Genomic DNA, 144179 nt, shown 5'->3' with positions numbered 1-144179 from the left:
GGAGGCTGCACACACGTTCTTCAGTAGGTGCGGCCCCGAGGTGGTGTCCCTGCTGGGTGCGCAGCAAGTACATAAAAGCGCAGCCAGAACATGCTTTTCTGAGCGCTTCGGCTGTGTGAGGGCAGTGGGGGGGACCCACCGGCCCTCCCTGAGGGGCAGCGACGGGGACAGGAGGCGGTGGGAGACAGCACGGGCGACGCGGGGCTGCGCTGACCCTGGCGGAGGCGCGAGGACGCAGGTACAGCCTGAGGGACCCCGTTGCGCCGGGGATGCGGCGACTGCAGGAAATACAGCCCGTTACCGTTTGTGGTGGGAAAGTGGAGGAGCACAATTTTCTACAGATCCGGAAGCGAGCGGAAGTCTTTCTCACTCAACAGGATGGCGAGGGCTGTGCCACCAGGCAGCAGCAGCAGTTCCTCCAGCCTCGGACGGGCAGCAGCACGTCAACAGCCAAACCACAGGTTGCGTTACGTGCCGCTGGAGCCGTTCTCGACGTCGTTGTTTGCTACCTGGTATGACTGGGGGTGCCGACACAAAAAAAAATTAAGAAATTCATTTTCATATAGGAAAGTTTTCCTGCTGCCTTGAGAATATCCTTGGGTTTATGTAATACCACTCACCTGGCAGTCTCACATTGCTTTCTTAGAAGGATCGCCCACGTGGTGGAGTTACTGCAGAGCTGTTACTTCAGAATAGCCGTTTCTGAACAACCCTGTGCAAAACCAGGCTTATTCTGAAACAAGAAAACCTTATTCTGGTTGATCTGACCACTCTGTCAAAACCAACTCCTTTCCAAGAGTGGATTAGGTTAAATCAGACCAGGTGGAAGAAGAGTGCTCACAGACAGAAGGGTCAGGAACAGCCTTCAGACTCACACCCTCTCCTAATGGGGGTGAACTGGCAAGCATGCACAGCCGTCCCATTGCACAGATGAAGAAAATTAGAATATATAGATAGGAGCACAGCATAGGCCTCCCAAGCCCTACTCTTTCTTCTGAGTACATAACAAGTCTGTGAAGTTTAGTTTCTCCTGTCAGTTGCATCTCTTATGCAACGTACTTTGTTCTTTTAGTTTTATTCCTTCGTTGATTATTTTTTCCGCTGCTTACTTCTGCAATCATCAACTTTCTCTTTACCTCTCCAGTTCTGCTTCTTAAAACAATCGCATGTGTACAAAACCCTGATTCCTTATGATGCAACACTTCCAATTTTCACGTAACCACCTTGCTGTCAGCTACCTGCAGCAAATCAGCCTGTTCAAGCAAATCAGGGCTCACTGCATTTGTGTCAGTCACACGTTGTTTTCAAGAATCCAGTGGATCTCTTGATCTCACGGTATATACACTGCCACTTCCTCCATCAGTAAATCCATGAAAATTAGCGGAACAAAAATAATGGTGACACTGAATAATTCAGTAATACACTCCGACAATATTTGCTAAACTCCTGTCAACACAGCCTACTTTGCTGTCGCTGCAGCTTACAGTGTAACTGGCTTTCCAGTCCTACCGACTATTATTAGCCTGGTTTTTGGATACTTAGCACCTTTTGCAAGAACAGGAAGAGAAAAATAAACTGAGATTTTATCATAATGATGTTAAAACTAGAAGGATAAAACCCCAACCACACAAGAGCATACTGGTATTTTGTCACACTTGTAGGTAAGTCGATGCAAGAATGATCGGCTCTACTCGGTCAGCTTAGTCTTTGCTGCTTAGATTTGTGTGTCCACCTCCTCCTCTGCCATCTTCACACTGCGATGTGAGAGCACACTTACAAGGCAGCCAGGGAGTTAGGTAATTTATGAGCCAAATAAAAAATCCAGACATGGTACAGAAGTGGATGGTAGAAGATACTGTACCTAGCAATTCAGCCAGTCTTCTTTAGACGAGAAATAAATCATAAAGCCGAGTCCTTGAGGAGAAGGAAAGACACAGATCAGCTTTGTGTTAATATGAGTGGAGCTACTACTGTGGCACCTTAATGTGAAGGAATCAAGCACTTATATAGCTGAGTCAGGGAACTGAGGCAATTAAATTTTTGGTTTTCTTTGTAGTTAGCTTCCCCGAGGGATTCTTAAGTCAGTGCTGTTACCAGAAGAAATGCTTGCCAAGGCTTGCTGACCATGCATCTGTACAGATCCTGGGAGTGCCTCTTCAGTTTTGCCAAGCCAGGTTAGCTCAAGCCACTGGCAAACTGCTGTTAAACTAAATTGGTTGACTAATCATAGCTGAGCAGTGAGAGGCAAAACTTCCAACAAAGCAGTAGTAGCAACTGTTGTGAATACTACCATCATAAACTGCCATGGTCATTCCCAAATCCCACGTGGCAATTAGAGGGTAAACACTGAGGACAGACATGAGGAAGCAGGAGCATCTGCATGGACGAACCTCCAAGATATATAAGGTGGGATTTACACATATACATAGGATTCGGGAAGAATATCTCAAAAAGCTTAATTTGATTATAAAACAGTTTCTGTAAATCCTTTAGAAGGAAAGGTAATTCAGAGGTATGGCTTGCTGGCTCAAAACAAGAGCTCAGTTCTTTGAATGCCTAGTTCAGAAAGTGTCTCAGGTAAAGACAGGACTGGTTACCCTAAACCACTTGACATACAATTTGTATCAGGAATTCTTCTATGCTTTTGCAATCATGATTTTATCACAATAAGGTCAAGACAGCTGGACACAGAAGAACATAAGTTTCAGTTAATTCTCGTAGGCTCTGAACCAGGTTGACGTCAGCTTAAGATGAAAGAAGTTATGCCTGGCTGTCCATAAAACAAGTTGTTCCACTACACAATACTATTTGAAAGGAGAAAATCTCACATCCTCATGTAATATTATTCATCCAAGTGGTAACCCATTAGTGTAAATCATCTCTAGGTAGCCATTTACAAGATATAGGAGATAACGGTTTGGCTGCAGAACATTCCTAGAGGAGGAAATGATTGTGAAAGAAGTGGAGGAACACGAAATCCTATCGTTGAAATGTCTGACGACTCTCATGTACTTCAGGAGGGCCCACATCTCCTTATTCTACAACCTGTTATTTACAAACTGCATGGAAGAATCCTGCATGAAAAACTGTCTGTAGCCAAGGCAGGTTGTACTCTACACAGTTGCTTTAATAATTAAAATTAAGACAGAATTCAATCCCAAACCTACTTATTTTAGATTACATTTCTACTACTTCCATCTACTTCAATATCCAGAAGTAGGTTAAAATTAAACTAAGAGATTTTTTATATTCCTGTTTTGCCCAAGATACTATATCTATTCAGATAATCACTTTTTTAAAATCCTTTTTTTTTAAACAAGAACTATGAAAAAAATGCATGAATCACTACATTACCTTTCTCCCTTTCCTAATGGCATCTCCTCAGAGCTTATGGGACGATGGCCTGTAATTCAGTAAACAGGAGGAAGTTGTTCTGGCCCCTATAAGTACCTGAGTGCTCTTGCTAAAAAATGCAGCTTGATGATGACTATTTTTCTTTTTTTAATAAAGCACACTATACATTTACTTTTGCTTTGTAGCTGTAAGAGACCTTTCACAAAAGCCAGTTTCTCTCAAGTCATTTATTTCCTTGCAAAATACAATCTAATCTACAATATAAAATACAAACCAGCATGTTTTCCTCTAATCCCTTTCAGCTACCATACTATTCAATGCTACTGTAAAGTAGGTGTGAAAATTTCAGATGGAAAACATGAGTTAGTTGGATCACATCCCCTTTAAATACCTCAATTCTTTTGCAGTAGGAAAACTTAATAGTTCAGAGGTTTGGTTGTTGTTTGTTTTTTTTTTAAAGTTCATGGGAACTATTATACCAGAAGACAGAGTAAATGCTCCAACCTAAGATACAGATCTTCTACTAGCTCCCCCTGGGGAGAGTGTGACTGAGGAGTTAGCATCATTAGCCAGTAGGACAGTGATCTCATTTCAGTGACCTTGTTCTTTCAGCATCAGTGACGACGTACAATGCCAAATCATTTAATATTAATATGTAAACTCTGTCAAGTGCTTTCTAAAATGTCAAGTGCCCCTGCCCCAATTTACAAACTATTATTTTATGGATACTGTATTATAAAAGTGTTATGAAGTTATATTATAAGCAGTTATTAATGCCTTTGCTACAGGCTGAATCTGTAAGAGGTGACGGAGCAACCAGCTGTTACAGGACACCTATTTGGGATAGATCAAACTAATTTTTCTAATGCACCTTGCCAGTATTTTATTTCACAGAAGTGACAAGCTGTTGGCCTCAACAGCTGTAGTGCTGATGGCTCAAGAGCCAGCTAAGTCGGTAAATACAGAAGTTTTCAGACTGGGAGAAGCAAGGGGATGGCAAGAGGAGTACAGGCATAACATCCTTCGTTATAATTTGGCTCTTCTTAAGACTATAATCACCATCGGTTATTTTACATTTACTTAACACATTCCTAACTTCCCTGCTGGAAGCAAGTAGTCATTGCGGTATTAGAAGAATAACTGTAGAAATGCCATTCAGCACTAGGGGCTCAGATCTACCTCCAGTAAGTTTCTCTACACGCATTCCAACACTTGCTTTTCAGGAGGGTGTAATGATTTACACATTATTCTTAAGTAGAGGAAGTTTCAATGGCAGATTAGTAACATAAACTGACAAGCTGTATGTGCCTGTCAATGCACAGCAGAGCTGTTGCTGTCTTTGGACTATAACAGTTGCCATGTGAAAAATACTCCATTTTTCTTTATAAAATAATCCATCATCCCAAGTCAGTAAGAGGCCATGAGTAAGTATTGTGTAGCTTTTCCACACACAGCTGACTTCAACTGGTAACGGCTTTAAAAACAGAAGAATAAAACCCCAAGTTTATGAGTGTCTGATAACAAACTGGGTAATCCCGGCGCATCGTTGTCGGCATTGCTAAATCTGGTCTTGATACCACAGTGTCAACATCCATCAGATGCAACCGCTGCATGCTGCTTCAGTCATTCTGTGGCTTTCTGTGGAAGTATGTGCAGATCTTCCTCATGGAAACTGAAGTGGTTGCAGCCTAGGGAAAAAAAAACAAAACCCCAAACAAATCAAAATCAACAAGAAATGTTTCTAGCTTAACAGTTCATATGCTGCAGGAGTCTTAATGTCGCCCCTCCATCATTGCTCCAGTTTGTTTAGCTTCCTAAATAAGATAGTAAATGAAAGGTTCTTTACTATAATCTGTTTGTCTCACAGATAAGAGGATTACCTACCTACAGGAAACACTGGCTAAAACCTAGTGTTGTCTTACTGCCACAGCAAAAGCACTCTGGCTGCAGGTTCAGCTTCCCTACAGCAGGTAAGAGGGCTGCAGATTTCCAAGATGTAGCAGATGAACGAATGCTACTGGTTTTCCAGGCACCTCCTCAGGCTTTGAGTACAACACAGGAGCATCTCGAAATCTGAACTAGAGCATACTAGGCAGGAAACGCAATTGTTCTATAGTAATCTTTCTTCAGGGCAAATCTTTTTGTCTTGTGTTTAAACATGTACAGCATAAAGCACAAGCAGATGTAGGCGTACTATAACCAAGACTTCTTGGTACAATCACAATATGAAGAACGCAGCTGCTATGTGTAACTTAAGGAGTGGTGGCTTGCCCACTTCACAGCTGATAGAAGTGCTGGAAGAGGTGAAATCAGGTAAGACATGAGATACTTTACCAAAATAAGCCTTAGTGATAGCAACAACTTCTAGCATCAGATATTCAATTGAGAGTACAACTAAAATTTGATGAATGAAAATTTACCTAACATTTACTGAAGTAAGACTCAGTCAGACACTATAGGACTCAGAGTCCAGTGTCAGACATGAGTAGAGTTTGGTTTGTTTTAAAAGAACATAATTACCATTTCTCAGTTTGCACGTTAAACCGTCATGCTCTCATGCCAACTATTTTAGCTGCTTTATAAGCTTAACTTTCAGATCCTAGGATGAGCTCTGTGCCAGGCTTCTTGTACATCAAAAGTAGGATTATGTAGTTCAAATCCTGTCCTGTGACTCTTTTGCAATTCCTTTGTTTTCTGCTAGTTTTCAGTTGAAGGAACTGAAGGTGTTATTTAGCCCCACAGTTCTAACATGGGTAACAAATTCTTTTGCTACCTGGGCCAGAATAAAATTTAGTTATTTCTTCCAATGCTAAGGTGGCTTTGCAGTAACATAAACAGGCAGATGTGACGGTGAACACATAAACAGTATATCTGCCAGGAAAGGTGCTGTCATTATTGCGCTTCTCAGAGTAGAGCTGTATTTCAGATGATGGCTACATCCTTCGAACACCTGACTGGGGACTGGGAGGATCTCTGAGCTCCTGTGTGCCCTAAGTCCCTTTAAAGTGAGGGACATGAACATCCTAAAAATTCTCTTCCTGCATGGAGGGGATTAGTAGATAACAGCATTAATGTAGCTGGCTTATTGGGCCAGAAATCGTCCCTTTTGTCCACAATCAAAGGGATCAGATAACTCTTTGAATGCCTGAGCAGGAGAGAACAAACAAGGGGAGAGTGGCAGCTAGGGATGACTTCTTTCATGTTTACTGTCACCAGCTGTCCTACTTACAGTTTTCAGTGAAGTGGCTGCTGCCACAGCCTCTTGTCGTTTGGCACCGGGACTGCAAGATGATGGGGGGCTGTTTGACGCGCTCTGGCTGCCAGCTCTGCCAGTCCGGAGCTTCTCTCCCAGAGCAGACAACCAATTTTTTCTTTCAGGTGAACTATTCTCCTTATCTACTACCTCAGTGTCTTTCCTGCACGGAGATCTGAAAAGATGGGGGGGAGTTTGAATGCCTGATGGATTAATATGGCTTCCAGGAAAGGAAGGTTCTTCTGGGTTGCGGCTGGAGCCCTCATGGTCATTATCCAAGTCAGCCAGGCTGACAGAGCCTTCATCACAAGCTTTTTGGTCTGCAGCCAAGTGACATAAATTCAGCTTGGATTTCTTAGCCGCATGGTCCAGTTCAGTCACGCAGCTACAGGCCTGCAGACACTTCTGCCCCGCATTGTCTTCCTTGCTGCAGTCAAGCCTTCTCTTGGCACGCTTTTCAAACTGCGAGTGTGGGGCCTTAGGAGGACAAGCAGCTTCCAGGAGACCTTGGGTGACTTCTGCCAGGGCTTTTCTAGGAGAAGGAGCCTTTTTCCCCACCTCTGTAGGAGAAGAGCACGGAGTCCTTGTAACCCAATGTTTAATGGACATTTTAGAAGAAGGGATCAGTTTGGGAGAAGTGCATGGGCTGGCTCCACTCTGCTTGGCTGGGGTGCAGGCTGCGGCCGTCTGGGTTTTGAGAGCGCCTGTTGGAGTGTTTGTAGACAGCGGAAGGTCTCCAGAATAAATGGGAGCACAGGCAGCTGGCCGTGGCGAGGAAATGCATGGGCTGCCCACTGTGAAGGCCTTGGCAGGAGTATTCTGTGGGCTGGATGGCAGTCCTGATAGGGGAGAAATAAGTAGTCTGATGAGGAACACAGAAACAGCAGAGTAAAGACAGCCCGTTTGTAAACAACCCTTCCAATTAAAGGAATTCAGTGCCGACCCTGCTTCTTAGACATACCCTTTTCAATTAAGCGGTTGCATAAATCCCTCTAATTTCAGTTAAACTGTTACAAGTCCTATGTAAAATCCTATATCATATTGATAAGTATAATACAGTACGTTTGTGCAATGTCTTGACATCTATCCCTTCTGTAACAAGCACACTCAAATGAGCTACAGCCAAGGGACTGACAGACAGACAAAACGGATCTTGAACCTTCCAAGTTTGTCTAGCCTTGCTGGAAGCCTTGCAGTGGCTTGATCTAGACAGCTCTGTACTGAGATGGTGCCTGAGAGCAATGCTGGTCCCCACCCGCACTTTGCCATCTTTAACGGGTGCGTAACTAAGTTGAGGGACAAAAGTACTGTAAGCAGGTCCCACAGCTAATTACAATACCAAGGAAAACTTATGCTGTAATGCCCTACCATATGAATAATGCTGCTAGTGAGGCATTAATAGTTGCATATTTTAAAGATGACAAAAAAGAGTGAGAACAGGAACTTTCATTCTCTTGTCTTTTTGCTGGAGGATTTTCTGTGATGCTATATTAGTATGAAGACGGTAGTTATTTACCACACCAGGGAAAAGTGAGAAATTCTTCACCTCCTGAACAAGGACTTAAATTCCAAAGAAAATAAAATCGGTCACTGTAGTAAGTTATTTCTTTAAAACAAATGATTCCCAAGCAGATATCTTACAGTGGCTTTTGAGCTCACTAGCCAAGACATAAACCCTCCTGTTTTTAGAAAGAGGTTCTGAATACCCAGCTTCTTGAAGCCGTGGTCATAGGTAGGGGCATAAGGACCTCACCAGTAACAGTGGGAATCACATATAGCAAAGATTTTGGTCTGCAGCAATATTACGGGGTGGGATTTTTTTATTATTATTTTCTTTCTGGCACCCTCCCACAGAGAATGCATTAGCAGGTTTGTTAGATGCCTGCTTTGTCATTCACCTAACTTGCAGGGATGCAATTAAATAGGATAGCACCTTAGTTACTCTATGCATTTCCACTGCTGAGCACAAGAGCTCTAAACATCTTCTGTATACCAAGGGTTTAATCTGAACTCCTAATTCTCAGTGTTAGCACCGTACTATAAAGCACTTCATTAGAATAATGCGAAGTCTAGTGTGAATAACCTGCCATTTTCTTTAGGATGTTGGGCTGTCTTACAAATAACATGTCGCGTGAGCACCAACATGACAGTTTGATTATATACCATACTAAGCCTCGTTCGATCCTTCCTTTTACTGTATTATCTAGTATCCAAAACAGGAGTACTGGTGCATCAGAGCAAAATTAAATAGGACCCCATATTAATGGATCCCACTACAAATCACTCTAACACGCGAAACAGAGTTAAAGGCTCCTTTCCTGATAAAATCTGCTACTTCATAACAACTTGCTTCAATCTGGACTAAGAAAAAGTAACTGCCAATATTGGTTCTCCTAATCTTTACTTTAATGAGCACTTACAAGACAATAATATCTCAGCTGGGTAATTAATTGCACTTAAAAATCTAAGCTCCTAGAGGTAGAAGAGAAGTAGCAAGCTCAGCAACTCTTGATCCCTAATCACCATCTCCAAATTCATACAGCAGAAATATTGCATGAGCACTCTCTATCCCAAACCAGTCTGAAAGTTCTACTGTGGAGACACTGGATAAGGGAAAAAAAGCTATCCTGAGAGTTGGATGAGTGTCACTGCAAGAAGCAAACCCAAATTGAGAAACATTCCCAAACTTGAGATAAAGAAGACAAAGATCAGGCTTTTTTCTAAGACTGCATGCATTATTCAGGCTTCTAAGCCAGTTCCAAGCTGTTTCCATTTATGCTGCCGTTGCATGTAGTACAATACTGTAAATACCTGCAGTCAACCTGCATAACACCAAAGCACGTTATTTCAGATACTTCCTACCTTCTCTGCTACATGTCTTCTAGTGATATTATCAACCCCCAGATTTAAGAGTCACAAATAGTCCATGCACAGGCCTGCTCCAGAAATTTGGTTACACAAAAACAGAGAAGGTAGCGCAACTTGGGGAAATCACAAAAATAATTTCCAAAGAAAAGGAAACTGTGCTTGCTACACTTGACGGTATAGGTCAACAGTCAATACGCAACCTCAGTCTCACAATTTGTTCCACATAAATGGGTGGGGAACTACCTAGATCTCATCCCAGCAGGTCTGAAATAGGACTTGGCTTGCCAGCTCTGAATCAGTCTCTGCAGATAACTCCTATATTCTAACAGCACGTGCTTTGTGTTCAAGAGCCAAGGTCAGCAGGAAGCCTGCTGTTGTGTTTGCAGTGTCTGTGTACTTCCTCTTCCCTCCTGTTACTTTAATGCAGCAAGAGCGAGAAGAAGTTATTTTTCTAGTATAATTGCCAAAGTTGAATTGTAAAGTTTTAGTGTACAATCTACCTCAGGTTTCAGGCTTCTGGACTAGACCTATGGTTACTTTTCTTTTGCTGAAACTGGTATGCAACGTGATTTTTGAGCCCTCTCTGAAGCAGAGTGTGTGCACACAAACCATTTACCAGCTACGGAGCAGACCTGGCACTCTCCTTGCTATTGTCCTGCAAATTTCCTGCAAGACTGTTACTCACTGGCAAAAGGTCAGAGGCAATGTTATCCCATTAGTGGGATTTGGAGACCTTCAGCCTTTATTTGTGTTAGCCAAGGTGAAATTCATTTGGAGGATGGGTAGAAAAGATAGGGGGAACACAGGAAGTCACATCACCAGCTGCTGAGAAGCTATTGTAATCTTAGTTTCAGAGCTATTCTACAGAGAAGCTCATCTTATTTCACTTTTTTGGGGGGGTTATTCTCCTTTTACCTACTCTACTGCAACAAAACACCAGTCAACACAGTGCAATGATCCAGGGCCCCTTTCTTCTGGTCTAGGGTACTACCCAGTGAGTAGCTTCTCTGTACAGCCCAGATCTGCTTGCTAGCTGTGACAGCATGCTGCATAGCTTGTCTGGTCCCCTAGGCTTTGTAGAAAGGTATTGCATTTGTTAACTAGCCTTAACATGGGAATAGATGAGTGCTACTGATTAATTCTGGAACATTATGATCACATCATGATTGTCTACATGCATTTTTGAAATACTTCTGCTACGTCACATTTGTCTGTGTAGACAGTCAGTACCACTGTATGAAGCTGAAGAAAGAGAGGTAATATTGATAGCAGCAGCAAAGAAATCTCTGCAGAATTCAACTACTGTACAGCAGGAACCAGTTCATAGGCTGTATATGTGCTGTCAGCCCTCTACTGGGTAAACTAGCAAACTGGAAAAAGCATATGATCTTACTGCTCTCAGTTATTATGTGATATATTAAAAAAGTGCGACTTGTTGCTACAGTGCATGCACACATGACGTCTCCTTTGGTTGCTCAATTATTGAACCCTGCTGATACCCTCTGAAGAGCTGGCTGCCCAGGAAGGTGTATTAGTGAATATTTGCTTTGCAGTCTGGTCATACAGACTTCAGCTACTCGTAAGGCATTTCAGCCAACTTGTCTTGTTGGTGGCAGAAATATTTACAAGTAGAAGTGTTTGTCTGGCTATATGAATTATTGCCTAATATGAAAAAAATAGAAGACTAATAAGACAAGCCAAAGGCTTTTGTTGGTACAGAGAACAGCCAAAATTCAGAAGCCATGTTGCAGAGCAAGATATCTCAGCTCAGGGGCCTTACCTGCTCCACGTTGTTCTGGTTTCTTCTGAGTGACCCAGCCCACCAAGCTGATTTTGCTGAATGCTGATTTCTCCTCCTCAGGCCGACATCGTAAGCGCCAAATCCTCACAGTGTTGTCATCAGAGCACGTGGCAATCTACAGTATAAATTAGCTTGTTGGAGTAACCAGGGCACATCCTGTGGATCACTGGCCAAGTGAACTAGAACATCTACACCTGACACCCCATGCCAATATGAATGGGGTGAAGCCTGGCTGAGAGGGTACAAGATTTGATGGTAAAACAAACAAAACAACCCAACTCCGTTTCATTACTGTGCCAGACAGCAGTATTTACTTTAAAGCACGCAAGGCTGCCGCCTTCATGTCTTTCCGCTAGAGAAATCTCAGTCACCAGTAACCGTTTGCCTTGCAGAGCTCTGTAACAGACGGCAGTCTGCTCAGGAAGGGCCAGGGCATATTTTGAGATCTCAATCACTCGCTAGACAAAAACGGCCATGCTGCTTTTTGCACCTACATCTAGGTCTGTCTCTGTTACTCAGGACCTTTTCTGCTTGGGAACGAACATTTGCAACACACTGAGAAGGTGACATTGGAAGGCTGTTGCACTAGCCTTAAGCGCTATCTCTTCAGTCAGATGTCAGCCGTATCTGGCAGAGAAACCAACTCTGCTAGAAGCATTGGTCTAGATTCCTGCTGCAGCATCACACACTCCAAAAGGATCTGTGGAATCTCATCTGAAGAAGCAGCAGAACCCACCTAGGCCACATTTTATGGCTCTCTTCGGACAGATTAGCTGGTGACTCACATGGGAATCAGCAGCAAGAAAAATGAAATGCTGTGGCCAAAGTTCATAGTAATCTGGATCGGAAAGTGCCTCTACTGTGACATCTGTGACACCAATATTGTCTCTACAGAAGGCAACTTTGCCTCTCAGATCACTCCAAGCAGCTTCCTGACCTCTCTTAGCACCACATTTTCCACTTTTCTTCATGCTTCAGCATCTGTACAATGGCTGACTATTTCTTACCTGTGTCAGTAACAATTTTCAAGGCTGTATTGGTCTGCATTTCTGATGCATCATGATCAGGATGGTGGGCTACCTCTAGATCACAGATTTCATCTAAAATGCTAATTCTCATATTTTTGTGCATCTTACACAACTGGAAAAATTCCTCCTGTTCGCTTGCAAGACTCCTACCTTCCTACACTGCAACACTTTTCTGAAGACCCGGTGCTATAGTGCAAGCTAGGGAAAGTGGCTGACTGGCTTAATACTGAAAGAAAGGGGTGAAAGAAAGTCTGGCTATTATTAGGACACTGTCTAGGATTTTTCAGGGTTATTTCTCATTTTGAGCTCGGCCAATCATTTGAGCCAACCTCCTAGTACAGTTCTCTTCCTTTTAGTGATACCTGGTGCATAATTACTGACACAATTTCACTGTAGGTTTTTGTGTGTACACACAAATATTTCATAAAAACAGCTCAGATTTTGAAAAAAGGTCACAACAAAAAGAGTCTACATGTTTTTTAAAGGGCATTCAAAACTTCTTGCCGCTCTGTACAAGACTAGCAGATGTATCAATGGTCAGACAGGAAAGGAAGCTGTAAGTATGGAACCACAAAACAAGCTTTTGGCTTATGAAAGCCCTGATTAAATGGTTGCACAGTTTTGTCTCTTACAGGTGGTATCGCAAGGTCTCATCAGGAGAAGTCTTTGTTCATCTGCGATTTCCTAGGTCTTATCAAACAGCCTATTTATTTGAAAATAATGAAGAAGTTCTGATACATTATACTCATGTGACAAGCTTGGTTTACTGCCCCTCTAAATGAACATTTTTAGAAATTATTGACTAAAAATTTCCTCCCAAATAAACAAACACTGCTGCAATTTTGAAAAGCAGATTTTGCCACATCACATCTATTGTTTCACAGGAAAGACAATTTTCCAGAAAACAAACCTTAGTGAAGTCTGAAGGACACCAAGCAATGGAGGTGACTTCTTGAGAGTGACCAAGGAGTATCCGTGGAGGAAGGCTGGGCTCAGAAACCTTAAAAATTCGATAGAAAAACAAGTATACAATCAGAAGCCCCACAGCCTAATATACATCACTAAGAAAAGCCCCCCACAGCCCACCTGTGAAGCATGTGAATAGTTTCCATCTTTCCTTTATGAGATGAATAAATCAAACGCTCTCAGCCTGTCATTATAAGGCAACTTCTGATGGAGCCCTAAGAATCAGTTCATGTTTCATTTCTAGATGCGAAGCAGCTGGTCAGCACTGAGATCACAGACTGATCACAGACTGATCACACTGAGATGTACTGACTTGCCAGGAAACACTTGTTCAGTTCTTGCTACACACAGGATTTCTGCCTCCAGAGCTGTCAGCCCAAAACACAAGCATTTTACTATATTAAGTACCTCTACCTGTTCTAGGTAAGATGTTTAAAAGCTGTTGGGAAGCTCATACTTTGAATCAGGATAGGCAAATATATTCTGCTGCCATTTTACAAATGTCCCAATCACATGTCAATGGTTTATTAAAAAAATAAAGCCACCAGCAACAAAATCCTATAGATGAACGATATATTTGTGCGACTGACTGCCAAGAGCCTGTACCTCCTTCAACCAACCAGCTGGACCAGAGACCCTCTTAAGAGTTCATAAAAAAGCTCCCTAAATCACTTATGCTCATTAAACTGATCTCCGTGTCTCTTACATCCTTCATAAAAATCTTTCTCCTGTTCTACAGGATTACTATTAATCTTTGATTACAGTTCATGTAAATGACAGATACAGCTGACGCTAGCATTAAGTGGCCCAAGGAAGAAAACACACATGCATACACACACACACAGAGATTATATCCAAGTTTTGCATGCTTTCAGCAGGCAATCTTTTCTGGAGCTATGAGTCACCATTATTGATGTGACATTATAAGGGGGATTTATCAAGGGGATTTGCATAAATGACTAAGTGAATGAACAGATCCTTTAGTGTGTGGGCAAAGGAGTAGACATTACATACAGATTTCAAAGGAAGATGCAAGACACTGGGGAAGGCTTCTGATTTACACACAAGTTTTTCTCTTGTGGATCACCTCCTAAAACAGCCTGCAAAACTGCAATTGAATATCCAGCTTCGGATCTTAAATTCTGATGCAAACAGGTTCATCTTAACAGGTTGCTTTTTTTTTTCCTGGCATAGCAGAGGCAATCACTCAACTAAATATCCATTAAATGCTTGGTCAGAGTATTCCCTTCTCTGCCAAAACATGCAATACCATGGAACCTAATCCCTATTTAGGGAATAAACAACAGGACATCTCAGTGCAGAGAACACCTTCGTTTACATTTAATAGCAGTCTTGCTATACGCACATGAGAGACACAATAGTGGTCTAGTAGCCACTGATTGCTGAAAGGAAAGCAGAGGAAGAGAATTATTCTTGCTGGGACACGCTCGTTTTACACCATACTAGTGTAAATTAAACCAGCTTATATTACTGTGAACTAAAGGAGGATGCATAGTTATAGCTGTGTCCACTGTGTTTGGCAGAAGACGGTTGGCCAGTCTGCACACGTTAAGTCAGGATTAGCCACAGCACATGCTGCTTTTTGCCTGACTTGACAGGATATTGGTGGGGAAGTTAGAGCTATTGTGGAAAGGTTAAAAAGAGAAACCTAGGAAATGCGACTTTATTAGTTGCTCTACTCACTGAAACAGCTGTTGTATCCATCATCAAGATTCACTATAAAATGGTGTCTATAGTTTTATGCACCATATGATAAAGAAGTGCTTAAATTCCAATGCTGGGACAGAGCAAAGGGTAACTTAATATGGTCACCTCAGACTGGTCTGTACCAGAGGATTCAAAGGACAATGGAACTATGGAAGTATATGTCTATAAAAGATACTTTTTTATTACCTGGAAGGCAGCTCAGCTAGGTATCATCTTTGTAGAGACAAACCTCTCTGCTCTCTGGCTTTTATAATCTTAGGGCTGTTCAAGAGTCAGTTCATTAATCAACGAACTAGTAATTAAAAAAACCACCAACACAATAAAGTGAGCGTTCATTGCCTGGAAGTGACTTATATATGGAAACAGACTGAAACAGCGTCCTCATAAGCCACAACTTCTAGCCTCAGTATTCTTTGGGAATTGCTGACCCAGACACAACTTAGCATTGCTGCAAAAGCTTCTCAAAGAAATAATCTGGGTGGACAAGGTCTTGCTCTGCCTTTTGTTCCTCTCTAGACATGGAAAGCTAGCACTCTTCATTAAGTTATTTCCAATGTCACCTGTTAATTGCCTCTGCAATATCTAACCATGTTTTTTTCACAGCATAATAAATCCTCTTCCCAGGAAAAGATACATATGTTTCAGAGTCTGTGAAATCTGCCAACATTTAAAACAAATTAAGAAGCCTCTGGATATGACAGATCTCGAAAAAGACAGTTTTGCTGCAAGTCCCACTTTCTAACATGACTATGGGATTACTTATGCAATGCAATCTGTCACCCACATGTGATAGCAACAGAAGCCTTCTGTACATGAATGCATTTTAAATGTGCTTCAATGCTTCAACTTTGAGATGTAATGACATCCTTGAATGCTCTCGACCCCGTCCCAGCCTGTGTTCCAAGAAAGTATCAAAAAACATGAACACAGGATGCACAAGCCAAGTTTGCACAGGTATTTTTGCTGAACTCGCACGGAACATGAGGAAGGTTAAAATGACACAACTTGGCATGGGAGTAGCCATGCTACTGCACTCCTGCTACTTCTGAGTAAGCAACCTAGCTGCTTACAAGTGTTCTCCAAATCAAAGAGAATACGTGCTCAAACTACCACCACAGCAGGCTGGTCCTCTGATCTCAAAATTTTGTATTTTACTTTCAAACTCATTGTGAAAGGAGTAAACAAGTCAGCATTCCTTAAAAATTACCCCAAACCTGAAATAAGCAGTCACCTGTGGTTTCTGTCTATTCTACTTCCAGATAAGAAGTCCACTCAGTTGCCATATGGCTGTCAAGTATGGAGAGCAGAACTTGAAGGACGCCTTGTTCTGAGGTCCCTGCTATTAACTTGGTGACATTTGCATTTGCCAAGTGAGGAAGTCTCTCGGCTGTCAGATGGCACTTTGGAAGTTTGCTGAAGACTCTGGCTGAGCCCTTGCTGTAATACAAAGGCTCTAGCTACTGTAAATTAAGCACGAGAAACAACTATGTCTGAAGCAAGAGCTGGAAAAAAGGGGAAGTGGGGAAAAGAGTGCCCTTTAAAGCAATTAAATTGTTAGGTTTCTGTTAACGTGCTCCATGGCTAAATATGAACTGAGAACTGTCGGTCTACTTGTCATAGCTGGCTGAATCACCAGGATTGAAAGAGGATTTTAATGCCCATTAACACCAGATTAAGATCAGCAACTTGCAATAAACAGCAGTGATGAGAGACATATTGATGGCAGGAGGTTAGCTCTGTTTTACATTAAACAGTTACATATAGCCTTGACAGCAACACACTCCGGGCACAACGTGCCAGGAGCTAACCCCACGCTGCTGTAAGTAGGAGTGGGAGGCAGGGAGTGTCCTATGTGAACATGAAAAGCAAATGAAATGAGAGTGGAGCAGCTCCAGGTTGCATGCTTGGGTCTCTCCCAATTGCCTCACCTTCCAGATGTATGCGTTGCAGTCACTCGAGCCGCTGACCAGGAACTGGTCGTCTGGGCTTGTGCTGGATTTGATGTAAAAGGTTGAATTCTGGTGCCCGCTGAAAACTGCCACTGTGAGGAGAAAAGGAAAAAAAAGAAAATAAAAGCCCCACTCAATGCACAGCTGTGGAGTCGGTTGCGCAAGCGGGGCTGATCTTACAGGCTTTTCCTGCCTAGCCACATATCCTCTGGAGAAAGAGGTTACACCGCTCCCTTGCTCAGGGGGAGCTTCTGGGGCAGGAAGTCTATATAATTCAACTGAAGCCCCTCAGGCTTCCTGAACGAAGCAGGTTTACCTGAACAGCTCTCTCCACAGCATTAGGAAGCAGTGCCAGTTTCGTTCAAGCTTTAGCTTCACCCCATGTCACGAGCAGGCCGAGACATTCCCCGGGCTGCCCCATTACTCCTTGTCTCTTCCTCTCTCAGCCGCCACCACCGGCCCTGCTACATTAAGAGGGGCAGTCGTGGAGAAAGCATAAGGAGGGCTTTCTCCCACCCAGGTGGCAACAAAGGTGCTTGCTGCTCCTTCTTCCTGCTGCCAGCATCTTTATTTTGTCAACAAAACTTGCATTGTGTCAGCCGCTGGTTGACCCCAAATGGCTGCCATTTCCCCTATTGTGAGGACCATAGGAGCTGGCAGCCGGCACAGGAGCTGAATGTGCACCTAGAGCACTCGGCTGCACTGTCCCGTCCTCTCATTGGGGCAGAAGGGGTGAGTTTCCCACTGTAGTCCCAGGTGGGGCTGGCACCCCCTGGCCAACCCTGTTTTAATAGTGTTTTTGGCAAAGGAGGCGACCCACAGACCAGAGGACAGGTGACTGCCTTTGGCGGCCTTTGAAAAGTTGCGAGACCCCAAAAGATCCCTTGTTTTTCACCCACAGCTCTCCCAGCGCAGCGGTTACAGGACAGCGAGTCCTTTCCTAAGCCAGACCTACCCGCGAGTCCTGTTACAGAGAGGATTTCCTCACATCCCAAGCCCCCCACCCCGCAACCTTAAAGCTGCCTACATATCAGATAAGCACAGCCGTGATCGGGATGAAGGCACCAACCCGCGGGCAGGCGCTGCCCTCTGCGGGAACAGCAGCACACCGAGAGAAGCCGCCACGTGTTTCATCCAGCTGGATGAATCGAGATTGCTCGCTGGGTTTTATCAGCCGCACACAGAAGGCAAGAGCTCCATGAGGAGGCTGAGGGTGGGATGCCCTGTACTTTAGAGAGAGCCCGCTCCTGCGGAGGGACAGGCCGGGGAGCCTATTTCCACAGCTCAGCAGTGGCACCCGGGGTTAAACCTCAACAACAGACTTATTAATATTTACTACTTGCACCACTTCTCAACTTTGGAAGCAATCCCACCCACCAGACTGCCTTCCTGAAGAGCAGACAGAAGGACACTTTGTTCATTTAATTTCAATTAACTGAGAGACTGAGAAAAGGCAATGGAAACTTAAATCATGTGTCTGGCTGGAATGCATCTAACAAGTTTCGCCGCTTTCTGAGAAGCGGCCGCTGGCCTATGACAAAGCGGCTTAGTGAACCGAAATCTGTGGGCCGTCTTGTCAACGTAAAGGTCACAGATGCAGAGCTGAAGGAATCTAAAAAGCTGAAGCATCTCCACAATATGCTGGGGATGCTTTCTACCAGAAACTGCGGTAGAAGCTAAATTTAAAGGACACCGTAAAATACCTGAATACGGCCATTTTATGTGGATTCATATCTAAGAAGTTGAAAAATCAGTGATTGCCAGTAAGCAGAAGATTCAAACTTGCTTCACGTGGGTAGCAGCTGGACACTAGCCATTCCTCACCGGGTAACACGCAAATTACCTTTGTAGTAGTCTTTGTAGTTGTCTTAGTCTGGGTCAACCAGTACCTGCACTTAGGTAAGTTTTTGTGCTATTAATTTTATGTGGATGGCTTAACACAAAATATGAACAGCCCTTGTAACAGGTGCCTTCTCTCCCGGGTAGCTGTAGACATAAGAGCATGGAATAGATTTCCTAAGCATTCAAGCGGTTCTCTGTAAGTCACAGGGAGACACTCACCTTTCTATGCTCTGTAACACCTATTTTTTGCAGCTACTTCCACAGATATCATGCTTACCTGGAATGGTCCTTAAACTCGTCATATTGAACATGTAGATACTGTCATCAGTGCAGTTAGCAAACAGATTAGCACCAGTGGAATCCAAAACTAGGCTAGAATATCCTGTAGACAAAGAGAGAAGTTCTTCATGAGAAGTAACTCCACAAAAAACATTTTGGAAAACAGGCATTCTCAAAGAAATGCCAAGAGAGGGAAATTTGGAAAGGATCTCTATCACGTATGAGATTGTCATTGGAAAGTTTATTTGTTTGGCAGAGCACTTGCTGGAGATGGAAAGTTTCTAGAATAACATCTACATCTCGTGAGGATTCAGGGTGATATTTACAGAGGAATCTCACCTTCAGAGCAGGCAAGCAATTTATTTAATAGTTTCAAATGGGTAACAGGAACAAACAATTGTAGAAGTAGAGATTAAAAATAAATGGAAACTGTCATGCTTTGGTAGAATAAGCCATCCTCTGATTTGTTAGTGATTTCGGTTCAAGAAAAATCTTTCCCTGCAAGCAAATTATTTCGCAACCAGCTCCTTGAGGATTTCCCTGGTGTTCTTGGGACTGATATTGACCATTACCATGTCAAGACAGTTGATTAGACAAGTCATCAGGAATTACTGTGTTGCATCAGAGCATTGTAAGGCATTAAAATACAAAGAAGCACAGAGCAACATGAACAAGGGTGCTATTGTTTTTTGATAACAAACAGCTTCAAGTAATGCTCAACTCTGGAAGGTTATAATGTAAAACCCCAGTCCGGTCTGTTGCCTTTGCAAATACAATGCAAAGAAAGAGTTCAATGTGATTTCTACTCATGCATCAAAACGACTAGCTAAATTCTACCTCAAGAGCTCTATTATTCCCTCATCTCTGTTTGTGAAAATGCACTGCTGAAGCTCATGCAAGTTTTTATCATTGGTGCAATGATAGAAAGGCAGGGCACTTTCACTCTTCAACTTGAAAATTTGGTATTGGCATTCAAAGTACCCTACTGAGCTTGTCAGTCTGATCAATCATCAGTTAAAAAGACAAGAGATTGCACTGTCAGTACATCTTAAATTCACTTTGCACTTTAACAAGTACATCCTCCAAGAACTTACCAAGTTTGCGAGTACTGGTCCCAGGGTAGCAAAAAGACTTGAAAGGCACCGGGTCCTGACGGTAGGCTGCATAGTTCTTCCGCAAGTCCCATACTTTGATCACACTGAAATAGAAAAGCACAAGGGTCTTCAATTTCAGAATTTCTTTTGCAATGCTGATAGGGCCTTCTAAGAGCATAGGAATACAGGTCGCTCATTACCGAGGAGTGTCCAGTGCTAAGAAGCACAACTGAGCAAGAGTAGAGCAGAGACATGCTGAAAGCAAAACAATTGCTCTGCTGGTTATGGATGAGGAAGCAGCATTGTCTTCTGTAACTAACACAAGATACAACATGAGCCCACAAGTCAACTTTCTTCAACTAGTGAAAGGAAATACAAGGATGCCTTTATACTCCTGACTTGTAGTTATAAAAATTAAGTCCTTCAACACTTTTCTTGCTCTCCAAGAGCAAGCCTCTCTCACGAGCCACAGGCAGGAGAGTTAATCTTATCTGCGTCAGAAAGGCTCTGACCACATGGAGCCTGCTAAAGAATCGACCTACGAGAGAGAGGGTAATCGCCATGCTAATCAATGAGACAGTTTGCTTGAGCTCCAAGATGCTGCAAGAGATCTGGCACCTAAAAGAATGCATCCTTTGTAACTCAAGGCAACATTTTCTCAAGCATGCCTACACATATCCAGGCACCAACCGCCCACTTGCATCCCAAAACAGCTCACTGTCTAACAATAGTCTGTTTACTTGAGGTCCGATAGGTCCATGAGAATAGAGAGCAATGATAAGAACTGCTCTCGTTCCACCCCATAGCTGAGACACTAAAATGAGCACTTACTGCATACACACAATTTGTCCCAGCACTGCCATCTCCAGTAAGGAAGAAAAGCAGCATTCAGCTTTGCCAAAGCAAGCTGGCAGCATAGCTCTGCTGATTCTACCTAATAGCAACTGTAGCTTTGTGGGCCACTGTGTGATCTTAGGAAAAAAGTTGCCCAATCTTTTTGTGCCACTAAGAAGAACATGCAGAATAGACAGAAAAGCAGGCGTCCTCCCTCCTTACCCATCAACAGCTCCTGCAGAGATAAGAGTATGCTCGTCCTGAAGCAGCACCGCAGTTACACTCTGCTGGAAATCCTTAAAGGAAAAAAGAAAAAAAAAAAGAAAAATCCCACAACTTTATTTTCTTTCAAGGTCGGCAAGATCTTGCTGCTTAGTCCAAGGCCAAGTGAATACGAAGGAAACCTCCCCCTAGCCAGGCAGGAGAACCTGGAAATACCAGGTGCCATTTAGAACACAACAATCCTTCGAACACTCCCACCAGTGAAATTACCACTGAGCAGTAAGTGTTTGGGCAGCAGTTTGAGGTTATACCTTTCAGGTCAGAGATAAGAGAGCTGCCTTCATCGCAAGGTTTAATCGATTAAATAAGACCAAGTCTCACTCCAACAAAGCAGCCATTTGTGTCGTCAAATTAGGAAAAAAAAAATAAATTACAACCCTCTCTATCTCCCCCCTCAAAAAAGGAATGCTGGACTACTCCTTTCCTCTCTGGAAAAAAAAAAGATGTATTTTCACATGGCATTTGTACAAAGATGGCTTTGATGACGCATGGGTTGTTAGACAACTAAACAATGTCTAAAATTAGCCATAGCAAGTAACTGTGACACAAAAACCTACCTCTGCAAAGATAAATGGAAGCATTTACCACATTGAAGCCAAATATTTCTCACGATAATTACTTAGGAAGACTTCTATGAATAACATTGTCCTCAGAAGACAGGCCTACATTTCATTTGTTCCCCAGATACCTACCACCAGGGGAGCAAGTCCTCTTAAGTTCTGTCTTTTCTTCTTCGGTTTGGAAGGAGTTTGCTTGTCAACCACATTGTGTGCTCCACTGATTTGATTCACCTGCCTATAAAATCCATCTGAAAAAAAAATCAAAGACATCTCAATTAATAGTTTCGATGCAATTTTGACATCATTTTAATAAAACAGGCAGCAGCTTGGAAAAGATCCTAAAAAGTGGCTGAGACTAACCTTTAAGATCATTAATGTATTCTGAAAACAAAAAGTGTTAGTAACATACGAAACCAATGAGAACACAGTAGAAAACAGGAGCATATATTGCAAAAAAATGCAGAGGTCAATGTAGCGTGGACAGTGAAGCTAGAACTGGCCTAGGCAGGCTGCCTTTGGAAATCATTACCCCTTGGTCTGGTCTTCAGCATGCGTAATCATCTGGAGTGTTCAACCCATTTCATCGTGAGCAGAACTATAGTCAAAGGTAGCTTTCCAGTGCTTTTCCACTCTACTTCATAATTCTCTATTAGCCTTTTGTTTGCTACTTCTCACTTTATGAGTTAGTTGCTTTACTAGAGCAATGCAACTTTTCTACTTTTCCTATACCTCCCACTTCATGTGGAGCCTCCCTTTTCCCCCACTTGCCAGTTTGAAGAGCCAGGGAACCTACGACAGATGGAAGAGCGAGACATGTTCTGGCAGCGCAGGCCAGGAAACTGCTGGGACAGAGCAAGGGACTAGGAGGAGGCATAAAGGCATGACCTGACTGGGGAAAGAAAAAACTCCAGGAAACAGAAAGAGAAGAACAGAATGAGCTCACCCTGCATTTAGTAGGTGTTCCCACAATACATTCAGTTGCCCCCAGCACTCGCAAGCTCCTTCACTTCTGCACTTTCTGCCTTGCTTCCTACTCTGGCAGGAGTCTGCCCAGCTTTGCTTGATCCCTGACTTAAGTGCTCTCACCCAGCCCATCTATCTCCATGCTGTCCCACATGAGGATGTATTCTGTACCCCTTTATCTCCTTACCAATACACAGGGCATTATCAGGACAGCATGTATATTGTGCTGCAAATCTGAGACTGTTACAAAGTGGAAAAACATACTAGACACAGAAGAAATACCTGTTCTACCCTTTTACTGTACTAAAGCCATCCACTGTTATCTGACAATCTTCTTACTGAAGTGTTGCCTATTATTGTAATTGAAAGCATTAGTCCAACATGTACATCTAAGTACTGTTTTTATGTGAGATATTGAGCTTTTCTGATACATATCTGAAAGTTCAGTTACCTTTCTTATTGCATCTGGTATCCCAAACCATGATGTTTCCATCTCTGCCTCCAGTACAGAAGACCGCTGAGAGAGAGGAAGAGAGTGCTGTTAGCTTCCAAAAGTGTTAATTAACTGAAAGCAGTACAATGCCATCCAAATATGTGCCTCTGGCTCTTCTGCCCCAACACTTGGGATGCCAGTCCTAGAAATACAAAAATCAGGCCAGTGTTCTGCCATGCTTTTTGACTAGTTTCCTTACGCTTCCTAGTTTTTCTTTACTACTACTCTAGAGAAAACAGCTAATGAAAAGAGTATTTACACACTTATGTATGGAAGTAAAGACTGAATGATTTCAAACTTGCCCAAGATCAGAAATGTGCAGACATTAGCATCAGGTCACCGTGAAGTTCCAACAAGTTAGTTTTGCTTCACTGGCTAGGTCACTGCTCAGTCTGCCTTTGCTATTTGCAACTGTCAGTTTCCAAAGCCCTTTTATAGCCCCCAAACTACAAATGTGCCAGGGGGAAAGAAGAAGGAAAAACCAGACAACAGGGAATATCAACATTTACCTTTCTCAAATCTAGAAAAAGCAACTGACTTGAGGCTACACTGGTGACCTTTGCAGATGCCAAGAAGCTCCCCGGCTCTCACATCCCACACCTTGGCTGTCTGATCTCCTGAAGCAGTGACCTTCAGAGGAGAAAATAAAGAGCTTTAGTCATGTTCTGCACACAGTTGCCAAAGCATTAAAAATAAAGTTAGATGGCAAAAGATTGCTTACAATCCTGTGTTCCCCTGGTACCCAGGCAAGGTCAAATACAGCATTGGAGTGAGCCTGCCATTCTAACAAGAAAACAAAGCCAGGATTAGTTCAGTGCATTGCAGCATGATATTTTGCAGAAGAGTAAAGAACATCAGATGCTGAAATCAGAAAACCTGTCAACAGCTTGCCTTAGGCATGAAAAACAACACAGAACAATTCACCTACTGCTGTTCTAAGAGCACCCTCACGCTGCTGCTTTGTAAAAAAGACGCAGCGAAGTATATGAAAGGATTTAAGTACTGCCCACTTTTGTGTTTAAATGACTTGCAAAAAGCTTTCTTTGATTCCAGTAAATCACATAGTTGTCATATCAAATGAAGATCAGGTTCTATATAATATTTACCCTTAAAGATGAGTTTGCTGGTAGTTTGAGCTTCAGTATCATACAGTCTAACAAATCCATCTTCATTTGCAACTGCCAGTACATGCTCCAAATTTGGGGCTGAAAAGAAATTGAAACGTATTTGTGTGTTACGTAGCTGATTCATAATCATGCCCCAGCTCTTTTGTGAAGGGTCACAGACGCTTTAAATAGGGTACACAGCAAACAGATAGCTGTGAAATAAACAGTATTTGCATAGCAATTTGAATGTTCAAAAAGCAGAAATATTGGCAAGCATTTTTTCTAGATGTTCCATTCAGAAATTACTGTACATGGGCAATCAAATGGCTTCAGGAGCAACTTTTGAGATAATGGCCTCTTTCACCAGCTGTAATAGGTCTCCAGTTACAGTTTTCTGTACCTATACTACCTACCCTCTGCAACCTCCAATACTTTATATGGATCCGAGCTGGAAAAGCAGGAAGCTGCCTTGGAGAAACGTATGAGCTCACACCAAAACTAGACTACTAGAAATGAAAGAGTTTTGCCCTAAAGATCCAGGAGCTTCCATGCTTACTTCACTCATCATGTATTTATCATCCAATTATCCAGTTTATATCACATCTAGGTGCAAGTACACTATTACCAGCTCGCTTTAAAACAAGAAACTCTGAAACCAAATCACGAGACACATTAAAATAAAAAAGCTGACAACGGTGCCCGCACCTTGACCCCTAAAAGGGCCTTTCTGAAGGTGGCTTTACCTGCAGAGAAGGTGCAGCCGAAAGGAGGGACCGGCATTCCCGTTTCCCCGTAAGACAGGTGGTCATCTTCGTGGCCGCACTGGTAGCCATCCAAGAGATGCTGCACGGGAAGCTGCGAGGACAGACCTACAACGAGACAGACGGACCATAACCGCACCAGACACCGCAGACCCGGACGCGAGGAGCCCCGAGGTCCCCGCAGCGGCTGTGGAGGCGCCCGAGCCGCCCGCTCCGCCATCGGGGATGGGGGTCTCACCCGGTGGTTCCGAGACCAGCGCAACGGCAGCGGGCAGCGCGGGCTCACGCCGCCGCCGTCCCGCAAGGCGGGGAAGAGGCAGCGGCGGTGCGGGGCCGGTGCAGGAGGGTGCGGGGAGCGGCGCGGCCGCGGTACTCACCGGGCGGGGCGGCCGAGGCGCGGCGGAGCAGAGCGCGGCACAGCATGGCCGAGAACAACCGGCGCGCGCGGCCCCGGCTCGTGGCGCCAACTCCCGCCACCGACCGACCCGCCAAACGCGCCTCGGACCCTCATTGGGCAGCAGGCGCCCCCTTCGCCCCGCCCTCTTCCTCTGACTGGGTGATGCAGAGGGGTAGGGCCTCCAGGCCACTCCCACCGGTGGTTCACGGGGATGCAGCGGCCGCGACCGCTGTGGCGGCGGCCGGCTCGCGCATGCGCCTCGGCGTCTCTCCCGCGCATAAATAGCGCGGCGGTGGGATAAGCGCCCCTAGGCGGCGGGACGGGTGACTGCGCATGCGTGGCGTGAGGGCGGGGCGCTGGCAGAGCCTTTGCCGGGTCGGCGGTGAAGAGATCGGTATGGCTGCCAGCGCCAAGTCCTTCCTGGCCGATGCGGGCTACGGCGAGCAGGAGCTGGACGCCAACTCCGCACTCATGGAGCTGGACAAAGGTGAAACTGGGTGGGCTCGGGGTTGTCGCGGGGCTGGGGCTGCTCTTAGGGCCGTCGGCGCCTGCTCTCTGCCCGCCGCCGCGCTGGGGGGGGGGGGGGGGGGTGTCTCGTCCCTTCGGTCCCCGGTGGCTGGGAGCTTTGTTTTGTATCGCTTTACCGTGGGCGAGGGGTGGAGGAAGGACCTGGATTTGAAGGAGCGTCGGTGTCTGCAGTAATTGTTGTTGTTTTGTTTAGGCCTCAGGTCTGGCAAGCTCGGGGAGCAATGCGAAGCCGTTGTCCGTTTTCCCAGGCTCTTCCAGAAATATCCTTTCCCTATTCTCATTAATTCAGCTTTCCTAAAGCTAGCTGATGTTTTCAGAGTGGGGTAAGTGGCATCAGTCAGTTTCTATCCATTCTCTCTGATCTGTAGTAAGGCATGGGATCTTGGGAATGTTGCTGCATTGGAGCCTGGGCAGTCATGGGATTTTTCTGCTTGCCTGATAATACCACAGTGGTACCTACTCAACTGAAGACAAGTTATGCTTGACTGAAGCCTGTTTTCCCCATACTTACTGGGCTTAGGTAGTTGCAAGTGATCAATGACACAGTTCCTTTCCATCTGTCCTGATTTGAGGATTCACTTACTGGTTTAAGTTCACTGGTGTAAATTCTGCTCCATAGGCCCATTCAAATTAATAAATAGGTGAATGATCACATGTGCAAATTTCATCTCTAAGAATGTTAAGAACAAAGCCCAAACTATAGTTTGTGCAAGTGTCTGATGTTTAAATCATTCATGCGATAGAAGTGAAGCTACTTTGTTATAGCTTATGAAGTTATCTGTTGCTGTTGTGGAATCTTCACTGCTGGCTGCAGGAAGGAAAAGAAATTCACTCACTTGTAGCAATGGCAATTAGACTTTTCTGTCGTAGTCCTGGACATGCTTTTCTAACAGAATTAGACCCCTAAGTGTGCACAAAACAGGCATCTGCTTATGTTCCTTCTCGCTGTTGTCAACAGGTTAACTTCCCTGGAATTGGGCCTAAATTTGATACTGTCTGTACTAGAAAATAAAACAATGTGCTAATAGTCTCTTTTTTACTGTATCAGTCTAATTAAATATAATGTTTCTAAAGCATAGACCTTGCCTTGTTTTAATTTGTTCTCAGAATTTTTTAAATAATTCTCTGCTTAAAGTTTTTGAATTTTTGTTATAAAACAGCCTGATAAAGAAATGTGTATGTCTTCTAATAGAAACAACTTCCTGAGGCTGTGTGTGCTGAAAGTTACTCAGCAGAGTGAGAAGCACTTAGAGAAGATCCTAAATGTGGATGAGTTTGTCAAAAGAGTTTTCTCAGTAATTCATAGCAATGATCCAGTTGCTCGGGCTATTACACTTCGGTATGTATTATATAAATGAACCTAACTTCAGATCTCTAGCTAGTTATTAGTATGGTAGTCTGGAATAACAAAATCTGCAACTACCATGAGTGAAATGTAGGAGATGTCTTTGCTTTTAACACTCAGCAATGTATAAGACGTATGTCTTTAAAGGGGTAAATGATAAGGATCTGTGATCAGAACAACAAGGTTATTAACCATTTATGATGTTGAGAATTTTGTGGATGTTTCTGGGCAAAACAGTTTGCAGTGTTGAAATTTTGTGTACTTGAAAAATGAACCTGTTCTATGCATAACCCAGACAGTAACTATGTGCAATATATATGTTGCCTATGACCTATTTAGACCAGGGCCAAAAGGAAAGTCCTTCCTTATGTGTCAAAATAATTTTTAACTTGTAACCAAATCTTATTCATGTGAACCCTGTTATGTCTGCACCTGTTTTTCATTTATCATTGTTCTAGAAGTTCACTGCTTGTTGGTCTCTGATCAATGACTCCTAAGGAAGTGCCATTGTATTATTGATTGCTTTAGACTTCCTGGGAATCAAATAGAAAAAAATAATTAAGCTATCTTTAATGTCACTGTCCTGCTGCTTTGGTGTGGGTCTCTAATGCTATCCAACATGAGCATCTTAACTGCATCTTCCAACTCCTGTGCAAGTGAATTCAAATGTGAAAGAGCACTTTTCTCTCTCCCTCTGTATTCTTTTCTTCTGTCCATCTAGAACTGTTATTGATTTCACTGTTGAAGGATGGGAGGCATTCATTCACCAACAGGAAATCACGCCTGACCAATCTGATAGCCTTCTATGATGGCATGACCAGCTGGGTGGATGAAGGGAGAACAGTGGATGTTGTATACCTTGACTTCAGCAAAGCTTTTGATACTGTCTCTCATGATGTTCTCATTAGCAAGCTTAGGAAGTGTGGGTTGGATGAGGGGTCAGTGAAGTGTGTAGAGAACTGACTGGCAGAGTCCAGAGGGTTGTGCTAAGTGGTGCAGAGTCTAGTTGGGCACACCACTAGATACTGGCGTCCCAACAGTCAGTGCTTGGTCCAGTCATAGTCAACATAGTCATCAATGATGGGGACAGAGTGTACCCTCAGCAAATTTGCTGATGCTACTAAGCTGGGGGGAGTGACCGACACACCAGAAGGCTGCACTGCCATTCAGTGAGACCTGGACAGGCAAGGGAGCTGGGCAAAGAGGAACCAAATGAAATTCAACAAGGACAAGTCCTGCATGTCCTGCACCTAAGGAAGAACAACCCCAAGCACCAGTACAGGTTAGGGGTTGACCTGCTGGGAAGCAGCTCTGTGGAGAAGGACCTGGGACTCCTCGTGAACAAGCAGCTCTCCATTGAGCCAGCAGTGTGCCCTCCTAGCCAAGAAGGCTAATGGTATCCTGGGGTGCATTCAGAAGAGCATGGCCAACAGGTCAAGGGAGGTTATCCTCCCTCTCTACTCTGCCCTGGGGAGGACACATCTGAATACTGTGTCCAGTTCTGGGCTCCCCAGTTTGGGAAAGGCAGAGAACTACTGGAGGAGTCCAGTGGAGGGCTACAAAGATGATTAAGGGACTTGAGCATCTCTCATGAGGAAAGGCTGAGAGAGCTGGGTCTGTTCAGTCTAGAGAAGACTGAGAGGGGATCTGATCAATTCTTACAAATATCTAAAGGGTGGATGTCTAGAAGAAGGGGCCAGATTCTTTTCAGTGGTGCCCAGCAACAGGACAAGGGGCAATGGGCACAAAGTGGAACACTGCAAATTCCATCTGAATATGAGGGAAAAACTTCTTCACTGTGAGGGTGACCAAGCTCTGGAACAGGCTGCCCAGAGAGGTTGTGGAGTCTCGTTCTCTGGAGATATTCAGTACCTGCCTGGATGTGATCCTGTGCAACATGCTGTGGGTGACCCTGCTTTAGCAGGGGGGTTGGACTAGATGATCTCTAGAGGTCCCTTCTAACCCCTACCAGTCTGTGAACAGGGGTTTGTTAGCTCATAATTCTTTTGATATTTTATTTGAGATTATGATCTAGTGTCTCAAATCTGTAAATACAATATATCAACATGTTTTCTTGTAGTTCCACTTCATTAGTCTAACAAGATTAGAGTTGTTGACTGGTATTGAGGGTTATCTTTACAGACTACTAGAACTCCTAGGAATCTGTTCAGTTTGAAAAAAGACTGAAATTACTAGCCAGTTCACAGGATGCTTTGAGTAAAAGGTTAAAATGGCTGTTGGTTCAGCAGTTTCAGATGAAAATCCTCAGTTGATTTGGTTTTGTCCTCCTTAAGTAGTGTCAGTAAGAAAGATCTGCTAAACCAGACCTTTATCTGTGGAAGTTTATTGCTAGATAAGTGTAAGTATTTGTGTAGAACTCTTAGAATAGAATCATAGAATCTTTGAGGTTGGAAAAGACCTCTGGAATCATCAAGTCCAACCATTAACCCAACACCACCATGTCTACTAGACCATGTCCCCCAAGTGCTATGTGTACATGCTTTTTGAACACCTCCAGGGATGGTGAATCTACCACCTCTCTGGAGAGCCTGTGCCAATGTCTGACAACCCTTTCAGTGAAGAAATTTTTCCTAATATCCAATCTAAACCTCCCCTGATGCAACTTGAAGCTATTTCCTTTTGTCTTATTGTTTCTTACTTGGGAGAAGAGACTGACACCCATGGGGCTACAACCTCCTTTCAGGGAGCTGTAGAGAGCAATAAGGTCTCCCCTCAGCCTCCTCTTCTCCAGACTAGACAACCCCAGTTCTCTCAGCTGCTCCTCATAAGGCTTGTGCTCCAGACCCTTGACCAGCTTTGCTGCCCTTCTCTGGACATGCTCCAGCACCTCAATGTCCTTCTTGTAGTGAGGGGCCCAAAACTGAACACAGTATTTGAGGTGCAGCCTCAGCAGTGCCAAGTACAGGGGGATGGTCACTTCCCTACTCCTGCTGGCCATGCTATTCCTGATACAAGCTAGGATGCTGTTTGCTGCCTTGGCCACCTGGGCACACTGCTGGCTCATGTTCAGCTGGCTGTCAACCAGCACCCCCAGGTCCTTTTCCTCCAGGCAGCTTTCCAGCCTCTAGTGTTGCATGGGGTTGTTGTGACTGAAGTGCAGGACCTGGCACTTGGCCTTGTTAAACCTCATTACAGCTGGCCTTGGCCCATTGATCCAGCCTGTCCAGATCCCTCTGCAGAGCTGTCCTACCCTCAAGCAGATTGACGCTCCCTCCCAACTTAGTGTCATCCACAAACTTACTGAGGGCACACTTGGTCTCCTCATCCAGATCATTGATGAAGAGATTAAACAGGACTGGCCCCAAGACTGGGGGAACACTGCTTGTGACGAGCTGCCAACTGCATTCACCACCCATGCCTCCACATGGAGACCAGAAAATTACCATCTTGCTAAAATTGCCATCAGTGCAAATTCTGCATTCATTCTTCTTATGATTGGATTATGCTTAAATATGTCTGAAAGTGTCTTTGAGGTAATCTTAGCAAAGTATAGATTGATTTGCTGCTTTTTTTAGCAGTTACTCAAGGTATTACACTATTCCCAGCAATAACCTTATCTCACATCAGCAAAAAAAAAATAATCTTAGAAACAAATGATGAAAGTCAGATATTTGCTTGCTTGATCATGGTAACACTCTAGAAACTTTGCCTTCTTAGCATGTGGTTAAAATTTATGACTGTTCAGACATTTGTTACTTCTGTAGTCTTAGTTGGGAAGAGGGATAGAAATAGTTCTCTAAATGCTTTTTTATCCCCCCTAGATTACATTTCTGAATTTGTATCCCATGATGAGTACTTCATGTGTATCTGAAAATAGCCATTGTATTGATACCAGAGCTTGAATGTAAAAGCATCTTAAAAATACTTGTTCCCAGTGCCATAGTCCACTCTTAATTTTATAAGAATTCATAGTAAGTTTCTCACTGTACCTGTGTCAAGCTAAAAGGTATCAATTTGTAATTTTTTTAATTAAACCAGTAACATAACCCACATGACAACATTTGTTACCTTTTAATTATATGCCTACTTTTAGCATTTGTTTCTGTAATAGACATGAAAGCACATATTTATATCAAAATAGTTTTTTAACCAGTGCTTTTACTTTTCTATTTGGTTTCATCTTGCATTTCTTCATGATCATTGTTCTTCCTGATTTTGCTGTGATGTATTTCTGTAGGATGTTGGGCAGCATGGCATCTATTATTCCAGAAAGGAAGAACGCACATCACAGTATTCGTCAGAGTTTGGATTCCCATGATAATGTGGAAGTTGAAGCTGCTATATTTGCTGCTGCCAACTTTTCTGCACAATCAAAGTAAGATGTAATTTTTTTCAGTTTTTCACATTATAGAGAATGGAAACTCCATTGATGCTGGCATTCACAGACCTTAATATTTCCTTCTATAGTGCTAGCCATGTCATTTACAGCAAAACATTTATGTGCAATAACAGTATTGTAAAGAAATTTGAATACAAGTTTAACAATTTTTTTCTAAAGTAGTAATGGAAAGCTTATAAATATGGGAATGCAAAGTGGAATATCAGCTTTAATCAAGGATTATTTTACAGAAATTATATTAGAGATCAACATGTAGTGCTGCTTGTCACTGACACATTTTTGAAAGCTTCCATTTTATTTGATCATGTCAATGTGCAGGGGTTCTAAAACAACTTAGGTTTTGGCAACCACTCTTTTGTGAAAGCTTTTATTGTTAAAACACTGATAGCTCGATTTTTTTTATTTTTTAATTATTTCTTCGTTTCACCTGGTACTTTGTCTTTTTTCTACAGGGATTTTGCTGCTGGAATATGTAATAAAATCAGTGAGATGATTCAAGGTACATCTGTATATTGAATGATAAAAGGGAAAAGCTCTAATTCATCTAAGAATTCTTTATTATCCATATGTAAATATCTGATGTCAGAATGCTGTTGCCTTTATCCTCAAATAATTCTAGTCTTTAAATTAGCTAACCAGTAACTGCGATATCTGGCTCTTGTGTCCTCTTAAAATCTAAGTTCTCAAAACGTGTGTTTGGTAAAGAATAAAAGCTCATCTGTAGTAGGGTGAAGAAACTTAGACTGTCATAGGTTGCTTTAGATGAGTTAATGTGTTACCTGCAGTGAAGCAAGGAGCAACCTTCTTGAAGAACCATGAAGGTGCTTGATACAGCTGTTATGCAGCTGCTTAGTAGATGGGTTATGCATTCAGCAGTGGTAGCAATGCAGACATGTTGTGTGCCTCAGTACTGCCGAAAGCCAAAACAAAGGACTAACAGTCTGCCTATATCTTTCTTCCTTGTTGCAGGTTTAGCCACTCCTGTGGACCTGAAATTGAAGTTGATCCCTATTCTACAGCACATGCATCATGATGCTAGCCTGGCCTCCAGCTCTCGGCAGCTGCTTCAGCAGCTGGTAACATCATATCCCTCTACCAAGATGGTCATTGTTACTCTGCACACCTTCACTCTGCTTGCTGCTTCTTCTTTGGTTGACATTCCTAAACAGGTAATTCTCCCTAAGTCGTTCCTTCAACATAAAGTACAAAGTACATCTAAAAAACCCTCAGATTCTAGCTGATGCTGAAAATAAATTGTGATGGATATGCTAGGATGGTTGCTCCTATATGCTATAGAGAAAGAATACCCTGAAAATTGCTGCTTTCATATTTTTTGTCTTCTCTGGTCTTGTTTTCAGATAACCCCATCAAGCACAGGAACCCTTTACAGATCATAACCTGTTTTGTCTTTAAAAATCAACTGGGATGGAAATCACCTAGGATCCATTAGTATTTAGGAAAGCAAACCCTGATTTTTTCAGAAAATTTCATCTTACCTGTAGAACCCAGACTTAGCTTGTCACTGCTGTATATTCTCTTGGGTCATGGGTGTGCCTTTTGCATTCATTGCTTGCAAGCAAATGAATATTTCAGTGGCATTAGAGTGCATTTAGAAATGTATTTCTTGACCTCTGAGGAATTTGAATCTGTTGCTATAATTTAGGGCTATGAACCCAGTTGTGGGAAAGTAGTGATGGAAAAATACATTGCTTACGTTCTGATAGTCTTTTGTGGACATGATTTATATAGTAGGTGTGAACGCAGTGACATTTGAGATTCATCTAGCTAATCCTTGTAAAGTAGTCATGAAAATCTATTTGCTTGCTTTCAATCCTGTACAGCTATGGAAGGCTGGTGTCTGTTACTGTTAGACTAATGGCATTGATCTGTCTGAAACTTCTTGTTGGTATGGTTGACTTCTGTATTTCAGAGGATGCTTTTGATAGTGCTGAATCTAAGCCAACTGGAACAACATTAGAATACTTGATGTGCTTTTAGGTTTTTTATGGTAATAAGCATGGTGATTTAGGCTGTATTTCTGCAACACAACAGCCAATGCTGCTTAAAAGTGATGTAGCCAGGGTAGGAATGAAGAACAAAACTATTGCCAGCATGTTCATGTTTTTTTTCATGTGCTGTCTATTCCATGTCTGTAAATTTGCAGGAAGTGAACATGACAAAGGACGTGTAGTTAAGTATCACTTAGAGATAAATGCTTTGGAGGGAGTGGCTAGGGTTTGGTTTGGGTTGGGTTTTTGGGGTTGATTTTGGCAACTGAGACATACAAGGTATGTCTTTGTTGCTATCTGTTAACTGCAGATCATGCAGACACCTGTATTAGCAGCAAATGGCCAGAATGCTTGCTAGTAGCATAATTATGACAGTATAAGGTGTTTACTGAGCTTCTCAGGGGGTGTTTTATGGCGTTTCTGTGAGCGTCAAAACAGGTCTCAAGGCTTCTCAGGTATGCGGGGTGATGTAGAGAAGGGTGCACGAACAAGGAGAGCAGGATGGTAGAAATCTGCTGTCAGATTGTTTTAGCTTGCTGTGGCATCACAGCCTAAGTATGGGCTTTTCCATGTGGCAAGCAATCAGATAAGGCAAGCTAGTTTTGGCTGAGTGTGCTCAAAATTTCTTCACGAGTACTCTTGAAAAGACTTCCTTCTAGTAGCATCTCTTAAACAATGAATTTACTTTGTCACAGATCCAGCTTCTGTTGCAGTACTTGAAGAATGACCCCAGGAAGGCTGTGAAGAGGCTTGCAATCCAAGACTTAAAGTTGTTGGCCAACAAGACACCGCATACATGGAGCAGAGAAAATATTCAGGTTTATACGGGTTTTTTTAAGCTAAAGTTTATTATGAAACTTTGCAATTAGTTGTAGAATTCTTTCTAGAGAATAACTTGGGAGGTAAAGGAAGGAAGCACATGCATCTCTGTATGCTTAAGTTAGGTTACCCTGCCAAGCAGAGTAGCCAAGTATTAATGAACAGTTCATAGAATCGTAGAATATCTTGAGTTGGGTAAGTTTACCTGTAGGGATCAAAGTTGAAGTATAACTGAGGAAAGGCATGTGTCATGTAGTAGGCCTTCTTACAGTGATGAAATAACTTTTCCAACTGACAAACTTGTCTAAGACAAGACATGAGAGCTGAATGTTTACATTAATCTTATGATACTGAGTATGTATTAATGCTCTCATGTAACACAGTCTTTCTGGAATTTCTCAAAGCATGTCATCCAGCAAGGTATACTTCAAAGGACAAATGTAATTTTGACTTCATTTCTTAGGATTAATGGCTCATTTTCAATAGAATCCTTGTGACTACTGTTGTATGAATGAGACCCTAGAAGGTGTTATAGTGCATCTGTGGTTTTTGGGGAAACAGTTATGTTCTAGCTGAAACCAGGACAGTTGTAGATGGTATTGCTGCTTTCTTTCAATCACAGTTGCACGTGAACACTTTTTCTGCTGTCTTGCTCCTTTTCTGGTAGAAATTACTATAGAAAATACCTTCAGATTAGATTAATGGGAAAGTAAATATTTCAAGAACTTAATGGCACATGCTTATAGCTCTACTTTTTTGCATCTTTTTTCTTTGTTTTTGTTACTCTTGGAAGATACTTTTACTATATGCTGTTGGAACACAAGGCAGCTGGGAGGAAAAACTACATGGATTTGTTGTGTGAGGAAATAAAGCATGTTTTGCTTTGTCTCTGATTCTTAGACAATATTTGGAGTGTGCAGAGGTTTTTGTTGTAGTGAACTGCTTTATTCTTAATGGATTAATACTATAAATTTATTTGGTTTTAAGAATTTTAGGGAGTTGCTTTAATGGCTTATGGATTATTTGCACTCAAAATGCTACTCTATACCATTATGCCTGGTTGGTAGTTATCTCAGTACAAGTGAGAAACATTGATAACATCACTTTCATTGTTATGTAGTGTCTTAAAGTAGGTGTCCTGATGGTTGAAATGCTTATGAAAAAGTTCCATTGATGTTGGAACTAAACCAGTGACTGGGTTAATATAAAATTGACTGAAGCTTGTTACTGCTTGCTGAATGGCATGCAGATGTAATGAGTTTTTTCTGACTTCTGAAATATAAAGCCAACTTTTTTGTTGGGCAACTCTTTTCCATATGTTTAAAAGACTTGGTAATGTTTATACAACAGGGCTGGAGCAGACCCTCCTTTTCTCACAGCAAAGCCTGATGCTTTTACTTTTTTACCAACAAGAGGTTCAGCAGTGTTATCTTTAGCATTTTGGGTCTGTCTGTGTAGGTCAGGTAGGAGGCTTAGTCTCTGAATTGTGGAGACTTCACTGATATCTAGGTGTCAGCTTTAGAAGCTGTTGCTGTTGATGCTTAGAGCAGTCCTACTGACTGCGAAGGTAACAAGCAGTCTGCAGTCCATCCTGCTAATTCTTCTGTGCTGCTGGCATTCTTAGTAGTTACTGTTTCAAATATACTCTGAGTGGTGGTCTAACAGCACTGGAGTAAAACATCAGTGTCTTGGGAGACATCAAGACTCATTTTCAACCCTAATCACTATATCATCTTCTGTCTGATGCCACACTATTCAGTGGATTAGCAAAATACTATATTGGTACAAATTACAAATTTATTTAGAATTTAACCCTTATACCATACAAGAACATACATATGTCAAAGAACGCTATTTTGGATTTTTATTTGTTCTGTGGAACTAATTCTGTGGTGGTGTTTTTTTCTTTATTCAGTTACTAGATGTTATTGTTCAGCTTTGGCACTCTGAGGCAGAATATACTTATATTTTCCATTTGTCTCATTGCTTTCTCTCATGCTGACTGAAAAAGCCTCCAAAACCAGTGACTAAATTGTGGACAGTGACATAATGGATTTGAGAAAAATGTGAATTTTAAGGGTTATTCCAATCTAGATGTGTTAAAGCCTGAGAAGATCTGGCAAAAGGTCAAACGTATGACAGGACCTTTAGTATAAATGAGTTAAAAAAATAAAATATATTTTAATATGTTTATCAAGAAACTTAAACTGTATTCTGTTGGACACCAGGACTGTTAAAGGAAATGGCACTTGAAACTTTACTCGAGATGTATACTTACATAAAACCCTGCAGATTATTTTGCCTTATAACAATTGGTATACCTCTAAGACTGGAGAACTATCTTAATCTTTTGCAACAGTTGATTGATGAGACCTGATAATATTTTTGTCACTTATTTTTAATAAATTACTTAATTGGCATTTCCTAGAATGAGACCCACTGTCACTTTTCTGAAAGCCATGTCCTCAGTCTACTAAAACAGATGCTTTGGGGTATGACTTCTAACTTTTGATTTCAGTATAGTATTTTCTGTGAGAAAATCTTGACTCAAAACTCTTCAGACAAGTGCAACTAAATGCTTAATACAGGTAGCTCATGGGGCTTCCTTTCCTCTCTATCATTTCTCCTGCTAATCTTTAGGCACTCTGTGAATCTGCTCTTCACACTCCTTATGACAGCTTGAAACTGGGCATGCTATCTGTTCTTTCCACGTTATCGGGGACCATTGCCATTAAGCAGTACTTCAGCAGTGCTCCAGGTAAGAAAACTAGATTAGATGATTGTCTTTGGCATTTCTAATGGATTGGCTACCCACTGATAATTAGTTTCATCTAAACACTTTGTAGCATATTCTTAAACTATTTTTGAACTTCAGAACGCTAGCTGAGAGTCAGTGTTCATCATATGTAAACTTAAAATGGGATAATACATACCCATAAATAATCATGGTCTAAGATTTTGTTCTGGATTTTGTGGGTAATATAGAATCATTTATGTTGGAAAAGACCTTAATATCACCAAGTCCAAACATTAACCTAAGAGTGCCAAGCCCATCACTAAACCATGTTCCTAAGCACCATATCTAATGTCTTTTAAATACCTCTAGGGCTGGTGACTTCACTTTCCTGGGCAGCCTGTTCCAATGTCTGACAACCCTTTCAGTGAAGAAATTTTTCCTAACATCCAATCTAAACCTCCTCTGGTGCAACTTGAGGCCATTTCCTCTTGCTGTATCTCTTCTTAATTAGGAGAAGAGACAGCGACCCACCTGGCTACAACCTCCTTTCAGGGAGTTGTAGGGAGTGATAAGGTCTCCCCTCAGCCTCCTCTTCTCCAGACTAGACAACCCCAGTTCCCTCAGCTGCTCCTCATAAGGCTTGTGCTCCAGACCCTTGACCAGCTTTGCCCTTCTCTGGACATGCTCCAGCACCTCAATGTCCTTCTTGTAGTGAGGGGCCCAAAACTGAACGCAGTACTCAAGGTGCAGCCTCAGCAGTGCTGAGTACAGTGGGACAGCAGTCCTGCTGGCCACATTATTTCTGATATACTATTTCTGATGTGCTATATGAAAGGATTTTTACCTTTGGGTCTTCAATTTTTCTTCATAAAATGAAGAAATGTAATGCCTCTCAAATGGTTGACCTGCATTTTGCTTAAGGTGCTTTAAAACCATGGATTTGCTTAGTTTTTGTGTAGTGTGAGAGTGGGCTGACATGTTACCCTGGCACAGTGAAGCTGTGCCACCCTTGTGAGAATGACCTGCTTCACCACCAGATGAACGTTTCTGCCTTGTGGCCGTATTCTGGAGAAATAAAAGTAGGTGTTTTAAAGTGATTCACGGTATCTTGCTCTTAAAGTGGTGATCATACTGTTTCTTTTTTCTTGGAAGCCAGACTGCCCTAATGAGTATTATGAACCCAACTACATGGGCTGCCGAAATGGAGAAAGACAGTACATCCTCTTCAGTCATTCTGACATGTCTTAATATATGCTCACCAACTTTTAAAATCAGATACAATATTTCTTAAGGCAGTATTTCTGAGTACCTGAAACATCAGCCTTTAGACCCAAATATTCTCTTATGTATGTCTTGTATAGTGTTCAGGAATGGAGGGAGAGCCTCTGTGTTGAGAGTAAGATATGTTTTTATCCTATCCTTTAAATATAAAAAAATTAATCCTAAGTCAATATTGATTTTTTTGCAGAAATGTACTCAAAGATCTGTGATGTAATTATGGACTGTCCTGTTTGCCTTGTCTTTAGGAACAGCAGCCACAACTGCAAGATCACTTGATTTAGTAAAACTAGCACAGGAGTGCTGTTACCATAATAACCGTGGCATTGCAGCTCATGGTGTGAGAATTCTGACTAATATATCAGCCTCTTGTCAGGAAAAAGGTAAATGAAAGTAAGGACAATGAAATGTGTCTATTTAGTCAGGCTTATGTGCTTCACGTGTGTTAACTGGTCTTGTCTGTGAACCTGTCTGTAAATTTGTTTGCTCCTTCATGCTGGTTAGGGAGAATGGGGACTATAATCTAGAAAATATTCTGTATGATTTTATGAACGGTTGGGAAGATTCCGTCTTTGCCTAATTTAGACAAAATTACTGGATGCAGTAGAACTTGTGCTAAATAAATGCTTGTCTTACCTTTGCTGTAAAACTAATGAGTTGTTTGTCAACCTTTTGAAAACTCTTTGCACAAAATCTATTGCAAAAGAATAACGGGGCATTTAGAAATCTTAGTTCGGAGATTTGTGTGCTCTACAAATGTCAGTTGCTGTGACTGCTGAATAGTTACCTGAGACATGGAATGGCAGAATTGTTTCTAAACAAAATAAGGTAAGGCAGAAGTATTGGGAAGATACTTATCTGTCATGTTTGCACTGGTATTGCAACCATTACACCAGTTATGGTCAGAAAACAGGGAACTAACTTACTGTATTTTTCTCTTAGATCTTCTGCCTTTGGAGCAAGATGCAGTTTTTGGCTTAGAGGCTCTTCTTGTTCTTTGTAGTCAAGATGACAGTCCAGGAGCTCAGGCAACCTTAAAGGTGACATTACTTTTGTCTTCCCCTAGCACAGCTGCAAATTATAGTAATGGCTTGTATAACAGAAAAGCTAGTGTGCACCAGATCCTTTCTGGTGTAAGCATAACATACTGGAAGTAAACGAAGGTTTTTCTATGTTTTGCCCATAATCAGTGGAAGAGAAAACTGAGCACAGTAGTGCAACTCCTCTCAGCTCTAGAGTAAGTTGATTTTTGTAGGTGAAAAAAGCATTCTTCAGAGGAACAGCTGCAATAAAAAACATGACCTTGAACATGGGGTGGAGGTATCTCTGGAGGGTGAAGAGAATCTTGGAGAGAACCTGCTTTTTGGAGATAGGGATGCAATGTACATGATTACAACACTCTTATAAACTATAATTTTTGTGTTCCCACTTAATAAGCTGCTATTAGTAATTTTATTTGTTTACCGGTAAAGGCTGCTGGTATGAAAAGGAAGATTTGAATGTGATATGTTTTTGTGCTGTAAGCTCAGGACAGACTCAGCCTTTTAAAAAAATCTCACTGTTTGTAGTGTACGTGGTTCTGAAAATACCAGATCTTCTATATTTCCGCCATCATACTTGCAGATAAGTGTCTGGCTTTTTAATTTTTAAGTAGACATTGTGTTTATTGTACCTGTTGATTGTGTGAATTGCAGATCACGTTAACTTGTATGGTGAAGCTGGTCAAGTGCCGTCCTCACCTGAGCCAGTCAGTAGTTGAATCCCTGCTGACCCAGTTACACAGTGCCCAGGACGCTGCTAGGATTCTCATGTGCCACTGTTTAGCAGCTATTGCCATGCAGCTGCCTGTCTTAGCAGATGGGATGCTAGGAGATCTAATGGACCTCTATAAATTAATTGGACGATCTACCACTGATAAAAAACAGGAACTCTTGGTAAGACCTTCTGGTAAATAGCTGCCTTTGTTAATAAAATCCATCCACATTAGTTTATATAGAATTTATCCATCAAGGGCTAAGCCATTTGCTATGTCCAAGTTAATGTGCTAGTCTGTAGCCACTATTTTCAGTTTTGCTTTTGACTATGCATGTCTGTTCAATGTTGAAATCTCATAGATGTAGCTGAACTATGCAGTGTATTCATTAGATTTTCCAGCAGATGGCACTGCTTAGACAAACCTAGCTATTGAAATTATTGAGGTACCTGTAAAATAATGGTTATAGAAAAACAAAATGGCAGTTAGCTCAATTTATGTATTGTCCTCTGCATGTGACATTTAATATACTATGAGATAAAAATGCTTTTATCACATCTATTTGGAAGTGAATTTGAATTTTAAGAAAAAAACTACAAGCTTCCTGTTAATTCATGTGGAGTTTATCTCTGGTAAAAGCCACAGTGAGATTCCTTGAATGAAAGTGACTTTTAATCTACAAGAAATACTTGGGTTGCCATAACTACTTAAAAGATATGACTGAAGTTCCTCAGTTAAAATATATATGTAATCTTCTATGTAGTTTTGAGTGTAAAATCAAGCAGATCACTTCTGGTAGTTTTGGAAACAGAATTGGCTTTTTTCTTGTTTTTGTTTAGTTCCTGAAATATAACTACCTTCCTCACTCCTACACCCTTCATTAGGTTTCTCTTGCCACAGTGATATTTGTTTCCAGTCAGAAAGCTTTATCTTCAGAAATCAAAACTGTTATTAAACAGCAGCTTGAGAATGCCTCCAATGGATGGACAGCTTACAGGATAGCCAGACAGGCTTCCAGAATGGTAAGCGAAAATACCTGGAGGAAAATGGTTTGGCATGGTTAGAAGGATGCTAGTGATTTTTTTGAACTGGAAAAAGTAAGGAAAATAGTAGGACTTGGGAGGAAGAAATGAAGGGGGAGGGTGGGAATAAAATTCCTTAATTCCCTGGAATGCCTGTTCAGATGTATGCTACTTAGGGCACCATCTTGTCAGGATGGTTTTTCATTTGGCTTTTGAAGTATTTGAGAAGGAAGTAATGACCTGATAGTTTCTTGAGTATATGCTTAATCTACATTGTAGACCTGTTCTTTAGATGGTGATACAATCCATCCTGATGTGTGCTTTTTCAATATGAAGAAAGGAAGAAAAAGATAGTTTCCACTTCCCTTCAGTAAAGTCACAGCTGGGGTTAGAATTATGTAGAAACCCTAGTATGAGATACTGAGTAAAAGTAAATTTTGATATTGTTTCTCATCTTGTTGAATTACCTTGTGTAAATAAGTACTATATTTTATACAGGCTGATATTTCCATAAAATAACATTAGTACTTTTATTGTTAAGATTGTGATGATCAAATGATTGCAAGAAGTTTCACTATTTCTGTTTTTTAAAGTAAGAGTAGTTCTGGAGACATTACTGTTCTGTATTTGTTCTGTAGAAACCCACAGCCTTCTTTCATGTCCCGTCTTAAAAACATTCTTGTCATTACAGGGTAACCATGATATGGCCAGAGAACTGTATCAAAGCCTGCTGACTCAAGTGGCTTCAGAACACTTCTACTTCTGGCTGAACAGCTTGAAGGAGTTCTCCCATGCAGAACAGTGTCTGACAGGTTTGCAGGAGGACAACTACAGCTCTGCACTCTCTTGCATTGCTGAGGCTTTAAAATCCTATCACAAAGGAATAGCGTCACTGACGGTAAGCACGGATCTTCTACTTGAGTGATGGTGTTTCTGTATACTGCAGCATGTCTGTTCTGTTTCTGTTCTTAAACCTATGAAAAGGTTTTAAAGATGTCTGACATCTGCCAGACTTCTTGAGGACTGCAGGGAAGAGCTAGTTCTATCACACTGCACCTTCAGAGAGAAGATTCTGTAGCTCAGCTAAGTGTGATTAGTAACTTCTTTTTTTTTGTCTTCCCCCCTCGTTTCCTGCCTTGATCAAATCATATATATGACAGATCTTTTTTAAAGCTGTGGTACTTAAAGTTTTCCACTCCTTGTCTTGGCTGAATAAATGCTGTTATAATAGTCAAGCTTGGAAATTTGTCTAAATTGACTGGTATATTCTTGAAATACAGAGAAGGATCACGTTGTCAAATACAAAGGCAACATGAACTCAGCAGGAGGGAGGAAGACAATGTGATCCTATGGAATCCTAACAACAAGGCAACACCAATTTAGAGGAGGGAGGACAACTCAGTCTTGTCAAATCAGCAGAATTCAGATGGTACCTGCTTTTATGCAAATATTTTGTTTCTCTGAAGTGGTAAAAATAGCAAGCAGCTGCTGTTTGTGATGTCTGAATGTAAACAAAAATATTAATGAATGTGGACCATGAGTTCTTACTGTCATGTTGCTGCTTAACAAAAGATGATCCAGCTTTACACAATACTTTCTTTCATGTTTTAGTTTCCATGAGGAAATCTACATAGTTTTCTGTATGTTGTTTGAATGAAGCTGCTTTTTTTAGTTACTAGTATGTCAGTGTCAGACAATTTAGATATTAATGTTTAATAAAGTTCAGATATTACTGTTCATTAAGCTGTCCCTGAATAAGCAGGAAGGATGTAAATTTTACACCTTTGTCCTCAGAAGGCTCCATAGTTCCTGAAGTATGTGTCTTGGCTGAGTGAATAAAGCTTTTAATTCATATCAAGATTTTTCTGATGTCTAGAAAATGTTGAGGGGGGTCCTCATCTGATTAGATATTAATATTTAATACAGGCAGGAAAATAAATTAAGTTGGTCATTGTGTGATTCAGTAATTTAATTAGCCTTTCCTTAGAGTTTGTTTTTTCTGTTGCAGGATTCCAGTCCTCGCTCTTCCTGCGTTGCATGTAGTGCTTTTCTGGGTGCAATACTTGTGGGTGGTTGTGGTCCAGAGGAGTAAATACTGGTTTTGGAGGGCTAGAGAAGAAATTAGGTTTTATTACTGAGTGTTACTGGCTTGTTGCATTGCTCTGGACAAATTCCTAACTGTGCTTGAGAGTATCAGCTGTAAAAGGAGCCACTCACAGCTTGCATCTACAGAACTCAGCTGCTCAAAGGGGAGCAAAGTGCCATAAAGTGCACATGATAGTCTTACTGCTGAAGACTCTTGGTGTCACTTCCCTCTGGCTTCAGCCTTACTGTTGCTGCTGTTTTGGTGTAGAGCATGACTCAGCACTGTTGGTACTGCAGACTGTTAGTGTGTATGATGAACACTGTGTAGCTGTCCACTTTGTAGCTGGAAGACACTGCTGGTAAATCTGTTGCAGGTGTTCAGTAAACCCAGTTTAGCAATGATGAAATACTCAGTGTCTGATCTTGTCAGAAAATTTCTCAATTCCTTCTTGATATACATGCAACTGTGTCTTGCATTGCAAAATGTTCTTTCATGTGAGTTAGTCCACTTAAGGAAAAAAAGTCCCATTACTTTATGGATGCGAAGTGGGAGGGGAGGGCAGGAACTTGTCAGAGTATATTGGCCACAGTCCACATCTGTCTCACTGTATGTGCTTGTATAGTTAGCAAAGGCTTTGAGCAGGACCTTCTGTTTCTGGCACAGAACATGCATCTCACTGGAAGCATTGTGCTTATTTTTCACTGCTGGTAATCTAGAGAAGGTACAGAACTTGAACAAAGCACTAGTATAACCATGAAGTAGTGCTGACTCCAAATACGTTGATAAGTGGTGGTGTTTGAAGAACTTGGCTGAGCTGAAGAACTTTCTGTCATTTTTGGAAAAGAATTGTAACTCATTTATTGCCCATGGCTGTCTGGGTAGCAGATAAGGTAAATTGCAGTATTAATGAGATAAGCCTTTATTTCCGTTTACAAGAATCAAGTCCAATTTGTGCTACTAAAAATGTCTGGATTTTCTGATATAACTACTGGTACTTTACTTTCTATAAAAGCATGTAGTCTCTGTAGAGCAATTACAGTGCACTGAGATGTCTTCCACAGAGGGTTTTCTGAAACCATTCATGTAGAATAAACTGGACAATTTCCATTCAAAATGGATTTTTTTACTTTCCCTTCTCCAAGGGCATTAAAGTGGTAGATCATAGAATCATAGAATGGTTTGGGTTGGAAGGGACATTAAAGATCATCTAGTTCCAACCCCCCCTGCCATGGGGCAGGGACACCCTCCACTAGACCAGGTTGCCCAAAGCCCCATCCAGCCTGGCCTTGAACACTTCCAGGGATGGGGCATCCACAACCTCTCTGGGCAACCTGTTCCAGTGCCTCACCACTCTAACAGTAAAGAATTTTTCTAACATCTAATCTAAATCGACCCTCCTTCAGCTTAAACCCATTACCCCTTGTCCTGTCACTACACTAAGGGCTAAAGAGCTCAAGTGATAGTCTTATTTCTTTGGTTGAAGTCTAGCTCAGTAGTTTAAAGTGGTTGCAGCTGGCTGATCTTTCCTCAGTTTAGTCAGTAGTGGGCCAGTTCTCAGATGGCATGATGTTTTGGGAGAAACTAGTTTATTCCTTTCCTGCTGGTAAAGAAATGGTTCTTAGTAAGGTTTTGGGATGGGTTATAACTTCTTGCTTCCAGAAGTGACCTTTTCTTAGGAATAAGAAGCACTAGGGAAGACATGCAGAGACTTTCATTCTCTGAGTAAGAGAAAGTCACAGTCCTTTGTTCTGCAGATGGCCTTTTCCCCCCTAAAGAAAAAAGTGTATACTGCTCAAAATCCACCAGTATAAGAAAAATAAATAGTGGATTTTTGGTTTAACTAGTATCAAATATTGAGTGCTGCAATTTACCCCCTCCTGGGTGTCCTCAACTGTCACAGATGCTCCTGTAACTTAGATAAGCTCTTAGGGAGCAAAGTTTGAGTCATATTTTCTAAATAATAGCAGCATGTCTGCCCTCCTGGAGTTTTGTTATTTACTGTTCTTAGTTGTCACTGAACTGTATCTCTGCCTTCATCAAATGCAGGATTCAGTCCTGTTGTAATGTTCCTGTCCATTTCACAGTTCCAAAAAAATCAGAGGTTATCACCCCTTCCTCTTGCTGCAGGTAACTTTAGCCAGTTCTTTCTCTTCTGGCTGATGCAGAGAACCACTTGTTCAGTCCTTTGTGTTTCTGTGTGCCTTTCAGTTCAGTGTGCTCTCTCTTATGGTAAGAGCTGTCCAGACTAATGTCATTTGAAGCCTGGTGGTTTGGCCCTGGAAAAAGAGGAAATAGGGCCCTAACAGCATTGTAACAGCTTAAGTCACATTTGTTACAAGTGTGATACATTTGAAATAATGTTTTGGTAATTACCTGACTTGTGTCCTTTATGTTCAGTATGACTTAAACTGAACAAATCTGTTAAATGCAGTTTTAAAAAAAGCAGCTTTTAGAATCGAACTGAAGGGTTCAGTTGTCTGAGACAGTTCAGTGACATTGCAAAGTTATTTTAGCATGTTTGCTTTTGACCTAGATTGCCAACATTCCTATTACTGTGTTTCAGGCTGCTAGCACACCACTTAATCCTCTGAGCTTTCAGTGTGGATTTGTGAAACTCAGGATTGACCTTCTGCAAGCTTTTTCTCAACTTATTTGTACCTGCAACAGCCTAAAAACAAGTCCACCACCAGCTATTGCCACAACAATTGCTATGACATCAGGAAATGATCTCCAAAGGTGTGGACGCATCTCTAACCAGGCATGTGTTCTTGTTCCACTCTTGTGCAGTTAATGACTCTAGTATTAATTTTCCTTTTCAGCAAACATATCTAACAAAAGAACTGAAAAGTGGTAGTGAAGAGTTTTGCTAAATAGTGGACCTTGGTTTTCACCTGTAGCTGTAAAAATGTCTGCCTATAGCAGGCCATGTTTTGAAGTTGAGCATGTACATACGTTTCCTCATATGTTCATACATACAGCTGCCAAGGACATGCGTGTAGTAAGCCACTCAATATACTCAACCTTGCAGCAAGACATTTCATGCCTTGTTTTGAAACACCTCAGATACTGTGATTACACTAAGGAGGAAAATATACTTTAGGATGGTATTACAACTCCTTTGGTGGGTGTTGGCAACTGACTTGATACTGTACAGAATACTAGGACAGTCTGCTTAAAATGCATGTAGTGTGCAAGAAAGAATCAGTGGGTAGTCCTTGAAAGACAGCAATTTGATTTACCAGTAGGGAATGGGGGGAGGTAGGTGGGGTTTTTATTTTGCTTTAACTTTTAACCTAAGGGAGGGTGTGTTGGTGCTGTGTTACAAGAAAAATATCATTTTAATGTATGGATAAATCTGTCACTTGGGTACTTTTTTTATCTGTGTGAAGAAGCAAGAGCTTTATATATTTTTGCCAGAGTACGTTGTTTTATTCCTTCAGCATTGTATGTTATAGTGTAGTGGTTTTCTGGATGTGGAGTTTTGATTTGATTTTTTTAACTAGTGACATTGTCTATGTAGATGAAACACTCAATGGAAGAATTCCGAAACCTGGCTACACGGTATGGAGATCTGTATCAGTCATCTTTTGATGCAGACTCAGCAACTCTGAGGAACGTAGAACTGTATCCTCTTAAAATCTTAGAATTTGTCCACTTTCCTTCTCATGTGGACAGCATGAAGCTTAACAATCCTCTTTTCTGTGCAGACTGACACAAAGTCATTTTGAAGCAGTAACATAAAAATTAGTTACTAATTGCTTGAAACCTATTTGGAAATAAATATTGTCATACTATTGGTTGGAACTACTTTATGAATAAGTTATGACACAAAAATTGCAACAACATAAAACTTGGGGTTTTCATGGTTCTTGCTCTGTTTACTAAAGGAGTAATAACTGTAGGATTACTTCACAAAAGCTAGAGAAATAAGGAAAAGTGCCAGTAAGTAGACTGCATTTCTTGGTTTAGGTGCCAATTTTCTAAGACTTAACTCCTTAATATTAATATCAGACAACAGCAGAGCTGCCTGTTGATTTCACATGCAATAGAAGCTCTGATTTTGGATCCAGAATCTGTAAGGTAAGTTTGATAGTTAACTTTCTACTCCTTTGCTATTTATTTCTAAATCCTTGGAGCTTTAAGCCTAGGAATTCAGAAATGTTCAGAAAGTTTCTCAGTAGACCCTTCTAACCCTACTCTGGGCAGTCTTGAGGACTTGTTGCTGCTGTGCTATGCTTGGCAGGCTAGGGACTGTGTTTTAGGTTCTGCATTTTATACTGATTTTGCTCTTGAGCACTATACTGTGCTTGTCTTAAATATAGACTTTCATTAAAAAACTTTTCATCTCTTTAGCCACCTATTTTAACTTGTGTCTTTCTGTTAGCTCCCATACCTACTGTTTACACTTGCAAGTGCACATTAGTTTCCTTCAGAGTCCTGAAAATATATGCACTAAATCAGTTTAAACTTTTTATGTAAATCCATCACCTCTGGCTCTTTAAGTGAACTTATACCCACATGTTGAAATACCTATTAATTGAATCACTCTTTAAAACTCTCAGGCTAAGATTAAATGGAAGACAATGTGGATAAACATCTCTTTAATTGTGTGATTTTATAACTGGAAATAAAAGTGAACATCTGAAGTGACTGTCCTACTCATTATGAATTAAGCATTGTTTAAAAGATGTATTAATCATACTTGTAAAAAGCATGAAGCTGTGGACTTTAAAACATTAGTTGTCTAGGAGATGGAGTTATATTCAAAATGTGAGATTATGAACTTCTAGATCTAGTTTTAACTCTGGCATTCTTGCTTTTCCTTGAGACTTTTAAAAACACTGCAGGTTAAAATAAAAGCTAGGGGAATTAAGCATGTAGAGTCTGCTAGACTTCTAACTGCTTCAAGTGAGAGAGGGTGGGCACAAAGTGGTAGATAAACTGTAGTTAAGAAAGGGTTTAACTGTAAAGGGTTAGTTTAAGGAAAAATAATTTTAAAAAGAGTAAACAGTTTGGAACAGCTATTTTTAATGGATTTTTAATGGATTTCAAGTTGTAACAGAAGATGGGCTTCCTTGGCCTGTTTGGGTGTGAGCTTCCCCGATTACAATGAGGAAAGTGTTAGATAAGATTTTTTTTTTTAGTTTCCAGGAATATAGCTCAAATGGAACAGCACATGTTGAGAGCGAATATGAAAGAAGAATGATGTCTGTATTTAATCATGTACTGGAAGAAGTGGAATCCCTCAACAGGAAGTATGCTCCTGTGTCTTACTTGGCAAGTAAAAGTTTTAAATGGATATTCTATACACAAAGGTTCCAAAAACTTGGCAACTCCATGGATCTCTGGTGGTCAAGAAACTGAAGAGCACACTTGGTTAATTAGCATTAACTGGCACAAATGGTCTCTACAGAGACTCATTACTTGGAAAATACTTCATATAAGGTTTTTTCTAAGACATCTGTAACCTTACTGGTCTGACTAAAAATAATGTTTAAAAATTCTGATACTGACTACTACAGCAGATGCTGATACCTAAAAGTAGTGTCAAGTTTGTCAGATCTCTTGCACTCAGATACTGAAGCTCATTCTCTTTGTTCATGCTGTTGTCATGAAGGAATTCTTCCTGCACCACACAGAGCTGTGGAGGGTCCAGCACTAGCCTAGCTTTGGTCACTGAGCTGTTGGCAGTTAATACTGTGTTTTGTGAGTATAGTGTTTCTCTTATCAATGCAGGTCATCAGAGAACACAATGTAAAGTGTGCTGAATGCAAACAGTGAGCTGATAACATACTCCTTTACAGGGCTAGTATGGTATGGTTTTCTCTTTTACTGTTAGTGAACACTATAAAGCTGAAGTGCATATTGATAGGAATAAGGTAGTCCATTTGTCATGGCTGGCATTTATTTGCCTTGTTTCTAAATTCAGTAGTCCTTACTGATTCCAAATAAAATAGAAGAATGAGTTTTGTAAAATGTAGCAAAGGTAAACCCTGTAAACTTAGTTGTTACTGGCTCCTTACCAATGCAGCTCTGACTTCAGTAGTGCTGCTTTGCTCATCTGAGCTGGAAGCATGGTATAGTGCAGTGGGGAAGGAAGGGTAGAAATGAGGCTTATAACTTAATTATTGCACTGCGTTAAGTTGTGGTAGATGCCAGTCTTATTTGCTTAGAGTGGAATTGTTATTTATTTGAGAGTTTGAATTTTTTGTGTACAAGTTTCAAGCAGATCCTGCTCTGCTGACTCTAACATTAGGACTGAAATTATTTAGATTTTTCTTTTTCTTGGTCTCCTTATTCTTTCCAGAGCAGAATATCTTCATAAAGGGCAGAACATAGACTAAATGTCGTCACTTTTGGCTGTTATCCTATGAATGTATCAATATATTTCTGGACAGTGGAAATTACTGCGGTTTCGGTACCTCAAGTGCGTATCTTATTCCTATGCTATGAATGATATTTGCTCTCAATTGTTTCGGCTCTGTTTCTTACAGCATACAGCTTGTCTGTGCAATGCTGTCATTGCATTGTTGAAGGTACCCCTTTCATTTCAAAGGTACTTTTTTCAAAAGCTGCAGTCTACAAGTATTAAGGTAAGTACTGCTCAAATGTGGCCTAAGTTTTTTTCTTTATAGAGTCTTTGCTTCGTGAGAAAAGCCTTACTGAGGGCACAAAGCTTCAGCATTTTTAGTGAAGATACTTGACTGCAAATAGCATCTGGGTTTATCTGTTAGGAATAACTTGAATAATATGTACATATGATCATTAGGAAAGAACCACTAGGCTTTGACTTAGGCAAGTAGGATTCAGTTCTTTGATTGCAAAGCCTTAAAGATAAAACCTAACCAGATTTTTTTGTTAATTGAGTCTGCAAAGCTAAATATTCATCTAGTCCTGGGAAGACAACTTTTAGAAATTTGTATTTTTCCTTTTCCTTATATTGGACAAAACCTAATATTTATCAACTGAGTAAGAATGGCTATACGTGACCTTCAGTGGTCATATTCTTACTTAAATGCTCCTTTTTTTCTGGGAGAAGCAAAAGCCTTAAGGCTTAATATTTACTCTTGCATTTTACTTCTCTGTTCAGCTCAGTATACTTACCTGTGGCTATTTTGTAGAAGATTTCTTCTGTTTCTTTTGAAGTGCAATTAATGAAACTGATATAAAGACAGTGTCTAGTATTGCTGATGATGCTTATTGATTATTATAGTCATGAGTTTTAGATATAAAATCTGTGTTTTCATTTGCTGGTTTCCCTACCAAACATCTCTCTGGAAATTTTTATATAAGGTGTTCTGTTTCATCCTTGAATTGTTTGCTTTTCTGGAGGCATAAAATTACATTTTGATTTGTTTTCTTGTTTCAGCTTGCTCTATCCCCATCTCCAAGGAACCCAGCAGAACCTATTGCGGTACAGAATAATCAGCAATTGGCCCTGAAGGTGGAAGGAGTGGTTCAGCATGGATCTAAACCAGGCCTTTTCCGTAAAATCCAATCAGTCTGTCTAAATGTCTCTTCAGTCCTGCAGAGCAAATCTGGACAAGACTATAAGGTATGGCTAGAGTAGAGCCAGGAGGAGTCTTAAGCTTTTTTGCTGTATTTTCCTGCTCTTTTGTTTGGCTCTGTTTAGCAGAATTTTCAGGTTGAAATGAATGGGGGGGTTCTGTAATCCTCACTCTTGACAGTTGACATTCAAGCACTGTCCAGAGCCAGGCATAGTGCATGGAAGGGATCTGGGACTTTAAGTCTGCTGTATGCTGATACCTTTATAGTAACAGCTTTTCCAAACAAAAGAGGCTTTGTGATATTTGGAACAAATCGTTAGTAATCTACTTGAGATCAAGAAAATTTAACCTAGGTATATATCATATGAAATGCCACAGGGGGTGGGGGGAAAAGCAGTAGATTATTCTCTACCACATAGGCTCTAAACTTCTTTATCCTCATGTCAGGGTTTTTTTGTTTATGGAAATCAGGAGGACAGGCTGTCCAAATTAAATAGCACCTGAAGAGATACACATTAAATTCAAGTCAACAGTTTCATCAAAGATTGCGTGTCTGAAGTTCAGGTTCTAATAACATGTGACATCTAGTGAAAGGCTTGTTTTGGTGAGGTTTGGGGTTGGGTTTTTTGTTTGTTTTTTTTAAGAGGGGGAAGGGAAAAAAGTTGGTTGCTTCTAAAATAACAGGACCAGGAAGGGTATAATGTTTGTCTGACTTGTATTACTCTGGAAAACTAGAACCTCAGGGAGAAAAAGACTTGTTAGCTACCTGCTTCTGTGAATAGATATATAAAACTCATTTGTCAATGAAAAAGCATGTCAGGCTGGCCCAAAAAGGCACATGCATTGGTTTAGGAAAATTGAGGACAAAGTCTTTTCTCTTTCCTCTCCTTTAAATGGAGAGCAGAAATCTTACTTTAACAGGCTTATATAAAATAGCATTTTAACCTACCATGTGTTCTCAGATTCCTATTGACAACATGACCAATGAAATGGAGCAGAGGGTGGAACCACACAACGACTACTTCAGCACTCAGTTTCTGTTAAACTTCGTGATACTTGGCACCCACAACATCACTGTAGAGTCCTCTGTAATAGATTCAAATGGTATTGTCTGGAAAACTGGGCCTAAAACAACTATTTTTGTTAAATCTCTTGAGGATCCATACTCCCAGCAGGTTCGTCTTCAGCAACAGCAAGGACAGCCACCATCACAGCAGCAGCAACAAAGAACAGCATACTCAAGGTTTTAGTTCCCAGAAGTGACTCTAACCTGGTCAATGGTGTTGCAGTTTTTCTTGGATGCTTTTTTGAAAGACCTACAATTTTAACCTTCTTCTAGAAAGTCTGATACCAATTTGTTGCTTTTTAAATTATCTGGGGTAAATTTGAACTTCATTCAGCAGAAGCAACTCTGTGCAAATTTGGACCTGTGCTTTTAATATAAGAACTTCTACCTGATCACTTCTGTTTACAAACCTGTTGCAATAGGCTCCACAAACTTTGATAGTAGGGGACACTAAGAGCTCTTTGACTAGTACTTTCTGTACTTTCTCTTTTTGGAGCACATAGGTTCTAATGTTAGGCTTACAGGACATCAGTAAACACTCTGACTAGTTAATACAGAACTGAGTGTAATACCAAGTCTGTATCTTTTAATTTGAAGGAATTGACAGGAATAGCCAGAGATATTTTTTCTGACATTTTAATAGCAAATTTTATTATTTGGCTGATGTATGTGTATTAATACATTTCATCAGCACTATTTAATGCATACATATGAAAGCAAAAAGTTGGAGCTCACTTCTCATACACAGTCATTGTAGAAGGAGGAGACTGCTTGAAGCGTTGCTGTCTGGGGAGTCTTAGAAAAGGCAGAATTTTACAGGTGGGAACAATGACCTTCTCAGATGATACAGAAATTATGATGTTATTTTTAAGTCTTCATGTATCTGTGTTTTGAAGTCTTTTTTTGTTAGTGTTTTGCTTGCTTTTTTTAACAGGGAAGTTAACTTGCAAGTTGTCATTCATTAACTGCTTTGTTTTTAAAAAAGGACTTATATAACAAACCTTTGTAATCTTGTGTACTCTTTAACCAATTTAGTAATCTTAATTGTTACTTTTTACAGAATAACTCAAATAATTTTGCCAATAGTAGCAAATGATTCAGAATAATTTTGGAAACATGCTGCTTTGTACATAGTTGCCATGCTTCCTTTGAGACATAAAAGGCTGAACTCTGTTTAGACTCTCAGGCAATAGATCATGTAACACATCTGTTACCTGGTCCTCATAAATTATCTCTGCTTATCACTTTTCAGGGAAGTAGGACCCACTTGAATGGGGAGGAAGAAGGATGGCACTTCTTACAGCCTTCAGTTTGTAAATGGTTTAATCCCTCTCATTGGAGCAGAAACTTCTGTTACTTTCTCAGTAAACTCCTAATATACTGTTATTTCTTCAAGTTGATTTCACTGTAGAAGCTGACTGGAGCTTGCAGAGCCTGCTTGCTTTATGTGCAGAGAATATGATAAGTTGTCATAAGCCTAGATTTCTTTGGCATAGCTGGATGAAGAATTGGTTTTGCTGTTTTTCCTGTAATAGTTGCTTAAGAAAAATCAACTTTCTTCCTCTTGGCTTGAGATTAACTAAAAAAAAAAAAGGAAGTGATCATGGTAGATTTCATAATATCTTGGTCAGGCTACAATCCTAAGCAGAAAAGATAATCAGGATGCAAGATGAAAGTGGACTCACAACTGGAGAAAAATTCACCAGCATCCTTCTTAAATCTCATTTTTATTTTGTGTAGGAGACAACTACCACTGCCCTTCAAACTGACTGAGGAAAGTGTTGGTTTCTGTCCCCACTTCTATGGTTTATATACTTAATTTTGTGTGTGTATATACATACACAGCTATGCATGCATACATGTACCTATAGCTACATACAGTTAATGGTCTAGAAGGAGATGGTTCACCTAGCATTGTGTGTGCAGTTTGTCACGTTGAAGGTCTGAATGAACTGTGGTTGGTTGGGCTTTTTCATTAAAGTTGTAGATTAGTATCTTAACCACAAAACACTGCTTATGTTGTAATGTAAAAGACTAAGAGGTCAAATAATTTTTTTTATCCTGCATAATGAATGTGTTTCTTGCTCTGTTATTGACCAATATGTTGCTGGAAACTTGTGATGGCAGCATTCCAAAATAACTTAGAAATGAAATGAAACTTCCACACTGGGGAGCAGACTTTTCTCCTAAGTCATATGATGTTCACAGTGCATAGCTAAACTTATGAGAAAGCCAGTAAAAAAAAAACTTATTCAGGGAAAGCCCTGACCTGGCCTGAGGTTTAATTGTCTGCAAGTCACTAAGATTAACCCTGCTGCAGTTGAAAAAATGTTCCTTTTCCAAATAAGTTTGTTCACCTGATCAGAGACCTGTAGAACTCCAGGAACCTGTATGAATTCTGGAGCTGGGTAAATAGTTACTGAAGTCTGAAAATCTGGATGCTAGGTATGGGAGATTGGGGTTAAGGGTAAATGTCTTCTGGAAAATGGCAAGTAGTATTTATTGGAAATTAGCTTGTATAGGAAGGTGGCTTGCTGTGCAAGTATCTGAATTTCTAACAATTTCTAAAGGATTTCTCATGCTGACTCATCTGCAGGTTAGTTATGTGTGCATGCTGATCAGGAAAGACCCTGGACCTGTCATTAAACTGTCATTTTATATAAGCACAGTGTTTTGTGTTATGTGGGGTTTGTAGTGAGGTTATTCTTTGGGTGTTTTTGTTTTCAAACATTGTATTTTTATTCCTAATACACTTGGCAAACAGGAACCAAGATTTTGGTAGAAATCAATGACTCAAAATACCCAGAGAGAAGTGAGGAAGGGTGTTACAGCAATGTACAGAAAGCTGCTGTTGGAACTATTAGTAGTGAATGTGATCCTTGACTATTAATAGAAGCAGGGAGGTTATCTTGAATCCTGCATTCTGTTTCTTTGTTGCACATCTCCAAGTACAGACACAAGAATGTAGAAAGTACTTCTGTGATATGGACCTGAGTTAAATCTCCTTAGTGTTCCTCAGTAAATAAAGCAGTAACTTGATCACTAAGCATAGTTGCAAACTGATAATGGAAGACTATTCAGATCTTTTCACTTACTGGCAAAAGAAAGAAAATATTCAGTGCCTAGGACACTGGTCTTAAGGCTGCTGCTAAGAATTCAGAAAGGTTTTTGCAGGCAGCTGCATCATAGTCTTAATCAGTATGATATGCTTTCATCTAGCTTTGATAAATTCTTGGGCTGGGGAAGGGTGGAGATGATCAAATTAAGATGACCAGAGGTATTCAAATATGTGCAGTTCTGCATTAAGCCAATAGTAATTGGTGCTTAAGCTCTAGAATTTAACCTGACTTCTCTGTGGATGATGTAGGTAGTTACACTCATACTTACTACTCACATTCTGGTGAACCTGTGATCAGATGTACCAGAAAGTGTCATTCCTAGATTCCTGGCTGACCTTTTTTGCTCAAGGCAATGTGAAACTCAATGGGTAGGAAAGGAATTTCCCCTGTTAAATCCTGCCTTCCTCTGGAGTTCAGAGTGTAATCTCCTCTTAAAGTCTTTTAAGTGTGTTTCATAAGTGACTCCTTGAAGTTGTGCTCATCATGGTTATTCGTGGCATCTTAGACTTCCCTTTCTTCACTTTTTTGTTTGCTTAGATAAGAACTCATTTTACCTGAGGATTGAAATGCCTTAATTTAGCTAAGCTTTCTGTATTTGATAGTGGATATATGTATGTCTTTGACTTAAATACTGTGAAACTGTATAGGAATTGGACAGGTCTAGAAGCAAGTACAATGGTCCTTTAAACATGCATAAACTTTTAAAACTGCTTTCTGCAGTGATGTCACAACTTTAGTTAAATTTATTTAAGGAACTGATAGGATTTGAATTATAGTGCATTTCTAAAATATCTTTTGAATGATGTTCAACATGTCTATATTTATATAGAATATATACACAAAACACAGCACGGAAGCATCTTGCCTTCAGAGTAGCTGTGTTTTTCTGGCTGTTGTCTTTCTGTTGGCCTGCAGTGCTTTGCTGTCTCCTTGGTCAGCATACTTACACATGTGCCCTTTTAATTGACAGCAGCTTCTCAAAACAATCTGTTCCTTTTGTCGCAGTCCAGGTGTAGTCAGGTATCTGCACTGTCCAAAGCAAGAGGGGGGAAAAAATAAAGGAGGGTAGAAGGGGGACTTAAGAGCCCTACCAGCTCACAAAGCTGTTCTGAGTTGAGTGGGGCCCAAGAACTGGTAGTTGTCTCTGCTTGACTGCTGTAACCCATTGTCCAGCTCTACTGGAGCTGCTCTTGCTTCACCCACAAAAGATGCCTCCAAGGACACCACCTTAGATGCTAAGCAAAAGGAGGAGTTATGCAGAAATTTGGCCTGTCAGCCTCCAAAGCAGAGCGTGATAGAGACAAAAGCACTTTTTGAAAGCAAGGGGGAAAAACAAGTGCTACATCTGCTTTTTTACATGATATGTTATGCAGTGTTGCAATTACCTTCTCCCCATGTGAATTTTTAAGCCAGGTACTGGTTTGTGTTCCTGGGAAACAAGCCTATTGTAGTGGTGACCCTAGATAGCTCCTGAGGTCTCTGTATGCCAAGAGACATCTCTGACAAACAGCAGCTGCTCAAACTCACCGTTGAAATCACAGATTACATGTATTTCAGTGAGCAGTCATCCCAGTTGTTTTGCACATTTAAAAGTTGCTCTTCGCTGATTGTCAGCATAGTGCTGAGAAATAGGAAGGATCTTCTTGGTGTTCTCGGTTTTTTTTAGGATAAAGTCTTTACCTCTTGGCCACCTCAAAGTAATGCTATCAAAATTAAGGACAGCTTGGCTGTATGTTAATGGAGTTTGCAGTTAGCCTCAGCCTCCTGATCCGAGGTAAGAAGAGCATTTGGTGAGTTTTGAGAAAAATCTTTCTCAGACTAGAAAAAGCATGTGGCAGTGTCTTATATTCTTGAGTCTACGGGATGACCTAGTAGAGCAGTCAAGGAGATAACTGCAGCTCTTCTGTTGTGTAGAAATAAAGCCTATGCCATGGCAATTTCACAGTCTTAAAAGCATCCCTTTTGTTAATGGATAGGGAGTCTTACATTCACATTACTTCAGATTTAAGTTTCGGGTTTTCAAGAAGTCTTTTAAAACTCTGATTAATGTAGTTTGGAGTTTATGGGTGTCAGTGGTGACTACAAAGCTCTGAAGATGATAAAATTAAAGCCACTTGTGTGGCTTGGCTAATTTAAAGTACCTTTGTTCAACAGTTTGTGACTTGCTGGCAGTCCATGTAGATACCTTCCCTGCTTACTAGAAGTACTAAACTTAAGAATGCAGTTAACTTGAAATAATAGCTGACTCTGCTTAACACAAAGCTTGTAACTACAGGGCAAAACCAATGAGTAGCAGTTGGACTAGAGGAGACTGATAAATATAAAATGAATGGTATGTGGATGGGTGGACTCTGCCAAAGATGATGGGTGAATCTTCAGGGTACAGTTTCATGATTCACTTAATACAGCCTAGGGGTATGTTGCTGAAAGGGGTTCTGTGCTTATTCCTGCCTCTGTCTTTGCATCAGATCACGAGTTTAGTTAAAACAGTTTCATTTTGGGTGTTTTTTCAGCTGCATCAGCAGGTTTGTCTTGGCTGACTGTGCAGCAACTTGATCAACAGAGCCAGTACAAGGAAGGTGCTGGGGAAGACCTATGGTGTATCCTAGAAGTAATAATCAACTGTTGGACTGACCATGTATCTGTAGTATATTTCTGTATTTAACACAAGTCTGGAGGGAGCAGTCTGTTCACGTACATCTGACCCGTGGCATTTCTGCATGGCCAGTTTGAAAGGGCAGAGATCACTGCAGTGTTACCAGCCAGCTGTCTGGCCTTCCCATCTGCTGTTGATTCATCGCCCACATGTGAAGCAGCAGAAGGGAAGAAGGGCCCTGGTGGAGCAGTGGATGAGGCCAAGCTTGCAGCGAGTTGTCAGTCTTTGCTTTGGAGTGGGTGAGAGATGCTTGAATGTGTCCTCATTTGCCAGCAATGCATATGGGCAGTAGCTAACAGTTGTGAGCGATGACAGCTGACTCACCTTGTTTCACAAAATTCTGAAGTGTGTGGATGTTGAGATTCTAATGTCACATTATTTTTTAGTTATACTGGTGTTATTCCTACATGAACTCTTTGAAATTTCGGCCAAAGCCAGACTTTTATCACTTAATCTTAAATCCACTGGCACTAGTTCCATGGATATGTATTGGCAGGAATTGGTCTGTGCAAATGACAATATTCAAACTAGATCATTGTCCACTGAGTAAAGTGGAAAAGCAACAGGGATGGAGACATCTGAGCTAGTCACCCACCTCAGGAAATTCCAGGAGTTGTAATAATTAACAAAAAATGTTGTTTGACCTTGTCAGAAGGTCTTTCCCTTCATGAGGGAGGAACAAAAGCTATTGTAATTAACTATGCTAATTGATGGAACTCATTTAGTGAAGCTGTCACTCTGACACATTTTTTCCTAAGCAGTGTGAATTGATCCTGTCTGCAATGTACAAATGCTGATAGTTTTGTTTCCTTTGTTTCTCTGTCATCAGTAAAGAACTGATGTGCATTTTATCCTTGCAGAGGAAAAGATTTACCTGACACTCTTCTGTGTCCTGAGAGATGTAGAACCTTTCCTTGTTTTGCCTGTTGTGAGGGTTTCTATGTTAGTGTGGACAAAGTCTTTGTCAGTTGGGTAGTAACTTGAGAGGATTAATCCTTGGTGCATCTGGGTGGTACAGCCCAATGATGGAGCCCATAGAGATTTGTGTTTGTTAGCATGTATACACTGGGTTAAGAACAAAAATATACTGGCTCTGGTTTTGGGGGAAGTAGAGCAATACAGGTGAAACATAAAGATAGCTTGAAGGCTATAGGTTTAGTTGTCTTCCTGGTATTTCAGCCTGACCCTAAGAAAAGCACCTAGCTGTTTTGTTGGCTTTCCCATTAAAACAAAAAATAAAACAAACCCCTAATTCCTTATGCTTTGCTGTTCAGAGTTTTAGAAATTCATTGGTGCTATGGAAGTACAAAACTGTGCTGTTTTGTGAAGGGATATTTTTTTGCATAGAAAAAAAGAGGTCCCAACCCTTGACTAAGTGTGTTGCAATACCTATGGTAGTTCAACTTGGCGAGATAACAAAACCAGGGCAGAATTTGCATGGCATTAATGCTTTTGATAGAAAAGGTTTTAAAATACCATGCTGATGAATCAATCTTTCTCCCTCTTTTTGTTGACAAGTGTTATGAAAACAGTGGTGTGGACCAGATATTCATGTCTCGGTCTGTCCTTTAATGATGTGTACTAAATGGAAGATGGGAATGTTGATGAATCACTGCATGTATTTATGTAAAAATGTAAACACTACCTCATCAGAAAACAGCTTACCAAGAGGGATACAGTAACTTAAAATTTGTTTTCAGTGAAGCCCATTCTGTAATACGAACACAGTGAGCTCTTGCTGTGACAAGACAGATGGGAGAGCCCTCTGCGATGCCTAATCACCTGAAATGTGCCTTTCTGCTTTCTCTTGGGCTTTGTCCTTATCCTCATGGCTAATAACAGCACTTACAGACTAATAATCTACTGTCAGGTCAGCCACTGTTTACCTATGATGTAATGTAGCTTTTCTGATTCATGAGTTCTTACCTATGTGTGACCACTTATCTTCTGCTGGCAGATATAAGAATATTCTTTGATATGAAAAGCTGCTGGGAGCTTGATGCTTTCTTCCTGCTGTAAATCTTAGCCACTGGAAGCAGTCTCCAAGGCAGCCCAGGGAGAAGTTGGCATTGGCCACCTCAAATACTCTGCTATGCAATCTGAATAAATTAAAAAAGTGCCACTTTTAATCTTCTTGAGCTTTTACTTTCAGCTGCATCTCCACAATCATGATAGTCATAAATCATGTTTTGCATAATCTCATTCCTCATTTTTATTTTTAGTACTTGACTTCAGGAAGTGTGACTTTAAAAGAAAAATATTTAAAAACTACTGAGAACCAAATGTTCAGTAAAATCTATCCTTCTGACAATACTGTCAGGCAATTCGATTAACTTTGATTTGGCCTTCAAATGCCCAGTCTTACTGGGCTGTGCCTGATATATTTGGCTATTCAAGGAGTAAAGGAACAGCAGAACAGGAAATGAGCAGAAGTTTTACAAGCCAAGTGTCTTCCACTCAAACCTGTAGAAAAGGAAGTGTGGGCGGGAGGTGGGGAACACTTGTGTGAGTGAGACTTGCAAGTTGACAAAAGTTGATTCCAAGTTAGCAATTTAAAAATGTGTCATTGTAATTACCACCTGGTTTATTTCCTCCTCTCCACCTTTTGGAAGAGGGAAAAACCTCAACACCCTCTGATTGTGCTCACAGAAATGATTACAACTAATAAAGTTACATATTCAGTAAACTGGAGTTTTGAAATACTGAGATCATTGGGAATAAAAACAACGCATTTTGTCCTTTACCTTCAAGGAAAGACACTGACCAGTTTACTAAAGAAGCTGTGGAGCCTGGGTTAGTCATACAGTTTAGCTGGATGAGCACTGATTCACTTGTACCTCGTGTGATGATGTACTTGTACCCTAGTTGTGATGTTGGTAAGGAAAAATTGATGGCTGAAAGTACAGGATAGAGATGGAAAGAGCCTTGTCCAGCAAGTAAGCAGCAACCTGCACCTGTGCTGCCTGAGATTAAACTTGTTTGTCAGTGATTTGGTTACTTGATGGTCTAGATGGATTCACAAGCCATTCCCAGGAATCAAATTTCTAAACAGAATGTAGATAAGTTTCCTTTGATGTAGGACAAATCCTGTTAATACTGTAGTAGGGTTGACACAGGGCACAGGATCTCTGCTCTGGTTCTGCATTGGACTTCTGTTAAAGGTAGGTACATAATTCATGTTCAGCAGAGGCAGCTGAGACCATGACTCATTTGTGCCACTCTAAAATATTAAAACTTCCAGGCCACTTCAATTACAAGCCTGGCAGGATATACAACTTGATACAGTGAAATATTTACCTGTGTTATCCAGGCAATGGCAAAGAATCCAGTCATTGCAAAGACTGCTACTTGTGACGAATGATGTCATTATTTAAATTGTTTCTTTAATTATTTTGACTATCTAGAAGTAGAAGGAGCTACAGTGGAGTGGACACTCTACTTGCTAAAGTATGTTGGAGATGCATGAAAACTTGGTACCTTTTCTTCAACAATTTAAGTCTTTAAAGTATTTGTGTGCTACTCTGAAGGAGAGTGGAAGATAAGAGAAACTGAACAAATCTATGCTTCTGTAAGAGCAAAGATTAAAGATGAATTCTAAAAGACAATTCGAAAAGGATCTTGAAGTATTTGAGTTTTGGGTGGGAGATGTTAACAGTGCACTTAACACATGCTATTTGAGTGTATTTATTAAGTAATGAAACTAGTGATCAAAGACTAATTTAAGCATACTTGATGATCAAGTCTAATGTAACAGTACTTCTGAATTGCTAAAACGAGAATCTTGTTAAGCGTCCTTTTTAATCTAGCTGGTAGCAATAGCTGGAATTACATTGTCCTGTGCTTGTTTGTGCATTTGGTTTTTAATAGCCAATCTAATAGCATTGTATCACAAACTTGAAATTTGATTTTTTGCATTTATGTAGGCAGCTCTGAAGTGTTTGCAGACAGCAGTTTTACTTAGGAGTGGACTTACCCTGGACCCAAATGCATGCAAATAGCTCTATATGTGTAACTGTAGACTGGACTGAAAAATCTGAGTATTCCACCTCATGTTTCCTTGCATAATGCAGTCACTGACTAGTACGATCAGATTATATGTCATCTCTAATGTGTGTGTATATATAAATGCCTAGGTTCACATTAACTGTTTTTAATCAGTAATTCATATTGTTTGTCTTGCATGATGAAAGGATATAAATGAATGTGCACTTGTGTACATTGTGTATATGACCTTTGTAGAAACCCTGCAGGGTAATAGTTCAACTGAAATTCATTGTGAACCGGATCAGCTGTTACAGACTTGCTATGATCCCAGTAACATAGCTCATAGGATGAAGAGCTCTGTGAACAAGGGCACAAACCTAGAAAGAAACAGTTAATTAAGTAGAGGTTCTACTGAAAAGCAGTGGTAATACTTGAAAAATACAGGCTTTCAACTAAAATAGCAAATATATAGATTTTTTCTGTGGTGCTCAACACTTTCTTTTTGGAACAGAATATTAATCCATTGTATTTTGCAAGGATATTTAATTTGTCACTGTTTTTAAAGATGACCAGAGACAGTGTGAGGCTTTGCAGCTGCTGATCTCTGGACTACAGGATTGCAAGACTCAAGTTGTAAGTCAATGTTTTTATCTTTTTGCTTTGATCCTAAAGTCAAGTAGTGGTGTTTTCTAAGCCTTCGGTAAATACTGGTGAAGAACGATTGCTTCTGGGTGTGTTGGTCAGAGCAGTGATTTTCAAATCTTCCTGACTTCCTGTAATGGTATAGGGTTCTCCAGAGTGTATTATGTGGTGTATTTGAGCAATCTTATGTAAACACTTGATTAACTCTTTTCCCCTACAATCCATTGCCTTCATTCTTCAAAATCACAAGTGGATTTCTACTCTAAAGTGTCTTTATCCAGCTGCTACCTTGCATCTTTTCATCCATCTCCTCAAGACATAATCCATAGCTTCTAACAGGTCATCCTATCCAACAGTGTTAGCACTCAGTCCTTTCTAACACACCTAGTGATTCTTTTTGTCATTCCCTTAAGTTACCTTTGCAAAAGTTGTGATACTTAAGAATCTTTCAGAGAAGGAAGAGCAGAAGGAGCTTGGAAATGTGCCTGTGTGGTGGGGTTGCCTTTGCTGCTTTACAGTGAGCAAGAGCCTCTGCCTGACCAGGCTGAGTTAGGGCTGCTCTCTTCCATCTTCACACTTCACTAGGAACATTCAATGGCCAGGAGCAAGTGCTAAGGTGGCTGGCAGTATAATGAATAGCAGAGATGCAAGTGCATTTCCTCACCTAGAATGTGAGCCTTTCTGCTATAGATTGAGACATGTGTACCTTATGCTTGCTTCCTAGTCCTCTGCCATCTATCAGACTGGAGCCCCGGGGATGTTTTTGTGGCCTCATTTAATGACTGCTATTTTGTGGTTTTATTTTGGGGGGGTTTGGTTGGTTGTTTGTTTTAAGGTGCACCCCATCCTTAGAGGAGAGATGATCAATACCTAAAGTATGTAACAACTCCTATACTACCTCCACGTGGAGACAGAAGTTACCACAATAAGTGTGTGTTGTAGGGAGTGGAATGTGCAATACAACTTGCAATATTCCAAATTACCAGCCTCCACCCCAGCTTGAGACAGCAATAGCTGATGTGGGACTAGGTGTCAAGCCTCTGCTTCCACTCCTCCCTGCCTTCAGGAAAAGAAACAGTTTATAGCTGGGCATGGTAGATCCTCCTGCAGATTCCTATGTCCAAGACACTGCTCTGGCTACGGTTGCTCCCTGCTAGGCTGTCAGCTGGTGATCTCGGGCACCAGAATAGTCTGGAATTGAAGTACCACCCCATCATATGTCCTGTTTCTTCGCCACACAAGCTTAGGAATCCTTACTAACAAGCTGTAACAAATACAATACAAATAGTTCTTCAACTGCTGGATTTTATTTTTGTGTTTATCTTTAGTAACTTTGCTTTAATGGTCTCAGTCATCATTGAGTATTAACAATAAAAAAGAGGATGCTAGGCTGGTTTTGGGAGGCAAAAATCCCCTGAAATACACACGTACGGAGAAGAACACTGAATAGTAGGTTAAATATTCAAGCCTACACTGTATCTAGCTATTTCTCCAGCATATTACTGATTTGATCTTTACTTAGTTTGCCAATCAAGACACATTTTATGACAACTTTTTACTTGGGTTTTTTTAATATTCTTGCTCTGACTGGAACTTTCTGTTTCTCTGTAAATTTTTGGCCTAAGAGGTTTGAATTGATGTCTTCTCTTTAGACAGATGCTGCCATTTAGAAATGTTATCTAAAAGACATGCAATTAAATCTTGACCTCAATTAAGTCAGTACAAAGTTCTCACAGCTCAGTGTGATAAGCAGTTATAGTTCTATGATACTGAATTGGCTGTGATGTATCATTTTACCACTCAGAATTAACACAAGGCTCATTTTGTTTGATAATTTTTCAGAACCTCAACATATTAGCCTGTTTCCTCTTCTCCCCCCAAATCTAATTATAGTGGCTTTCACTGCTGTCTGACAGTTTTGAGAATTAGTAGTGGAAGCAAGTAGAGAGACCTGAGTTATACCAATAACCAGACATCATTTATCAATCTCACATCTTTGTTTACCATTTTTTTTTACCCCTTGAAACTGGGGATGAATCTCCATCTGAACAATGTGGTGAGTGTCCTGGGGTAAGTACGCTGCAGGTGCTATGTCCTGCTCAAATATGTTGTCAGACCAGGTTGTGCTCTTCTGCTGCCTCCTGCTCTGGGCCCTTTTGGCCCCAGCTTCCATTTGAACCCTTAGAGCTATAGAGTGCTAGGAGGAGAAAGCTGGGACTTTGGCAAAACTGTTACATTGGAGACTGTGTGAGGCAGTAGGCATAAACACCGCACGGTTGGATCAGCTATAGCCTGGGCCAAGTGGGATTGACAAGGGTGTGTATGTGTCCAAAGCAGCTCAGTGAAACTGAGACTATTGGGAGCAGAGTATTTGCATACAGAGGAAAAGGAATAATAGTTTAGCAGATGTTCCAAAGGGCTTTTTCTTTTCCCCTCGCATCCCTTTTGTTAGTAAAGGGAGTTTCTGTTGTTCTTATGTTCTCTAGTTGTTTTTTCCGGAAGACATAGTAGATTAATAAAGCTAAGCAAAAGTAGCATTACAGTTATGTCTTCATCATTTTGCAACCTCAGTTTTGTTTGCCTTTTTGTTATGAGGCTTAGCCTGAGCAAACCAAGCCATGTAATCCCTTGTGGCCTGGCTGGATTCATCCACGCCATTAGGATTGCTTTTCTTAGCCATGGTTAACAACAGTGTAATGGCTTTTATAACATTTTATTAAGTTGAAATGCATCAATAGCAGTAATGATAAACAATTGTGGTATTTTAGGAGGAACAATTTCCAGCACTTACTGTACATGCCAACCTGTGGACCTTCTGGGCAGCACTTTGACTCTATGGCATGAAAATACAGAGTATTTGTCCCTTACAAATGTTTGTGCTGTGGCACAGACTTAAGGAAACTGGTCTTGGATGTCTGTAATAAGTATATAAAAGCACTGCTTTTGTTAATCTCTAGATTAAAATTCCTCTTCAACTGATGATGACTGTTGCTTAAGTCTTTGCTAGCTACTGTAAATCAGGATACAATAGTATAGCTTGGATTTGCTGTGAGGATGACGGGAAGAGGCCTCCTCGTTGATGTCAGTCTATGATACAGCAGTTGTAATGCAGCCTCCTCCCTTCCTCTTCCTCCAATGCATGTTGGCACTGTCCCTGGCTTAGGATGATAAACTTAATGTGAAACTACAACTAAGCTGTATTAGGGTTTTCTGGAATTCTACCTCTTCCTGCATCTTTAACTCTGGAGAGAGAGGGGAGAGGAGAAAAAAAAGCAGGCTATCTTTTAATGCCTAACTAATAATGTTATCTAAATTAATGATTACTAATTAACCAATGCCAACAGTACCTTCAACTGAACTTTTCCCAAGGAAATGATTAATTGCTGTTAACAATGGACAAGTGGTATTTACTATATTCAGCAGAGACAGCAATAGTGTTTTTCAGCTGTGAAACAAGCAGGTACTGAGACCGCAGAGGATGTGGGTGAACATAACTCAAGTGCAAATTATGATGTGACTTCTCCTTTTGGAGTTCCCAGTGTTGCACTATTTCTTCAGTCAGCCTCAGCTTGTTGTGCAAAAACTGCTTGACTAGCTTGCAGCATGGATGTATTTATCATTACCTTCTTTTGGTAACCAAGTTAAAAGTAATCTTGAGGAAGTCAAGCGAAAGAGTTGCAACACTGTGCGTGGCATTGTAAGAGAAGGGGGTTGGATTCTGTGTTAAAGGGTGCTAAATTGGGGGAGGGGAGATGAAGTGGTTTTTAGTAGATCTCAGTCCTGATTAAATGTCAGTGATGGTATTTATTTTATGATACCTGCTTCCTAGAAATGCCCAGTGGACCTTGGATCAGACCCGTTTAGTTTGTCCCCAGTTCTTCAGCCAGCTCAAATGGGATGGATCTTTGCACTTTGCACAGTGCTGTTTGAAGTCACTGGAATTCAACACATGGACAAATAGACTCCCCTGCAAAGGCAGCTGTCATTGTTACACTGGACTTCTTACTTTCCTTTTTAAACTAGAAAAACCACCACTTTTCTGAAATGTCAATATTAATTTTAGCTTGTAATGATACAGAATCCAACAAACATAAGAAGGATAAAGTAGCCTGAATACCTCTTTAATTCTGGAACAGGCTATTTGCTAGGGATGTAGTGTGAGAATCAGAACAGTGATAAGTATTTATTTAGTTGTCCTGTATTTGTGGTTTGATCTACAAACATTGACTGGATGTTGATAAGAGTTTACCAAAACCCAAGTCAATCAGTCTGGTAAATGTTGACTTGAAATGAACTTGAATGGATTTGAAGAAAATGGGAGCTTCATTTGATGACTGACCTCACAGCATGTGATCTTTATGATCAGGACCATGCTGTGTAGTGCTTAATTTGCCAGTACAGATGGAGAAAAATATTAGAGATTAATTCAGTGCAGTTAAGTCCCTGGTTTTACTACATTCTTTTTTTTAAATGGCTAATTGCAAAACAGCGTGATAGCCAGAAAATGTTAGTAGTCTCATCTACCTAAAGACAGGTTGGCTTCATCTTTGCTTCCATATGTGAACTTTATGGGCTTATAAAAAATCCTGCAAAGTGCAAACTTATAATCAGCATATCATCATTGCCTGAAGTAATATGATTCTGTATATATGACTGAACTGAATTATCATAGATAAAAGATTTCATAACCAAGCTAACACAGGTTGAAGATTCAATAGGTGGTTGGAGAAACTAGAGCTCCTTTCCTTCAAAAAAACCCCAAACACCCCCAAACAAGCCCCAGACAAACCCAGGCCAAAAGCAAAACCTCAGCTCAAACTTACCTGGGGTGACAGTAGTGTCAATGCTTGGAAAACACCTGTGTAACTGAGAACCCAGCTTTGTTGTGCCCTACTTGAGCTGCCCACTGATGGACATGCACAGTGTGGCAGAAATGCATTACATGCAGTAACAAATGAAAGTGTTGCTTGCTGACCATCTGGTTGCATTGTGGTGTATCAGTTACCCATCTTTAAGTGTCTCTATTGAAGTCTTTGGTTTAGCTTTAATGAGAAATCAAACACCTCAAAACATCTGAATTATTCATCTGTTGCAGGTGTTGGTATGGGAAAACTTAGTATGGTATGAAATGATATTGTAATAGCAGGAACAACCATTTTTTCCTGTTGGGAGATGTTCATACCCAGCAAAAATCTATTTTGACACTGCCTTGGCCTCAGGAAACCATTGGAAAACACATGATAAATAAGAATTAGCTATCAAATGGGACAAAAATATATTTCTGTCCAGAGTGCCTGACTATGGCCAATTAAACTGAGCAGCAGTAACCCAAGAGATGGGCTCAATCTGAAGTGCAGAGCAGAGGAGCGCAGTACACATGTTCTTGAGATTTCTCACTGTACAAAGACCCGTTTTGCTGCAGGAGCGATGGGACCGTAGCCAGACCCAGCATTAGATGTGAGTGGTCTTCTCTCTTCCCCAGTAGCACACTTGATAATGTGTACTTGCACTGATTTAGTGTAGCTGTGTCTTCACGTCATGTGGCCTCCTGGGCTATGGCTCAGCTTGCTCTCCCTAGAAGCTGTGTGGTGAATTCTAATTTTTACATTATGTTGGACAGAATTTCAAGCATTGCACTGGAATGGAATATGCGATGTTTCCTCGCTGGAGCCAGACTTTGTCCAACTATATAAAATTCCCTGGAGCAAAATTACAAATGCAGTAATACCTGGTTATAAAATATTTATTTGGTGTTATTTAGGCTTACAAAATTTTTGGAATGAAATATTAACTCAGAGCTATGTAACAATTCAATTTGCATAATATTTAATGATTCCTGATTTAAACAAATTAGGGTAGAACAAATACCTACCTTTTGTCTAGTCCCTCTTACCCTAGCAGTAACTTGTTTATTTGGTTGTATGTTTATACGGATTGTTTAAAACCAGGAAATCTTTTTTTGCCACCTTGTCCCAGGAAATAAATGACTCTAAAACAACTCAAGGCCTTAACTTGGCATTCTGCAGTCTGATTAGAACTAACACTGGCTGAGGTATGATGTCAACTCAAGCTAGTGGGGGTGGGGGGTGGGGAAATACCAGGCATTTATGAGCCTGAAATTTTTGGTCACCCTTGTGACATTTTCTGAGGCCTATAATTTTTTTAATAAAAAAAATACCTGGGCTGTCATCTAAGAGTTAAATTTTAGAGAAAATAAGCAAAAATGACAAGTCTGTATGCTTGAACTGTAGGAACTGGCAAGGCTGACTTGTTCTGCAGCTGGCTGGTCTTGGTGAGGGATACTGCATGTGGGATCTGGCAGGGGAGGGGGAAGGCAGGGAAGGGAGCTTGTTGGGAGCTTGAGCCCTGTGTCAGTGCAGTTAAAGCCTTTTTACATAAATGCAGGAATGTAACAAGTGTTAAAGTTAATGCCATAATTTACTTCCATTTTAATAGTGCTTTCATGTTACCCTGAAGCATTCTTAAAAGAATTTGGATGCTAATACAGGCATCTTTGACTGAAAGGTCAAATAGTCTGGTAATGCTTCTTGGGGAAAAAGAATCAGAAAAGGAAAATGTCTGGGTTTTGTATTTTGTGTGCGATAAATGGATGTGAGTCTTCAGAAGGAACTTGCATATCTAAAAGATTACTGAAAGTAGAGCTTTTTATTAAAAAGTGTAGTCTACTCTTAGATGAGTGAGAGAAAGGACTTAAGAACAGCTTGCCACTGAAGGTCAAGGGACTTGAACAAGTATGTTTCCTCCATTCCTCCTGAGGTACAGCTGGTAGAGATGCAGTGACTTGTACTGTCCTCTTAAATTTAAGAATTTACCTGGAGAATAGAGGTGGGTTTGTGTCATACAGAGGATGTAATGGAAGCTACTGTTACAGAATACTTTGGAATGTTTAACTGTTATTATGAAAAGGAATGAAATGTTTAATGTTCTGAAGACAGCAATGCAAAAATTCTCCACACTAGGGTATTTGTAAAACAGCTCAGAACTGGAGGATCAAATTTAATTATCTTTTTTTAAAGGCCCCACAACTTTCTCTTTTTTCCTTCTTTTTTTTTTTGTTGTGGCATATAGAAAACATAGTTAAGTTCTTCTTGGTGCTTCTTTAAACTGTTATTTTTCTGAATCTAATGCTAACTACTTAATTCACTTGTGATGCTTTCTGGATTTATGCTCCCTTGAGTATACACCCTATTTCATGTTATGCGTCTTCTAGCAGTCTGTGCTCTGCACATGCTCCTGTCTTTGTAGTTCCTCATGGCAATGCTGTCTACTTTCATCTTTTCTGTTGTGCTATTTTTTTAATAAAATCATATAAAACTTCCCAAGTAGCAAGTTGTTCTTTCTGAGAGATTGGAAACAGTAGTTGTTTTCTGGTCTGTAGAATCTGAGATTTCTCAGGCTATTTTCTTGTATGACAGGCCTTTATGATTTTTAAGGGCAATTTTGGATTTAGTGTCATCAGCACGAGTGCATCTGCCTAACCCTTTTTTCTCTGAGCATATGGCATTCAGTTTGCTACAAGGAAAGCGGGGACAACTGATTAAATCTGGTCAGGACAAATGAGCAGCTTTTTATTTCCCAATCTTTGACCCAGACAGAAGTTCAAAAGCATTCCAAAACTTGCTGTTTCTGAACTCCAGAAACAAAACTTTTACTTGGTTTGGTGTTTACGGCTTTGAACCTGATTTTCATTATGTTTATCCATGCCTCTGTGACTCATGGACTACTTGAATGTCTACAATGTGTTTCTGCCTCGCAGCTACCCTTGCAGGCAGCTCTAATGCTATGGCAAAGTTGGAATGCAAATATATGCCACTGAATGGTAGTGTATGATGGTGGCTAATCACTTCTTGAAGTGTACCCAGAGACAAAATGTTATCTTCAAAAGCCTCTCAAGGAGTTTGACTAAAACCTGACTTGAATCTTGCAGCTAGGTACAGTGATCAAATCCAGCCTGTGTGAATTAAGAATCTTCCAGAGCCTGCAGCTCCCTTGCAGTAACCTCTCTGCTGTTTAGGATAACTTTTTAATGGTACTGAATGTAACAGATGTGTCTGTTTATTACTGTGTAACATGCCCACCTCAGTAATAACATGTTTTTCCTTCTTGCAGACAAGAATAGGTCTAACCTTTTTCTGGAGGTGAGTGGGAGACATCTCCAATACTTAATTATGTGCTCCAGCAATCCTTGACATCTGTTAATCACCTAATATTACCAATGTATCTCTACCAGTTAATAAGCACATTAAAATGTATTTTTATGATGATCAGTAATAACATCCCTGTCAGTATTTCTGAAGGGCTGAAAAGACACAGTTACAGAAGGGTATTTGGTAAAAAAAAAAAGTAAACTTTAGAAATGGTATAAAAGGCCACCAATTGAGTTGCTTAGATTAATCTTGTACATTTTTGCATTTATAATAGTAAAAGGACAAACAATATATAATGAAATTTCATGAAGCTCAGAGGTTATGAGGAATTGCTTCCAAAAATCAGAATTAAAAAAATCAAAACAAAAAACAGTTGTGAAACTGTTAATGCTGAAGCTCAGAATTTATTGGCCAAATGAAAAAAATTTTGCTGCTTAGTTGTTTCCTTTTCCTTTGCAGTAATGGCCCATACACATAGGTGTTACTTTATACTGGAAAGGATTCTTCAGAGGCTCAGACTGAATGACAGCAGACTTAAGATCTGTCAGGGGTATTTCATTGTGCATGTTTCCTTGGAATTGAGTTGTCCATGCGAAGGCCAGGAAATGAGGAACAGGGCTGGGTCTTTGCTACTAGCTCATTCAGCAAAATGCTAAACCACAGCTTCCTAAGCTTTAAGGCAGTCACTCTCACAAAGAATGCTTTGTATGCCTGCTTCCTCATGTGCAATTCCTTTCTGCAATATAAATTGCCTAATTCATTAGTTGTCTAACAATTTCTGCAGTCCCTCATTTTGATGCACCAGATTTGAGAACATTATTCCAAATCATACAGTATGAATAAAATTAAGAGGTACTAAATTTTATAAATTCATGGTTTTCATCATGGAATAATATATAAACAAGGCTTCATTTTGCTGTTGGGATTAAAAAAATAATGTAACTTTAATTGTTCTTATTCTCTGCTGAGAATAAGTTCATGTGCATGCCCAGAGTTCTTTGCATGACATATGAAAGGAAAAACCCCACAAAACCCTAAGTCTTACTAAAGCTGCTAATGCTTCAGAGTAGCTCAAGCTGACTGTCAAATTTAACCTAGTAATAAAAATAACATAGAAAAACACCCAGACTTGGAAACACTTATGCAAGATGCATCCTTTTTGTCAAGAAGGTCAGCTGTTTTGGTTTTGTTTTGTTTTGCTCAAATAGAACATGATGGCATTATTTTGTTGTTTGTGTTTTTAAATTCTCAAATGACATTTATCTGCCATAACAACTTTGTTTTCTTCCTGGAATGGAGGTTGGGATTTAATTTTCTTGGTACAGTCATCTCTGAAGTCCACTGTTTCCTAGACAATGAGTTTAGTTTTACACATGGTATGGTTTGTATGTGAAAGCGATATGTCTTTCTGTTCCAAGTATTATAGTTTGAAATTTTTCTTTTTTATTTTTTTCAGCACAAATGACTTTCTAGTGTGTCTCCTTCTTAAGCTATAGTTGTGTTTTTTTTTTTTTTTCCCCATCTGCTTCTATTCCTTAACTGTGTTTTGGGTTCTTAAGATCACTTGCATGAGCCTTTCTGTTCAGTGGAGGTATTATAAGAGTTGGGCTAAGCTGAGGAAGCTGGGGCTGGTCAGGCTGGAGGTCTGACTGGGCTCTTCCAGGGCTGGTCACAGAAGACAGGAGCAGACTTGCCTGACAGGCACAGTGAACGGATGAGAGGCAGCAGTCCTGTGTTGCCACAAGGGATGATGTAGTTACACAGAAGGCAAAAATTCTTCACCCTAGAGCAGTTTTTGTCAGGGTAGAGGCTGTCTGGAGGGAGCTGTGAAACCTTGGGTTGAGGGTTGCTGTGGTATGATCACAGATCTCTGTTGGGGGGTTACTGGAAGTAGAAGAGTGTTTGCAGGGTAGGGTTGAGAGAGTATGAGAACCTCGATATATTAAAAAAAAAAAAAAGTGAAAGGGACTTAGGATTACAGGGACGAAATGTGCTGTTCTGGGCAGGGGCATCTCGGGTGGTGTGGAGGGGAGTGGTGACCGTGTCCCCTCTTCCACTTTCCCCATTTACCCAACTTTAAAAGAGCTGCAAAGGGCGATCCAGCTGCTGCGTGGGGCCAGACCGTGCTGCTCCCCGGCTGTCCCGGCATCGCCGGGACGGGAGCAGAAGCTGCGGAGGCCGTTGCAGGAGCGGCCCCTGCTACTTTTCTCTCCGCGGAGCAGGGATACCCCCCCCCCGGGCAGGTTCGGAAAACGCTCCCGGGGGGGGGGGAGGCTCCGCTACGCGCTGCCGCGCTTGTGCCTGTGCGTGAGGGGGCGGGGGGCGCAGCCGCCCGCGCTCTCCGGCGGGGGGCGGCGCTCGCTGCAGCGCCAGCCCCGCTTCTCGGCTGCGAGAGAGCGAGCGGGCGGACACGCAGCCGGCGGGGGCGGGGAGCGCGGCCCCAGTGGCCGGCATGAAGCCCGGGCGGCCCGCGCTGCCCGCGGCGGTGCTGAGGTACGGACCTTGGCGGGCCGGGCCCCCGCCCCCAACAGGTGCAGGGTCCTCCCCCCCCCCCGCCAGCGGCACCCGCCTGTCCTTGCGGGGCTGGGGCTTGGCGGAGTCCCGCCCGCGGAGCGCCGCGCTCAAGCCGAGCAGGGAGGGGAGGGGAAGGGAGGGGAAGAGAAAGGAAAAGGGTGCCAGGCCCGGCCGCTGGCGCGGGAGAACCGAGGTGAACCCGCGGTCTGCGCCTGCCCGCCCGGCCCGGCGCTCCCGCCTCTTCGCCCGCCGGCCCCCGCGCTCACGCCGCCCGCCCCCCTCTCTCCGCAGGGAGCCGCAGGGCGAGTAGCGCTGCCGCGGCCGGGCCAGCCACCTCCGGGTCCATGAGCCGCCGCCAGCCTCCGCCACCAGCCGGGACTGCCGCCGCCACCGCCGGGCCCAGCTCCCCTAGCCCCGCCGCCGCTTCTGCCGCCGCTCCGCCACCCCGCTGGAGGTGAGTCCCGCGGCCGGGCCCGCCGCCGCCCGCTCCCCTCAGCGTCACCCGCGGGCCCCGGCTCCTGTCAGCCGCTCTAGGGCTGGGGGAAGAGGCCGCTGGCAGCCGCCGTAGTGCCCGCGACCTTTTTTTGGGGGGGGGGGGGGATAGATGGAGGCCGGCTGGGACCGCGCGTGTGTCCCCCTTAGGGGAGCTGCGGGTAGGGTTCCCCCGGAGCCCGCTGAGGAGGGGAGAGGTGAGGTGACGCCGGCGGGAGGGTCGCGCCGCTTCCTTCGTGCTACCCCCCGCGGAGCGTGGGTAGCTATTTTCCCCGGTGACTAACAGCGGAGGCAGGCGCGGGCGGTTCGTGGGAGCGGGCTGGGTCTGGGGCCGGCGGGCGGGCAGGGACCCTCGCCTCGCCCCGCTCCGCTCGGAAAGCGCTACCTGAGCCTTGTTTTTCCTCTCCCCGTAGGACGGTCCCGCGCCCTCCGCTGTGAAGAGAATGGCCGTGACTCTAGAGCAGGCCCAGCGGGTGGGCTATACCTGCCTGAAAGCACTCCTCAGGTTCGCTTTTATGGTCGCCAATAACCTGGTTGCTATTCCGTCCTACGTCTTGTATTTAATTGTGCTGCAGCCTCTCCGAGTGTTGGATAGTAAAAGCTTCTGGTATATCGAAGGAGTATTATTTAAGTGGCTTTTAGCTATGGTGGCTTCCTGGGGCTGGTGGGCAGGATATACAGGTAAGAATGTCTTATTAATTTAAAATATACAAGTGTAAAGATGTAAATAAGTATTAAAACATAGATGGTTTAGTATGGATGTGTAGGGGAATATGTAAATATAGCTGATACGTGGGATGTTTTTCTTTCAGGTTCCTGATACAGATTCTTTATATTTCTGCATTGAGATGCTGAGTGTACTGAAACACTTTTTTAAATTGTAGGTACAAACTTACATGTTAAGCAAGGGTTTTTCAATCACTATTTTGTTTTAGTATAATCAGAAATATGGCTTTTCCTAAGTACCTTGATCGCTTTGTTTTAGCGTTACGTGAAAAAGGTATGTCTCCTCACAAGAGAGTTGATTTGTACTGTGCACGTAGCTGATAGAGCCAAGTATTTCTTTAAGTCTGTGCATCTGTAAATCGTCTCCACTTACAAACCATCAGGACACAAGGCTAAGAAGTTTGATACGAAGCTCATGTCAGAAGAGCAGGTCTTCTGTTCCTTGCAACAGCCACTGTCTTTGCTGCTTCAGAATGGAGGGAAACAGAGGGAACCTCTTTCATGCAAATAGTGATACACAATGTTTCTCTACTGTGTGACTCTTCATTTACTGTTAGCAGAACTAATTACAGAATCTGTAGGGTTTTTCCCCTCTGCATGCTTGCTTTGCAGTTATTATTGAACTTATTTTTGCTTCTTAGTATTCATAGGCTTATCAGGGTGATGGACTGAACTGAAATATTAAGGAAGACTCTAGTCTTGTCCTCAAATGCACTGCTTTTCATCCTGGCTACTGCACTTCGTGCAAGAAAACAGCCATCAATTCTTTGTATGTGCTTAGACCTTGGAAAGGGGAGGAAATGAATCTACTGAGTGCAAAATATGAACATCCCTCCTAAAATTCTTTCCCTCTCTTCTGCCCAGGCTGCATCCACAGGTCTTGTCCATGTAAACAAGGAAAAAAAGGAATGGCAGCACACAGCTCTGGAGTCTGGTCAGACTCCTCATTAGTCAGAAAGTCAGTGTTGACCCAGATGGAGCGCTCTTTTTGTTAGGCTGCAAGAGCTGAAGCCTCTGTGATAATGTGCCTTTTGGTACCCTGTCGTGTGCCTTTCCAAGATGCACAAAGTTTCTGTGGATACTCTAGGTGAGCTTCCAGTTCTTCTTTAGGAGATGGTGGCAGCAGCAAGCTAGATTCTGGTCTGTTGGACTAGAACTGTCGCAACGTTGCACTGCTTCGAAATTGCCTTGCCTGGTACGGCTCAAGCTTTTCCAGATATGCTGTTTAAAAAGTCTTTTTATATGTTTATATTTGCTCATTAAAAGAAGTCCACATAGTATTTGCAGTGGCAGATGTATTTTTGAAAGTCTGCTTCATGCCTTAAAGCACAAAGGCCTTCTAGAAGGAAGGATTGACTTTCAAGGTGTCATGTTTGTTATTAATTGGAGATGGGAAAGTTTATGGGCATAATGGTAATGTTAAAGTCATACAGCACATGACCCCGGGGATTTGCTGTGTATATTGAATGTGCTAGTTAAAATTCAAGCTATTGTCCCATGACAATATGGTTGTCAATTTTTGAAAGCAATTTCCTTGGGATAGTTTTACTGCTGACTGCAGAACTGTGTGGTTTCTTTTGCCTATTGCTTGGAAAGTGGTCTTAGCATGATCTGCATATCCTAGAGTTTTCCTGAAGCATCTGTTGATTGGTGTTGCTGATGTTTCTTGACAATTTGAAATCCTTTGTTTTACAGTCTTGAAATGTCTTTTGTTTGTTTGAAGTGTCATTTACAAACAGCTACACAGAAGTGTTTTCTGGGATGGTGTATGGGTAAGGAGGCCCTTCTTTTTGCTTTTCACTATAAAGCATGGCTTTCGGGAGAATTTTAAGCAAATGCTTGTACGAAGTCTCAATTTAAATATATTCTATTTGATATGAAGACGTTAACATGTTTTATACTGAAAATAGCAAAAATAATATACAAAATAGCAAGAATAGTTTATTTCTTTGTTCATTCTTTCTTTCCCCTCATCCGTGTTCACCACCACATGCAGAACAAACCTGGAGAAGGTATCTTTCTGGCTTCGGTATTTGTAGACAGAGTAATTTGCGTGTCTGTTTCTAGACTGATAGATTTATAAAAGACTGTTGCTCGGCCCCCTCTTTCTATACAGTACAACATAACTAATTCAGAACTGAAACGCTACTTTATTAGAGTTGGTGTCCAAGACTTGCAGTGGTGCCTCTGAAAGAAACATTGCTCCAGAATTCTTCTGTTTTCAGTTCCAAAAACTAAGTCAAAGATAGGCTTCAATATGTTCTATCTTTGCAAAAGTAAGTACAAGATAGTAGGTATGTTCATTGCGAAGATTAAGGATTTTTCTTTTGAGTAGCAGAGCAATTGGTGAGTTGTTTTTTGGTTTTTAGTTTGGTGGGTGGGGTTTTTTTTTTCTTGATTGAGAGGATGACCAGCTAAGTATGTTTACTTGTCTTTTAATTGGAGGTAGTGTTCTGCTTCATTTGTGCTGAAGGCGTGTTTTATTTTTTTTAATTTATTTACTTCTTCCTCTTCCAACCTTGGGTCATCTGTTGGGTGAGAAGTGACATAAACCATTTGTAATTAAGCACTTAAACTCAGCCTGCAAAGTAGATTCAGGGCATACTTCCCCCCCCCCCCCCCCGTAAGTTTGTATGTAATGTGTAGGAGAGAGCTTAACACCAAGTGAAAAAAATATGGTGAGTGCTAGCTTTTCCTTCTGGGCTTTGTTGCTGTTGCATAATCGTTGGTATATTTTATTGAATAAAGCTGAAAGAGCTGAGGAAGACTCATGAACTAGGTCTGCCCTTCACCCACACATAAACCTGTGCTTTTGTGCTGGAATCCTCGAGGATTTGTCACAGAAATTACATGATCTGTGTCTTATAGCAGCAGCTCTAATCTGTGCTTTTTGATAAACATAGGTGTTTCTGTTTGCAGATGCACTTGATGTTATGTAAAGAGATAGTGTATAACTGGACAAGCAAAATGAAGGAATGGGAAGAGAAATTGTAAAGGTCATTCTCCTTTCCTTAATCTTTTTCTTCTTAAGATACAAGTATGAGAGAGAACTTGGGAATAATTGGTTGCCTTTGATTTTTAAAGGGCAGAGTATGATAAATATCTATGTTGTTCTCTTGAACTCTATAGTGTTTCTTATGAAAAGGAAAACTGAGTGTTTTTTTATGAAGAACATTCAGATGGTCTAGCAATGTTATTTTATTTTTATATGCTTTCAGAAAGGCCTTCTTATAACTCTCCTAAGCCTTTTTCTAAGGCTTTTTGTATAAATGTATTGTTCTTGTTGTAGGAGTTGTTCAGTTAGGACACTCGGAATATGCATATTAGTGTGATTTGAAAGGCACCTTTGAATAACACTTCTAAATATTTTCCTGCATTTGTTAGAAGATGCATTCTAAAAAAAGCAAACTCGAGAGTGCTTAATCCTTTGTTGGCAAGTACCTTTTTCTCCCTATACTATAATTTGTCATTTAATATACAAGTAAACCAGAAACCACTAAATAGTGCAGTAGATGTAAGGGAGGGAGATGAAGCATATCTGTGGTGGTGAATTTCTGATGACCTCCTGCTCACCTGCAAAACTAGTTTTAAAGCAACCATCTTCTAGATTTGAGCTTCTTTTGGCAAGTAACTATTGCAGACTAAAGTTTAATATCCCTGTTCCTAATCAAATAGCTAAAAATTGGGGTGCTAGAGAAAAGGACTTAAATGCACTTAGACAAACTGTTTTGTTGTCTTGTGCTGTCTAAATGCAGAAGTTAGCATTAGCCTATGATAGTGTTGTTGGAGTGTTGCAATTAGAAGTCTCTACGACAGCAGAGTAATTGGTTAGCAATGCAGTCCTGATACTCATGATGCTAATCTTGTGCTTCACTCTGCTCCACGCAGCTCGATCCCATTGTAGGTAGCGGTGGCGTGTGCCCAGCCCGTTGGGGATGAGGAGGAGCTGGTGGAGGATGAGTGTCTTCTGTCCGCAACAACCATCAGCACTCTTCTGCCTGTCAGAGCACCAGAGGAGAGTTGTGTGTGGTCAACAGGGTTGTGTGCATCTTGGCAGGGGGCTTCCTTGAGAATTGTGCTTGGAAGATTCCATTCTCCAGCAGTGAAGAGGGCAGGTTGGCACTACCTTCTCTTTCAACCTCTCACCAGCACACATAGTCTTGCAATGAAGTTGGACAGATTGGTGGGCTGTGAGCTGATGAAAGGAAGAGTAATATATCTGTTACCACACACAAAAGTGTTAGTGATGTGAGCGTGCTTACTGGTATAATGATGCAGTGCTTAGTAAAAGGTGAACTAATCCTATGGTATTGCTTGTTACTGTTCTGTGTTAACCGGGAAGGTGACATTTAAATAGTGACTGTAAGAATATTCTGGTTTTGTCAAGTGAAGAGAATTTCCCTTTCTTCATTCTCTGTTATTCAGCCAAGTAGAGTAAAATCAAGATTTGGATTTTTTAGTTGTGTTCCCCGCTCCTTTCCCCTCAAGTGATTTAAAACTTACTGGCTCATTTGAACGTACAATTAAGTAGTGACCACTCTATAATTTTTCCAGCAGTCATACCTTCCCCCCCCCCCCCCAATTCAAAATCTTCTTTGTTTCCATTTCATCAGTCAACAGCCTCAAATCCTCTCATCTTCTACAAATGTGAGTATTTTTGTTTTCCAGAACTATAAAAGATACAGGTGGAGTTCCTGTGACGACACTTCCTCTGTGCAGACAGTGCGTGCTGTGCTGCTTCTCATGACAAGTCAGCCCCTCTCCTCAGGCAGGAAGTGCAGCAGAAGCTGGAGAACAGCAGATGAGATAAAGTGAATTTTTTGCCCCAAATAAGGCAGGAGGTGTTTTATCAGGAGACCTACTATGCATCTAACCCTGGCATTGTTTCCTACCCTCCTCTGTTCCCACAGTATGATTTTTAACTGACAATATTTGGGGTTTGGGACTGTTCACCACTCTGAGGTCTGGTGGGGGAAACACGCATGTTTTTGAGGTCAGAAAGTATGTGAAATGGGGAAACAAAATTGTTCTTGTCATGTGTTTTCTTTGAATGTGCAAAAAGACCCAATAAGACTCAGTAGATTTGGATAGCAACATACCACGCAGGCATAGCATAAACTAAAAGTTTCTATATGTTGAGTTTCTAGGTAGTCCCTGGGTTAAATGCCACTTTCTCTGATGTGTATGATTTGTGTGTGGGTTATGCTGAGATCGCACTGGGATCTTTGAATTTATTTTGCTGTTTGTAAGAGGAAGTTTATGTGTAATTTGTGAGCTGTCTCGATAAGAAAAGGTCAGAGTTGAATGAGTTGGGGACATTGGAGCTGTTTCTACCATGGCCTCAGAGCAAAGGCTCATTGTGCCTTTGCGTAAGAGGAGGTAAGGAGTACAGTGAACTTACTGTCAACTTCTTTGTGCAAGTGATGTGTCTGTAAAGAATGCTACACAGTGACCCTTGTCCTATTTTAATAATGTGTAGAAATCACACCAGGAAATTCCCATCACTCCTTTTTGGGACATGAATTACAGGCTTTACCATGCTGCTTTGTAGTTCATCTAGTGTCAGCAACATGTCAAAAGCAGTAAAGCTTATCCTTCTTCTTTTTCCTATGCTATCGTTTAACTGTAAAGGATCATTCCAAAAGATTAGGTATTGAAATGCTCTCTGAATTTTATTTTTAGAAAGCTACTGCATTGTGGCACAAAACTTAAGAGTAAGAGCACACACTTGTGTTTTTCCTAGTGATATTTTTGTTGTTTATTGCTATTTACTTTTTTTTTTTTTGAATGGGTTAGTCTCTGCTCCTATTTCACCTACTCTGGATAATACAAAAACTATTGCAAGCATACCCAATCCAGCACATCTGCCTAAGGCTAGTAAAGATGAAATTATTGAGGAATACCTGTACAGAAAGGTATGATGATTTACTTTTAAGTCCAGAAAACATTGTGGGATACTTCTGAATTAGCTTATATGCTAATAGCCAAAGAAAGACGAAGTTTTCGAATTCTGGATTCTATTCCTGCTTATGGGTGAGTTTGCTATTTTTAGGATGTGTTTTCATCCCTCCCAGTTCTTCTGGGCCTTTGTTTTTAGTGTATCTATTCATGCTAGTCATCTTACTTCTCCCTTCATCGCTGGTTGAGTGCCTGAAAGGATATGACTAAGAATACCTGAGATGTGTGTCTGTTCTCTGTACCCTTTCTTGTTCTTTTTCTTGATGGTAGGCTTTTAGTAACCATATGAAATAATTGCAGGAAAGCTTTTGTCCAGCTCTGATTTGGAAAAGCAAAATCTTAGGGAGTTAAATTCTTTGTCCGCAAATTCTTTGCAGAGTGCATGAAGGAGGAATTTTTTTCCGCTTTGATGGTGTGATCATGTCTGTATTGGAACATGTCAGAGATGATGCCTTTTCTCTTTCTTGTTTAACATAACTTTTCTAAAGTATAGAAATTCTAGAGCTTTTCCAGAAAATAGGAGGTAAAAAATGGATGTTTAATGTGGATAAAACCTATTTTCCCTGTCATTTTGTTCTGAGACATTACTCTCTTAGAATGAAACTCAAAGGAACAGAATATATCCCTTTCCCTTTCTCTGTCGGGTGTGTGCGAGGGACAGGGAAGTCGTGCCAAAGGTTAGTTTGGCAAGGTTTTAAGCCACTGAAAACAGGATCTTAAAAATGGAAGAGTTGTGCAACCTTAATTAGACAGCATAGTTTGTAAATCCTTTATGGAATATAAGCTTAGTGGTGTAACTTTCCAGTGTGAACCGAGCCAAAATACAGCTCCAAGATATGTAATCTGCTTGCGTTTATTACAGTGGAATATAAACTCTAATGCTTAAGATTACATGTCAAATGCGGGATTGCGTAGGCATGTAATTGCACTGCTGTTGCAGTCACCACAGCGGAGATAATAGTCCAGCCATTCGTATATGCAGTTATTGAAATAAATAAGGTTAATATGTTTGCATTCCTAAAACTGTTCCGTGGCACCAGTGAGGGATTCTGCATGTGAGGCTGTATTCCCCCTCCCTCCCCTGCTGCTTCCCTCCCCACAAGCATTTCAAGCAGGGAGTGCCACTGAAGAAGGCCACTTCCAGCCTTTCAGACTCATCCCGCCACCACTGCTTCAGTTTTACTGGCCAAATATTTGAATGATTGTGTGGTGATTTGGATCACAGCCCTGATTCACACTAAAACTACCCACCCCCACTTTTTCACTGAGTGACTTAGAAAATACAATCCCTAACCCGGTTCATTTTGCGGGTGTGGTGAAAGAAGAAGGTGGGTACAAATAGCAAAGGGAAAGAGGAAGGAACTGCGTGTTTTGGTGACAGTACCAGCTTAAATGTATTTGTTGAACTACTGTTTACAGCCTCAATTCCAGAGGGCAAACCTGTGCAGGATAGGTGTCTAGTACATGAATAAAATATCACTGAAGCAGACTTCTTCACCTTTGCTTACTATTTTGTTAACTGGTTAGTGTTGTTTAGACTGGAAAAGTGCCTTCTGCAAAATTCCTTTAAAGAAGAAAACTAAGCGTAGCGTGAGAACAATGGGTTATCATAAACTGAAAACTGTTGATAAAGGAATAAAAAGACCAGTGTTCATTTCGATGAAAGCTTAGCAGTGGGGTTCCTCTAAAGTTTTGTATGCATACTGTTTGAGTTTGTTAGCTACAGAGACAATTGTAAAGAACTTGAAAAGTACTTAAGCTGTATGAACAGCGAACAAAATGCAGAAGTTGTTCAGAGTTGAACAGTCCAAAGTAAGAAACATGTAAGTAAAGTAGCAGTTTAGGAAAGAGATTAGTGTCACGGTGGAGTCTCTAGGGAAAGTTTCGGCTCAGTGCACAACTATACATTGTTATAAAATATTTAAAGAACAAGATGGAGAATAATATTAAAGATATCAGTAGTTCAACATCATGCTTTGCTGATTTTGTCTCAGTTGTTTTAAAGCTATTGAAGAGTTAAGAAGGGGCTCTAAGAGGGTCAACAGCTTCATTAGTGCAAGCCGAAATCAAATCAGAACAATTTCATTCGTGGCCGAACTTGAATTGGAACTGAATTGGACAATTCAGTGATTCCGTTTCCTGGGCAGAATAGAGTAGAAGAGATGCAATCTCCCTGCCTCTGTGTGAAGAAGAAGGGGACTTTTTGTGTCATGGGAAGGTAGAAAATTAAAGTCTTTAAGATTTAATAAGAGAGCAGTGCCTGGGGGTTTTGTTTGTTTGTTTTCTTAAATATTTTCATTATGTCTTTTCACAAATACTGACTTTGCAGGATAGTGTCAATGGTGTTACTTCTTTTGAGTCATACAATATAATCTGAAAACTTCTTGTTTAAACGTTACAGTTCTAAAAGGTAAGGAATTGTCCCTATTTAAGGAGTCTAATAGTTTAAACTAGCTTAGAGATTCACCTCAGTTTTGTAACTTAAGTAGGGGAGAGGAAAGATTAATAGCTTTATTACTGCTTCTCACTTATGTAGAACTAAAAATAGAAATGGTATTCTAAGAGCAAGGGCCAGCATTGCTGCTGTTTGGGAGGACACAGATTCTGGAAAGTTGATTCATTAGAACAATGGCATGAGTGCTTGTGGATGTGGGGTTTTGGTCGCAAAAAAGAGGATTTTGTCTGAGGTTTTTTTCATTTAATTTCATTTGTTTTCTAGCGTCCTGAAGTTAGTAGCATGTGCAGTTTCTGTGGAGGCCTGTAGTGTCTGTCTTGCCAGAACTGGGGAGAAAACCTCATTAATATTAAGAATATGTGGTTTTGGTTAATTTGAGCATCAGTTATGTTTGTGGTGTTTAGGATGGGCCATTGAACACTCTTTTAATGTCATCTGGTGACTTGGGCATTTTATTATCTATGTAGATAAATGTGACAGTGTTTTAAGCATAGTTTCCTGATGGGATTAAGCTGCTTGTTTAACAGCTATTCTTTCTCTCACCCCTCCCACACTTCTGATTTGCCTCCTTGCAAATCTGTGCTTGACCAGATGGTTCAGATTTTAGACATAATGGTGTTCTCAAGAGTTTTGTGAAAACTGGCAGCTGACGAGAGACCCAAGTTAGTACCTCAGCTGAGGGTAAAGCAGGCAGATTTGGCCATGGTATGTCTCGTCTGGCATCTGCTGCACGTCCAACCAGTGCATTGATGGGTTTGGGTTTGCCACGGTGCCGGCATGTCTTGTCCAGCCCGTTGAGGAGAAGGAGGTTAGACGACAAGTCTTTAGGAAACCAGGCTTTGTTACTTCTGCTGCTTCTGGAACAACGTGTTAAATCTGGCAGTGGCAGACGGTGTACGAAGCAGCATCCTTTCCTTTAGAAGATGTTTAATCCACCTTGCTTGTCATAGCCTTTTAGATCCAAAAGGCATATGCAGATAACTGTATAGTCTTAATATTAGGAAAAAGGATAAGGTGGTGAAAGAACTTAAATTATTGTGTTTTTAGGACTTTCTACTCTGCGTGTAAAACAGGAGTTGGTGTAGGCTCCTAAAAGGAGGACTGGAAGGCCAGCAACTTGACTGAAACTCTCAGCAATGAAAAGTGATGCTCAGATTACTGTAGGCAAGGCAGAGCCAAAGAGAAAGTCAGTTATGATTCTGACCCAAGGACATGTAGGCACACGAGGTTAGAGGTGTATTTGGGGAGAGAGCAACCATATGGGTGGTAAGCAGCATGAGAGTTTGTCAAGAAGGGTGCTATACAGTGGAGTTTTGTACCTGAATCTGTTCTATTTTGATATGCATAAATATATATAGATGGCCTGGCAAAACTCCATCTCTGGTAACTGCCAGTTTCCTCTCCAAATGCCGCCTTCTTTCATAACCATTTTTATTTCCTGTGCTTGTCTGGGATAAAATTCAGTTGTTGTTCCTCCTAGCAACAGCTTTGCTTTGAAATAAATATAACTATAGCTTCTGTATACACTAATATAACATGAAAGACTTACGAAGTTTAGTTTACATTTGTAAAAAATGCTTTCAGATGAAGGTGTGGTTAATATAAATGTCTGTTAAGCCTCTTGCATATAGTGGATTCTATGAAAATAAATGGAAGAATATTTTTGTGTATTTGAGACTCTTCTATTTGTATCATCAAACCTAATACTTTAGTCTCCTAACCTAGTAAAGTAGGAAGGGAATGTGACAACAGCAAAGCTTTTGCCCAGGTAATTCTGTTGTCTTGGGTGTGTTTAAAGGTTGTCTGATGCCTACCTTGGGCTTCTGGAGTTTGATAAGGGTTCTACAGAATGGAGTAGCACTTACATCCCTCATCTATTTCAGAGGGAGAAAATGCTGAAACATGCCTTCCCCCCTGTCCTTTATTGCTTACATTCTTTGCGAATGTTTTAACAGCCTACTAAACTTTAAAAGCTAAAATGCAGAGCCGAGTTCATGTAACAGTGAGTGGCATCACTGTAGGAAGGCTAGGGGTTATTTGGGTGGCTCCTGTGGTGAAGAAAGAACCGTAGCAGATGGCCTACTCCTTCCTTTTTCAGTCCCGTTACCACCCTTTCCTGATACTTTGCAAAAGCATTGTGGCAAATCTGAGTGTCTGGTCACTCACTGGGTTTGCTTGGAGGCAGAGTTTCTTTGAGCAAAGTACAGAGGATTTAGTTGGATAGGCTTAGAATTCAGTGTTTGAAGTGTATTGACCAAAGCTCTTGCTCTGTGGGAGTGCTAGACTTTTGTAGCCTGAATAAATTTGATTTTGCCTAGTTTTCTTTTTGTCTGAGGAAAGAGCAATTTGTAACACTTTTGCCAAGTGCTTCATGAGTAAGCCAAGGCACTTGTAGCCACACAGCTCATGACAAGTTGCATGTAAAGTGTTTGCAGTTCCTATTGCTACCCACAGACTTAGGAGTATTCACATTAATTGTTTAATTGTAAAGTGGAATTTAGAGATTTGTAATATCTTTTTGCATTTCTGGCACACTTGCTGTATTTGAAACGGAGAAGTCCGTTTCCACTGTCTCTTTCACAATTCTGTTGTTCAACCCCTTTACTGGTGCTCTCCAGAGAAATTGCTCTACAGTGAAGTACTGGTTTTAATTGAAATTCTCTGAAGTCTGTTCTTTTGTTCCCCCAGCATTTGTCTGCTGTCATTTTTACCATTTGTTCCCAATGTACAGAAAAACTTTTTGATCTGAGATGTGGAATTTTTTTTTTTTTTTTTTCATTTCAATTTGAGGAGGGAGAAGAGAGAGAGGAAGAGAAGCCTCAAATTACTGTCATTGCAGCAGCATATTTCAAAATTGGGACCCAAGTATTTCATTGAAAGGTACACCAAATATTAGAAGGTGTGCTGAGGGTGAAGGGTAGGTATTGGAGCCAGCCATTCAGAATGTTTGAATAAATTTATTTGTATTGAGTCCAACCGGTTTGTGTCAGTAAAAAGTACTACTGAAACTCCTGGTAAGACTGTCAGCCACAAATCCAAGGTATTTTTTGCAGTTGTTAGCAGGTATAAGAGGATTATTTGTTTTGTAATAGTAACAGATGTCAGAGAGCTAAACTTTTTTTAAAATTAGGAACAGTAAACTTTCTGCTGCTGCTTTTGAGGTACATCAGCTAGAATAATCTATATGAGAGAAGCTGGTTTTTCCTGCTAAGTACTTCATTTCTGAGAGCCTGAGAGTGCCATTAAGGATGTTGTGTCTGATTTTACGACAATGGACTTCTGCTTACGGGCAACCTGAAACATGGCCACACACAATTCTTAAGAGTTGGTGAACTTGTATAGGATAACCTGGGGTAAATTTAAATACGGTAAGATGCTTTGTTGGCTTGAGTCATTTGCTGCATCATACCAGCAAAAATACTAGCTTATGTTCCTGGCTACAATTATTGTCATACACTTTCCAGCATGCTTTTCAAACTTATTGTGGCCTCTTGTTTTATTAATGGGACTTGCATAAACAGAAACATAAAACTGGATATAGGAATTTGCTGTTATGTTAATCTGCATCATTAGCTTCTTATTGGTTTATGATTACATTATTTTGATTAAATTTGTGGTAACTGAACATCATCTTCCCCCTAGCCTTTATAAAATCCGTTATTTGAAAAAAATGAACATAGTATCTAAAAAGTCCAAGGGGAAATGTTTTTACAGTTCTTGTTCATGTTATAACTTTGTTGTAAAGACTGTTGTTTGTAGCGTGGGTGAGAAGTTTAATAAAGTCCTTGAAACCTAACAGTGCAAACATTTAAGGCTTCTTTTAAAAGGTTTGTCCTTCTGCTTCCTTGCATCTGTATCCAGTTATTTTTTTGATTCTTTGCATGCCTTTCATTATTAAGTTTTCTTCTCCACATGGCAACTTAAATGCCCGATGATTTGGTTCTGTTTTGTGGTATATGGCAACACTAACCCACTGGAATTGGAGGATGGTGCAGAGGTGTATGGGGGAAGGAGAGAATAATGCTGTAGCTGTTTGATTAGTAGCCAATTTTATTGCTTGAGGATATTGATCTTTAGATTATGCTGCTTCTGCAATCTGAAAATACACTGATTATGTATTTCTATTCTTATGATCATTCAGGTACTCAGTAGCTCTGTGTTTTCTGTCCAGAGTTGACTGAGTTGAAGTTTAAATGGTCAGTGTCCTTCAGGTGGAGACAAGCTCCTCAGTTCTGAGATTACTGTAGGGAGATGGTAAATAAATGTATAGAATGGCCTTTTGCCTTTCTTATCTAGGCCATTTAACAGAGAGAATCTAAAAGTAAAGGGTTTTCCAAGTACATCCGGCACTACTTTTACATGGTGATAATTTGTACTGTATCATGAGTTAGGCTGAAAAATGTCAGCCATGTAATGAGACAGCATCAACAGCATTTTGTAGTAACTTAGGCAAGACCTGAAGAATATGAAGAGGTAACTGCAAGGTAACTGAAGTTGATTTAGATAAGCGGAAGGTAATGACCAGGGCTGGGATATAGGGGTGGTGTTACCACATTCAGAATCTTGATTTCCAGTAATAGTATTGTTGGTTTAGTTGACTTGGACCTTCAGGCAGTGATTAAAGTCATGCAGTTTGCTTCCGTTAGGAGGAAAAATTGATGAAGATCTGTTATTTTTTTGAATCAGTATGACTTATTTAAAGGATATATGCAAAATCATGTTTCTGAGCCCAGTTGGATTTGAACACTCGGAAAATGGTTTCCTTGCTCAGTACTGTAATTATGGGGGTTTTTAACCTAGCACATCTTCTGAAAAGCACAGTCTTAGTTCTTACCTGTAGTCACTCTGGCAGCTTTTCTTGATATACCCTTTTGGCTGTAACCCTTGCCTGCACCCAGTCCTAGTAGTCTAGTTCTAGAGCTAAGTAGTTGAATGCTCAGGGCTGATCAAGCCTTTTCACTGTGCTATTTAATTAGGCTTGGTATGTAGGGAGAGATGAATGCAAACTCTCACTTGGAGTTTTAGGCAAGTTCCACATCTTGTTTAAAGAAAAAATAATGTTTGCTCACTTCCGACCCTATTAGAGTTTTTTGGTTCCTGTATTTGATAAACCTCAAGGCACTTCAGAGAATTTCACGGGTAGCAGAAAACCCTTGATTAGTTACCTCTTTAGGTATGATCTAAGTGCACTAGAATAATGCGCTTTATCAGCTTCCTATGAGAAATTGCTCTCCCTCTTTGTGCAATTTGATTTTCTGTGTTCTGCATGTCTTTTACCTGAAAGAGCCTCTTGTAAAGCTTCTAATGAGACTTCCAACTCATGTCTTTTCATCGCTAGCTAGTCTCTCCAGTCCCTTGTACAGTAGGTAATAACTAAATTCTGTTGAGTTCTTCCATTGTCGCCAGAAAGACTTGGTATTCCATGGCCTTGGGATATTTGTTGTAAGATTGCCGAATATGTCATGTTATTTCTGCGGCTGTGTTTTTTGGGAAAAAAAAATCTGAAAAGCTTCTATGTGTTCTGGTTTCCTTGAAATGATAAAGGAAGCTTGCAATCTACAAATCTTAAAAGGAGAGGAAATGGCCATCTCTTCCTGAGCAGTTTCATTGCTATATGCCACCAGTTATTTGCTCTTTAAAGCCACATTTTCAACTGGCCTGACTTGGACTAAGTCAGAGCAGAATCTTTCATATGGCTAGAACTGTGGCTTTCCAAATACCTCACTTTTTTTAAGAGCTAACCAGCAATTTTTGCAGAACTTTGTTGTAATAGAGCTTGCTCCCTCTTAAATAGTGAAAATTTTGTGCAGCCTTTATCAGGAGTTCATTGTGGGCAGTTATCACAGAATATACTTGAACTTTTCATAATAAGTTCCTTCAAGTCTTATGCATTGCTGTTCAGAAGCAAGACTTGAATCTGTCCCCTTTGAAAGCAAAAGCAAAAAATCTGCTGTGAATTACACCTACCTATTTATGATAATAGGTGGCTCTTATCTTCGATTTTATTTTTTTTTATAGCAATCAGACTCTGCTCTTTTTTTCTCTTGAAACAGAATTACAGGTTTTCCCCAATTACTCGTTTGAAGGCTTATTCCAGTCTCGTGGGTGCATTTCTTTCCAGTGGACTCTTTGTCTCATTTCCCCAGTATTTGTGGGTTTTTTCTGGACGATACAGTGCAGACTCTATTTCTGTTGTATAGAGAAGAAAGTTTGATTCCTAGTAGAAAGTGCTGTGGTGTTGCAGTGCACAACTCTGTGTAAGCAGCCAAACAAATGAATAGAAACTGTGGGATTGCCATGGTCCCGTTCGATGGCTCGATGATCGTTAGTTTGTTTTAGCCAGCCTGCACTAGACCAACTAGTTTGCATCTTGCATTTCTTCTGTTTCGATCAATATCCTTAGAGTTAACAGCTGAGGCTGCAAAGCAGGTTTTGACCATTCCCCCTGCTTTGAAAGAGATAGTCCTTTCTCTGGAGGAAACAGGACTGCTATTTCACAAGTCATTTGCTTTGCATAGACCATTACCCTAATGGAATTTTTTATGCAGGTGGTTTGGATATACTGTTTTCTGGTGTTGATTACACAATCTGAAAAGTATCCCTTTACTTAGGGCCGTGAACCTGGGTGTATTGTCTGGGTATTGTCTCTCTTGAAACCTGACTGGGAAGATCTGCTTTTGTGGAGTATCTGTTAGCTTTTTAAGGCTGTATGATATGGTAGCTGTGATTTTTGAGCCACCTTAACAATTGAGGGAGGTGAAGTACCTTATGAATGACTCTTTGGCATCACAGTGAATTTCACATCTGGAAAGACAAGCAACAGGATCAAATTAGTAATGCATACCATTGCCAGTGACTCAAAAGGAAACTGTAGTAATAGCATTGTAGCTTGCGATACTGCCCCTGGGTAGATTCTGCTGCTGAACAGTTGACTCCGCAAAGACAGTTCAGGTTATTGTTACAATGCAGTACTTTAACTGTGACAGAGGGCGTGCTTTCAGAATGTTCTCTTGGGGGGAAAATATTTCTGTTAATTTGCTTTCCCCAAACAAATTCAAAACCCACTAAAAATCAAACAGCTGTCACCCTGTCCTTGCCTAAATAGCAGTTCTGTAGCATCTGTGGCACATGGCTACAAAATTTTTATAGCAAGGATGTTTATCTTTCTCTTGTACTTAAGCTTATAGCGAAAAGGAGAAGAATGGGAGTTTGCACGTTTTTAACATGTTTTAACATTCTTTAAAAGAAGAAAACTCTACATTTGCCATGGTCTAATGTCCACAACGTGTCTAACAAGCTTTTCGTTTGTTTTAAAAAGAAATTCATAGCAATCTAGAAGGCAATTTAGGTGACTCGTGCTGGTTATGCTCTGCACGTTTGGCCAATGGGGACTTGCCTGGCAGGTCTTCCAGCATAGCAGACCGCAGTTCCATAAGGATTCATTCTGGTTGAACTGGTGCTTGCTTGCCCCATCATCCCACCTTCTGATAGCTCTCATTGTGTTGTCTTGCCCACCCTCTCCCCCCCCTTTTTTTTTACTAGCACAGATGCTCATGTGATGTTGCAGTGTCTCTCTCTTGCTTCTCAAGTATTAGAGTAACTTGCCCAAAAGAGGAAAAATAAGAAATATCTTAGATAAAGATAGTAAGGGATATAATTGAGGCCTTCCCACTTTACATGCTTTTTTGTTGTTGTTGTTTACTTGTTACTACTCTAAGTTTTATGTTTAAGTAGGTGCCAGTAGCTGTATCTGTTTAGTAATTTGAAAGTCTTGGTGTTTGAGTAACTGAAAGTAGCTCAATTTGAATGTAGCTGCTTGCATACTTTGTGTTTGACATGCAGAGAAAACAGTGTCAATGGAGTAGTTTAATTTGCCATAATATTTCATAATATAGCTACAGATACAGATAAAGATACGGATGAAGATATCACAACTTTATAGCAGTGAACACAATTACTTACTCTGGCTAAAATGCATCTTTGCCTAAAGTTTGCGGTGTTGGTCACTGGTCTCACATTTTTGCCTGGGTCTCATGATCCGAGGTGAGTCATATTCTGCTTCTTCCTTGATTAAGGTTTGAACCATCCTTCAAATTGACATCTTTGCTGCAGTTTTGCAGCAGTAAGGTAGAAAAACCTTGCCAGTTCGTATTTGCAACATGTGCTTTGTGACTGTAAAGGCTGCTCCTTTTCATGCCGTAGGATGAAATTGTAGATTTTGTTGTAGCTGAAGGTATCTGCTAAGAAAGAGTTCTGTTAACACTGGGTTTTTCCTCCTGGTGTTAGGCTGTAGAACACAGAATCACAAAATTGTTTAGGTTGGAAGGAACCTCTGAGAATAATCTAGTCAAACCCCCTGCTCAAAGCAAGGACAGCTAGAGCAGGTTACCCAGGTCCATGTCCAATCATGTTTTGAATAGCTCCAAGGATGGACACTCAACAACGTCGTTGTTCAACCAGTGCCAGTGTTTGACCACTCTTATAGCAAAAAAAGTGTATTTATTTTTTCCCCTGTGTTGAAGTGGGATTTTCTCTATTTCAATTTGTGCCCGTTGCCTCTCAACCTGTCATTGGATACCGCAGGAAAGAATCTAAGTCTTCTTAACTCCTCTCCCCGCACCCCCATCAGGTACTTACATATGGGTAAGATTCCTCTTCTGGAGCCTCTTCTTCTCCAGGCTGAACAGTCCCAGCTCCATCAGCCTCTCCTCGTATGAAAGATGCTCTGGTCACTTAATCATCTTGGCCTTTGTTGGACTCACTCCAGTAAGTCTGCATCTTATATTGTACTGGGGAGCCCAGAACTGGACCCAGTGCTCCAGGTGTGGCCTCCCTAAGGCTGAGCAGAGGGGAAGGACCACCTCCCTCCACCTTCTGGCAATGGTTTTCCTAATGCAGCTCAGGATACTGTTTGCCCTGCCATGAGGATACATTTCTGGCTCGTGCTCAGCTTGTCCACCAGGACCCCTTTTCTGCAGAGTTGCTCCCCAGGTGTGGGACGTGGCACTTCCCCTTGTTGAACTCCCTGAGTTTGCTGTTGGCTCATTTTTCCAGCCTGTCTCACATCCCTCTCAATGGCAGCACAACCATCTGGCGTATCAGCCACTCCTCACGGTTCTGCGTTGTCTGCAGACCTGCTGCAAACTTGCAAAGGGTACGCTCTGTCCTGGTGTTCAGGCTGCTAACGAGGATGTTAAACAGTACTGGTTCCAGCATTGACCCAGAGGTACAGCCCTAGGAACTGGCCTCCAGCTGGACTTTGTGCTGCTTGAGGTGATGATTTTCTCTTGTACAGCTTTCCTGCTTAAAGCTCAAGTCCCAGTGTTGACATACTGAATTTCAGACTACCTTATCCCTTTTTAGTGCTCTAAATGACTTTTCCCTTTCCCCCACATTTTATTTCTCATTCTTTTTGTATAGAGAGAGAGAGAGAGAGAGAGAGAGACAAGGCTTACCTCTCTCTGACTTGAACCCAGGAAGGAACCACTTCTTCAGCTCCATATGGGAATTTTTGTAAAGATACCTGTAATTTTTAAAGGGGAGGGAGACGGCTTTTATTAAGTTGTTCCTGTCTGTCAGTGTTTGATGTGTCAGACTCTGTTTGTCAGCTCTGTTCCTGCTTGGTTAGTTGCTCAGCAGTAGTGATGGGGCACATGAGTATGGGTAAGTATTGTAGTAACCTGCTGAGTGCAAGTTATTAAAATACAGAGCTGCAGCCAATTGTTCTTTGCTTGAAAGGGTGATAAGGGTAACAATAAGAGCAAGCTTTGTGTTTGTAGCATTGTTTTAATTACGCAGCTGCACTGGTATGTTTTTTTCATGAGAGAAAAGAAACACTCTTTCCTCTTCTCTCTGCTCTTCTGTGGTACTTCACATTTTACAAAGAGAAACCTGCTTGAATTGTTGTAATGTTCTTGTATTCTGAAATTCTTCTGTTTTCAAAGTAACTTTTCTTGTTAATTCCAGAAAAGCCAATCTGTTTTTAATAAAACTATCTTATAGATATAACTTTGAGCTTAAGATATATTTTGCATTGTAGCCTTACTTAATATACTGTAGTTTCAATATACAGTACACTAAATATAACTTTTAAAACTGTGGTGTCAAATTCTGCAAATTTGATTTTGGCCTACCCTCTTGTTAAGAGTAAACGTCAGTGTTACTGGTGAAACTGCAAGAGTTTGACTGTTGCATTTTAAAAAAAAGGAAAAGTGTTCTGTGGGTTTAGTATAGTAAGTAATGTGCTTGAGTGGTGAGAATCCTTCCTCATTTGTAAAAATCATCCTTGTGGAGAAAGAGACTAAAATGTAGGACCCACAGCCTTGTCTGACATAAAGAGTCTATTTATGCAAGTGCTGGACCTTTTTGGATTGACTGTGATGTTTCCATCATTGTTGCTGACCTGCAGTTGAATGACAGAAAGTGCAAACTGGTAGAAAAAAATTTATGTCTTGGTTCTTCTCCTTAAAAAAATTCCTAATTCATAGCATCTGTCTAGGGAGCAATAAAACATGTGTGGACCGTAATTTCTCAGGACATTTTTCCATACGAGTGAACTTGTGGCCCTGTTACTGTCAAAACAGGTTTCTTGCCGCATAAAATTGTGCAGTTTTAGTAAGCTGCAAATCTTCTCTTTGCGCTGTATAACAACTTAGCTGAGATCTTTCTATTCAGTCTCTTCAGTGCTTGCTTTATGGAAATATATTTCTTTGTTTCTGTCACTTATGGTGTTACAGCTTTTTGGTCATCCTCAGAGTGTTTAGAAGCTTTTAACCAGCAAAAGGCAAAAGTTCATCTTTAGTTTGTATACCTCATTTTGGTTTATTGTCGTCTTAAAGACAGTCCTGTAAACTTTATATCTTTATTTGAGGATATTGGAAATACACATTTTTGAAGATAGACTGACAGTGTGTGTTTCTACAGTGTAACTGGGAATGACCAAATTGAACATAAACTGAAGTGATAGCAGTTAATCTGAAGTATACTTACAGTTAGATCAGATCCCTTTGTCTTTTTAGGAGCTTGCTGATTATGAGTTTCTAACTAGGTATTTTTTTGTGCATGCTTTGAAACTGCTTAGGATTGTTTTAAACTTTCAAGCCTGACTGTTTGATTTTCAGTATCCCTTAATAACCTGTACTGGTTCTGATGTTTCATTTCCTAAGTGTGTTAAAAATGTAAAAAAATATTCTCATGGTGAGAAAAAATTGTGAGACTGCCCCATTGTTTTGCTGCTGCTGCTTCTAGGCCTCAGACTAATTTTTTTCCTGGCCATTGTAACATCTGCAGTATGTAAGGTACTAGAGCTTTAGGATATTAGTTCACGAATGCATTGATGTTCCTCTGGGTAGTTAATACTTAATGTATTTTATCTGTCACTGGGGAGGAATGTGCTGTACAACTTGCTCCTTCTGCAAGTGGTCTGACTCATGAGCTTGAGGTACTTCAAAAGGATTTCAGCACTCCATCCCATTCTTCAGTCTTGCAGTTGCTTTTCTAATAATAGAAGCAGCAAAATGGACAGTAGAGTCGCTTCTCGGCTGCTACAGTTTATTACCAGTATAGTCATGAAAGCTGACATCAGTCGCAATCTTCATGTTTCACAGTCCACGTTTGCCTGCGTGGCTATGAACACTGCCTCTCTTGTACTGCTCCTTGGAAGCAGTAACCACCATATACAACTGGAGTTCCAGTTTGGATAATCAGCACTATGAGCCATGGGACTTTGGTGCCGCTACAATTCAAACACTGTTGAGGGAGTGGCATAAAATAGCTATTGGAGACCTCCAGCAAAATGTGGAGGGTGAAAGATATGTTCTTCTAAGACTTAAGATATATTGGAACTATTCCTTAAATATCCGTAGGGAGCGTAGCCTGTGTATCCTGACAGAATTTGTTAACTTTAGAAGTTTTCTTATCATATAAACTGCTTGCCTAGCATAATTGCGAAGAGGTGAGGCTCTTGAAATGATATCGCCTGTACCAAAGTCAGTGGAAGAAGTTCGCTTCACTGAAGGTGAGCTAAGGTTTTGCTTTTATTGATTCTCAGTCACATACGGGTAAAAGGAGCCCTCTCTTGAGCCACAAGCATCATCTCTTGTGCCAGCGAATTATAGAACTGAAACAAACTGTACCCATGAGGTCTTGAACGTGCACTCCAGGAAAATTAAGTCAGTCTTCAAAAGCCGTCATTGCTAGAGCCTATTTCCAAAAGGAACTGCTGTACTTTAGGAAAAACAGTTCTTGGGTTGGTTAGAAAGATGAGAGCCAGGACATCTCGGTTGTCTCCTGTTTTTAACACCTCTTACTGTCAGTTAATTGAAGTAAGGGAATGGGTTGGCTTAGTGCATCAATATTGTAACTGCTAAAGCCCTCTTCTCCACAAAGCGGATCTGTCTGTAAACTGCAGAAAGAGAGGGTGGAAGCTAAGAAGAATGGAACAGAAAGCAAAAGGAAATGTGGTGTTTCCTATGATGAAATGTAGAGGTGTGCAAAATGGTTTGTCACAGAAAAATGAAGATGGTGACTGCGACATCTTAAACCCAGCCTTGGTTTATTAACATGTACTGTAGGAACAATCTCCCTTTATGTGCAGGCTTCTCTTCCCTAGCTGCTGCTGCTTCTCTGAGTTCTCTATGATAAGTGTTTTTCTTGCTAGAAATAAAAGAATTGTCAGTGCGGGTCAGTTTTTTATTCAGGCTTTTACAATGATAATGCTAGTTGTCAAAGATGCTTTTTTTGGTATCAAAATCTTGTTTGAAACTGTATTTTTTACAACCTTAAGATATGTATATTGTAATAGCATTGAAATTGACAATATTATTGTTAGTAAGGGTACATTCTTTAATAGGAAAAGAAGGATAACACCTTAAGTGAAGCTGTGTTTAACGAGATACGATGTTCTATGCATGTTCTTTCCCTCCTCTTCTGGACTGTACTTTTATTGATACCTGTATGTCCTGTGTGTACTTAGAGACAATATATGAAGGTTTCCTTGGCAGTATGAATTTTGGAGGGAATGGGTGAGATAGGAAGAGCTATTTTTCTCTTTCCAATAGCGCATGTCTGATTTTATAGAGGTTTTTTTAAATACCTTCTAACCCTAAAATATGCACTTAATAAATATAAAAAACTAACTACATGCTGATTTGCTTAGTCCATTGTTTGTTTTCCTTTTTTTCACTGTAGGCAACCAATTTGCAGAGACAAATGCCTTTAACCATTTTGTTAAGGAGAAAAAAACCACCTTTAGCACATCTTCTATTTTTTATTTTTTTAATGTGGTCTAGGCATGCTAAGTAATATTTAACCTCTGGCATCACTTCTGGGATTTCTTAATGCCTGCTATCAATGAATCCCATCTACAAAGAAGAGACAAATGAGTTTAACAACTGTACGTAGCTACTCTAGCTGAAACATGCTTTGACGAGCCATTTGTGGATTACAGTAAAACAGGGTTGCAACTTGCCAGACACAAATGCTTGAGTATGAGGAGGAATGTTTAAAACAAAAACCTGCTGGTTATGAATTAGTCACTATTGAATACCTAATAATAACATGCTCTCTTTTAGAAAGCAGGATAGCTTTTGAGGAAGCAAAGGAGACTGCCCATTAATAATGTCATTTATTTGTTACTGAAGGTTTCCAAGTGATCGGAAAGGTAGTACTGTTCAGTTCTAAGTGTTACCAAGCTCCAACTTCTTGGAACAGGTTTTCTTGAAGTCTTGTGTCATGGATGCAAGTGATTACAAGTGATCAGAAGGAAAATAAACTTAAGAGGTGGGAAGTTTTGGAGTAGAAGTTCTTGTCCAATTTCTAGAGAAAGTTGTGAATATTGTTTGTAGACTCAAATCTAAATGGCAAATAAAGTGGATATCCAAATCAATTATATGTTTACATGAATCATAACTTTCAGATGATTTACCTAACTGTTTTATGGGTTTGGGCTTTTTAATAACTGTGATTAGAACACTTAGAGTTTTCCTGACCTTGCCATAAAACATCAGCTTTTCATGTTTTTTATTTATGGGATTAATATATAGCTTTTAGATTTGGATGATGCTAGTATGAGGATTGCATCTATATAGTTCCTTTGCTGCCTATTTCCTAATGGGTGTTGAAATTTCTGGCAGGAGGCTTTTTTTTTGCTTTCCAATTCAATGGAGAAATACGAAGTTAAAACTCAATATATTTTGAAATGATAACCCCAGGTATTCATTAGCATTTAAGTTGTTAAGATGCCAATAAAATTTATGCTGATTGTTACGGCACACACTGTAGTGAAACTATTAACTATAACAGAGATGAGATGGTCAAAAATTTCAGAACATTTTTGAAGTTTTAAAAATGCAGTATGCAAAATGAAGTAGTTCATATTAATTGCTAGGGACTTGCACGGAATACTAGACTGCCATTCTTGCCAGGTATATTCAAAAGTATAAAATAAATCTACTGAATTGTTCGTTAGCTGAGTAGTCATTTGGCCAGCCTAATGACATACTGCAAATAAAGTGCTTGAATATTTATTCATAGCATTGCTTACATGCACACAGTTATGTTAAGGACATGATTACAAAGCAGCCAAGTGTTCTGAGAACTCTCAGTAGGTACATTTAGATGTGTAATATTTCAGTAAAAATGTGGAAAAAACCCCTCTTTCATTGCTTTTCTTCTTTAAGGCTTTGCAAGGATTGGCTAGTGAAAAGCTCAGCTTGCAGCTCACTGTATGAAATATTTTCTTGATGTTTTAGAGACTTGTGTATATCCTGGTCTCCTTGTTTTAAGAGAAGGATAAATATTTCTGTATTACAGCACACCCAGTTGCAAGTAAACTTGTCTTCATCCTTTCCTTTAGAAGCCTTTTGCTTCCAACACCAAGTTGCAGGTGAAGTATCTCTTACATCTAAGACACTTCTGTATCAATCTTGTCGGTAAAAGATGTTATGACTAATCAGGATTACCAGATTTTCTTCATACCATGAGTTCAAATTACCAGGTTACACTGATTTCCTGTTCCTTCCTTCCTTTCTGTTATTTCACTGTTAAACTGCATTTGCAGAAATCTAACTATTGCAAGGCTGTAGACATAGAACTGGTATCCTTATAAAATGTGCCCTGGCAGTAGAAGGAAGCTGTGGAGGAATGTTTGCTGGTTTTCAAGCCCCTGAGTGACAAATACTTGTCTTTGAACTGTTTTTTTTCTGATCTTGTTACAGTGGAGCAAAGCAGTGTTCCTGGTTCTGCTGCCATGCAGCTGAGGTTTTGATTTGAGTGTTTCCAACTGCAGTGGAGGAATGTAATAGCACAAGTATTTCTTAAAGCAAAAGGTGCTCCTTTTGAAAATTTCAGTGGGGTGAGAAAATTGAAGACAACCATTTATTTCCCCCACTGAGTTTAAAGGGACACTGTAAACTTAAAATTCTAGACCTTTGCAGAGGTTTTTCTTCTTTTTAAAAAATGATGGTAATGGTAGTGGTTTTTCTGCACACTTTTGTGGTTTGCTGTTCTGTTTCCGATGCAGAAATGCTCTGTGAAGGACTTGCACTGATTCTTTTCTCCTTGATAATAAGGTCAATCAATTGACCATAAAGCGTTATTAAGCACAAGAGACAGTCTGATTGCCTGAGGAGAAATGACAGAGGGAAAAGAAACTAGAAGATGTCCAGCTGAATCACTGTGATTTAATAACTTACTACCTGTCAGTTGAGCCACAGAAGTTGAGCTATTAGCCTGGCCAATTGATAGATAAAATGAATTGAGTAAATCAATTAAAGAATTAAATAACACCCTTTTTTTTCTTTTTTCTTTTTTTTTTCTTTTTTTCTTTTTTCTTGTTTTCTGTTTTCTTTTTTCCTTCTTTTTTCCTTCTTTTTTCCCTTGGATTTGGAGTGGGATAATAGACCCCACTGTCCACTAGACCAGGTTGCTCAAGCCCCATCCAACCTGGCCTTGAACACTTCCAGGGAAGGGGCATCCACAACTTTTCTGGGCAACCTGTTCCAGTGCCTCACCACCCTCAGAGTGAAGAGCTTCTTCCTGATATCTAATCTAAATCTACCCTTATTCAGCTTAAGGCCATTACCCCTTTTGTCCTGTCACTACACACCCTTGTAAACAGTCCCTCTTCAGCTTTTCTGTAGGCCCCTTTAGGACCTGGAAGGCTGCTATAAGGTCTCCCCGGAGCCTTCTCTTCTCCAGGCTGAACAAGCCCAATCGTCTCAGCCTGTCTTTATAGGAGAGGTGCTCCAGCCCTCTGGTCATCTTCACGGCCCTCCTCTGGACTGGCTTCAACAGCTCCATTTCCTTGTTGTACTGGGGACCCTAGAGCTAGATGCAGTACTCCAGGTGAGGTCTCATGAGAGCAGAGTAGAGGGGGAGAATCACCTCCCTTGACCTGATTATGCTTCTTTTGATGCAGCCCAGGATACGGTTGGCTTTCTGGGCTGCAAGCGCACATTGCCAGCTCATGTTGAACTTCTTGTCCACCAACACCCTCAAGGCCTTCTCCTCATGGCTGCTCTCAATCCAAAGATGAAGGGGATCTTCCAAGTTCATGTTGAGAAAAATAAGAAAGTATACGTGCTTAGCTTGCCTGGGGAAAAAGAATGAATAGTCCTCCTCACCTTCATATCTCTAGACTGTTTCTGTCTACTTGTGACCAAATACAGCATTTTATTTTTTTACTTTGTGTTCAAGTCTCAATTCAGTACTAATTTGGGAGCCATTAGAAAGTAATAGAAGTGGCAATTTTCAAAGGTGTGATGCTGATTGGATTTCTGCAAGGACAGGGAAGCTATGCATGGATTGTTGCTTCTTGTCTTCAGTGTGTAGCCTACTGCTTTTGCATCAGTTAAACCACTGCTTGAAAAGACAGTAGTGAAGTAATTAATTGTCCTGTGATGAGAGTTGTTCACCACCTGGAGACAGTACTAACCATAACACTACTAAAGATTCAGTAGTAGAGGTGAAATACTTCTTTTGATGTCAGAAATGAAAGTAATAGCCAGTAAGAACCACCTAAGATACCGAACAAACACAGAAAAATAATCACATCCTACGTGCATGGGCAATGCATCTTACTTTTCCTTTTGAACTTCATAGAGCTACTCTGCCTGCCCATACTTTCCCTTTCCCTGCATTGCAATAACCATCCCTTTTATCGAAGAGGGCCGGACTCTACTCACTTGTCTCTTTGCCCCAAAACCAGCATTAGATGTATTCTCGTCTTTGATTTACAACAGACTTTTTCTAATTTTCCATCCTGTGTTCTTCTGCGGGAGGCAGTCTTCTCTTTCTTGAGATGATGGAACTAGCAATTTTAACTTCTCTTTACCTCAGCGTATTTTTGCTACTCAGTGTAGATGTTGGATGATGAACAGCTGTAGTTTCTTCCTGACATCATTCTTGCTACTGGAGTATCTGGTTTCTGGTCTACAAATAGTGACTAATAGTTTCTGTCATCTGAGCAGCATTTTCTGAACCCACTCTCTTGCCTGTAGCTAACTTGTTTGAATTAGCGGGTTTGTTTAAAGTAGCATTTTAAACATAATGATCCAACTACAGATTTTTTTGGTATTACTTTTACCCGAGTAGTTTAATAACAGTAAGTGTAGACATGAAACAAACTTGCCAAGTTTAAAAACAAACAAACAAAAACCAAACAAAAACCCATTTTTGACAACTTTTTTTTTTTTTAGTCTAATGAGGTGAGACAGTCAAATTTTAAAGTTTGGTAAAAGCTTATGTAATTTTGAGACCCTAAATAGGGAATGGTATAATGACACAAAAAGATCAATCTCTGTATATATGTTCTGGTAGGCTATTTTTGGTTTGTTCTTATTCTGTGCATGCAATTTAAAACTAAGCTGGATACCCTCTGCTTGGAAAAATGATCTTGCTAATATTCCTATCTTTTATGCTATGTGCCAATTTAAATTGACATGTAGCATGCAGGTTTCTTTATTATAATTGTTTGGGTGTGGGGTCTTTGGGGGTTTTGTTCTGTCGATAGTAAAATTTCCATGTGGTCATTGTAAAATTTACCTTTTTCTTTTTTTCTTTTTTAATAGTAGTGGAATGGGGTGATGATGTTAAAGCAGTATCTGAAGATGAAGCCATGGTGCTGGTGAACCATCAAGCAACAGGTGACGTCTGCACTCTGATGATGTGCCTTCAGGATAAAGGCACGGTAGGCTACAACTGGGAAATGGGATAGCTTCCATGTTTGCAGTCTGTTACCTTGGGTGTGCTTGCATCTATGTGCGATACTGATGACTGACCTCTGTGTGTTAATCCACCAAAAAATCTCAAGGCCCTGAATAGGAAGCTTTTTGTTTAGATTTGGTTTAATGTGACAGCCAGTAGCTTGGAGCAGGTTTTAGACCATAAACGTTTTCTTTGAAGAAGGTCAAGTACGAGCTGAGTCAGTGTGCATCCAGTCTAGGTTAACATAGAGGGAAGCAGATCTCCTTGCAGGTAATCATGTACTTGACTTTTTCCTCTCACCTCATGCCAGCTTTGCTGAAACCAATGCAGGTCTAGCTTCTTGGTTATGACTTTATTCCAGCATGGAATTCTTCTCAAAGTTAGAAGCAAGTTGTTTATGGGATTTTTGGTAGGAGTTCAGAAACCGAAAGTGACTTCCCAACGAGGGTATGTCCAAGCTAAGCCAGCTAGCTAAGGTCAAAATTGCTTGAGCTCTTATTTCACAAACTCTTAAGCATTTCTTGGCGAAAGGTGCAACTATTGTCAATTGTTTCACGCATTGCTGTTCAGAAAATTCATGTCTAGGGAGTGTAGTGCTGGAAACTAGAGTATGGAATCTAAACAGGAAATTAAATTTATGTGCAAATCAGGAGGAAGAGGTATGTATGATGAGGCTACAAAGGGTGGGAGACATACCCGGCAAGCTGAAAAAATGCATTAGCTGTGTCTGTCTTAGTGTTGTCTTCTTTCTTGCAACAATATGGTGAAGAAACAAGGAAAACAATTGCTTTTTATTGCATCTGCACAACTTGTAATTAGCACTGTTTTTCTTAGTGTATATTAATATAGATTCTGTATGTGCTGTATCTCTACCAGTGATTTAAAATTTTTTAGAAATTCTCCCAGATCTTAACTCGTAACAGCAGAGCTGATTAAAAAAAATTAAACTCAAACCAAACTCAAAAAGAAAGTATGAAAATGCCACTCAAGATTGAGCAGAGACTAATTTATTTCTTTCTACTGTTGCCTAGAGAAGACTGTGTTTTAAAAGTACTTTTAATTGCTTTAATTTATTTTGGAATTGAGGAAATTAGTTATATATGGTATTCTGTACTGTACCTCAATGAGTAGAATGACAGAATAAACACTCTTTAATTCTCTTCATCAAAATTATGCGTAGGACAATGTTGTGATAAAGATATGACTGTGAGGGTATAGTCCTGTGGATATGTATTGCATGTAATTGTGACATTGATGTCCCAGGTGTTTTAAATATCACAGAGCTTCATTGACTCATGTATGTATATTAATGTGTATATATATCTAAACCATATTTATTCAGTTTGACTCCATAGTTAAAAGGTTTCAGTCAAGACAGAGTAAGTTTCAGTGAATGTAGATGATGTTAAAAATGGAGGAGGGCATTGAGATGGCAAATAATCTTCACCAGGGAAACTGTTAGGTTTGCAGGTTTTCAGAAAAGCAAAACATCTTTAAAATCAGTACTTCTTCCCTTAAATAGTTGTAGTCATTGCTCTTGGAATATCCATGACCAGAGCCTAGTATGGCTTTAATGTTTTTAGCTAATAAAAGAAAGAAAAAAGTGCGAGCTTCAACACATGCTTAAAATATATCATGGGTAGTACAAGTGGCTAAAAATAATGAGAAAGATGAGGATAGTTTATCCTTGATAGAACTTGCGGAATCAAGTGTTTTTAAATAGCATGCTTCATATTTCTGAACAGAACAGAATTGTCTTGAGTGACTGTGAAATGGCTGGACGAAAAAAGAAAAACCCACCTGTCCAAAAGAAATCATTATACAATAGGCAACTATTTAAATTAGGTAGTTTTCTTTAAATACAGTTTAAACTTAACATGAATTCCTTCACAACCTTGATATTCATCTGTTAGTAACAAGACAGAAATTTCCAAGAATTGTTTTTATTTTGCTTAGGTTAAGCTGCACTAATTCCTAAACACTTTTTAACACTCAGACAACACTTTTTAGCGCTCACAGTCTTTTGTGAAGTTGAAAGGCTCACTTCCATTTCACACAGAAGGGCATACAAAGAAGCAAATCAGCTTACTACAGGCGGCCTCTTGGCGGTGATGATGCGGTGGCAGAGCTAGGAAGACCTTCCTGCTGTGGCAGACCAAAATTTCTTTTGCTTGCTTTTGCCAGCCAGTACAGACTGAAACCAGGTGTAATCTGTAAGCACTTAGCATTTAATGCTGCTTTTAAAAAAAAGTTAATTTAAGATGTCAGGAATGTTCAATTTAAAGTTCTATGTTTTTCTGTGTAGTGAGATAGAATACTGAAACGGTCTTGCAACTTGACAATGTTTCCTAAGGGCCGTGTCAGGAACTGTGATGCTATTTTTTTTCTAGTATTCTATATTCTTATATACAAATGATAGTGTAGCCTATCTGTTTTAAGCAAATTTAATCTCACTAAGCAGTGAGCTACAATACATGTTAAGATGTTTCTTGTCTTTCAGATTCACTTACGTGAATAAGGAAAGCATGGTCTCTTATTAGGGAAGTGGAACTTAGCTAAAAGTTGTCATTTTAATGGAAGGACTAATACATGTTATCATAAGACAAGCCACACAGAGCAAGGTTTCAGCTGAATCAGAAGTGACCTAATTACACCTTTTATGTAGTTCAAGAAATCATTCCAATTTGTTTGTGAAAGTAAGTGTTGAAAGAAAACTTAGTTGAGGTCTCACAAAGATTGTGTGTTTAACAAAGAGAAGTAGGTTAAAATGCTGCTATTACTGCTTTCTGACTGTTTTAGGACTGATAACTGTGGCTATTTTTATTGATTTAGTGCAAAAGCAGTGCCAGAAAGGGTGCAGTGGAGAGAAAAAAGTAGAGCTTGTAGCTGAGTGCAAGTTTCAAGACATGCGTTCCCAGGTTTCATTGTTAAGTTAGAGGTGCTTGAAAGATGAAAGTCAGTCTATTCTGGTTGCTTCGTTATGAAATCTATGTAGAGTGAAATGAAAGTGGGCCTTTGAATAGGAGGCACCTGGATTTTTTGATTTTTTTTTTTTTTTTTTTTTTTATAAAATTGGTAAAAGCTTTTTCTGCATTCTGAACTTAGTTAAGCAGGAAGGATGAAGCAAAAAGGACCTGAAACAGAATCCAAAAATTCTTTCAATCCATAAACAACTATGAATCTGTGCTCAAAACACTTCTGAATGTTTTTTGCTTGAAATGCAAGTGATAAGAGACTCATCTGATAAGCATTCTTTTGTTCCTGAGGATACTAAATGGAAGAACCACCACCAATATCTTGCAGTGTCCTCTATTCTGTCCTTGGTAGCATAACAGAATGAATATCCGTTAATCTAATTTGCCTTTTGATTGCGTTCTACTCTTTGAACTCCTTCTTTTTTATTTTATGTGTTAGTGTGTGTGTATATATTCATTAATTCATATATAAAATATATGTATTACCCCTTTGTACTTCTTACTACTGCCTATACTTATAGGCATATTTGTAATCACTGAGCTCTGGAGTTTGCCTCTTTGTAGCTCACTTGCAGTAAACTGTCTGTACATTTTGTCTTGGTTATAACTTGTATGTCACACTGATCTTTGACAGTTGCATCACTCCATCTCAAAAAGACTGAGGAAGTCCAGGGATGCTAGTTAGAAGCCCTGTGTCACCTAAGACATGGTGAGATGGACTTCAGGCTCTGAAGAGCAATGATAAACTTTAAAGAGAAACCTACCGTCATCTAAATGCCCAGCTGGTACACAACAGTAAAGTGGTACGGGAGGAGAGAAGCCCTAGCATTGCTGGGCAAGAGTTCCTCCTCCAGGATTGCCATAGAACGTCTAGGGACCAGTGTTGACCCCTCAAAGGCACAAACCTTTTCTTTTCAGGGAAGCAGTTTATTAAGCTTGCTTATCTCCCCCAGTAACATAGATTATGTTGGTTTAGCTTCTACTTGTTATAATAAAACAATATTTGTCAAAATGCTAAAGAAAGAGATGAACACTGACAGTCATATGGGTACAGCTGCAGGCTAGATCATCATCACTGGAATTTTGGTGGTGGTTTTGTCAAAGGATATGGTTCACTGCATGAACGTGTCATCTTTGGGCTGGTGTGCAGCCATGAACCTGGGATATTGTAGTGCCTTGAAGAGCAATAACACCTCACAGAGATGCTTTTTTTTTTTTAAACTCTTGTCCTTAGGGCACACCTTTTCTTTCTTTCTTTTCCCCTCCCTAAGGCTTTCTAATTTACTGAAATTAAAAGAATGTGAATCTCTGCAGAGAAGAATTTTTGCTTTAAGATCCTCTCTTTTATTTAATGCAGGCCCAGGGATAGCTGTATGAGAAACTGTTTCACCTATATTAGTCTCAAGTGAGGACTTACGTCTAGGAACTAATTTTTCTTTTATCTCTCATAATTACATAGTATGTCTTTGTTCACTTGGATGTCTAGTAAGAAATACCACTGGCAGTCAGGAAAGGATACTAGCATGTCACAGTGAAGAAACGGATGCTTGTTTCCGAAGCAAAACCTCTTAGATCTTTGAGAGCTGTCCTTTTCTCTCCAATATGGTTTTCTTTTCCGCTTCCAGTGATGCTAGAGGGTCCAGAAATTGATGCTCTTGCATTATCCAAGATCTTCAAATAAAAAGTTTGCTAGAATTTTAGACCACAAAAGTTGGCGTCATCTTAATGTATGTGTTCTTAGGCAAGGATAGCTGGCTTCTAAATGTGACAGATTTAGCTGGGAGATCAGCTGTATGTCTAAGGCAATAAAGGATCTTAAGCGTTCTTTGGCAGGTACGTTCTTGCAAGTGTGTAAAAACTTCACTTTGCTGAGCATCTGGCTGCAGTTGCTTAAGGATAAGTAAAAGAAACAGGGTATGTGACAGTTATCTTTCTCCAAATATATAACCCAGGATTCTTTTATAGCTTCTGTGGTCAAAAGGGAGAACAGGTAATCAGAGCACTCCAAGAGATAATTAGATTTTTGGGGGAGAAAGACTTACTGATACATGCAGTTCTAGATGCAAACAGCAAATTATCGAGCTGCTTTTACAAAACAGAATTCCTGCATGAAATATGATCTGCTGCTTTTTATAAATTCCATGTAGACATGTGAAGATGTGAAAACAGGTAAAAGCCACCATCCTCCACTGTGTCAAACTACTTTGTTAGAAGTATTGTTGGAGGCATGGGTGTGGCTTCTGAGTATTTCAATTACTGTGCCAACCTCTGGTGTTTGGAGAGAAGGGTAGAGTACATTTTAGCAGTAGATGTAATCAACTAATACATGAACAATGCATTGTATTTTCTAAAGGAAATCTTTATTTCTTAGACTGCTCTATTTCTGTCTTGGCCCCAAATTATGTATCTAGGACAGCTGAAGGTGCCTGACTACCAGAGAAATACCATGGTTCTCCATATACTTTTTTGATTGTGATAAATGGAAGACTATATGTTATATGACTTTAAGTTTCACTGAACTTGAATCAGTATTGATTTCCCCCTATAGAGGGGAAAGATGTGAGAGAAGCAGCTTTTCCCCTCTATTTTTTACCTCTTCTGGAGTAATTCTTCTATTTTAAATTTCAAAGGGCTGAACAGGTATAAATCGGCCTTCGTCATCCTGTAAGAAGTGATGGTCAAAGTGAATCTAATGGCTCAACCTCTGTTTTTCCCTTCTCACCATGCTTCTTGGCTGGGACAAGGAGCATGACTTAATGAAATTTTCAGAGATGCATGTGGCTGCTCTGCCATGAGAGAAATCAGTAATAGCATGTGGACTGTACGTAGGTCTCAGTGAATGCTGCTGTTCAAAGACAGAGTGAGCATGTATGGAGCATGTGCACAGCAGAAGCATGAGAACAACATGATCTCATCCCTAAAATGGCCAAGTACAAAAAAATACAAGAAAACATGTCTTCGTGATAGGCATAAAACGGTTGGAGATTTCAAATAGAGATCTTTGTTTTGTGTACCTTAACAAACACTGAAAATGGTTTTAGTTTGCAACTGGCTTAAAGTTGTGGTATGTCAGTAAGAAGCATTACATTACCTGTGTGAAAAGATGGAGTAGAAATTATTCTAGCATGTGGCTAGAATGTAGAAGTGTATATTATATTACAAAAAGACAGCTATTTAATCCTTCTCTTGAGGGAGAAGAGTAATATCTGTGCTGCTTTATCCTTTGGGGCTTAAAGGACTTTATTCCATATATTTGCTAGTTTTATTGCCATTGCAAGAATGACAAGAATGTGACAGTGTATGCATAATTCTCTGCACTTGATAGTTACTAAACTTTTTTTTTCTAACTTTTCAGGTTGTCCGTCAGATGATGTGGCTGATGGATCATATTTTTAAGTATACAAATTTTGGCATTGTGTCTCTAATCCACGGAGACTTCTTTATAAGACAGGTAAATAGGAACATGTAATAGTGCTTTGATTTATGCTTACGTTTGGAACATTGTGTTGTTATGGGACTTACTCGTTACCTCCTGAATGGTTTGCAGGATGAAATAACTATGTTGTAATGTGTGTATTTGGGTAGAGCTTTGTTCTGAAACTGCTTTTTTCCCAAGCTTATTTTATTATTTGCTTAGACAAATGTTTACAGAACCCAATTACGACGGGAGCCTTTTATGAGAGGTGTACAAGCAAAGTACGTGGGCACTCCTTTTTGTCTCTGAGCTTCTGACTGTCCATTGTTGGTGCCTCTCTTCTTTCCTTAGTGACCTTGAAGCTGTGCAGTGAGTCTGGTTAGGTCACTGTTCTGACTGTCAAAGTTTCCAATAAGGAAAGGCAGGACCATCCCTTTTGGTGGTGACATGGTAGTAGACTAGTTTAAGGTGGTGATGGACCTGCATAAATAGTAATTTATTGATACTCGAAGGTTAATTATTATTTGAGTATCAGGGAAGAATGTGTGTTGAGCTCAGCATCTCAAACATTAAGGACTGAAAACCTCAGATTATTTCTTACAATTTTTTGTTGTTGTTGTTGTTTTGGTAGCTGTTGATCAAACTGCACTCTAAAAGTAGAAACTTAGAAGTACAATGATAAGCATGAACCTACTGCCAGTTATGTGAACTGCGACATCCAGCATACACATTTCTTTCCTCTCCTTATTTTTATTCGTCTGGACTTAAAATGTGTGGGCAGCCAGAGCAAATTAATGAATTTTCACTTTACAGAGAAGCAGCTAATTTACTCAGAAAGAAATAAAGAAATACTTAATCACAGCTATATACAGTTAAAGTGAGATTTCTCACTAAGAGTAGAGGCACGGTTAGAAAACCTCAGGCAAAATTAGATAATAAAATAAAGATCTCTAGAGATAAACAACTGTGTACTGTGAGAGTATGGAAAGGAACTGGGTTTGACATTTTGTAAAATATAAATCTATTTCAGTAGCTAAAATTCACAAGATACACATTTTGAGGTACACGTGGCTGTCAGCTTGTTAATTGTGATTTCTGAATGTGGTGTTGCAATTCCAGTTACAAAACCAAACCATTACTGAGCTGCAAAAACTAAGGCTTTTCCTCATTTTTGTGAAGTGGCTGAGATATGCAGCATCACAAACAAAATTATGTCATCATGAGTCTAAATAGAAACCAACTGAAAATAAAATGTTTCTTGGCTGTTAGTTAGCTTTTGGGTGTAGCAAAAACACTTAAGGTGAGTGAATAATGGTCCTTTGCCTAGCTAAAGAAAGGCCCTAGTAATATTGATTATTCCCCACCCCCATCCCATAAAATAATGTAATTTGATCACGGTACAATACATCCTATTTGTTAAAAATGTACATTAACTTCATTCTCATGAAAAGCATCAATGGCAGTTTTAGGAATGCTTCTGAGGTCTACTAGAAGTTGACTAGTGTTTTCTCTTCTCCCATTGAAAAGTTTACTGGAAACTGAGACTGTCAGTAACTTGCTGTATTGGTGGTGCAAAGTGCATGGCATCCTAAAGAATTTGTCAGCAGTCTGCAGCTACCTGTTTTCTTTCCTCTAAAGGAAAGAAGGCTGAGCCCGTTCCCTGTCATGGTGATCAACTAGCCATGGTCTTCAAGAACTGGTTGCATTAGGGAACTGCTTCTGTATGACTTACTTTCTTTTCTTTCTGGACAGTATGTTAACTGCCTTTTATCTTCCAGGACTGTTCAGTATGCTGTTAGTCACGGTTACTTTTAAACACTCCTCTTTCCCATTAGCCCAGTAGATTTTTCGATATTGCAGCAGCATCTTAAACCCCACTGTATTTGCTAAACTACAATTTATCCACCAGTCATGTTTGTTAGGTTTGTTTAGGTTTTGGAGAGTTCTAATATCTAATGTGTGGGAAGTTTATTGTTCACTGCTCTTTTCTTAACTACCATGCTATCCCAGAGTCCTGTGGTCTGGTGAGAAAGGACTGGTTTAACTGAGGAACTTTTATATTGCTCTTTAACTGCATTAACATGAGCAGGCAGAGCTTTTTCTTTCCCTTTCCTAAGGTAACTTGGAAGTAATTGCAGTCATGAGACTTCAAAATCTAGGAGAAACACTTTCACAAAAACTCATCTTCAGTAAAATATTGTTTCTTGATGTCTTCCACTCAATCCCACTCTTTCCCTCTCCTCCCTCTGCCAAAAAAAAAACCCCAACCAGCCACCAAACAGTGGAAGGTTTGTGGCAGTTTTGTCGATGTTTCAGAGAATTGAAGTTGCCTCTGCTGAGGAGAGCTTAAATTTTGGACTCCTGAGTCTTTTGAGTGATTTAACAAAGTCACTTTTGAGCACTCAAATACGAATTGATGTAAATTCATTCCTGTGAAAATTTGGGTAGCTCGCTCTTGCTGTGTGCAGAGATGGAAGAGAGAAGATTGTTATTAAGATATTGAGGATATTTCTACAGTAATTAAGGACATATCTTACTGTCTTAAATGAAGAAGTTGTGCTAATATATCAAAGAGGAGAAATGAATGAGTCATTTGAGCAACACAGATTTGGGTGAAACCTGTGGTATCTCAAATCAGGCCTGGTCTTGAGGTCTGTCTGTGGTACCTCTGCATTCTAATAGGGGATGGGGGTGAGGGGAAAGGTGGGTAGAAGATAGTGTAAGTAAAGATACTGTTTGGCTTGCAAAAATTACTGATGATACATAGACCTCAAAATCATAGCTTGAATCCTAGACTGTTTGCAGAATTCAGTGTAGCAAATTCAATTTGGAACCTCATATCAGCTAGGCAATTCTGTAAGTACATTCTCCTGTTATGTGAAGTTCCCGATTACAATCTGGACACTTTTGCAGAGAAGTCATCAAATCAGGAGCTTCATCCTCAATTTCAGGGGCTTTTTCTCAGGCTTTCTGTAAAGTACCTACCACCGGTAGGTACTCTGAGGAGAGGGTTTTTGTGTTGTCTTAGGGGCTTATTTGTATCTCTGAAAAGAGAGAAATCTTAGAAATGCAATACTTCTGTCTAATGTTGTCTCTTTTAAGCATTCATTTTATTTAGGTATTGTTTTATCCTTATAGGGAAGAGCACACCGTGACCAGCAGCTTGTGTTACTCAAGGAGCATCTAGAAAAATATTACAGGAGCCGCAATCGGAAATGGATTGTTTTATTTCCAGAGGGTGGCTTTCTTAGGAAAAGGAGAGAAACAAGTCAGGCATTTGCCAAGAAAAACAATTTGCCATTTCTTAAACACGTCACCCTGCCAAGACTTGGGGCAACACAAGTAATTCTGAAAACGCTTGTAGCGCCGCAAGAAAATGGAAATCCAACAGGTGGAGACGCTGTGATAAAAGGTAAAGACCACTTCAGTCTTGTGGATAAAAAGAAAATTGAATGTCCAAGATTTGAGTTAAGCAAAACATTGTGTTGGATTGGTGTTGTGGTTGAACCCCAGCCGGCAGCTAAGCATCACACCGTTACTCAGTCACTTTGCCCTCCCTCGTGGGATGGGGGAGGGAATCAGAAGGGTAAAAGTGAGAAAACTCATGGGTTGAGATAAGGACAGTTTAATAATTGAAATAAAATACAATTAATAATAATCCTAATGAAAAGGAAAATAACAAAAAGAAAAATAAAACCCAAGAAAAACAAGTGATGCAAATGAAAAACAATTGCTTACCACCTGCCGACTGATGCCCAGCCAGTCCCCAAGCAGCCATCACCCCCCGCTTCCAGCCAGCTCCCCCTGGTTTATATGCTGAGCATGATGTCATATGGTATGGAATATCCCTTTGGCCAGTTTGGGTCAACTGTCCTGGCTGTGCCCCCTCCCAGCTTCTGGTGCACCTCCAGCCTTGTCAGTGGCAGGGCATGAGAAACTGAACAGTCCTTGACTTCGCATAAGCACTACTTAACACACTGATGCTTTAGTTGTTGCTATCAACATTATTCTCATACTAAATCCAAAACACAGCACTATACCAGCTACTACGAAGAAAATGAACTCTATCCCAGCTGAAACCAGGACAGCTGGTCTCTTTAAATGTCAAATACATCCATAATGGTCCATCGTATTTATATAAATGTTTTCATATTTACTTTTAGTTGCACTGACTTTATTTTTTGATGTTGAGAGAAAGAAAAAAAAAAAAAAGAGGACCTTAATTTTAATATGATGTAGTCTGTGGTGTGGCTGCATGGATGCTGGGCTTGACACACATGATGGGTAAAATCAGATAATAGAATGGGCACTCAGAGTGAGCAGGAAGGTGGGCTGCTCCTTTCAGCAAGACTGATGGTTTGCGCTGGTTTATGATGGTATGGAACTGTAGTAAAAGTATTTCTGGAATTTGCAAACTATGTTCATGTTTTTATTCCTGGTTTTAAAAGTTTCTTTGCATCCAGTACTGTATACTTTATTCTTCTTCTTGAACTATTTTCTGTTGAGTTCAAGTTCTATTCTCTACAGATTTTTATGATGACTGTCCTCTTTCGTTGCTGGAGTTAACTGTCACTGATGACTAGATTTTGAAGGATTGTTTTGGCTGTCTTATGTTAGAAGAGTTATGAGGGAATAAGAATATTCTTGCAGCATTATTGTTGCGGGATGCCTGGGCTGTAGGGTATAGCTGGGGTATAAATAATGCCTGTATTTATGGGACTTGGTGCTTTTAGTCTCTCAATTTTTAAAATTGACTTCTTGGCACGTTTGAGAGCGGGGTTAGATCTTACTTTAACCTAGTTGCAGATTTCTGTTACTTACTATAGAAACAATGGATTGGGAGTTTGTGGTGGTTTCTTATTGATGGGTGGTGCTGGTATTTCCATAGCCAAATTATTATAATCATTTGGCAGCTTGAACCAAAGATGAAGACACATATGCAGATGACTTTGGGTTTTTCTGCCTGAGGTTCAAATTGCAGGGTTAGCAGGAACCTTCATACAGAAATTGCTTCCAGATTTTTAGTTTTGAAGTTAATCTTGTCAACATAGGAAATGAATGGAAATGATGTTCTTGCAGGAGTGGAGGGAAGATTTAAAATTAACTGAAAATCAAGCTGTGGAATGCATCGGAATATTTCCTTTCAGGCTACATTCAGAAAAGAAAGGCTGAAGAAAGCCCTTGTTGTTTTAGAAGATTTTAGGTTTAAAAGAGAGAAACAGAATACCTCAGTCCTTGTTAAAAGTTTGAGGGGTTTTTTAAGGAGAAAAGTTTGGTCTGTTCCTGTTCTATTTCTTTCCATCTCAAAGGCGAAAAGGTATGAAAGGAAAGAAGTTCTCCAAATGAATTACAGCCCTTGACCAAAAGGGGACCAAAAGCACTCATCAAATACCAATTTTATGTTTTCATACTCTTAGATTGCTATCAACTTAGTTAAACATCAAGCCTGGCTTTTTTTTTTTCCCCTGAGTGACATGATTTAGACTCCAGAGAAATGAGCATTTGATAGTAATTCACCTAACTGGGCACTGAAATAAAGGCATTGTCTCAGAAATACAATGGAACCACATCTGTCCATCCTACTCAGAAACAGAAGGAAAGAGAAGTGGGCAAAAATAGGAAAGAAATGCATAATTTTAGCTATCGTTCTTTCAGAGTAATGGACATGAAAACATAATAAAAGGGCTGAAAGAGAAGTGAAAATAATTTTCTATGTTAGGAAAGCGTAATACTTGATACATGATGAAGCTGAGGTATTTTAAGTGCTCTCTTAAGTTCACAAAAATGTTTCTAGCATGGTAAAACTTCCCTTTCAGAGATGTTCAAAAGGTTAATTCTTGATCTATTTCTTGTATAAAAGACTCTTCCTCTAATCTTCTGCCTTCCAAATGCTTTTACTACACTCTTGCCACTTCAGAAAATTTTTGAAGAATGTTTGTTCAGTTGAATGAAATATAATTATATAAATTGATATGATTATATTACAGAGTTAGAAGCCTAACAAGTTAGTGATCATCTTTACATTTATCTCTTCTATCTTTCCCTTTTTAAAACCACATGAAAAAACCTAGCTGAGTGAAATCAAACTTGCCTGTGTCCTCTTGTTACCATCATTGAGTTGTGGGTGCTAGAACTAGATGTAGTCTATACGGTAAAGATTTCACCAGTGTCTTGCATAGAGATTGTGTATAAACTTTTTGCACGTTATTACTGTACTTGTTTGCTTGTGAAGTGGCTTGTGTCTCAGTAGCATCACGCTTCATGGCTCACTGAAAACATTTTTGCTCTGCACCACTTCTTCTTGTGCTCTGTAGTGCCTTATTTAACAATGTTCCTGGTGTCCTGGGTTACCAAATTATTCAGCTTACTATAATAAGCTTTCTTCTCCATTATTTATCATTTTCTCGATCTTTTTGTTACTGCCAAGCTTTCCTGATAATGATGGGGGTTCACCTCCTCCCCCACCTAATTTTAGTTAAATTGGTTTTTAGATTAAGGGTAACTCCTCATCAAAAATTATGTCTCCTTCCTGTTGAGTTTCCTGGGTAGCTATGAGTCATGATACACAGTTGTGGTGTTCTTGAGTGCTGTCATTTTGTTAGTACTTAATTCCTTTAAAATTATCCTTGTAGCTTTTATACCATTGCAAATTTTATACCATTCTAGTTTCTCAACTGGAATGGTGTATAATACTGGGTGAAAGAAGAAAAGATGACAAAAGCCACTATAATAAAAGATGGTTCATTCTTAATATACTGCTACGCTGCACCCTGATTTGGGATAGACCAAGTTGCATACAGTTGTTTCGTCATGTCACCCACTCGTTTGCTTTTGTACATCAAATGTCACTGGAGTTACAGCCTTCAAATCGTAGTTCAAGAATTGTGCAACAGCGAAATGCTACATCATCTGTCCTTCTGTAAAGTCTCTAATCTCATTTCTGTCATCCCTTTGGTGGGTTTATGTTGTGAAGGGCGAGGTTCAGTAGCCTCCTCAGAATTTCATTAGCCTTAATTATGATTTTCATTTTCTTAATATTCAGTCCCCTTTTCAGTTTATTTTTGTACTAGTTATGAATTTCCCACAGTTTATTACCTGATTCTTCCTCTGTAAAGTGACAGGAAGAACAAATGTTCCTGAGCTAGATGATCAATACTATTTGATTATTCTTGTACTTAAGCTGATCAGTTCTTTATCAGTTGGTTTTCCAAGGCAAGCAGCCTCCTATGTTCTTAATTTCCTCCTCCTAACAGTTTTCCAAGCCTTTTTTCCTATTTAAAGTTCCAAGTACTAGCCTTCATCAGGGTGAAATTTAATTTATTGCTGGTAAATACTAAATTACATTACTAAAACAGTTGTTGCTTTTGCTGCCTTTTGAAACACATGTTTAATTTTAATGAAATTTTACAATTTTATTCTTAAATAAATAGAAGGATGGAAAAAAATACAGGAAAGGTAGTACTATCACTTGATGGCTTGAGTGCTTCTGAAGCTAGAAAGTACAGACAATGTAGTTAAGTGGTGTCTGTCCCTGAAAAAATGGAGTAAGTTAGTTCTGGGGTCAGATGAAAGCATCCCTCCGGGCAGATGTGCTGTGCCCCCAAACAGAATGCTGCTGCCAGCGCCTGCATTCCAGGAGAAGGTTTTAGCGCAGAATAGCAATATGGGCAGCACAGAAATACTTGACGCATAGCCATGCATGTAGGGGCTGATGTATGCGCAGTTATTTTATGGTTTGGTTTTGCTCATTTAATTTTTTAACAGAATGCTTAGTCTCTGACATAGCTGCAAGTACAGCATTTCTTCAGTTAGTAAGAACTGATCTTCTTGTGAGTTTTAGAACTAGCAAAATGTTCTAAGTGTTAAACAGGTGGCAATTCAAAGGACTTCGGAGTAATTGTTCACTGAAGATATTGTTCCAGAGCTTATTTTTGATCAACCTTGCTCTAATGTGTGTTTGGTGTGGTTTTTTTAATTCTGCTTTATTTTACCATGCAGCAATTTTTTGTCTGATAAGAGGTTGCTATGAGCTTGGTTTAGAACCATATTGAAATCTTATCTTACTGTTTTCAAGTGCAGCGCAGTACATTCAGTTCTGATGATTTTTCTCAGAGAAATTTAATTTTCCCTTCTGCAGAGTTGGACACTGGAATTTGTAATTGATTTTTTTAATCAAACTTTTTAATTCACTGTTATGATGAATGTGACTTGAATAGCATGAGAAGGCTTTTTTTTTAATCCTGGAAAGGGGCTTCTTGTTTTGTTCCAGGTGATTTGTTACAGAGAGATCTTGGATAATGAGTAAGATGTTCAGTCTGAGAGCTAATCTTTGGGAAAAGAGTTAATTTTAAGGTCAGTAGTCCAGTTGATCACACGAGGACAAGTAGAGGACAAGCAGCAAGTTGCAAGAACGCACTGCTGTGCAGCGGGAGGCCACAGCCTCTTTTGGCTGCATTTTGAGTGATGTAAGTGTTCAGGAAACCACACCTGAATGCTAGTGAACACTAGTAAATATTTTCATTTTCAAGTGGAAGCTGCGGTCCTCAGGTTCACGCCTGGCTGGTGCATTCTTTTCCACTTCGGATGCAATTTGGCAGTATCACACCATCCAGAGCTCGGCTGGAGGTGAAGTTTCCTGCTGAAACCTGTCTTTATAAGTTGCTGTTTTTCTCAGTGGTAAACACTGACAGTCTGCTAGTGGGTTTGAAGAGTCCTGCACATTGTCAAATCCAGCTTGTAGCACTGATTGAGAGTAACCCCAAGGAGGACATAGAGGAAACAAAAAGAAGCTCTGAACCCCACTAAATTTGTGATTATAGACAGTCAGGTATCTACTGTGAGAGGACCATAGAGGATGACGGAGCACTGGATGTCCTGACAATGCTGGTAACTAAGTATTAAGCAACTTACTGGCACTGAATCCAAAGCTAGAACAAAAATATGGCAACAAGTTATGAAGATTTGCCTCTGCTGGTGATTTAAAAAAAACAAACCCAAAACCAAACAAAAACCCCACCCCACCCCCCCAGAAAAAACCCCCAACAAGTTAGGAGACTGGGGTTTTTTTATTTTTTGGTGGGGTTGGTTTTTTGTTGTTGTTGGGGTTTTTTTGTCTAGGCTGTTGCATGTGATTGTTCAGTCTTGTCTTAGCACTCATAAGGCAAGTATGTACCATTCATACTAAGGTACATTATTACTACATGGTTTGGATGCAACAGTGTAGGACAGATGCCTGCAGGCCTATTTTGAACATTTATGTACTACTTAAAAAAGAATCAGACCGCTAACATTTTGAGGCAATTTGAAAAATCAAAATCTTCCACCTATGCTGAAAGTAGCAAGCAGACTGACACCACAGAAGAAAAATGAGTCCTCGGAGAGATCGGCTTAAACTTGGCCTCTGCAGCAGTTTCTTCTGCTGCATTCAGTGGCAGCCACACTGCTCAATCTTTCAGCAGGTACTAGAAATGAAGGATGAGGGTGTCTTTTAATGATAGGTAGAAGATTCAAAAGGGTTTGGCTGTCAGAAACATCTGTGGCTGTGTTGGCCAAGCCAAACTTGGCAAGGGGAGTTCTTGAACAAGTATATGCAACTCCCTTTTTTTCAGCTACAAATGCCAGGCCTGAGAGTCACACTGTATTATAACTAATGCAGCAGTCTTTCTGTTCTGAGTTCCTGTTAGTGTGCTCCATTTTAAAAATAATAGGGTTTATTCTTGTTCAAAGGTCTGCTTAGGCTGGAAAGCATCATCCTCGGGCATACTGAGTGGAGTTGTCTGTTTCTTTTTCAGTTTCAGGATCTGTGACTTTAAAATAAATATGCTCACAACACAGTATAACCCCCCCCAAAAAGGACATCAAGATTTAGTTCAAAATTAATTTTCTGAAATCCTCGGTGACTTAGGGTTTTTTAGCAATGTGAGATCTTGAATTATTATGTAAGGCTTATTTTAAACTAGAGGATGCAGAAATATGCCTGTGACTGTGATTTGATAGCACATCTTGGTAATTGCACGTGGAGAGAGCTGCGCTAAGACCTGCTTTCTCTAAAGGAGGGTCTGTGGAGGCTGATGTTACCTTCAGTTTTTGGGTTTTTTTTTCCTCTAACCTGGAGTTGCTGGTGGACTGTCAGAGGCAGGAGTTTTTCCCCACCCTGCCCTGGAAGGGGCTAGAGATGAATTTGGAGCTGGTCTTGAGGAATCCATGCAGCAGCTCTGCTCCACAAAAGCAGAAGGTAGGAAATCAGCACAGAAGAGGACGGCAGGAGTCTTCCTGTAATGAAGTTTGAACCATTATCCACTGAAAGAACAGTTTGAAATAATAGCTAAATATTTAATAAATTATTTTAAAACATTTTACTGTAAATAATAAGTTAATGTGCCCATATTCATCTGGCACTTTTTAATTGCAATTAATGATCTTTGTTGCTTACTCACTTAGACAATTTACTTGTCTTTATCCAGTCTTACTTTACATCTGGGAAAATAATAAATTGAATGGCTTTGTTCTGAAATCCATTTCTAAATGAATACTTCTGTGGATTTACTATTAATTTCACATTGGCTTTTCTCTAATACATTGCTACTTTTAAAATGAAGGACTCTGTACTTAGTGCTTTTCTTCAGAGAGACTTGACAAGCACTCTGTCATGATGCTGGCAGGCTTGGAGCCTCTAATGGGACCTCGTGTTCTCATTTCACGTGTCTGTCAGGGTTTTAAAATACTGTATTTCTAGAAGGTGACACTGGGTGTTTCAGCTTGACCTGCGTAGCTTGCACTTGGTCAAATTTTGGAATAGCACATTGCATGCTACTAATAACTCATAACCTAAATATTAGGAAATACTGTCTGCCCTTATTTCAGGTAGCATATGTGCATTTGTAACGAAGCAGTGCTACTCCATTGTTGAGTAGGCACCATGAAAACACTGGCTGCTTGTTAAAATAATTGATAGATACAGAAGATAGTGATGCTGTAATTGTCTTCTCATAATTAAGTTAAATGCAAATTAAATTAAATGCAGGTAGAAACTTGTGAGTCCTTGCACATATGTTCTACTTGGTGTTAATGACTGTGGCTTTGAGAGTGTGCCTCAGACTGTGTTTTGTGAATTTCTTCATGTGTGTGGTAGCTCTTCTGTAAAATTCGAGTTGAGATTCTGGGCAAGACCAAACATCTGTCTCGCCTAACACCTTGTCCATGACTCCAAGTGGGTATCAGAGGAAGCGTGTGAACGCAGCAAATGTGCATCATACTTCTCCTGCAGGCTCTCCTAGGTTCCGACTGTTTCCACTGTGGTAGGTTTCCAAGCCAGATGGGGGTTTCTGCTTGTTTAGTTAACCCTCCAACAGATTTCTTCCATGTATTTGTCCAGCTTCCTCTTGAACCCAGCTCTTGTCATCCTTGACGTCCTTTGGCAAGGCGTTTCCCACAGTTTTATTCCCCTCTGCACAAAGAATCATTTCTTTGTTTGCTTTGAAAACTTTTCCTCTTGGCTTCATTTTGAATACGTCTATTCTTGTATTGAGAAAGATGAGGAACAGTCCATCCCTGTGCACGTTCTTCATGCCAATAGTGTTTTTGTCAACCACTATCGTATTTCTTTCATAGCTATCTCAGCTGCAGGCTTGAAGAGTCTTGTTCTTAGTACTAAGACCTAACACCTCTTACATGCTTCTGCCAACAGGTGGCTGGTTTTACTAGTCAACTTTTTAAATGCTTTAAGATATTTCTGGGTATGATGTAAGCGTATTACTATACTAGTGTGTTAAGCATTAATTAAGTATATTACTATACTAGCCTGAACATAACATGACCTCAGATACAAGGCAGCTTCAGTTCCCACAGAGTAACTATAAAATCGCCAAGCTAAACTCAAAGTGCCATCTTGGCAATGTGCCCCTCCTTGGTTTGCTTTCCAGATATGCTGCTCTCCTTCTTCTGCAGACCTGTGAATTCAAGACATGCCAGAGAGAGGTCATGGCTAGGTTGATACCTGACCTTGACTATTGCTGGTAGTAAACTATGTTCAGGTTTAAATTTGACTCTCCTGAATAATCTTCATAGTGAATATTTTCACCTCCTTTGATCCTTTTTTCAGTTTCTAAATATGCTGAGCAGCATATGAACATGTATTGGTATCAGTCTTTCTGGGACCTTGTGGATGCAATCTGTTCTCTGTTGGAAAAACTCTTCCATGCATTGCTTTCTTGTCTTTAATACAAGAAGTGGTGTATTTCCTCTTTTTCCTGTAATTCAGATTTTTAAGAACCTTTTGATGGATCTGCATGTCTGTTGCTTCATCAGGGAGCTGCAACTACAAGCACTTATGAAGGCCCAGTTGTAAATGTGCTTAAAGCACAGACCAAGAAAGTTGGATTTTTTAATTTTTTTTTTTTACATTTTCCTTTTGGTGAGTGGGGGGAAGCACCTAACATTTGGTCAACGTGTTATGTGACTATACTCACACTCAGTGAGTGAACTTGTTCTATTCTGTGTACTACAATATGTAAGAACAACAAAAGTAACCATGAAAATAAAATCCTGGTCTAGCTGAAGTTTTTAAGAGTATTTCTGTGCTCAGTAATGAAATCTGGATGTGATTTTTAGCTGCCTTATTTTATTTGTGCCTCATACCTCATGAAGCAGTATAAAAATGGAGTAACTGTCAAATAAGTGACATGCACTTTCTGATTACTTTCAATACCATATTTCTTTTTCTTCCTAGAGAGCAAATCAAAAGGCCTCCAGTGGGTGATAGATACAACCATTGCGTATCCCAAAGGTGAACCTATAGACATCCAAACTTGGATTCTTGGCTACCGACAACCAACAGTTACACATGTACATTACAGGTAGGAAATAAACCTTCTACTCTTACATTGAACTAAAATACTGAAAAACAAGTATTCACAAATTAGTAACATCATGTTTCAGGATATGGGAAATAAGTAGCAATGTCTTTTGTATGTACGTCTCATACAGGTGGGCAACTCCTATTATCTGAACACAACACAGTTTTCTTTTGAAAAGTTCAGTGACCATTCCATATCTGAGCACATTGAAGTTTTTTACTAATGTCCTGTGGCTGAATATAGTTATGGGGAATGTATTTGATGGTTAGGTCATCTTTTCCACTTTAACGTTAAGGTGCTGGTAAACCCAACTTGATTTTTAAAATTTTTTTCTAAGTAAAAAACACTGTGTTATTAAATAACAGATTTCCTGAGAGATAATTATATATTGTATTCAACTTTCTGACAAAGAAATGTCAGCTTTTTCACTCAAAGTATACTCTTAATAGTTGAACAGAGCAACACTCTGGAAATAGTAGCAAATCTCATAGACACGTAGGATGGGATACTATTAAAACTTTTCACCTCAGCAGTTCTTTGTCTCAAGACCTAAACTAATGGAGACAGAAGTTGCATTTTGCTTTTGGTTTGCAGTTAATTGCAAGTTTGAAATCTCCAGAAATATTTTAACACCCTTCCTATACCAAATAAGTTGATCACATTTTATCCCAAAATTGCATTATTTTGTCTTAATTCCCTTTTACTGATTTGGGGAGCTTTTAGACTTTCAGTAGACTTTCAGATAGCCATGTGTGGATCCCATGGGTGGCAGTTTAACTGGGAATGACCTTCTCCAGCATCACTGCTCTGTCAGTGTTGTGTGATGCAGAGTACAGGCTGCTCACTGGAGCTCCTTTCCACAGTCATGTTTAAATCTGTCCCTGCTTTTTATAGAATCTGCCTTCAAGTTTTTCCGAAGGTGAACATACTTACACCCTAATTTATCTAAGATATCATAATATCTATTGTGCTTTATTCAGGTCACCTTAGTACTCTCTCAGATCCCTGGGGTAATTGCAAGTTGAATGTATTTAGAATTTTACTAAAGAGTATTTCCAAAAATACTTCCTTTAAAAAAGAGAGAAAGTTATCCTAAGTTGAATTAACTTCCTGCTTTTAAACGTGTGTATTCAAACCCTATTTTTGAGCATGACCATAAAGATGATGTAACCTTCCTGGCATTGAACTTGAATGCTGCCGTTCTTGTAGTACTAAAAGTCTAAGAAAAAAATATTAGAAAATGTTTGTTGTTGGGTGTAGGTTTGTTGTCTTCCTGAGGGTCTAAATTACTGGTTTAGTGTTTTAGTAGACAGGGGCAAGCCTCTTAATTTTTTTTTTTTTTAATTTTTTTTTAATAACCTCGAGTTGTTATGGCTGACCCTGTAAAAACATTTGAAGTATGTCCCAAATGGAAACAGATGCAGCAGCATGTCTCTGAAGGCTGAGAGCTGGATGTAATACCTCTGAAATAAGAACTGAGTGTCTTGGTTTTAACTGGAGCTTTGGCTAACTCTCCAGTCCTGGTAATTCTTCAGCTGGCACAGCAGGTTTAGGCACGTGGTCTCTGGACCGTAAGGGCTTTAGTGGGATGCAAAGTAGCAATTCTTAAAGACGCATTGAACAAGGTACCCTGGCTCTGACGGCGAGCAGCAGCAGCAAAGACGCAGGAAGGCAGCCCACACGTCATCCCTCTGCACGTAAACACGCGGTGGCTGGAACATGTTCTGAGCAGGCGTCACATCTGGATCACTCTTTTGATAGGTGCTGATGGACCTGGCCTTCATGAACTTGTTTAATACCATTTTTTAACCTGCTTCTACTTAGACTTTTACAATTTCCGGTGACACAACGTGTAGCTGTTCTTGAGCGTGGCAGATGGGACCACTTCCTTTTTGCCTGTGTTCTCCACCTGATGCCTTCAGTGGGTGCATCCTGGTTCCGATGTCCTGCCAGTGGTGGATGAATCATTCCTCAGTGATGCTCTCCATGACCTGTGATTTTTCACAGAGCTTCCTCATGTCCTGCCTTAGCTGTCCCTGCCCCCTCCCAGTGCAAGGAGACTTCATCTATTTGGTGTCTCCTTACACAATGCCTTTCCCTGATTACCTTGTTACTTTTGTCTGCACCTTCTCTGGTTCTGCTATAACTAGTTTGGGAGTTGATTGACATCCTGAATCCCCCGCAGTGATTTCAGGATCGCTTGCTAGGGCAATCGTAGCTAATTGTAGGGCCTGTGGCAGTGTGTCTGTAGTTGCTGGTGCTTTTTTCTTCCCCAGTGTTCATTGCCTTGCATTTACTGATGTTTAATTTCCTGTGCAACTACTGTCAGGTCCTTCGGCAACTCTTCTCTTTGACTACCCAGAATAATTCTATACCAAAAAAGTTATATTGCTTTTGTATCCTTTTTTCTAGATTTAGCGTATCATCTAGCTATTATATGCTAAGACCTTTTAATGTATCTGGAATTAGAGCTGTAGATTGGAATGAATACAGTGAATTTTCACTTTCAGTGGTTTTGACAATAAAATTTTTTTAAGATGTTTTTATGTGGCTTTAAAAATATTTTTCTGCTTTATGTGAAGGATATATTTATCCATGGCAGGATTAGCAGAGAGCAACTGAACAGCATGTGTGCATTAATTCACTCATGTTGCATCATCCCTTTCTATTGCTTATACAGAAATTTTCCTGTTGGATTCCCTTCAGGGCAACTGATTTTTTTTAATTCTTTTTTTTCCCCAGATCATCTGACTTTACTCATTAGGGATTTTTTTTTTTAGCAGAATGCTGTAATGTGATGGGCACCCTCAGGGTTTTGACAACTTTAAATCATGTATTGATGAGTTGTTGGTACCACTGAGAACCTGTGAAGACAGAGTACATGCCTGGGAAACTGGGGGTGGCAGACAGGGAAGAGTAGGGAACAACCATTTTCTCCTAGAGGGTTTCTGGTGTTAAAGAAAACCTTACAACTCTGCTATCACTTTATTGAGCCTTCTCTAGGATTGGGAAGCCGGATAATTGAAGCCCAGTGGGCTGGCATCAATTTCTTAGAGCTTGTTTTTGAAATTGTAGGTATGGTCAGTGGAAAACTGTCTCTCAGGAGCTTTGCATGTGTGCCTCCTAGGTCGTGTCCTCACTTGTCTGAAAATCCAGTGGTGCTTCCTGCCTGTTTCTGTGTCAGATCTTAATCAGGAGCAGTTCTGGAAAAAAACACCAAAACCCTTTAAACTGGTAAAACAGCGCATGGTACAAACAGCTGTACTCTGTGACCAGCTAGCTGATCCTTGCCATGTCAACCTCCTTCCTCTTGTCCCCAATGTGTCCTTTTAATGTGCTGAATAGTGTCCTGGGAGGTTTTTGTGCAGTGTTGCTCGCTGAGAGCTGGTCAAGCTGTGGGGCGAAGGATGATACACCAGACCTGTGTAGCGATATGGCTTGACCAGGAAACCTAAACCTCTTCTTGAAGTTCATCTTCCACGTGGAGACCAAAACATTGCTGTAACAGAGCCATTAGAGTATCTGGGGTTGTCACCTGGGAATGGCAGCGTTTATTCTGCAGGTCACAAATTTGAGGTGGTTCCTCAGCAATTCTTAATTTTGATAACAATTGGCTATTAACTACTCTTTGTCCTTAAGAGTGTAGGCAAGGATTAAATCAACAAGTGAGGTTTGAAAAGGCCTGTGCTGTGTTGAGCCCTGAGATGTCCGATGTAAAGCTGGTGCATTTCTTTAACTCTGTGAAACAAACTCAGCAAAGGAAAACCCAACGCAAAGTAGACTTCATCCTTAACAAGATGGAAATATCAGAAATGTCTTCCAAAGATGGAAAATGTCAGAGGTGGTTTTGCTTTTCTGTGTTTGACATAGATGTCCTCTGAAATTTTAAGGAAATGTGTTATTTAAGGACTGTTGGTATTTCCCCCCTTTTCCTTCATTTAGTGCAATAAAGTTTTGCTCGTTGTTTGTAATTTGGAATGTCTGAGGAGATTACATTTGAAATAAATTTTAAGGGTAATTTTTAAACAGCTGGGGAGAGAGAAAGTTCTGCATGAGTCTGTATGCTCTAGCGCACTAGTTTCTCATAATTTCTTTTAACTGAGTTATAGCAAAAACCCCACCAAAAACCCCCCACCCTTTGGAAAAAAGTAGAGAATAGTTTTAACCAGATGCCCTCTCTACTGTATGAAAAGAGAATCAGGATTTAAACATGCTTTTCCCCTTTTTATAGTAGTTCAGAGTAAGGAATTGATGCATGACAGCAGTGGGGTAAAAAAACCCAACATTTTCTGTGCTACTCGAACTGGAGCAGAGGAGACTGCAGAGCCTCTTTTGTTCTGGTCACTCAGTTGGTCTTTTCAACCTGTCTCCCTTACAGTCTTTGAAATCTAGTGTTTTCCTTTTCTTATAGCCTGCCCTTTTACTGCAGGATTATTTCTTTTTCATTCTACTTAGCGAGCAACAGAGGAGTGTAGAGGACAAAGCAACCAGCCTTATGGGTTTTTTTTTCGTTTTCAGATGCTTTTCTAGCTGATGGAAATGGCAGAGAAGGTTCAGTTTAACCCAGTAATCTTTTTTTGTTTGAAAGCTCAATTTTGATAATGAGTTGATTGCTTTTCAAACTTCAGTTTTCTGTACAAATGACATATTTTTCAGAAGTTCATAATTAGGCTAAGCTATGGCCTGATTTTCTACAAGATATCAAAAGACATTTCCCTAGGAAAAAGGACAATTACCAAATGTCAAATTCTTGAAAACACAAAGGTGTGAGAACTTACCCTTGTAACTATCAAATAATTTTTTGACCGCGACACACTTGTCTCCAAACTCATTGGAAAGTGCTGAAACACTGGCTTTGCTCTCTGAAACATAATACTCAAAATATCTAATTAACTTCTTCCAGGTCAAATGGCTCTGGTTTTGTTTGGGGGGGAAATTTCAACCCATCTGTTAAAGCAGTAAGCACACAAAAAAAAAAAAAAAAAAAAGGCTGGAAGGTGCAAGGCATCTTTAACTAGAGGCATCACTATGAGACTTGCCTTTTAATGAGTCTGTTGAAAAGGTTTGTTTTCTCTTCTCAGAATGGTTTAGCTTTACGCTTGGGTCATTTTGTGATGTGCGTTGACCATAAATCCAGATTCACTGCAGTTAGACTCAGAAAAAGTAAGCTGAGTGATTTGGTGTCTGTGTAGCAAAACTGCATGCTGGCTGCTCTTCTCAGCTCCCACCATTTCCTCACAGTGAGTTGAGTTTTGGGATTATTTCTTTTCTTCTTACACCAGTCACTTCTTTAGTCTAACTGACTTGGTGTTTCTCAGCTGGTCTCCAAATTTCTCTAGTAGTAAGATGTCCCCTGTGTTGCAGTTCTGTTGTGAAAACCCAAGAGTTAAAACCTGAAAAACCCCTGGATATGAAGTTAGTTTGATGCTTAGCTTCCCCTCGGTTAAGAATGGCATGGGGTTGGGGTTTTTTTGCATTAGCTTCCCGCTGGGTCGTACCCTTGTATGACCAGCTGCTTTCGCACTGTGCGATAGTGGTTGCGGGGTAGAGGCCCTGAATTCAGAGCCGGCCGTAGTCGCCTCCACCGCAGAGGATGGCTGCGTTTATGCTGCATGAGAGCACCACGCTATTTCCAGCTAACTCAGCTATCTTTGTGCCATAATGCGGATGAGTACTATGTCACCTTTCTTTCTTGTACTGGTTTTTGTACTGTGCTACTGTTGAAACGAGCTTTCATCTACTGAGGAAGTTCTTTTTCTGTGTCTACATTGATACAGATTTATTGAAATAACCCAGCCTTCTAGCTATAAATAAGACTGAATACATTGTGGTTGCTGAATGAGTTTTGCAGAAATGTCTATGAAGGGCATCCAGTTTGGCAATATATTTTAATATGCTTTTTTTACACAAGTAACTTATTTTTGGTCATGCCTGAGATTGACCAACAACCTCCATCATGCTGAGTTTATTTAAAGAGTCATTGAAACAGTAAATAATATTATGATTTAGAAGGTGTAGGGGCACTAAAGAACTTTTAATTCAGGGTAGGACAGATGATGAATGACAATTAGTACTTCAAGGTGGTATCTATGAACTTCAGCATTTTAATACAGAATTAGAGATTGTTTCTCCAGTAAGGACCATTTAACAGAGATCAAATGTTTCTGAAAATGCTGTATTTCTGAAAATTATTTGGGGTTGTTCGAGAAACGACCTCTTAGTAGGTTAAGTCTCCACAAATTCTTACTTATGCCAACATGTCTTTGGCCGTTACATCTCCTTTTTTAAAAATCTTTTCTTCTTTCCTGGACTGTTGTTATACTAGTATATTCTGGTTTGGGACATAGAAACACATTTGTGTAGTGGTTTAAGAAAGTTGACGTCCCTCAGTCAGCTACGTGGAGTGTCCCGTGGCTGTTGTCACCTTGCAGCTGCGGATAGGTCACCTCCAAAGATAGTGCTTTGTTACTGAGACAGCTTTGCAGATTCCCATTGGAGTACATCTTTACTTCCACCACAACTTTTAACTTCTCAGGGTGCAGCCTGTGGTGGCACTGCTTTTATGGAAGTTTAGCCCCCTCCCTACCTCCCTCTGATGACAGCAAAGCAGCTGTTCCCTTGATGAGAAGTGAAAGGAGGAGGTATTTCCATTCCGCTTGAATTTTTTGGTCAAATTATTTTATCCAGGGCTATTAAATTCCTTGTTTGCCACACCAGGAACAAAGACACTCTTTTCATGCAATGTGAGGTTAGTTTTGTCCAAAAGCTAGAAAGATTCAAGCGCCCAAGAGAATTTAGAAGCTTCAGAAATTACATGTTGACCTTGTTCATTGTCAGGACAGTTTTATGTGGTGGTAATGACCTGGATGAGGGGACAGAGTGTACTCTCAGCAAATTTGCTGATGATACAAAACTGGGAGGAGTGGCCAACACACCAGAAGGCTGTGCTGCCATGCAGTGAGATCTGGACAGACTAGAAAGTTGGGCGGAGAGGAACCAAATGAAATTCAACAAGGGCAAGTGTAGGGTCCTGCAGCTAGGGAGGAATAACCCCAAGCACCAGTACAGGTTAGGGGTTGACCTGCTGGGAAGCGGCGCTGCGGAGAAGGACGTGGGAGTCCTGGTGGACAGCAAGCTCTTCATGAGCCAGCAATGTGCCCTTGTGGCCAAGGCGGCCAATGGTATCCTGGGGTGCATTCAGAAGAGTGTGGCCAACAGGTCAAGGGAGGTTATCCTCCCCCTCTACTCTGCCCTGGGGAGGACACATCTGAATATTGTGTCCAGTTCTGGGCTCCCCAGTTTGAGAAAGGCGGAGAACTACTGGAGAGAGTCCAGCAGAGGGGTACAAAGATGATTAAGGGACTTGAGCATCTCTCATGAGGAAAGGTTGAGAGAGCTGGGTCTGTTCAGTCTAGAGAAGACTGAGAGGGGATCTGATCAATACTTAGAAATATCTAAAGGGTGGATGTCTAGAGGAAGGGGCCAGACTCTTTTCAGTGGTGCCCAGCAACAGGACAAGGGGCAATGGGCACAAAGTGGAACACTGCAAGTTCCATCTGAATATGAGGGAAAAACTTCTTCACTGTGAGGGTAACCAAGCTCTGGAACAGGCTGCCCAGAGAGGTTGTGGAGTCTCGTTCTCTGGAGATACTCAGTACCTGCCTGGATGTGATCCTGTGCAACGTGCTCTGGGTGACCCTGCTTTAGCAGCGGGGTTGGACTAGATGATCTCTAGAGGTCCCTTCTAACCCCTACCAGTCTGTGATTCTGTAACACTTTATTTTCCTGAGGAGATCAGCAAACTGTTTGCTGTTAGTGGCATTCCTGATGCTGGAAGCACAAAGGTGGGGTAGAGCCAAGATGATGTTCATGCTGGACCACGTTGACAATGTTTACATACCTCATGGAAAAGAAGAAACTATTTCCTGCCTCTTTCAACGCTAGACCTGGCAGACCTTGCAGCTGATGTTGAGAATGACCCTGCTCCAGTTAGAGCAATGGCTTTCAGCCGTTTGGATCGTCTGCGTAGAGAGTTTTGTAACATCAGACATTCTCAGACTTTAAGTCTCCTTAAAGAGGATGTTCTTTTAAAACACAGATGCCAGCTGAGCCATCTAATAGGCAGAGAATGATGATAGTGGCAGTACGTTTAGTATAAATACAGGGTTTAGCTTTGCCTTATCTAGTACAGGAAGGGCTTGTTCCACAGTTTAAGATTTTTTTTCTAAACATTTCATCTCTAATTTATCTAAGTTATTAATAAAAAGTTCCACTTGTAAAAATAACTCTGGATAATTTAAAAATGCGTTTGAAAACACTTCTAAATACACTAGCACTTACAATTGCTAAATAGTGACAGCCAGTGTAGCATTATTGAAAAACCAGTTGTTTTCCACTCTGCATTAATATTCATTCAAAATGGATGTAACAATGATCACTTCTTAAACTCTTAAAAGTGGAGTTTATATCCTGAGATTCAAATATTCTGGTGCTGTATTGATTCATACAAGAGCCTGGATGGATTCAAGCAGGAAAGTGGTATGCTGTGTTCCATTAGCCTCTCACAACATTGGGATCACTTATGCTACTTTGCAAATCCATTAACGTGCCAGCTCATAAATTGTTTCTAATGTGTATCTTGTAAGCTCTTGTGATAATGTTTTCACACTAGTAGGTACATTTTTGGAAAAATACCGGGCATAACTAAGTTATTGAGTTGTAGAGTGAGGAGTATCTGCAGTTTACAATGGAAACTGCACATGAGGCCAGGTAATCCTAGACTTCTGTCCTGAGCCCACACATGCGTTCTGCTAGTTCTGAACCATCTTCAGACTTGCGTAAGCAAGCATCTGTCCTTCAGAAATATACTGTGAAACACAATAGTCCGTTGCTGAGTCCTTTTATCTCTTCACAGCAGATAGGCAGAAGACAGTAAAAATAGTGCTTGGCAACTCAGTTGTGTTTGGGGACAGATAATAAGTCTGTCTTGGTGTTATACCCGCAACAAAACCAGCCCTTTCCCTGGGGAGGTGTCTTTTACTTGCCTCTACGTGGTTTAATTTTAATCTGCTGTGCAATGTCTGGGCTTCACGATAAAATAGTTCTTTTTACCGGTCTTTGCCATTGCTCTTAATATGCACACTAAGGACTTGAGCTCTTTATGGGACCACCACCTAGTTTGTAGTATTTGTCTTTGGCCAAAGACTTCTCTTCAAACTGTATTTTACCTGAGTTAACAGTTGCTAATTTCTGGTTACTGAGACTAGAGCACAGAGGACTCCGCAGTGTGAGAAAGACATAGGTAGAATTGGTAAAAAGGCTCCAGAAATATCTGAGTTGATGCCATAGTTGGAAAATAAAATTGTTCATCATCTTATATTGAAGTTATCTCTGTATACCGAAGCACCATTATTTTTAATTCACTCATTAGAGCAATGCTTTGCTGCTTTTCTCGTCCACTTACAGCTTATTTTTCCACGCATCAAACTGAAAGGAAAAGATACAAATGACTTGCTAACAAAGCAAGCAAAAATGTTGAAAACAGTAACAGCAACAAAAGCATTCTTCATAAGTGTCTTACTTCTGTAGTCTGACATTCCCATATCTCTTCAGACACTTCCCACGTGATTGTGATGTTACTTAGAATTCTTTTCAGTATAATCAATCAAGACCATGTTCAAAAAGAAATGAAAAATCCACTAATGAAAATAGAAGCGTGACGTAGATGACGGTAAATCGAGAGCTCACCTGAAAAGAGAAACCTACAGTAAAGGTCTTACGTTTCAGAGTATGAATTTTCTAGGCTAGCCTGATACACAGATCTCTTCTGCCTTGGCCTCCCAGTGAAACACAGTGGATATATAAGTTCTTGTATATATCAAAAGGCACTTAGGGTCTGCTGAGGAGATTTCACAATTACTATAAGACTTGAAATTCTATTTTGAAAAAAATCCAGTGAGTATGGTGGGTTATTTGAGGGTTTTGGTATGTACATGTATCAGTGAGTTCTGCCCTGGATATCCCTGCCCTATAGTAGACCTAGAGTTCTGCGTCAAAGTACCGAAACATTAGTGATTCTTCCATTGGAGTTTTAAAACAGAGTAGCAGTATTTGGGTACACTTACTTACATGGTCAGTTTTCAGTGTAAAACCTACGTTTAGAAATTTCAGACAAAGATGCTGATATCCTTTGAAAAGCACAGAGGACTCGTTTTCTGGGATACAGAAGGGAGGGCTTTTGGTACTTAGTGATGTTGTTACGTAGCTTCTGTCTGTTGAACTGTTTCTTTGAAATGGTGGATGAACCTTCTCAGTCTTTTATTTCTTTCTGTTTCAATGCATAAACATCATTGCTTCTTGGTTTGTATTTTTTTAAGGATAGTAATATAGTGTGGTGGTATTCTATTTAAAAAAAAAACAACTTAGCAACTTAATAGCTTTTATCAAATGCTGTCGTGCAGCATTTACTAGAAGCTAGTAATGCCTGTCTTGTGTGTGCGTATGGCTGATAACCTGGAATATTCCAGTTTGTGTCCTTAATGCTTATGTGATCTGTGAATCAGAGAGAGAATGAACCCTGCAGTTAGACTGATACCAAACTCTGGTTCTCGATGTTTTGGGGTGGGCTGGGGCAGAAGGGAAGAGTTTTGTTCTTTGCCTAGAGAATTCCTGGCTTTAATTTCTGTTTCTTTTGTAGGATTTTTCCCGTTAAAGATGTACCTGCAGAGCCTGAAGCTCTTGCACACTGGCTATATCAACGATTCATTGAAAAGGAGGATCTCTTGACACATTTCTACGAAACAGGTAGGATGATATCTAGCAGAGAGAGCTGTGCTTTGTTAATGTCTTTGTCTACCAGGATCTCAAAATGTTTTAAGAACACGTGTATATTCTTCACATGAATACCGTAGATATAATTATCAATACTTTTTATTTGGCAAAAAAGTATGATAAAAAATGATCTAGGAAAGGTAAATTACCTGGGTAACATTAGAATAGGGGTGGTGTTTGGAAGCTGGCACATTCAAAACGGATCTAAGGAAATCCTCTTTTTTCTGCGATAAGATACAGTTCAGTGGTGAAACCTGCCGCCATGGGATTTCATTGACTGGAATAATGTAGCAAGATTCAGAGAGGTAGTGAACATTTACACGCATACTAAAAGTATTCAGAGCTCATGTTCAGTTCGGAGGGGATATAAAGCCTTCAGGATTTAAAATGAACAAGTTCTTGACTAAAAGGGATTAAATAAGACTCTTACATGAGGCAGGTCATTTTATCTGCTTATTGTGGCTATTTAGCATGTTCCTCTGGTGCTTGTACTGTTAGAGAAAACGAATCTAAGGAGTCTGCAGGTCTAATCCAAACCCATAGTCCTCTTCTGTTCCTCTTAAGCTAACCAGAAAGATGCTATGATAGGGAGGATCTGTTAGAATTACAGAGCATAAAGTCCCTGGAGTCCTGATCTGCAGCTCTGAGCTGTCAGAACTGGCCTCCTTACTGCGAGGTACTGAGGATACCTTCCACCATAACATAATTTCAGTGCTAATCAATCAGAGGAATCTAAATAAATTTAGGGCATTAATAATGTTACTGAAGGGATACTGGCAAACACATAATTTAAAATATCAGGTAACTACTATGAAATGATAGCTCTAGAGGTGATTCCTCAAGGCTCTTTTTTTCCATCCAGTTGGTGGTACAGAAGTGTGTCATTTGCCTTCCAGCAGGTGTGTGCGTGTGTGTCTGCATTCAGAATACAAAACAGAGGAATTCATCAAAATAAAAAAATAAAAAAAAAAAAAGAAAATCCAGAGAGGAAGAACTAGTGGTTTATTTAGACATACCGGAAAGGAAGTTTATCAAACATAGACTGTGTAGGAAGACTCCGTATGAAATAATGCAGCTTGTCTCTGAAGAATCTCTTCATTAGCAAGTAGCACAGTTGTTGAGGGGGAGAAAAATACTTGGTGCCTTGAATCAACTTGAGTTTAGTATTCCAGAGTGACTATGTTAAACAAAGACTTTACTTCTATTAGATGATCTATTGCAAAGACAGCTTTATTTTGGATTTGACTGCTTAATTTATCAATAGTAGTGCTTAAAAAGATTAATAGAATTCTTTAACAACCCAGAGTTGGATTTTGCTTTATGAAATACTGCTGTCACTCATCCATCACTGATGGCAAAAGTCAGACCCTGCTATATAAATGCCATCCAAATGCCTATATTGGACTTTATTAGACAGATAAGTTTGTGAATCTATTTAAAACTACAGGTGTAGTCAATAGGAGGTAAGGAATTATTGTTATTGAGACATATTGGAGCACCTCTCCTGTGAGGACAGGCTGAGAGAGTTGGGGTTGTTCAGCCTGGAGAAAAGGCGGCTCCAGGGAGATCTAATTGCAGCTTACCAGTACCTGAAGGGGCCTACAGGAAAGCTGGAGAGGGACTGTTTATCAAGGAGTGTAGTGACAGGACAAGGGGTAATGGGTTTAAGCTGAAGGAGGGTCGATTTAGATTAGGTGTTAGAAAGAAATTCTTTACTGTTAGAGTGGTGAGGCACTGGAACAGGTTGCCCAGAGAGGCTGTGGATGCCCCATCCCTGGAAGTATTTAAGACCAGGTTGGATGAGGTTTTGGGCAATGTGGTCTAGTGCAGGGTGTCCCTGCCCACAGCCGGGGGGTTGGAACTGGGTGATCTTTAAGGTCCCTTCCAACCCAACCCATTCTGTGATTCTATGATTCTATGATTATTTCACAAATACTATTAAAGTAAGTCAAGTATCTCACTAGACCTGAATTTCAGACAGGATAATGAATATAATCAGATTTATTTATTGAAATGTGCTTCCAAAATAGGATAATTGGTTATAATTTGCCAATGTAATCAGTATGAATTAATAAGACATGTTTTAAATGTAAATGCTATGACATAGGAGCTTATTTGGCATAAATTAGCATAATTTAAAGTTATTACCATTTATACCATCTCTCTCCACTTGAGAACTTGCTTTTGGTGGCTTACTGCAAAAGTGCTGTTACAGTTTTTGGAAGCTCCTTGGAAAAGTCCTGAGGCCTAATGTGAGGGGAGTCCCTGCAGTTGCTCAAGAGCTACCTTTGCATGGACGTGTTGTGTTGTCTCAAGTTGGTGCAGTTTTAAGACTTAGGGCTGTTTCAGCAGTTTGATTTGATTTTTTTTTTTAAATACATACTGCTTAGGAACTTGTCTCAGTTCATTAAGCTTACTTCCTAAAACTGGACTAACATTTAATCCTATGTGAAACTTTAAAAGTTTGCATTGACAATCTCATTGGTAGGGATACATTCTTTTGGCATATTTTTATTGGGGAAGAGGAAGAAGCAAAGCTTAAACCACCTTTTTCCTTTTTGCTGTATTCCTCAGCATTAAGAACTTCAATGGAGCCGGGGAAAACCTGTAATATTAGACCTCTTAAAATTAGACCAAAAAAAAAAGCATCAGCCTAAAATTTGAGTATGAAACTGTCCCATCCTTTCTTACAGGTGCATTTTACACATTTCATTTATAAAATTAAAACCATTTACAGTTAATATCTGTAGGTATAAGCAACACAACGACTCCTATTTTAGCAGCTAGTGGAAAGCTTGTATTGGCAAGTTCATGATTTCTCTGAAGTCTTCAGCAGGATAACCTTCAACACTGCAGTAACACAAATGAGATTACATTTAGCAGGACAAAAGCACTTGGAGACTAATTAAAAAGAACCTATAAACTAGGAGCTTATCAGTTGGAAATGAGTAATTGTACACTGAAGTCATCACGCTCCTCACTCACTCTGATCATGATGTGATGTAACTGAAAAAGTAAGCAATGTCATCCTACAGGCAACAGGAGAGGGTTTTCATTGTACCACATCTGAAACCTCATCTGGAAACTGCACAGAGGTCCATCATCCCGCTTCAAGAAACAGGAATTGAACTGGGAAGAGGGACAGGCAATAGGTGCTAAGATGATTAAGGGGAAGGAGTCGTCATTTCTGTGAAGGACGATTAAAAGTGCTTGGCTTGTCTCGCCTATGAATGTGGAGGATCGTTCTCTCTGTAAGATACGAGTTGGCTTGGGAGAGGGGGAAGAGGCAGTTGCTAACGGTACTGAGGGAAAAGGAAGGTTATTTAAACCAAAGGTCAGTGTTGGTACAGGAAAACAAATGGGCTGTGGAAGAACAAATGTAGCATAGAGTGGACAAATAAAAGCTTAGCGGTGAGAATTCCTGAGGAATAAATGGTGTGGCAAATCTGCCCACGTGTGAAAATACCTATCAGTGAGAGAAGGGTGCGATGTATCAAGTTGGGGTTTTTTGGGTTTTGGGGTTGTTTTGGTTTTTGTTTTTTTTTTTTAAAGAGCATTCATAAAGTAAGAAAAGCTTTGTCTTAAACGCTTGATTGCAATTCCTCCAGTGATTGCAAATGTGAAGCATAAAGATGAGTTGCTGATGGTATCTAATTGCCCAAATTGTGTGGTTTCTAAGATTGCAATTGACACTGCTGTATCTTTACTCTCTGAATCATTTGTCTCTTGTTCTTCTGTGAGTGGTTGTGACTCCAGAATGCTGCAGCAAGTACATCATCTTCCTTGGTATATTTAGAGTTTTTTATATCCACTGTTAAGGATTAACAACAAAAAAGTGGTTTATATCACCTGGGGTTTGTGCCTCTCAGTAAAATGTAATGCAAATTATTTAATATGCTGATGTAAATATATGCCAACAATTTGCTTTCATAAAGCTCTGATGTATTCAGACACATGTAGTTTAGTGTTGTAAGTCAGAAAAGGTCAAAATAGAGAAGAAATGAATGTTTTTAATCATGTCAGCTGTATCTCCTGCCAGTCTTTCTCGTGTAAACAGACATTTCAAAAAAGTCTTTCTGGAAAACTGATTGCAGTGCTTCCTTAGGCTATATGACTGACTGGCCAAGGAATGTTCAAACAACATATGGAAACTATTGTTTACATGTACACACGCACTTTTCTCTTTATATTCAAGAAGAGTGTTGAGAGTGTATGTGTACTGCTTCTTCGCAGCGTACAAAATCATTACCAAACAGCTGTAAAGTTTACTATGGAGTCCATTCCACTTGGGCGTATGGACATTAATGTAACTTCAAAAATAACACAGAAAACTAGTTGACAGTCGGACCTCCCTGCAAAGGCTGAGGATGGCTGCTTTTAAGGAATGCTTTGAAGTTGATGCTTAAAGTTTAAGTTTATATCCAAATGAAATGAAAATTGTTCTTAATAATAAAGAAAAGAGTTAGGTTTTCTTATTTTCTTGAAGATAACTGATAATGCCGGAGAATCTTTTGAAAGTTTAACAGCATGATAGAGAAGTAACCAACTCATTGTTTGTGGGCACAGCTGCTGGGACAGATAGTGATGGTAAAGAATCGTGCGCTGAGGCTATCGTTCCTGCTGTGGAAGCATTAAATGTGTTTTCTTTTCTCTTTTAGGAGCTTTTCCTCCGTTGCAGGGTCAGACAAAAGCTATTTCTCGGGAGATGACCCTCAGTAACCTGTGGCTAGTCGGCATACAATCACTTGCATTTTTGTCAGGCGGTATGTGGTACTGCATCTTTCAGTATTTTTATCATTGCCTATTTTAAAAGTGGAATGGGACCTGAGGACACAATGGGAATCCAGGCTCTTGCAAATGAGTATCATGTCGTATGTGCAAATGTGAATATTCAAGAGTAAAGGAAAATACTGGACGGACTCTTACCTCTCTTTGGGGAAATTTTAAACTCCACTAAAAATGCAGATCAGTAACATAGTGACCTGATGATGTATTATTTTAAGAATTGTCTGTATTTTTAAAAATGTATACTCTCACCCACACTTAAGCAAATTCAGCATTTGGACAAAAGGTGCAATCGTACAACCACCGTAGAAGAATGTCTGTGACAAGAAAGCTCTGTCACCGCAAGTATTTCTTGGCATTGTAGTTAGAGCTCAGAAAATTCAGCAACTTGTCTCTTCAGTAGTCTGTACAGCGTCGGTGTGGTAGAGATTCCTCATTTGCACAAACTTGTACTTTATTGCAACTCATTGTGCTGGAGTCAAAGATACTGGCGTGGAGCTGGTGGCGGTATCTTTGCAGCTACGCAGTCAGCAGTTGTATTAGACACATTGATCTAAAACCAAGACCCAAATAAGATGCAGCGTCAGGTGTGTTTTGTGAGGAACCAGTCCTCAAAAAAAAAAAAAAAAAAAGCATTGCAGCATCATAGTGTGATTAAAAGCTGTCCACCTTTAATCAATCAGCCCATCCGTGCTGTGGTCTTACCATCAGCTCTCCGAATTCCGTGTGCTACCTGTATCTCCTATTATGAGGAAACTTGGAAAATATAAAGTCACTTGGTTTATTTTCCCTTTTTTGTTCAGAATGCATCTCAACGGTCATTATCAGTTGTCAAAATGCACTTTTAAAGGTGAAAATACAGTGAAGGAAAGACAGAAAACTGAGGGAATAGAGGAAAACTTTGTCGCACGTCGGAAGCCAGAGCCATTCTAGCTGTTTCTGAAGGTCTGCTGGTGCTGCTGGTGATTTTTAGCCACCTTTGTATTTTGTATACTGCAGTCCAACCAAGGTGACCTTTGAGTGGTTTATAGAGGCCTTTTTCTCCCCGCTAGTTGCAACAGCGCTAAATATACTTGTGGGAGAGTTTAAATAATTCAATGCCAACCATCTTCATGTTTTGCTAAGGAGTAATAGAAGAAAAAAACTAGTTTCTTAAAAAGAAAAAAAAATAGGTATAATTGCTATCGTAAATCTATAGGAGGATATAGATTTTTTTCTACTGAAAAAAAAAGAGTATGGTAAATACTCTGAATAACTACATGGAGGGCAGTATTAATTAGCTTACCACTGTGCTTACATCTTACTAGAAAAAGGATGAGTTGAATTTAAAGGCAAACTGGAACAGACGACACTTTCAGCTGTGTAGCATAGGATACTTTTGAAAGGCTGTCGATGATGCACGGTCTTTCTTCTGGCAGGTCTAGTTGGCATCATGTTTATGTGATTATACACAGATTGGAGAGAGCTGTTCCTAAAATAAAACTAATCTCTCTAAATACAAGCAGGATAGCCAGAACTTCAGATGTTGGCATACTGCCTTTTACAGAGTAATTTTACTGAGAACAAAGTAAGCCCTCAGTAGTTTTGGCTCTGAGTTAGCAATATTGATCCCCGTTCTCTCTCCCTCTCCTGTTACCTGAATCACAGTGGGTGGTGTGCAGAATACAAAACCTAGCCAGCGTTCCCTTTGCAGGGGGAGCTAAGAGCGTAGCAAAACACGAGGCAATGCCAATTTCCCTGTCTTAATGGAAAAATACCCAGTCAAATATGCCACCCCTATCCCCCTCCAAAGCAGTAGTTTTACCCCGAGTGGGATGGTTGCAAAGTGCTACGCCGTAGTAAGTTCCCCTGACCTATGAGTCCCCTCATTGACTTCAAAGAACCACTGCAGCTGGGAGGCGAAGCATGGTGGTTGCTTCATGGTTTAAGAAAGATACTATTTCGAAATCCAGCTCTTTACAGCCGGTCACACACCTGAATTCTGGTGTAATATAAAATCCACTTAAAAAGAGGTATGCCCTGAAAGGGAGGCAGTCTTGGCAGGTTTTTTTCCTGTTGCTCTTGCTAAAGTACAGCTGATGGAATGAATGTATTTAGTCTGCCATTTTGCAGGAGGGTGTTGGGGCAGCCCAGCGCCGTTACCTTGTAAGCGGTTAGGTCTGCAGCACGTGGGTGTATACAGACTCTCAAAATTGCAAAATGCAGATGAGAAGCTACTCGTTTCTGTCCTCCACCAGGTGGGTTGATCAGAACCACAGAGATGCCCATAGTGCAGCTGGTTTTATTTTGAGCTAGGGCAGACTGGAGTGATATAAAAAGGGAAGTTTCTATAAGCAGATTGCACAGCAGTAACTCCCATCAGGAGGTTGTTCTTTATAGACCTTGTGAACTCCATGTCAGAGCATACTGCTTTTTCAAATGCAGTATATTTATTTTTTCTGGTGGATTGCAGTCAATAGTGTTCACATGCTGCCTAAAGAAATTAGTAATGCGCAATAATGTTTCAGATAATCATTTGATTTATCTGGTCCTGTTCATTTTCAGTTTGTTCCTCCGTAGTTCTTACTTTTGCGAGACATTTGTTTTCAAGCACTGATTGTTGTTTTGGTAGGGTGAGTAAATAGTATTAGGTCTTGGGCTTCTTTCCTGCCTGCACTGGAAAATGTGAAGAGAGCCTGACGTCGTGTCTCCTTACGGCTGAGTTGCTGCAGATGACAGTGGAATGAAACCGTCGGTAAGAAACTCTGAAGTACTCTCCCAGCACGAACCTGAATGCTGCCTCATGAGAGAGAATAAATTGGATAAAAGGTTTTTCTACTAAGGAAAAAAACGTAAAAGGTATAGAATGTATAGGAAATTCTGTGCTAAAAATACCATGCTGGTCAAGACTGTTGGAGCTTAGCAGGCTAGCTTGTAAAACGTAAATTCCTGTCAGTTGCAGTGCGGTTCTACCGTCTGGCAGGTGGCCAGCGGTACAGATGTAGCGGGCGTTTTGCTGCGCCATCCACAGGCTTCCTCGTCTGAAGAGTTCAAAATGCACTTGATAGAAAATGATGTTAAAGAACCGTGCAGTTGATTACAAAATGGTTAATGACTGTAACTTGGAATTAGGGGGAATATAACGGAGGAATGTATAAAGTGATAAAGAATGAAAAATTCACAGAAAAAAACGCAAAAGGAAAGCTGTTGCGCACAGAAGTGAGAACATAGCAATTGAAGTGTGTTGCGAATAAAGATGGTTCTTTGCCAGGGCTGCACACAAAACATCTGTATGTTTCCATGTTTCATTGTTCATAAACAAGTTGTTACAGTTGAAATGATGGAATGGTTTAGCGTTGCTGCTCCTCGAATCCCATTACGTGAAGACTGCCTGCCTGTTCACAACGCGCAGGGTTTTCTTCAGTGCCCTTTGGCGAGCGCGCTTTCCTTGCAGGTTCTCCTGTACTTTATGTACAGTCTGTCAGGCTTTTCAACAGAGATGTCTCTTGCAGGAGGGATTTTCATTTTTTTTTCTGTTGCTCTCATCAGATTTTTGAAAAGCGAGATTTCAATTTACCGTGCTCACTGGAAAATTAAAAGCTTCCTTCTCCCTCCTCCAACCCCAGCATCAAAAATAAGATGCATCTCTTACTGCGGTAAAAATACAATGATCACTGTGGTACTCTTCATTATTCACTTGTTTTGCAAACGATGTCCCTTTTTTTTGTCTGACACTGCCATGAAGTGCTGTTAGCTTTTTTCACCTGTTTGTACAAGACAATACAGATACCGATCACTGTGTGTGACAAGATTCAACTGCTCCACTTTGCCTTGACGTAAAATTTTTGGGACCAAAGGTACTTTAAAACTGGGATTTCCAAATCATGAGTCTGGGGTTGGGTGCATTCTCTCGATAGTCAGCTGGAGATTTTGTGTGGTGATCTGATACAATCACACAAAATAATTCTACATCTGGGGTACTGTATTGTTGGAAATAATGGAGCCATATGGAATAAAAGGGTTATTTTGCAAAATTGCATATTTGATAGTTTTTACACTTTTTTTAAAAAAAAACAATTGGACGAGCGACATTGAAACCATACTCTGGTTTAAAATGTCTGCATACATTATGAACACTTCTCAGCAGCTTTATTTTTCCTGTAAAAACTGTAGACTACCTGGCTGTGATATAGAAGAAGTCTTTAAAAAGATTCTATGCATTTTAAAGTTAAACCTTTTATCATTGGATAATGAACTAATTATACACCGAACAACTGTCCTATTAAAGTCAGTTAGTTCCTTAAAATTATTCTAGAATAGTGTTCATTTTGTATGATAAAAATTAGTTTTCTTGATGCCAGTTATTTTCACCTCCACTTTTCTCCTTCCCTCCAGCGTTACCTGCATTTTTGTTGTGTATGATAAAATGGATGCAGAAGCCTGTATAGCGACTCAGTGATTTTGCAAAGGGCTGATCGTGTTTGGAATTATTTTACTGAATTTATTTCATTGGATTTTTTTATCAAATCTTTCCAGCAGCCAAGATGTCTTTCAGAAATGTAGGCAGATACCAGAAGCAGCATTTCTCTACGGAGATTATTAGGTGTCTTTTCCCATTATTTTTTTTGTGTGGCAAAAATAAAGTTCATTTTTTTCAAGATTATTTCATGTGCTTCTAATCCTTAATAGATTATTTTCTTTGGTTGTATTTATTGTCTTATATCCAGTAGATACACGATTCCCGTTGTGTTTACTGTAAACACAACGAATAGCCAAATAAACACTTCAGCTCACTATACAGCTGCAGTGTTAATTTGTGACAGATAACATTGCTTATTAGAGCTCTCATCAGGAAGGACGGAGAGACAAACGTTTCGATGCCAGAAGTGGTAAGGGGAGGAGTGGAGCAGTAGGGAGGGAAGGGGAAGCAGCTCCTGCAGCCCCTGCTCACTCCCGCACTTGCTGGAAACTTTGCTGGCGCTCAGGCTGCAGAGTTTCCCCGCAGGTCACTGCGTAGCAATGATGCCCCTTGAAATTTCTGAGAGTTGAGGGCACACCATGAGCAGAACCTGGGCCCCCATTGACCTTGGATTGCCACCGTCCCGGAAAGGTGTGAATCCAACCTTTCCTTCTGTAGATAAGTCCATTTTTTAACAGAGCGCTCTGTTTTTAAACAACTTCAGCGAGGCAAAGCAATATCGAGTTGGTTCTGTGGCCCTGGCATCTCTCTCAGCTCCGTGTCACTTGCTGTGTTAACCGCTGGTGCGTGATACTGCAACGTAGAGCAAAGGGAAAAGAAACTCCTTGGAGCACAGTAAGACACCTTGCACAATTTCCAAAACTGTGCCATGGTTGTAGTTATGTCTACCTCTTTGTTTCCCTTCTGGGTTTTGTCTTGTTTTTCTGTGTGGTGGTGTTCTGTGAGGGGTGGGGTGAAGTGGGGAGGGGGGAGAAAGTGGGAGGGAAAACCGGAAATCTGAATACAAGACACTGGTGGGGGATCCAGTGCTTACCAGCTGTGTTGTCATGTTGAAAAAGCCATTGTTGTAATTCCTGCCTAGTGTGAAATGTTTGTTTTAAAAAAAATCCTTCCTGCTGGAAAGAAAAATGTATTTTTAAAAAGAAAAAAAAAAATCCCTTTTGGCTATGAGAGTGTCAGCTGTATGACTTGTGACCATATCATGACATGCTGATCAGATCTAAATAAATTTTTATCTCTCAGGACTCTTATCTTGTGTTTTTACTCTTCTGGGAGCTGTCACAGGTTTTCTGAGGGGATGCTCTGCATTTTTCAATATCACTAATTTCAGCTGAGGCAACAAAAAAGGGTACGTAAACATCATGTGTGCGCACTCCGGTTAACAAACATCTCATGTTGATGTAAAAAAAAAAACAAACCAAAAAAGGACCCTGTGAAATGTACTGAAGGGCTGGCTGCAGGTCAGCTCAGAGCACAAGGGAATTGCTGCACTTCGGTTCCAGCTCCAGGTGTCCCCCTGCCTCTGGGAGCTGCTCTGAGCTTCAAATACACCGTGAAATGGCGTGCTCAGCCCACAGGGTGCACAGAGAGGGTGCAGAACTTTCTGGCTGATTGTAAACGGGCGGCTTCTTTTAGAAGGTTCAGAGTAACTGGCAGAGCTGTAAGAATGGGGCTCGCAACGGACCGGGAGTCTGAAGTGTGGGCAAAAACGGGCATCTGCAACGGTCAGACGTGTTATGTGCTGCAGGTACTCTTACTTTAGCGATCACAGGATCTCCTCCTGCAAAAAGTCTTTCTTGTTGGTATCTCTGTATAGATAGGATCCATTAGGACTTAAATTTCCGGTATGTCCTTAGGTTCTCTGTGGAATAAGGAAGAGGTCTGGTGTGTCTGGTCAGTTTTCCTTTCTAATATCAGTCTGGTTTTGTACCGAGTTAGCCAGTTGGTTTGATTAAGACTTCTCTGTGAGGTTGGAGAAGCAATACACCAGGAACTTCAGAGCAGCTGGTGCTAGCATCTAGTGCAGCTGAATAAAAGGGCTTATATTTTTACTTAAAAAACCAAAAAATTGTAGAATTTGTTGTAAATGCTGTTGCACAAGTACTAAAGGCCGACAAGAATGGATAGGTTGAGCCGTGCATATTAAAGATGGCAAGGAGCTCACTGGATTGTGATGTACACATTTTTTTTGAAAATTGGGAAAGTGGGTATTGTGACAGTGACAAGTAAGATCAAACTCCAGGTCCATGCAATGGGTAAATAACAAGCTCACCCTGGTAGGGCCGGTTGGCGTGGCTTTGGGAAAAAGCAGCAATGGCTTTGCTGAACAGAAACACAATACCAAACTTGATGAGATGGCGGATGTGGCTGATTATTGTGCGACAGAATATTGTTGAGGCTTTGTAGTCTCACTTGAGAATCGGAAGGAGAAAAACTATAAAAGGGCAATTTATATTAAATTGCTTTTGAACAGAAAATTTTCCATTTGCAGTTAACTAGTATAATTCTCTGCAGATCTGTTCAATGATACACAATGTTTTCATAAACGATATGAAATACTTTTTTTATTGTAACAATGTTAGTTACGAGGACAAGTCACTGAGTAGTCCAAATCACTTGGTAAGGAGTGTTTGACAGTAAGCATCATAACAGAGGCAAAAGGCAGGTCACCTAGCTGCAAGGATTAGATGAAGAGTCTATCAGGAAGAAAAGTTGTCCCAGAAGACAGTGACAGTGAAAAGATTCGAGAGACTGGCACAACTGATGGCTGCATCTGAGTTTCCACTGTAAAATACGTATGTATAAACAAAGGGCAGATTTGACCCTTTGAGCAGACATGCCAAGTAGGAGCAACGGGCAGTGGGATTTCAGTCTGCAGCATTAGTGAGACTGTACTGACTCAAAATGGCTAAGCAAGATGGCAGAAAAAAGTGTTCTTAACCTGTCTTTCCCTCCTCACGGTGTGCTTGCTTCTGGGCTAGGCGTGGCTGGCTGGCTGACTTTGAGTGGAAATCAGTGCTGCCCAGTCCCTTAGTAAGGTTTTCTTCACCTCTGCGGGGTGGCTGGCTGCTCACTGCTCTTCCCAGCTCTCTTGTCTTTGGTGAAACTGCACACTCCCACCTCTGAGCTATGGCTCTCTAACTCATCTGCTTGTTACACCCTGAACCTTCTTTTTTTTTTCCATGCCCCACAATCTTGGTGTTTTTTTAGGGAAGAATCATTGCCCTTCATCTACTAGCTTTTCCTTCCGAAGCAGCCGACTTACCACACCGGAGGTTAGAAGCTGAAACTTCAGATGCAGATGCAATGACGTTAAACACCGCTGCTGATTAACTTCTGTCACACCCTCACCTCCCTCCATAAGTGCAGTCGGCAAGCCTGCTCCCTTTCTCTTGCACACCTCTCCTTCCCTGAGGAGTAGGTGATGGGTACAGCAGCAGTGTGAAACCCAGCCTGCCAGAGCTTTCCTCCAAGGTGAAGCTGCTGGGTTTTCTTCTCCCTCCCCTTTTGAAAACACTGAAGGTGCTTTTGTTGTTGTTGTTGCTGTTGTTGTTCCCCCATCTCTGTGGTTCTCTTAGCCTGACACACTGGGTCTTCCGCATCAGCAAGTGTTTGAAGAGGAGAAGCTCAGACCTAGTAGACAGGAGCTGTCCCTCTGCACCTGTATCTTGAAGTGCATGAGATTGTTACGCGTCCTTTTGAAACAGAAAGGAAACTCCCTCCACTGGATGAGGCAGTAATTTTCCTGCAATGAAAATGGCAAACTTAAAATCTGTAGAACAGAATTGATGGCTCAGTTTTGGTTTTTTGGGGGTTTTTTTGCCACTGCTTTGACTAAATACTCCCCTGCGGCTGGTAAAAGTAGCGGAACATT

The 144179-nt window shown here is 40.4% G+C and overlaps 3 protein-coding genes and 1 long non-coding RNA gene across 5 annotated transcripts; 3 read left to right on the top strand and 1 right to left on the bottom strand.

The window, feature by feature from the left end:
* Positions 1–3566: 3566 nt before the first annotated feature.
* On the bottom strand, positions 3567–25643 carry DTL (denticleless E3 ubiquitin protein ligase adapter). Its single transcript, XM_075749200.1, has 15 exons — positions 25539–25643; positions 25144–25269; positions 24401–24499; positions 24016–24077; positions 23804–23924; positions 23253–23318; positions 21971–22086; positions 21219–21292; positions 20163–20266; positions 19067–19171; positions 16927–17039; positions 13215–13304; positions 11256–11391; positions 6584–7446; positions 3567–5042 (listed from the first exon to the last, which is right to left on the bottom strand). Exons 1-15 carry the CDS (start codon positions 25582–25584, stop codon positions 4974–4976), a joined length of 2190 nt encoding a protein of 729 aa, XP_075605315.1. The 5' UTR covers positions 25585–25643; the 3' UTR covers positions 3567–4973.
* A 224-nt stretch (positions 25644–25867) lies between these two features.
* On the top strand, positions 25868–54732 carry INTS7 (integrator complex subunit 7). Its single transcript, XM_075749198.1, has 20 exons — positions 25868–26045; positions 26280–26409; positions 27279–27425; positions 31630–31767; positions 32244–32290; positions 32761–32960; positions 34496–34618; positions 37260–37377; positions 38883–39017; positions 39577–39674; positions 40329–40568; positions 41272–41409; positions 42101–42307; positions 46059–46253; positions 47016–47119; positions 47507–47575; positions 48640–48772; positions 49990–50088; positions 50865–51050; positions 51966–54732. The coding sequence occupies exons 1-20, from the start codon at positions 25892–25894 to the stop codon at positions 52251–52253; spliced, it is 2949 nt and encodes a 982-aa protein (XP_075605313.1). The 5' UTR covers positions 25868–25891; the 3' UTR covers positions 52254–54732.
* An 18261-nt stretch (positions 54733–72993) lies between these two features.
* LPGAT1 (lysophosphatidylglycerol acyltransferase 1) lies at positions 72994–140488 on the top strand. Of its 2 annotated transcripts, none has more exons than XM_075749203.1 (9): positions 72994–73131; positions 73444–73606; positions 74058–74325; positions 100852–100970; positions 107318–107413; positions 110516–110789; positions 120105–120231; positions 130928–131034; positions 135720–140488. In XM_075749203.1, the coding sequence occupies exons 3-9, from the start codon at positions 74088–74090 to the stop codon at positions 135869–135871; spliced, it is 1113 nt and encodes a 370-aa protein (XP_075605318.1). In that variant the 5' UTR covers positions 72994–73131; positions 73444–73606; positions 74058–74087; the 3' UTR covers positions 135872–140488. The 2 variants fall into 2 exon arrangements, with proteins under 2 accessions (XP_075605318.1, XP_075605319.1); XM_075749204.1 differs by lacking the exon at positions 72994–73131 and adding an exon at positions 73260–73345.
* On the top strand, positions 75470–78822 carry LOC142601101 (uncharacterized). Its single transcript, XR_012834702.1, has 2 exons — positions 75470–77366; positions 78259–78822. It is a non-coding gene; the product is annotated as an uncharacterized LOC142601101 (long non-coding RNA).
* Positions 140489–144179: the final 3691 nt, after the last annotated feature.

This window comes from Balearica regulorum, chromosome 3, assembly GCF_011004875.1.
Source record: "Balearica regulorum gibbericeps isolate bBalReg1 chromosome 3, bBalReg1.pri, whole genome shotgun sequence".
NCBI lineage: Eukaryota > Metazoa > Chordata > Aves > Gruiformes > Gruidae > Balearica > Balearica regulorum.
Note: the sequence above shows the minus strand (reverse complement) of the source record. Positions and strands in the feature narration are given on the sequence as shown.

Coding starts and splice junctions, on each gene's coding strand:
- DTL (XM_075749200.1), bottom strand. CDS start 25,584: ATGCTGTGCCGCGCTCTGCTCCGCCGCGCCTCGGCCGCCCCGCCCG. Junction 22,087..23,252: donor TACCAGATGCAATAAGAAAG/GTAACTGAACTT, acceptor TTTTTTTTTCAG/ATGGATTTTATAGGCAGGTG. Junction 19,172..20,162: donor GACCAGTACTCGCAAACTTG/GTAAGTTCTTGG, acceptor CTTTGTCTACAG/GATATTCTAGCCTAGTTTTG.
- INTS7 (XM_075749198.1), top strand. CDS start 25,892: ATGCGTGGCGTGAGGGCGGGGCGCTGGCAGAGCCTTTGCCGGGTCGGC. Junction 39,675..40,328: donor GAGCTCAGGCAACCTTAAAG/GTGACATTACTT, acceptor TGTGAATTGCAG/ATCACGTTAACTTGTATGGT. Junction 47,576..48,639: donor TTGGATCCAGAATCTGTAAG/GTAAGTTTGATA, acceptor TTTTTTTTTTAG/TTTCCAGGAATATAGCTCAA.
- LPGAT1 (XM_075749203.1), top strand. CDS start 74,088: ATGGCCGTGACTCTAGAGCAGGCCCAGCGGGTGGGCTATACCTGCCTG. Junction 74,326..100,851: donor CTGGTGGGCAGGATATACAG/GTAAGAATGTCT, acceptor CTTTTTTAATAG/TAGTGGAATGGGGTGATGAT. Junction 120,232..130,927: donor GTTACACATGTACATTACAG/GTAGGAAATAAA, acceptor TTTCTTTTGTAG/GATTTTTCCCGTTAAAGATG.